Here is a 141,041-nt window from a genome sequence, read left to right on the forward strand (position 1 = left end):
ATACAAATAATCACGAGTCGGGCTACTAAAATGGAAGACAAGACTTGTTCAGCACTTATTAAATGTAGTCAGATTTTGCTGTATTGCTCTTACTTACAATCCAGAGTGTATAAAGTGCAGGATCTGTAGTTGTCATTTAGGGGTTTCTTCAGTCAACTGAGCTCGGGTCAGTCCCAGCAGTGTTTCTTTTTCTCATCAAAACGACTTTAAATTGAAAGAATGCTTTAAAAATAAAAAAATAAAATGTAAATTTGAAATTGGATCTGGTATGAAAAAGATCAGGAGATTTAATTTTTAAGCCACATTGCCCAGCATCCGTTATTGTCCAATACTAATAATAGTTTTCACCATAATTGACTTTTGGAGCAAATAAAACCCAGCATGAAACATAAATAACAATTACAGATCAGCAAAAAAAAAACAAAAAAAAAACAAAAACAAGAGTGTGGAAGTTAGGATTTGATCAGGGAATGTCAGCATCATACAAGGACACAACTGCCTACAAAAACGGCTTATTGCAAGTTTTTTTTTTATTTTATTTTTTTTTTAGTGTAGTTAAAGTACACACGTCTGCAGCCAAACAGGAGAAACAAAAGGTGAAAAATCAAGCAGCAGATCCTTCATGTCAGCATTCATCACAAACTAACCCACACACCCAAACAAAGAGCTACATCATGATAATAAACAAACAAAAGTTTAAATTTATACATATAAAAAGTGCAGTTTGTCTATGATTAGATTTCAGAGATAGAGTCCTACTACCTAATTGCAAAACAAATTTGATTTAAGGGGAGGGGGAAATCCTAGATCTAAATGTTACAAGGTCATGCAAACATCTATAAAATGATCATTTTCTAAGATCTTGCCGAATTATTTCATAGAAGCTTAAAGTCAGGGGCAGTGCATGTTGTTTTTTACCTTGGTGATAATAAACTGAATGGCAGCCCGGTCCTGTTTTCTTTCAGTTTTTTTTCTTCTTTTTTTTTTTTTTAAAGAGAAAAGATAATAAAATTCTTCAATAGTTTCTCTTAAAGGTTTCCTTTTCAAAGAAATAAATAAATTAGTAGACTTTAAATAAATAAGAATCTACAGCCTTCACATAAAAACGCGGTCCTTCTCAGCCAAATGTTTGACGTTTGTGATGTGAAACCGTGTCAGTATTGACCGTCACAATGAAACATCTGACAAAGGGGATTTTGTTTTGTTTATTTAAACAGTGACATGCTTAGAGCAAATATGATTTTTAGGCTGTTATTGTCAGCAAACTTAAAAAAAAAAAAAAAAGCGAAAACGTCATGACTTCATGGTGTCCAATTTATATTAACATCTAAGTCTCAGAAGAGTCAGAAAATAAATAAAATAATTAGAGATAAACAATAAAAGGTACCCTTCCACGTTTGAGGTTCTTTCACATGTACATTGCAATGAAATACATTCAACTGATGTCTCCACGGACTCCGTGGTCTCGGATCGGAAACGCTGTGTTGTAAGACAGACACCATCTCAAGTGCTATCCAGTTTGCCCTTTTAAAATAAAATAAAATAAAATAAAATAAAATAAATAAAATAAAACTGAAGAAACACACTGCTCCTTTCTCAGCAGCAAAACTCCTCTCAGTAGTGCAATTTTGACTGACAGCTTCTCATTCTCTTCCTCAAAACCTCACACCAGCTTGGACTAAGCGTCTCAAATGATTGCTATTTACAAAAACACACAGCTGCATTTTGTTTGTTTTAGCTTAAAGTAAAGGGAATTTTATTGTTGGGCGTCTTGTTAAAAACCTGTAGTGTGATTTTAAAGTTCGTGTTAAGCCGGAAAAAAGCTAGAGATGTGGCATGTGCGTGATTTTTATCAAATAACAGCAATCGGACTAGGTTAGCAAAAGAAGCTGACGGAGATACATCGTGACATGTGTTTCCTGGCATTTAAAATTATATATTAAGAATATATCGCTCAGAAGCAGCCACCGCTAGTAGTACAGACTATATTTGTATAGTTTCTATTGTAGGCAAAGATGTAGGTAAGTAAAAAAGACTAGGTGACCTAGGAATGTGTTATAAACTGTACCGGCAGTCAGGGCCTTGGCAGTGTTGATGATCTGCGTCACTAGATTGTCTCCTTCAGGACTCAGTGGACAGTTTCAGGTGCTGGACGGACGTAGTGCTGCTTGCTTGGGAGTGGGGGACGGCTTTAAAGGACGAGAGCCCTTGAGGTAGAGCCGGACGACGGGTAGGGAGTCAGATACTGTCGAGCCTGTTCTGTCATAATGAGCTGGTCCTCTGTCTTCCCATAAACCACTGCTTCCCAGTCGCTCACCTGCAGGGACGCGGGACCGGAGGTTAGTTTGGCCATCGGCAATCGGTTTCTATGCTCCGCTGATCTGTAACAAACTTACAGAAAACGCACACTATGCAACCTGGAACACTTTTTTTCTCCAGAACCTTCAATGTTTGTCCATTTGCATAAATACTGCGGCAGTCCGATCTGCGTTACATTGAAAAGCCATCACTTATAGTAAGGAAGCTAGAACTGATTTTTCTTGTACAGCGGTTACTTTTTATAATTTTAGTAAAGCGAGAACAACCCTACATCTGTATGCACATGTCTGTTTTTATTGATTGTGGCTATATGGCTTTTAATTCCAAAAATAAATGTAAAACCTGCGGATATTATTGGTTTAAATCCATAAAAATGACTATTATACTGTTTAGACCACAGAGTGCACAGATTACTAAGGTTAGTTGATTTTTATTAATGTGCTTTAATACAAGAAGCGCAATTTACAGCTGAACAGCAAATAAAGAGCCGGAAAGGGAAGATGTCTGCCACAAAATGCAGGAAATATTCAAAAGCAAGCTGCATCGTGCAGGCAGGTTGGTTTCACATACCTGTGCAGGAGATGATTTTGGTTCTTTGTGTGAGGAGAGACCGTTTTTTGCTTCAGGCCTGGAGAAGCAGTGGGTGTGATCACGGACTCCTAACGAGGACTTGTCTTTCTCAGAGGCTGGCTGCCTGCCCTCGTCTTCCTCAGTGACCGGGGTGACCAGCGAAGAGTTTGCCATCAGACTTTCTTCTGAAATCTTAAATATGATGAGAGGTAAATGCTGTTGTTGAAAACAGGGTTTCTCTCAGGGGGTTTTGAAAGAGAACAGTCTCAGCCTTCCTTACAGTCCTCCATACTGCATGTTAGACAAACCAGGCTCAACGTCGAGCCTTGATGAAAGAAGAAGTCAGACTGACTCACCTGTGCATTGTTGAGCTGCTCCTGGAAGACGTCAAGGCTGTCTTCAACCCAGGGGTCTAATACAAGAGACTTGCGCACTTTTCTCGCTGGACCATCCATCTAAATGTACAAGTCAAACATTTATTTGTCACTTTTTCTTTATCGGAGAACATAAAACAGCCATATCAAACATTTTCTATAACAAACAAAGCAGCTAAAGAGGTCAGTGTGGCATACGTTATGAAAGTCTGTTTTGTTGAAGATGTCTCTTCCTGTCTCCTGCTTCAGGACTTCTAGGATGTCCTCTTCTAGGAACGCCAGAGGCTGCGGCTACAAAACGCAGCAAGAAGAAGAATATGAATGACAGCCCTTGCAGAGTAAAAATAACAATCAGCCTCATGATCAGCGCCTCACCTCCATCCTCAATGGGCCGTGCATTTTTTCCTGGGCGGCCAAAGCTTTTTTAAATGGAGTCGGGGTTCTTGGGGTTTGGACTGCAGCATTTTTAACTAATTTAGGGGTCCTGGAACTGAAAAAAAAAAAAAAAAAAAGTGTCACTATATTTTGTCCTGAAATAATGACATTTTGAAATGTATTCGGCACACTTTATTTACCCATCGTTCTCTTTCTGGTGTTTGGGTGTGTTTTCCTTGAGGAGAGGCGTACTGAGGAGGCATCTCTGACCGCACACGGGAGTCGAGGTCAAGGCGGGATCCTCCAGGTTCAGAAGCTCCGTCGCTGATATGTTGCAGAACTGACGCGACAAAACACGACAGTCAAAACAAACGCCTAAAGCAACATCTCTGTATTAACTGTAAGAGGACAAAAAGGCAGCAAGGCAAACATCTTACTGCTGACGTGGCGCATGAGTGCAACTTTGTGGGCGTCTTCTTGGGAGAGTTTGACATGTTTTCCAAGAACGAAGAGCAAGTCCTGTCACACAGAGGCTGTCTTCTGTCTCTCCTTTTCTTCCTCCCGCTGGAATCCTTGCCGGGTTTCAGTGAGTTGATGATGGGCGACTGGGAGGCGATGGCGACCAAGCCAAACGACAGGCCATTGTGGCCTGGCATGGCGGTGTGATTGTTGACGGTGTAGCCCACCGGCTCATAAACTGTCCTCTCCTGCAGCAGATTGGTGAAGTCTGCGTGGCTGTGCCTGGGTGGCGTCGCTGCGTTCGACACGTCAAAACTGGCCACGTTGTTCCAGGTTCCAGGCTCCTGCCAGGAGGAAGAAACATTCTGTAGATAAATCCATTATATCTGATCATAACTATTCCGCTGTTGCTCTTGTAACTCACCGAATCGAGCAGCTCCATGGTTTCTGCGAACTCTGGGATGGTCTGAAGGCTGGAGAGCACAGCGCTAGCCTCTGCGGTCAGGAACTTGCTCGGAGAGACTTGAGGGGGTGGCGCTGGGATGTCCGGCCCTCTCCAGGGCCCCCTCTCCACCTGCTCCTCCAGGCTGCTGCTGGTGGTCATCGAGTCTTCAGACAGACTGTCTGACCAGGCCGGGAACGGCTCGACGCTCTGAGGGTCAGGAAAAAAACGGGAAAGCTATGAAAAAAGATTTCATGTTGCAGAACAAAGGCGCTGGCAAAAGATTTAAATCACAAAAACGTGAATCATTATATGCACATAACGTACTGCAAAAGTATTCATACCACTTGAACTTTTTTTTTCTCCCTTTTTCTTGAAATTTTTCATGTTGTAAAATTACAAACTTAAATCTAAATTAAGATTTTATGTGATGCAACGTGTAATAATAATAATTTTTTAAAAATCACTTACAGTTGTTTTAAATTGTTTATACACAAAAATCTGAAAAGTGTGGCATGTATTTGTATTCAGGCTGCCGGTGTCAATACCGTTCAGAACCACATTCTGCTGTATTGCAAGTTTTTTTTTTTTTGAAACGTTTCTTCCAATTCTGTTGAAAGAGAAATCTGACCCAAGATTTGTTTTCTTTTAGATCTTTTAGGAATTTGACAGGGTCAATTTTAATACCTAGTGGTTGCTGGAGTTGTCCAGCTGGAAGGTGGAAGTCCGGACCAGTCTCAAACATTTCCAGCAGGATTGTCCTGCATTTAGCTCCACCCAATAATCCTCCGGTAAACTCCAACTGCATCCCCATGGCATGATGCTGCCTCCACCATGCTTCCACGAGGATGATATGTTCAGGGTTAGTCTTACATTTCTGAAAGCAATATTTCCTCTTGGATTGCATGTAGAGGAATCATATACATGACACACTTTTACGATTGTTTTGTGTAAAGAAATATTAATTCCACTTCACAAATCTATGCTACTTTTGTGTTGGGCTATCACATAAAATCCCTTTTTAGTCAGGGGGTTTGAATACTTTTGTGCACATAAATGCTATAAATAGACGCGGAGGTTCAGTTTTGACAGTAGAGACTAAAGGGGCGTTAAAAACAAGTGCTTGACAGATGAGGGGTGGATGGAGCAGCTTCAAGGGTGCAACTGTAGTGAGGCGACTACCAAGCGCAGCTTCAGCCTAATCCAGAGGAAAATATGAGATGGAATATGTTTTAATACAGCAGGACTACAGGCACGCATAAATGTGCTCAAATCTTGTGCTATACACAGAAATAAAAGCTCATTCAGAAATGTCAAACCACTAGACGTGATTTATCAGACAATATAAAAATGATCAAGTTTTATATTTCATTGTTCATTCAATTTTGAACTATTGTTTTAAAATGAGCTTTTCTTCAGCGTATGACAGCTGCAAAAACCCACACAGGATGCTAGCTAAGTCTGCTAAAACACACACACACGGAGTGTGTTCTTACACGTGAACCTCTGCACTGCACGTGTCGCTGGACTTCGCTCTCTGCTGACATAAGCAGCAGCTCAAGCTCCTTAATTCTCTGTTCTCTGTCAGGATCATCCAGGCAGGATGGCTGCAGTGTACGAACATGAGGGAGGAGAGTTCGACAAGAAGAGAGGAAGGGGAAAGAGTTATAAGAGTTAAGATAATCAAAGAGAGGGGACAAAACATAACAAATTCACAAACATTGATTATTCAGGGTTAGATGAGGAAAAAAAACAAAAACAAAAAACGGGACAGTCAAGTGTTTGATTGGCTTGATTTGTCCAAAGTTAGCAAACAACAAGCAAGTGTAACAATCAAGGTAAGAAAATAAAGAGAAATGTTAAATTTTTTATGTGCATTAACTTAAACAAAGACTCACTGATACAAAGCTGGAGTTTTCAGGAAGGCCGTCGATAATGTGTCCGCTGGCAGGATCGTAGGAAAAACTCCCCACCTGCAACACACAGCACCAAGCTGAAAGGAGCTCAAGTGAAAGACTTTAGATGAATTGCGACGCGGAGGCTGAAATGAACCTGGCTGGAAGCCGTCACAGGCAGAGGACTGAGACCACAGCGCTGGGGGTCGGTCGGAGTCAGAGGACAGGATCTGCTGTTCCGTCTTTTCCCGTTTCCGGAGGAGGTGAAAGACTTGCCGCCATCCTGCAGGTAGCCCTCGTGCTCCACTTTCCTCCTCATGGTGGAATTCCAGTGGTTCTTGATGGAGTTGTCTGTGCTGTGAGGGAAATGACTGACGGCATTAAACATCTGGACGCCGGCTAGAAGAAGGAACACGTATTTGAGGCAACGTTACCGGCCAGGAAGCAGCTTTGAAATCTCCGCCCAGCGGTTGCCGAGCCGCTTGTGGGCTTCATAGATGATCCGATCCTCCTCCTGCGTCCACGACGACTTCTTCACCTCCGGGTTCAGGTGGTTGTGCCAACGCTCGCGGCACTGTTTTCCAATCCTCCCTTGCAGGTGCTTTGCGATCACTGACCAGCGCTTTGGGCCGTACTTGTGGACCAGGTCGATCACCTGCACAAACACCCCAAAACAGGAAACATGGAGACATTTTATAGAAAAATACAGAAAATGCAAAGAGACTATGCATTGCTAAACAGCAGAATCCTCATGCGGCTGTTCTGGCAGAACTAAGCAATGCTGTGATGTCACAGCTGGCAGGTCAAGTTTAAGCAACAGCTCTGATTAGATGTAGCTGGTTTGTAATGTTTGGATTCAGTCAGGCGTGATTCATGGTTATTTTTAGCAACAATGATTTGCAAAGTGATACAAGAAGGTGATAAAGCAAGAAAGCACCGGACGACACAAGTACTGATTTCAAAGGGGCTTTATGTGATTGACCTGCATTAATGTTTGGTTCTAAGACTGTTGGAAAAAGTAATTAATCAATTGATCACATGATCAATTAAAATGAGCTCGATAATTTCCATTCTGACGATGATTAATGTTTATTTAAGGGCAATTTTGTTTCATTTACATAATCAATTTTACGTATGGTTTAGATTGTGTGCCGTTCTTATTTCCTTTATATTTATTGTTTTTGGTTGCTGTGCTTTATTTTGGACACTTAAAACGTCTTCCAGTTCCACTAAGTTTATTCGTCTTTGAGAGGGTGTACTTAAGTTATTATGCCTTTAAGATGATATTACTTGAAAATAGACTCAACACAATTATATTATTGTTTGTTGCAATAATTTCTGGGAACTGTTTAATGTGTGCAGAGCGTAATTAGCCTGAAGGTAAATAACAGTTTGCACATGGTGGTATTTGTGTTTGTGCCGTGTTCTTTCACACCCTTCCTATTTCTCCCATATAATCTTCAGCAACTCCCAGCTCTACTTACCTTTTGATCCTCTTCTTTTGTCCAGGGTCCTTTTACCAGCGCTGGGTTGAGGACCTTCTGCCAGCGGTGCTGACACTGACCATCTGTCCTCCCCTGTGGCAGCAGACACAGAAAGTTCAAAACCTGAACCAGCTGCTAAACTGTGGCCCTGAAAACTGCAACTCACTGGGACTTCCCAGCCACACGAGTGTCCTAATGCAATTGGTAAACAACTTTGGCAGGCAAAGAGTGAATAAAATGTTGTTTTGTGATAACACTTACTGGAAAGAAGGTAGCTATCGATTTCCAGGATTCGGTTCCATGCTGCTCCACAAGTTTTTTAAGTTTTTCATCCTTAAAAAAATTAGAAGAAAGAAAAAAAAAATTAAATACTCAATATGTTTTTGCCTCTCTTAGTTTTCTTTTGACTTTTTTCCCTCTTTCACTTCAATGTTTTAGATTCTTAAAAAAAAAAAGAAGTTAATATTAGACAGAGCATGTATTCAGACCTGCCACTTTTTGTCCGCTTTAAAAGAACCAGAGTTTATTTTCCCATTGGTCCAGACCTTTTGTTCAGGTGCGAATACAATATAGTACAAGTTTAGCATGTTTGTTTTCTGTCTGGGTTTGTGCTCTGCCACATGCCACCAATAGAAGCAAAGATCGTTACCCGCTTGGTTTTACTTAAAAATCATTGTCCGCTTGCAAAAAAGCTCAATATGAAATCAAACGACCCAAATAAAAAAAGAATAAAGTCCTCTTTAGGTCTGGACCAAACAAACTTTAATAGTGTGAATACACCCTGAGATAATTTCATTAAATAAAAACAAAAAAATGGCAATTGATTTTGTTCATTTAGGGAACAAAAAGCTATTCAAACCAATCTGCCTGTTCCCACGTGAAAAAGCAATTGCTAAACAAAACTCTTAGAACACTGTAGGGATTTGATCCCATGTTTCTTTGCAGAACTGTTTTATTTCAATGATGGCGAATGGTTTTTAGTGTTGAATGGTTGGTCCAAGGTTACATCACAGCATCTGGATGCCATTTTTGCCCATTTTATCTCTTTCTTATAGCTGAATAACATACATTGACCATAACTGTAGCAAGTGAGATCTGCGGAGCTTTATATGTTGTTCTGGATTATTTTACGACATCCTGGATGAGCCACTCCTGGAAAGGTTCAGTGCTGTTCCAATATTTGCGCATCTGTGGAAAACGTCTCTCTGTGGTTTGCTGGAGACTCAGACCTATATAGAGATTACTTTGGTACCCTGATAGATGCCAAAGACTTTGTCTCTCATCTGTTCTTAAGCCTTTAGCTGGAGCTTTTTACAATCTTATATATTACTTCATGTGGCCAGAGAGGCCATATATCTTGATCAGATGGGTCAGGCAGTAACTGGGCCTGAAATCAGCAAATTTGTTTACTAACAGTTCATTAATTATTTAACAAAAGGGTAATTACTTTTTCCACACAGTCAGGTTGGTTTTGATTTCAAAACTCCATATGATATCTACTCTTATTATTTTTGCCCATATTTAAAATCTGTTAGATGACCAGAAACATGCAAAAATCAGCAGACAAACACCAACTCCACTTTTTAAGCATGCTACAATTTGCAACAGGTCACTATGCAAACATTAAGAAGTCAGTTTCAGTCTCTTCTCAGGCCACACCCTACATGCTAACGACCATCACGCTCTTACCTCATCTCGGGACCATTTCACTTTACACAGCAGCTTCTTGTCTTTGCTCTTCTCTTTACTCTCTGGGTCTGTGGAGTGGAGCTCTTCATCCTCATCAAGGCTAGAAATACTGCAATAATAAAAACAGGAAGATTGTAATACAAAGACCCCAGAAATGAAAATGACATAAAAATCCCATATAATCCCATATAACCTCTCCTGATTAGTACCACTTTTTGCTTTTCTTGTTGGCTCCCAAGTTCTAAATCCAAAACAGATGGAATATTTTTATTTATCTAGTTTATGTTTTGGCTTTAACTATATTGAATATTTGAATTTACAAACAAATCCAGTTGTTACTTTCAACATGCCTTCATTTATTGTTGAAATAACCACAGATGTTGTGTACAAGTAAATACAAGTCTAGTTTGACCTTTCTCATAACTTTTTTTTTCTCCAAGTGACAAACTGTTACGATTAATATTAGCATGTTAGCTGGAATGACAGCAGGCCAAATGCTAGAGAGCTTATATTGGCAGTGAGTTTTCAAATTGCTAAATTTTCAGAGTCTCTAATAGGGAGATTTCATTATTAGTCAAATTTTAGAATAGATTATTCCTTTTGTTTTGAGTTTAAAAATACTTTTAATTTGATTATGCATTTATTCATTTTAACATAACTCGCAGGAATTTTAGCATTTTAGCCATTTTTCGGCCTGTACTGCTTTGCACTCTTGTTTGACTATCTTATTCATTTATGTGGAATTATTCACTATATATTTATTTTTTCTATCAGCATTAATTGCAGGTTAATAACTTGTATTTTTATTTTTAATGTATCGTATAAAAGGTTCTACAGAAATACAGTATGAATTCATGGCATTATTCAGAAGGTTCGTGTCTTCAACACAACACAAGGTTAAAGATTTTCTGAGTTGGTAGAAAACCTTATTGTGTGCTTAAGGGCTGGACTGACTTTTGACTAATTACAACATCATACAACATATGGCAAATGGTAAGCATTTATAAATTACTATAAAAAGTGTACTTAAAATATGCCTTTGCGACAAATAGGTTATTACACAACTATTACTAGTGCTCTTTAACAATAGCCATTTTATGACGCTAGGCCAAAAGAAGGTCCTTCCTTACAGGTGTATTTATATAATTATGGGGGGGGGGTCTGCAATTATGTAATGCTTATTTTCTTTGGGGCGGCTATTTTATCTACATTCAACCAGAATATAAGATTTGTATCTATTTCTGCTTGTAAATGTATGTTTTCTATAACTTACGTATTTATTGCAAAGTATAGCTAGTGATGTTTACTACCTATTTATTGCACCCTAGACCTTCTATGTGCAGGTGCACCATAATAAGTTGAAGCCCTCTCTTACAGGACAATGACACAAAACCTATCTACGGCAGATGGCAGGCGAACCAAACAGTGACATGACTCTACTATGGAGACTGATGGCACCTACCTGCGTGTTTTCGCGTTGTCCATGACAGCGGGTGGGACGGTTGAACCTCTTCAAAGACAAACCTGTGTTTGGCAACGCTCTCAAACCCCGCAGTAATAACTGTCTATCCATAGAAACCACTTTCAGTCATCAGCGAGAGGTTGTTGCATTCAGTTGGTAGAGTATGGCTAGCCAGCGAGCTAACTGGAGGCAATGTTACATCAAATTTGCAGGGTAGCAAAAAGCGCTGTTCACCTTCGATAACATCGTTGCTATGAAAAATGCGTCACTCTATTTTCTTCTGGTTCTTGTCGCTTATAATGCGACGTCGCAACGTAAAGAGCTAGTCTGCAGACGGAGGACCTAACAGGGCTTTCCTCGCTCTCACTCAGAGATGTTTCTAGCAGAGTCTCTCCTCCGTCTGTACCTCTGTGTAGCGCTATAATTTTTGTCCATCCCGCCGATTCTCGCGCCCAGCCCTCTGTGCAGGCGGCCTCACCGCTGATTGGACAAAGTGGCCGAGCGCTGTAAACTAACAGGTCACCGTTGTGGAAGTGCTCATCGCTCATTGGCTGGATCCTCCACAGGCTTTTCTTTCATTGGTTGAGGATTTGAAGAGGCGGGTATTCAATTAGACCACTGTACTGTCAACTTCTACAGCAGAATGGACCTTTTCATTAAGAGTGTGGGGGCTCAAAGTGGGGTGGGCAGGGGCCCTTTTCAGGGAAGAGGATGTTTGTCAGGGCAAGGGTTTCTAGCAGCAAGTTTTTACTACGGTTGATCCATTTCTGTAAATTATAATATCATTGAAAAGACCATTTACTTCAGCAACTGATCTCTAAAAGGGAAACTTTTGAATTGATTCCTTATACTGATTCACCAATAAAAAAAAAACCCACATATTTAAAAATACAATTAACCCTAAATTCTAAACAAAATATGCGATGCATTGATCATGCATACTTTAGGTAAAGATCTACGCTAGTCTGACTAAAATTCTGAGTTAATAAAAAAAATTTACTTCTGGAATTCAGGGATCAATTTTCTAATGCTTAAAAGCTAATGTATTCATTTTGTGTAAAACAGTGCAAAATGTCAGTGTTTTGCTATGGTTGCTATTAAAGCATTTGTTAGCAAGGCAGCCATGTTGGATTTTCATGTCAGGGGTGTGAGAAATATCAGTCTTTTCAACTCACAATTACAGTGTCCAGAAACCTAAGTTAATTTTTCCGAATTTGAACTTGGTAATTTCAGCTTCTGAGTAAAAAGGAACGCATAATTCCAACTGATCCTTCAAACAAGATGCAATTACTTACTAATGTCTGTCAGTTGGGTGGTGCTTGGAAACGTGGTATTTACTGAGGTGGTACATGTTAGAAAAAAGTTTGAGAACCATTAGTCCCTCAATGAATGTTCTGCGGTGTCAGTCTTGCAACTTGTGTTTTGCTGCCATCGTGTGGACACATGCTTAGAGTTTGGATATTCTGGATGTTTGTTTCCTGACGACAATTTTCTCTTTAAAACACTTTTGCTGTTGTTGTTTTTATTTTGTTCACAGTTTTATAAACAGCATAAATAATTTTAAAAATAGATAACGTATTAAATAAGTAGTTAACAATTTAACAACAAAAAGTCAGCTGAACAATTGATTTTGTGTTGCAGTGAGCCTAAAGATTATAATGTTGTAAGCGATGTTCGAATGAAATTAACTCTTCTATATAAATATATCATATATTGCATAATTATTTTTAGTTCATAGTCCATTAATTAATCTTACTCATCGTTTTTGTTTAAATAAATTGTTAGACATTAAAATCTGTACGTTTATTATTATTATTATTATTATTATACATTTTATTTATTTATTTATTTATTAGTTTACTTATTCTATTTTTAAAAAATTATAGCATGTCATGCCACCTTTCTGCCTGTAGGTGACACTATTCGTTCCTGCAAAACTTCTGCCAATGTTGCGCTTCTTAGAAGTGGAGAGCGGAAATTAACTAACATGGGAGCCGAAAATAAAACTTTAAGTTATTTCCGTCCACTGAAAATGTACTAAAGTAAGAAACGGGAAGAAGCAAATCGATGTGCAAAAGTTATTTGTCATTGAAATCTTACTTAAAATAATATATGAGACTCGGTCTCATACATATATAGGATACATACACTTCTTTCAAAGACGGTACACGAATGATTCGAGGTTCCCGAAACAGAAAGCTGAATGGGTGCTAAAACACTTTGCACCAATCTGATGATTACCTAAATAACAGATTAAAAACAATAAATATCGTTGCTGTTTAGCTCATTTATCCAATAATTCAGCACCAAAAGAAGTTTTATTAAAAATTGGAAATTTAGCTTATTTTGTCGATATTTAGTTTTTGGTTAAAATGCAATTAAGTGCGATTAATAATACAGACAGTTAACTCGATTTAAATTTTTAATCAGATCCCACTTCTAGTTTTTAATAGTTATACCTGTCTAAGTTTGTTAGTAAATTTCTTGAAGCAGGAATACATTTGAACGTAGATATTTAAATATGGAGAAGGCACAAAAGTAACTCGAGAAAGAATTCCTGATTTTATTTTGAAAAACCTCACCGGATGTCCAGTCGCTGCCTGTTTGTAGTAGAGGCTGTCGTTGCGCGCTCCCGTGACTAATTTCATTGGAACTTTCTGCTGCAGGAAAAGCCCGATGTTTCCTGCTTCTCTCATTTGTGAGGCGTTCATGGACAACCACCAAAACACACCTTTGGTTTAAGAGTCCTTCGAGGAGCTTTAGCCTCTTGTCTCACGGACAAATGTCACCTGTTCGGACATTTTAAAGGCTTCAGTTCTAAACATCACCATTGACAAAAAAAAAGGAGAAACGGACGCAGCATCAAAATACTGTAAGGTACGTGATGTTCACGTTCAACAGTTACCTTGCTCTAGTTTTCAGAGCTTAGTTTCGGCTAACTCTTGTGAGGTAACAGTGTTTACTGCTACTTTATGTAATCGTACAGCTTCGAAATATTACATTACATGACAAAACTGAGTATTTTAACGGACTCAAACAATGGAAAAGCGGCCGAATTAGCTGCTTTTTTTGTCTAGCTTTGACAGCCCTCCGTGGATCATGAGATTTTTTCTGAATGGGTTGTTATACACACGAAATCTTACTGCAGCCTGTTGAATCTCTCATCTACTGCATGTCTTCGTTTTCTCTGTCCGTCTTTCTGTGTGTGGTCAGCTCCTCCCTTCGCTGGCTCATTTTCCCTCCCCTGATTTCTGCTGGAGAGACTTTTTCCTCTAATACACGTGATGTGTGTTTAGATTTAAAATTAAGCACTAGGAACAAGTGAAAGATACTACGGCCCTGCCAAACAAGTCTCTTACAATAAAGCTGGAGTAGCTGATTGCTTTAGAAATGTGCCACATCCTCTGACTGTGCAGATTGTGTTTTAGATGTATAAACCAGCAACATGGCTCCCTGCTAAGAATGTTGATGCAGCTGTGTCAGCCTTGTAAAACTATTCACAGCTCTTTTGTTTACCTTTATAACCACAAACCAGAATACTCTAGATTGGGAAATTACCTACACAAAGGTCCGTTCAAGCACAGGTGGATGGATGACTCCTGCAAACATCCATAATTTGCCTGTATTTAGTTGATCAATTTTTCCCTCCAGGTAATGACGTGCCCATCATCACATTATCTATGCAGAAGGTGTGTGCAGGAGGGTATGCAGTGCTGTTTTAGTGAAAGCTCAGTATTTGTGTATTCAGACCACAGCACCTCCCCTTTAAATACTTACACGTCAGGTGAAAATACTCTTCCTCTGATTATCTGTCCCTTTACACCTGCAATTTCTCTGTCGTTTCATTTTCGTTTACTTGTTATTAGAAATCTGCCCTCTTTGTTTTTCAAGTTTTTATGGATCCTCACTCCTTATTCCTTGATTTTAACAGATGGTTGCAAAACAGGAAGAGTTGCCACAATTTCAATTAATCCAAGTTGAGGTCTGATTAGAAGAAAGAAAAAAAAAAGTGACCCAATTCTATCAGTAAATAAAATCAATAAACCACTGTGATTTGCTCTGAGAAAAGTGGATGTGGTTATTGATCCATCTCAGAAGTATAAATCAATATTTGAATGAACTCAATTCAATATTTCAACCCAATGTTCAGATGTAAAATATATATATAAAAAAAACAAAAATCAATTTTGATAAAGGTTTTTTTTAATCAGTATTTGTGAATCTAAGCTATATTTTAATTAAATGAAAAAACAAAAATCGACACGTGATGTAGTTCCAGACGCCCATTAACAGATACATTTGTACATCTACAACTATTTACTGTTTTCTATCTTTTATTTAAGTGCATCAGAATAAAGGGGGCTGAATACTAATATACCATGCTCTGCCATATTTTTTCTGTTAATTTTGATTTGTCAAATTATTCAAATTCCAGTAGAAAACACAGTAGTTTGTGGTTGAAACCTCACAAATGGGGTGAAAAGTTCGAGGCATATGAATAATTTTGCACACCGTTAAATAATTACAAACTAGCTGCGCTGAGGAGAAGTTAAATTATCTCCCTGGAACCTGATTTCTGTTTCGGATCTTTGATTGCCGGCGCACAAAGCGAGCCGTCATCACCTGGCGCAGCCTGTTGGTATTTACCGAGGCGTAGCTTCAGGTTCAGGATCGACGTTAATGGAGAGGATGGCTGCTTGCATCACGGTTGACCGAGTTCATGCCAGGCAAGCCGCCCAGCTGCACTTCCTCTAACAGAGATCTGTCTCTGCTGCATTTTAATTAGATTCTAACACGAGAACGTAGTAATAATTGTCATCCCTTAAACACGAAGGCTTTTTAACCCAGCCAGTCGGCTTTGGGTTCTTGTCAATGACGGTTTGAAAAATAAAAAAACGTTAAGTGGTAATCCTTTGTTTATTTTCTGAAACAGGTTTTCATCCTGAACATGCAACAGGTTCCTCCCTCAATTCTGCTCAGCTTGCTCGCTCGCTGCTTTGTTTATCCGAAGCCACATGCCTCGCCGAGCATTCATGTCAGGCCTCCAACCCTACTGTCTCCTCGGCTTCGGTTTTGTGGCTCAAATTCCTCGACATGTGCGATACAGAAAATACCTTTAACGTCTCCGCGGGGTATTCACTGGTGCTATTTCTGATTCTCTGTTGTAGCCTGTTGAGCCTGTCACCACAACTTAACTCATGGAGAGCTTGAAGAAATGTGGTTCGAACAACCTGATCCGTTTCCTTGTTTGCCGTCATTTACCCTCTGAGAATTTGTTTTCAGTAGTTTGGGAGTGTTTGTGCCGATGGATCAAATTTATATAAGTTACACAGGGCACAATCTCAGGTTATCTGAGACGGTAGGATTTCTGGAATGTTAAAAAGCGGGTCCTACCCATGTGTTCAGAGCCATTTCACCATGAAAACGGGAGCAGATGTGAACCAGTCCAGTGAAGTGCCAACCTTTTTATGTTTTTTTTTTTTGCGTTACCAGCCTCTGTTGCATAAACTTAAAGGGTTTCATAACACAAAACAGCGTCGGCTTGCCCGCTTCAGCTGAATCTCTGTCCTGTGTAGAAGCTCAGCGTTCAAGGGAAAGATACTTAAAATATCACACATCTGTTTTGTGTACACAAACGTGAGTCAAAGTGAAACTAAAAGCCAGGGTTTAGCAGTTCTGGATGGAGAGGCAGTGGACTGGGACCGTTTAAAGACATTTACCTTCAGGATGTGTTCAGGAACGTTCTGAGAGAGGGAGAGAACGTAAACACAAAGACTTTCCGTGTGTTCTGGGCAATCAGCAGGGAGGTTTTTTTTTTTCCTTGGACAAAAACTACTAAACAAACTGGGGCTGACCTCACTGACATCAAACAATGGACAAGTCAGAGCTGTTGACAAAAGGCTTTGTTGCGGCGTAGACGTTATATAACTCGGAGGATGTTCTTCTTTGGTTAGATTGCACAGTGCTAGGAGTCTACAGTACGGCCAAAATCTAATTAGACATGTCCTGTCATTATGCAGAGCTGCTTTTCCTCCTGTGTGTTTTTTTTTCTTTTTCTTTTTTTTCTGGAGACTAATTATTCACACCACTCTGGAGTTAGGCTAGTTAGACGTAATATCAATGTTTTGCATCGGCTCATCCGTTGTTTTGGCATTTTTAGAAAGATGCCCATCTCATTGAAACAAACTTCTTGGTATGAATAACGTTGGGAGGCCTAACTGTAACAATTCAGGACTCAAAAGTTTATTACACATCCACAATGAGCTTTATAGTGCTTGGCAAATGTATTCATACATTTCACATTTTATGTCAGGAACACACCCAAACGTATTTAAGTTAGATTTTACGTGCTAACTGCTGAGCCGTGTTGAAACTAGGTATAAATGTGGAGTAGAAATAACTGACAAACTATTCCTGTTCATCTCCACAGCATGATCCTGCCATTAACATGCTTAACAGTGGTCAGGTCTTCAGAGATCCGTGCGTTTTTGACTGCAGTCTCTGTTTAACAAATAGATGGCCGCTAATCTCAGTGAGATTTGATTTTACTGGAATCGCATTGAAAGGGGTTGTAGCGAGAAACGGTGCGAAAAAGTTCAAGGGTTCAAAGGGTTTAACGAGGCATTGTATTTAACAGATGAGTGTATCAGAGGCCACATGTGTGAGAGGCGTGTGGGCGACAGCGTGGGATGAGTGAGTGACAGTGGAGGGAGGTTTTCAGAAATGGACTCTGACCTCTCTGCCATATGCAAAGAGGACAACAAAATAAACTACAATTATACATTAGCTGTGAAAACGTGGAGGGAACTATAGGCTTTAGCTGAGGAAGGAGTGGGTTAAACATTCGTCTGCCATAACGAGCTCAGCGACTCATTTGTTGCCACCAGTGTGGGGCTCATGTTGTTCTTCCTCAAGAAACTGAAAGGACCGCTGGCCCAGGCTGTTTCTAATACGGGCTAAACGTTAAGCAAGCAGTAGATAAATTGCATTTTTAACAGCTGAAAAACTGAAAATGCTCACAATCTGACCTTAAAATATCTCAAACTTATCTCTACCATAATTTCTAAAGTATTTCACTGTACGTAGTGGCGCTTTAGTTGTGGTAAATTCAATTCAATTGCACGTACACTCCAATTGATCCAAGTCATCAAATAGTACAAGCAGCTCATTTATTATTATTATTATTATTATTATTATTATTGGCTCAAAGAGTGTCTGTGTAAAGAAGGCCAGCAGATTACTTTGAGTCTTTGACTTATGAGCAGGCAAAAACTCAGAGCGCCTATTTGACTAACAGGAAAAGAAATGCATAAATGAGATGGTCATCTAAAAAAGGATTGCTGAGATGACCTGAAGATTAGTAAAAAATGCAATATTAAAAATTAAATAGGACTTTTATTGTGATTATCTTTAAAAAAATCCCTCAAGCATAAGCAGTATACCAAAACCGTAAAAAAAACAAAACATTATTTTTATTGGGATTTTTATGTGGCTCACACATTACAAAGTAGAGCATAACTGTAAAGTGAAGAGAGCTGCAATGAAATATCCGTCTATTTGAACGGCCTAGTTAAAGTCCAGACCTAAATCCAACTCAGAGTCAGTGGCAAGACTAGGAAACTGCTGTTTACAAATGTTCACAATTTTGAATGGAAAAACCTCAGTTTCTTCAATGAAAGATGCCGACGTTTGTCATTTTAAAAGTACAAAATGTTGAATGTTTTTTTTTCCTTTAATTTTGTACATAAGGGATCTTTTGCTGTTTAAAACAAAATCTAAAATCTAACAGGGCAAGCATGCACATGCACAGGAGACATACCTAACAACAGCAGCAGCAAGATGATGACTGAATGAAAAATCAAACTGATTTCAGTTTCCAAAGCCTTCTTTCGACCAACTGGGACTCAGCAGACGCAACATGCTGACATGTTTAGAGATCAGATGAACACAGGTTTCACTTCCTGAATTTCAGAGTGGTCTATTCTCTTTTCTTCTATGCAGCAAAGTCTCAGCATGAGGGTTGGCCACTTGCACACTTGAAGTCTTACCCAGGAGAGCTCATTACTTTACGACTCGGTGCCTCTGAATGCTGACAGACCCCAAGATGGAGGAGCAGCCCAATTTCCCCAATGTCAGCATTCCCTGCCACAATGAGCAGAGGGACAAGAAGAAGCGCTACACAGTGCGTTGTTTCCATGTTTCCATTCACACACACACACACACACACACACACACACACACACACACACACACATATATATATATATATATATATATATATATATATATATATATATATAGTTTTTAATTGGAAATGTCAAAGTGGATCTTTGTGGTTTAGGGTCTGCCATTTGTTCATCTGAAAATCTTTTCCGTTTTTTTTTTTTTTTCAGGTTTACAAAGTGATGGTGTCTGTTGGAAGACATGAGTGGTTTGTCTTCAGGCGATACGCAGAGTTTGATAAACTATATAACACAGTGAGTCTAATTTTCTCCAAAAATAAATGTGATACTCCGTAAATTGGAGTCTTTGATTGAATTGTTTGCATTTTGTGACGATAGCAGCGATGCTAACTGTAGACTGTTTATGTTTTTCTTTCCAACTCAGTTAAGAAAACAGTTTCCATCTATGAACCTGAAAATACCAGCAAAAAGGATATTTGGGGACAATTTTGACCCAGGTGAGTGAGTGCTAATAAATGAAATCTCTAATAATAATCAGATTGATGCATTTTGTGTGTATTTTGCTGTTTCTGTTCAAACATGCATCCTTACTTACAGAATTCATCAAGCAAAGAAGAGCGGGGCTGCATGAGTTCATCAAGCGGATTGTCACAAATCCTCAGCTTTCCAGCCAGTAAGTGCTGCAAATATATTGGAGAAAATAATAATTTGATGACAACATTTTTTAAATGGTGGATATATTGTGATGTGGAGAGATGGAGTACCAGGCAAAACTCCAGATCAAACCTAAAATTGAGTTTTACAATTACAGATTCTCCTGACCTTTAATTCATGTAAAGCACAAATAAGTTTCTTTCATTCCATCTTCTCCTCCAACTTGGACAAGACTAAACACTTGTCAAACAGTAGCTACTCCTGTGGATGGAAATGCTCAATCTTTTTCATTGGAGTCAGGTTGATCATTAGAAAGGAAGTGGATCAACTCAGCTGAGCTGAAGCTCCTTCTTCCTGTCTGTTTTACTTTACAGATAATTAAATTTTTACTTTTGAAGGCGTTTTCTTTTTGTGGTTCATATTTTCTATTGACATTTGTTGAAATGTTTTTTTTTTCTTTATGAAAACGAAAACAACAATGTTTGCAATCGTTTTGACCAATTAGGAGACATCTTACTGGTTTCCCGATATTTTACGTAAATATGTATTGCACTAAATGATGTGCAAATTATTTTCTAACACTGGATTGGATTTTTGCTTGATATGATCGCTGCTCATTTAAAATGAATCTACAGTCTATTCAAATTAAATATTTATTTTCTCCTGTGTACACTGCTAACATTTATATATATATATATATATATATATATATATATATTTTTTTTTTAACTCTGATATAAAATTTATTGAACCAACATTTAGTATTACAGTTTTATTATTCAGTTCTGCTTTGTCTAGAGATTCTTACTGATGTTTTATTAATTTCTTTGTTCCAAACTAAACACGACAGTCCAGATGTAAGGAGCTTTCTTCTAATGGACAGGAAGCACCACCTTTCAGATGCCTCCGAGGACGAGGATGATAAAGTAAGCGAAGACTCCTGTGAACAGATGTATGAAATGTTTGCTTCTAAAACATCCTGGTTTAGCCTGATTGAATCTCAACATGTTTGTTAAAAGTGTGTGGGTTCTGTTGCAGCTCTCCTCCTTGGTTAGTTATGTCCTGGTAGTTAATGTAGATAATGTTTGTCTGGTGTTTAACAGAACAGCTCTACCTCCAGAAATATTAACCTGGGACCCTCTGGAAATCCACAGTGAGTGTCCTTCTTTGGCTGATTTTTGTGTGAAACATTTGTTCCCTTTGGTCCTCCATGCAGTAGTGACAAACATTAATGTTGTATCTTTGTCTTCCAGGGCAAAGCCTACAGACTTCGACTTTTTAAAAGTTATAGGAAAGGGGAGTTTTGGAAAGGTAGGAGAACCCTGCGATATTGGGACATATGCAATCCTTTCAAAAGTGTTCGTACACTTTTAACTTTTTTACATTTTGTCACGTGAAACCAAAATCTTCAGCGAAACGTATCCTACTATTATGTATTGACTCCCCTTTAAAATCTAGGAATGTGTATTGCCTGAAAAGTTACCTAATTAGTAAATGTTAAATTGTGTGTGTGGCATCTTTTAGTCTGATACCACCAAGTATAATCCAGTGCTAGAAATGCCTCTCATTGTTCAGAGTTAGTGAACAGAAGGACCTCTGAAGGCGATGGGTTGAACTGGAGTTTATTTAGAGGTATCAGAGTCAAGGGGGCTGAATGCAAAGCATGCCACAATTTTTAGATTTATGTTTTATAAGAATATGTCAAAAACAGTTTTCTTTCACTTCACTACTTAGACAGTGCTTTGCTTTGGACTACTTTATGATCCCAATAAAATACCCTGAAATGTTAGACTACATGTTGAGTGACACGTTTTGTTTTTTTTAGTACTATTTTGAGGCACCTATGTGTTAAAGTTTATTTAAATGAAAATTGTTTCAGTTTTGTGCTGAGGAACAACTAAGTTTTAGTTCTGCATCTGTTGGCCTTTCCATTCAGGAAGTGAGAATCAGTTCGGGAATTACTATGGTTACCTCTGAGTGCAACATCTAACTTGCTTTGTTTCCTTGCGACACAGGTTTTCCTTGCGAAACGGAGACATGATGGAAAATATTATGCAGTCAAAGTTTTACAAAAAAAGGTCATTCTCAATAGGAAAGAGGTAACGTTTCAAATCGCCGACGATCTCATGAGCGCGTTGGTGGTGTCGTGTTGTAACCCTCCCTCTGAATTATCCTTCCAATCAGCAAAAACACATCATGGCAGAGCGCAACGTCCTGCTGAAGAATGTGAAACACCCCTTTCTGGTCGGGCTTCACTATTCCTTTCAGACCACAGACAAGTTGTACTTCGTCTTGGATTTCGTCAATGGAGGAGAAGTGAGTTGTTTCAGTTTAGGAGGGAATGAGGCACGCGCACAAGACTGACTCTCATGATTCAGCCGTGGAATGAAGTAATACAGGATAGAACCACTGAGCAGCTTTGATTGGAATAACCTTGGAGCGGTTATTTTCTGGCTCAAACATCTGCATGTTTGAAATTCTTCTCAGAAATTACGGCATTACTCAAAAAAATGACTTTTTGACTTTTTGAGTGTGACGTCCTCCGGAGATAGATGTCAAGTGTGATTCGCAGTCTTTTTTTTTTAAGTTGCGATTTGTGACTGTGAGAATGACTAACGGCAGCCTGCATCTCTGCAGGCACACCATCTTTTCAGATGTTGTGTTAAATCACTGCATTTTCAATCTGAATTTAAATTTAAAACAAAAAAAACACCTGTATGTTGCTGTGTTCCCGGGAACATTCACTGGAACGTTCTCGTTTCAGCTTTTCTTTCATCTTCAAAGAGAACGGACATTTCCAGAGTCCAGAGCGAAGTTCTACATTGCCGAAATGGCAAGTGCGCTCGGATATCTGCATTCTCTCTACATTGTTTACAGGTATGCCGAACCAGGCTTTGTCTAGGGTTAAGGTTTTTGTGACATTTTGTAAATGTACTAAAACAATATTGTCAATTGACTTACTCAGTTGTTTTGTTGCGAGTTTATGTGAAAGACCAACACAAGTTAAGGCATAGCTGAAGAGCAGAAGACATGAAATGGGATTTCCTAATGAAAATATGAAAGGTCTAGCATGCAATGGCATTTAGTCCCTATTACTTATAAGCTTTTAAATAAAATATAGACAACCAGTTGACTGTCAGTGTAAATACAGCTGTTCTGCGACGCTTTAGAGCTTTTTTTAGAGAACAAACAGCATCTTAAAGACCAAGAAGGGCAGCCGACATGTCAAAGATAAAGTCCTGGCTAATCCGAAATGCAAAGATGTTGATAAACCTACCGAGAGCTTGTCGTCGATCTAAACCAGTCAGGCTAGAAAAGGAAAGAAGCAGCCAAGGAGCTCCACTTCTGAAGGAGCTGCAGAGAGCCACTGCTCAGGATGGGTAAATCTGTTTACACCACAATTGGTTGCACATTCTTCAAATCTGGCTTTCATGGAAGAGTAGCAAGAATAACTCACTATCCCCCACCTTAAAGCAAGGTCTTGGAGGCATCATGCTCTGGGGATGCTATTGTTCAGCAGAAACAGGGGAGTTAATCATGTTTAATTGGAAGAAGCATGAAGCTAAAGACGAGGCAGTTCTGGCTGAAGACTGGGACAAACGTTCACTTTTCACCAGGACAACGACCCTAAACATACAGCCAGGATGATTTTATATTAAAATGCATCCATGTTGTTCAGTTTAGACCTAATTTAATTGAGAATCTGCTGCAATGCTTAAATGTTGATGTTTACCAATGCTCTCCATTCACCGTAACAGAACTTGAGCTACTTTGAGAAGAACGATTCAGTTTCAGACAAACTCAGTTGAACTGAATTTAAAATCAAAAGACGACTTTTGTGTTGGTTCATTGTGCAAAATCCCGATAAAATACATTGGAGTTTGTGTTTTTAACATGACAAAATGTGGAATAGGTCAAGAGGTATGAATGCTTTTACTCTAGTTAAGTTATAAACTATTTCTGTTGAGTTAATTGATGTAAAGAGATGATTATTTGAATGAACTAAGTCCACTATCCCAATATGAACAGCTATGTAAACGGTTTTAATGTTGGCAGGTGACACCATTCATCTATTAGCATATTTTGTGCATCGTCATGTTGTATGTGGCACATGAAGTTTATTCTGGTTGGTCTATATCTTCTTATTTCTCTTCTGTTCTCACAACGAAGGCATTTTAATTAAAAAATAACACATGTACTCCCTTTATTATTATCTCAAAAAGATGCAAAATCAGCTCTCAGATGTGTAGATAACAGCCTGACCTGGTGCCCAGACAGAAGACAGCTAGCGCTCAAGTGTTTTTCGAGTCCATATTCCAACTTTAGACCGTGTTTAGCAGACCAAGCTTGATTTAAAAATATTTACATTTCAAGCAGACATTTGATTTCTAATAAGAATTATTTGTTATTATTATTATTATTATTATTTTTCCTCCAGAGACTTAAAGCCAGAAAATATCCTGCTTGACCATGAGGTGAGTGTTTCTGTTTTAACTTTTCATTTATGCCCTGCATGTCGTTCTATTGGACAGGTTTTTTTTGTTGTTTTTTTTTAACATGCTCAGCGTTCGTACTCCAGTTTTCTAGGAATTTGTGCACCCTGTCTTGTAATTTCCAGCTGGAGGTGATGCATGTGATTGGATTAGGTCTTACTGTGTCCTGCGAGGAAACGGTGAATGGGACTGACGGGGTTACTTTACTGGCAGCATTCCTGGCAACAATGGAGACCTCAGTGTCTGGGGATAATGAGGTGCTTGTTTGGCACGTTGTCTAAAAGTGTCCGCGTCTTATCTTTGAAGGGACATATCGTGCTGACTGACTTTGGATTGTGCAAAGAGGGCATTTCCCAGACAGATACCACCTCTACATTTTGTGGAACTCCTGAGGTAGCGTGAATGTTTGCTACATATCCTGCAACCTTGACAGAAGCTTTGGATTGAACACATAAGAATGATTTACTTAAGTTGCTTTTTGACAGGGAAAATGGATAGCATCCGCACAAACATTGTCAACTAAAACAAAATATCAAATTAAATGTCATATTTGTGTTTTTGCTCTTCAGTATTTGGCTCCAGAAGTCCTGAGGAAGCAGCCGTACGACAACACCGTGGACTGGTGGTGTCTGGGATCTGTGCTGTATGAAATGCTCTTTGGTTTAGTGAGTTTCTCCTCTGTTGTTTCGATCATTCACACGGGAAAATTTATATTCACGGTCTTCACAAACTGTTGAATCATCACAATGAGTCAGGCATGCTAACGCTGTTCATTTGTTTTTTGGGGGTTTTTTTATGCTCTAGCCTCCATTTTACAGCAGGGACACACATGAGATGTATGACAACATTCTCCACAAACCGCTAGCAATGCGCCCTGGAGCTTCCAGCACAGCCTGGTCTCTCCTTCAGAGTCTGCTGGAGAAAGATCGCACACAGAGACTGGGCTCCAGAGACGACTTTGTGAGTGTTGATTCACATTTTCTTTTTACCTAAACTTTTTCAGATTTCCATCCTATGACCACAAACGTCAACGTATGATATTGCATTGTGTGCTTTGGTATTTTATGTGAAATACCAACAGAATTGGCGTATAAATATTTTTAAAAGTTTTGTTTTTCACAAATAAAAATCTGAAAAATAGGACGTGCTGTTGGATTCAGCTTCCTTAAATCTGATACCTCTAAATAAAATCCAGGACAACCAATTACCTTCAGAAAATGCCTGTATAGGAACCACCAAGCAGGTCACAGGTCAACTTGTGGAGAAACTAAAGCAGATTTTGTTAAAGATGAGCTATTAGCACAAGTGTGAACCTACCAACACATGATGACCCCTCACCGTAACTGACAGGCCCAATATAAACTCTGAAGTTTGTTGCTGCAATGAGACAAAACCTACAAAGCAATTAAAGGGGTATGAATGATTTTTTTTTAAGCCAGTTTTTTGTTTTAGTTCTTAGCTCCCTCTGCTGGCTGATCTGGGAACAGAGTTTCTGCACATTTTGGAAAAGGATAGAATTTGATTTAAATTATTCCCAGAGAGTTTGGGGGGGGAGTATGGAAATATTTCTATTTCTTTTCCTGTTGTCTAAAAGCTGTCTTTCTATCCATTTTTCAACCATCCATCCAAATGCTTGCCTTCCTTTTTTGTTTCGTTGTTTTCTTTTTTTCAGTCCTCCATTCCTACCTTTGTTCTCATCTTCCTTCTGTCCTTCAGTTCCTTTGTTCCTTCAATCCTTGCATCCTTCCATCCATCGTCCGTCCCTTATAAGCCTTCCTATTTAGACAAGAAAAAGAGGCAGGTCTAAAAATGTGAGTTTGGAAAAGTATGAAATGTCAACCTCACAAATGTGTAGGAACCCTCTGACCAATAGAAAGTCATGATCTGGTTTATGTCTTTTTTTTTCTTTTCAGAATGAGATCAAAACACACGGTTTCTTCTTATCAATAAACTGGAAGGATCTTGAAGAGAAAAAGATCCCACCTCCATTTACACCTAATGTGGTAAATATGTTATTTACATTTGCCTTGACTGTCTTGTCAATTTTATGCAACTTTGGCAATCCCATGTAAGGATTACATTTTTAGAACAATATGTTTTCAGTATAGAAGTAATCAATATCATATGCTTACTTAAAATTAGTTGAGCAAAAAGTTCCTATGCTCAGGCAGAGTTGTGCATTTCATAATGCAATGCATCTTACAGGACACATTTTTCCATCATTGCATTTAAAATGTAACTTAACATTTCTGAGACACTTTTTTCCACTGTCTGTCATTACACCTACTGCATGTATTTTGTTGTTTTGAGCCATGCAATTTTCTGAATGTTTTGACAGAGCTGTTCCAGCGATATCGCAAACTTTGATCCCGAGTTCACGGAGGAGATGGTTCCCAACTCCATCTGCTGGACTAAAGAACACTCCATTGTCAACGCCAGCGTTATGGAGGCTGACGATGCCTTTTTGGGCTTTTCTTACGCCCCGCCTTCTGATGATTCATTCCAGTGAAACGTCCCCAGAGGGGTTCCTCATTTGCCTTAACAATTGTAATTTTTCTTCTTTGTTTTTTGACTAAAGGGAAAAAAGTTAGAACAAAGAGGTTTATTTGTCCTGTGAAGCCAAAGCAACCAACAGAGAATAACCTGCATTTAAAACAGATTTTGATTGGAAGAAAGCCTTTATATTTTACCTGTTTTGTATTTATATGAATATATATAACAGATGCTATATTTTAGAATTCAGCTAATGTCCTCATTTGGTAATGTGATTTCAGGTCTTTTCTAAAAATGAGCCTTAAAATGATCCCTGAAATAAAATCAATAAGCAGGCGTTTGAAAACTTGAACAGTTCACTGTACTTACAAAGAAAGATCCTATCGAGTTTGTCCATATTCTTATATAATAATAAACAAATGCTTGTTGTATGGAGGTTCTACTTGGGGAACAAATGGATTGTAAGCATGTTTGGTTTTTGTCATGCTAGTTCAGTTGCCTAACAGTTTCCTTTTTTTTTCTTTTCTACTGGAATGTTTTTTATTTCCTTCAACACATCTGTTCATATAATTAGAAATTCACAATACTTCAGCTGACCTGTACTTCTGCAGTAATGATTAAAAAAACCAAAGGCAAAAGTTTATATTGTGTGTTGATTAGTATTTTTAGCTGCTGATGTAATATTATTTAGTGTATATGTTCATTTACAAATGTGACTGAAAATAAGACACGGTCGATTAAAAAGGGGATCTTGAAACAAATTTGTGAAAAGGAAACGGAAATATTGATACTGAAACAACTCGCAGATTTTAGAAGTATTTACTGCAGAATTGAGAAAAATCACATTTGGGATTCCTCAGGGTGCCAACCAGGAGTCCCTTCTATTTAATATCTAAGATAAGTAGCTATGCAGGGGACACACAACTCTACATTAGTGCCACCAAGGGACTATCAACCTATTCAAGCAATGAGTTCAGACATGAGCACAAGCATTTCAAACAAGTCAGTTAAAATTGGTACAGACATTAAAATGAACATAACTATCTAGTAGGCCAAAATGTTGGTTTTATTTATTTTCCAATCTTTTTTGTTTCTCTTTTTACAACATCACTAAACTCAATATGCTTTCTCATAATTATTATTGATATTAGGTTAATTTCTGAAGAGGCCTTTATGACCCCAAGCGGGTTCCCGACCCCAACTTTGGACTCAGTGGAAGCCGCGAATCGGAAGCTAACTTCGTCGTCGTGTTGAACAAAAATTTTATCTAGATTTTCTTTCTATTATTTTTATTTGAAACAAATGGCTGACATTTTATCATTGAAAGAATCAGTTCTGGTTTATTTAGACAGAAGTGGTGGTCTTCAGAAACTTGAGGACGACTGCAGACCTCTAAACGGTAATAATTTAGCTGTAGGCTACATAAAGCTATATTTACCGTTGCTAACTAAGTTTTGCTCCCCCTGATCAGACCCCCAGCAGACCGAGGCAGTCTACAGGTTCAGGGTTCTTGTAAATCCTTCAGATTTAATAGAAATGGATCCTAGACTAGGGGACTGTGTCCTGCATGATCCCCTCAGAGCGACCGGTCTGTTTCAGTCAGTAAGTGAAAACTTCAAGATGACCTAGCTAAAGTGAGAGTAAACCCGAGCAAGTAAGGCTAACTTTATGCTTTTATTCCTTCATTCAGGTGTGTTTTTTGGCTATAAAAACACTTTCATTTACTGACAAAATACATTCAGCGAGTCAGGTATGAAGACAATGTTCTTATGTCTCATTGATAACCAAACTGTAATCACCACTACAGCTTACTGGAAATGTATTATTACTATTTTGACTTGTTTACCTTTTGTCTGATTATTACCACAAATCGTATTGGATTTTCTTTTTCTTCGATAGGCCAAATAAGAGCCTATTTTTTATAAATAAAAATCTGAAAATAAGACTGGATATCTAGTCACCCTCAGTACTCTAATGCCGGTAAATAAAATAAAATAATTCAATTAACCTTAGAAGTCACTGTCTGTATCCAGTTAATTTAATCTCAGAGCCTAGATACATTTATTTGAAGGCCTCAGAGTTAGGGTTTGAGAGCGTTTGTGAAGAAACAATATAATGAAGTCCAAGGGATGTTAGTTTATGAAACAATATCCTAAATCAGTGCTTTTCTAAGTGAAAAACACAGATTTTTTTCCCCTGGGGGAACCCAGGCCTCAGAAAGTTGGAGGGAAGACGAGAAAAAAATGCCAAATAAAAAAAAAATGTAATACGTTTTTTTAATAAGTCAAATTTGTATTTTTTTTATACAATGTAATCTGTTTTTCAGTCATTATTATAAAATATAAGTTAAAATAACTTTTTGAAATTTTATTTGGCATGCTTATCTTTCTTATTGGCCTATTGTGAAATTTATCAAGCTGCTTTGAACTTCACTTTGCGAAGTTGACAACTTTCCTTCTAGAAAAAGACAGAAGGAACGATTCAGCATTTAAGCTAAACAATGTAACAATTAATTACACAGAAACTGCAGAATTTAAGGTAACTAAATATGTGAATGTCCAAGGGATATAAATATTTTTAACAAAGTGCTGTGAATAAAGTAAAAGTGCTTTAAGTCAGACTTTATTTTTCTTGTTATTTTCATTCGAGGTGAACGTTTCTCTGAATTTTACACATCTTCCTCCATTCCCCGAGTACACGTTGGACCTCAGCGGTTTTCACCAAGTGTACGGTCCCATGAGGCCCGTCTCCATGGAGGGGGCAGTCATTGCCATAACGAGGGTCACCAAATACACCCAGGGGGCAAGATTCCTCTGTACTGATGATGACTGCCCTGGCTCTACAGGTAACCTTCAGAAAGAAATGATGAACAAATGCTTCTGTGTATCTTTGTCCTAATTAGTACTTTTAAAAGTTTTAGCCCACTCTTCAGTTTTTGCCAGACTTCTTCATCTTTATTTTTATTCAAGTTCCTATCGTGTCATGTTTCCTCTGATGTTTTATGGTTTCTAATGAGCATAAAAAAACGCTAGATGCCAGATCTAAACCTATTCTGTGACACCCAAAGAGCCAGATCAGGAGAAAGTTTTAATCAGTTGTCTTTGGCATCTAATAGAGTTCAGGACGTGTGACAGAAATAATGTGATCGTAGCAACTACCGACTCTCAAGCTTCTCTGAGCTGTACAAACTCACCTTCAATTTGGTGTTTTATGGCACAACTCTCCTCTGACGAGGGGTATCAATACACTTTTAGTTTGTATTCGTTGTCTGTGTTCTTTCTTTCACAGGGTTCCACCACATCCGAGTCCACGCACCTGGAGCCACCGAGTCAGCCACGGTGAGAAATGACTTCAGCTGCATGATCTGCAGCTCCCCGCTGAAGGAGGATGTGAAGTTTAGAGTGTTAGGAGGTGAGGCACTTTCTTACCAGCGTCAGACGATTTATAGAATATGTCGTCGTGTTTAATCTAATCAGTTTTCTGGAAACAGACAAACAGCTGGTGGAGCTGATCCATGTCGAAGCGTTGGATGTCCTGAGAGGCCGACAGCAGAGCTCTTTCAGATACCAATCTGTCACGCTGTTTCTCAGAGGCAAGTCTTTAGCGACCTGGCTGTTTACCGAACGATGCATACGTGTCTTTACAGAAGTATTCACACCGCTAAATCTGTCCACATTTCATAGTGTTGCTGCCACAGGGAATGAAAGCAATCAGCGTTACATCAAGTCAAGCAGATTTTAGTCACTCAAATTATGTTTCTTTGATCGCCTGTCAAAGAGTTTACTGGTTAGCTCAGGTAGCTGTTAAGAGATACAGCTCTGACCCAGACCATTGGACTAGTGACATACTGTATAATCAAGGGTCCATAATTTGAATGCCAAAAAGCTGCTCAGCTCCATCTCCATGTACAAGATATTAGCTAAAAAAAAAACTAGATGAAATCATTCTGCAGCACAACAGTAGAGTGAGTTCATGTAAATAGGTTTTTGTGCCGCTAACCGTCCCACGCTGTGATATTAAGTGTTTCTGCCCCTTCTAATAACATCGTCCTGCCAGAACCCATGAGAGCTCAGCAGATCTCAGCAGCGGGATTAACATATTCTGTCGACCCAGTCATGTGGAGGAACCCAATACAGGCGGTTCCTGTTACTAAACACATATAAGAGCATATAACACTCATTAGCTAGCTGCGCTGGTCGCTCACAGAGAAATCTTTGTCCTGAGCGCCTCGCTTTGATCTCTTGGCGGGGGTTGTTATTAGTGCGCCATGTCTTTTTAATGGAGACCCCGTTGAGGGTTATTGCTTTGTTTTCCCTCTCCTCACGCAGATGAACTGTGCCACTCGATGACAATTGGTCAACTCTACAGGGTGGTAGGCATCCCTGTGCTTGTGCGTCAGTGGCCGAGCATCACCTGGAGCGTGGAGGCAAACAGCGTTCAGCCGTGGGAGCCGCAACGTAAGGCAGAAAGAATCTCAAAAATCAACACCTGAGTTAAAGCTCGGACCCGTAGATAACAGAGACATGATCAGAGGAATCTTCGCACACGTTGAGCAGGATTAGCATAAATCCGTTGAACCTTTTTTTTTTGTCATGATTCAAACAGAGGTGGGCAGCAACTGTGCTTAACATGAGTTTCTTCTGCCTTATTTTGTGCTTTATTCGCATTAGTTCATAGTTTAGTTTTTAAATGTCAGAATTGGAATAATTTTCTTTTATTTTCATTATTTGGATAGCAATTTTTTTTACTTATACTTGTGTAAAACTACAGGTATGCTACTCTGCCCACCTCTGTACAACCCCAACCTTCCACAACATGTTAAGTTCTTCAAGTCGTTCTTTGTTCCTTACTGTTCGTATTTGAGATCACTCGTGGTTTTCTTCCTGCTCCTCTTCCATGAAGGCCTAATTGGTGCAGTTGATGTTTATAGTTATTGACTTAACAGATTATCCAACCTCAGCTGCTGGCAGGACGTTAAAAAGTTCACGGGGTCAGAGTATCGCACCGTTTCTCTATATTTGTCACGTTTCACAGCTCTGCCTCCAGGCTGCCGTAAAGAGTCCCCCAGATTCCTGGAGCTGTCGGAGCGCGTGGCTCCTTCTCCCTGGGGGTTCCCCGCCATCGTCGCTCACTGCTTTGGGCTGGACCTGACTCCTCCCGGCTTGTACAACACACTTAAACTGTGTCTGCTGCTCAGCTTGGTGCAGACCAGAACCGATGCAGACGATCCCGGTTTGGATCTCCTGGTGGTCACGGCTGACACACTCGTGTTAGACAGGTGAAACGATGTCGGTGAGCGACCGTGATGTCATCAAACGTAAGCAAAGCTTGACTCCGATGATCCTCCCCTCCTTTTCGTGCTAGACTAATGGCGTACAGTTTGAGTCTGGCGTGTCGCGGGGTCAGACATCAGGCCTCCGCTGAGATGTTTGCCTCTCTGTCCCGAGACGAACATGGAGCAGGAACCGCCAACATCCACGCTGGCTCTGCACTTCTCGCCTCTGGGGGCATTTGCATGCTGGGAGATCTTGGCTTTTACAGAAAGGACAAGCTGGACCACATACAGTCAGGTTTGCCCCTTCCTCCTCCTGGTTCGGTAAGAGCAGCATTTTTTGTGATGAAGGTTTAGGAGTGCATGTCTTTATTTTGTCAGTTCTGGAGAGCCGCTGTGTGTCTGTGTTCATCCCTGGGAAGAAGTACGGAGAGGAAGCTGACCAGCAGCTTTCCTTTCCAGTCCAGTGCAACTTCTGGGCTCTCACAGACTCCTCTCAGCGCTGTGGGAGGGCGGACTCAGCTGTACTGGGAACTGCAGTGAGTGCTGTCGCAACATAATATCACGCAACAAGATGTCTGGACAACATAATTTCTTTGGAGTTTTACTGAATTCAGAGGTTTTTTTCCATGATGTGATGGCATAAAAGGAAACTTGAGCAGCTTAGTTATCTTAAAAAGTGAAGACTGGAAAAATATGGAAGCCACATTTATCATTTTCTAGGTTTAAGTATGGAGAATATTTTGAGTTTCAAGACTTTTTTTCTTATTCTATTAAATGAAAGGCAAAACTCAATTTCTTAAAAAATCCCTCGATTTTTTCCTACATGTACTTATTTTGCCTTTGATTTTACCACTGTGGTTTAACATTTTATTCATTAGCATTTTGCTGTACACTGAATTACTGGGAACTCATGAATAAAAAGGCCATTTCATATCTAAATAAATATATATTAGAGTTTTAATCCATATCTGTGATTCTTACCTTGGGTTTTGCATAAATCCTCACAAAAGATCTGAAAAAAAGAAATCTTTTTTTTCTTACAAATGGATGAAAAATATTATGATCATCAACGTGCTTTAGATACCGATTAGTCTATTTTAATTAATAAATCTAAGTGATTAAAAATGTAGATTTTTAAATTGAGCTATTCTTATTTGGTACAGACGTACAAAAAGTTATAATATCGCTTTTATTAAACTTATAAATAAGAAGCTGACTTGTTTTATGATTTGTAGAAGATGCAAATAACAGAAAATGACTATTCTAAACTTTTTATTCCAAACTTTAAAACAAATTGAAAAGTTGAGTCAGAGGAAAAGTAATCTTAAAAAGTACGTCTGACAATTAAGATGTGACCAAATAAACAAAATGTGCAAATTTCAGAGATAGCTTTAAGTTTAAGAGATAATTTCTTCGCCTACAGATAAATGGTTAGTGATAATCACGTTTTGACAGCAGCGCCGTTGAGATCTGATTCCGTTTTATTTTTATTGCGAGCAGGAAACGGGTCCTGTGCAAGCCCAGCTAGCGGAAACCTTTGGCCTCGTCATTCAGTGTGGGGATAGGGTGGGAGAGCGGGGCGCGGTCACCCAGGCGCTCCACACCCTCCAGCAAGCTGTGCAGCCTGGAAGTCACCCTCGCCCAGCCTGCTGGGAGTTTTCCACTGAAGACTACCAGGAGGTTTGCAAACAAGTTCTGCCGCAATGCTCTTTTCATTGATTTATTTCATCTTTATTTTCTAAGCGTTTGGTTTTTTTGTTTTTTCAGCTGGTGGCTCGTTCTCGCGGCTTGCAAGTGGAGCTCAGCCCCGAAGCAAAGAAGCTGATCCACGGTTACTACATGGCGAGCCGTCGAGCTCGCACTCGGAGTCAGGGAGTCAAGATTTCTTTGGCCTCCATCAAACTGCTGTAAGCACTCTCCTGCAAAAACACGCATCAAGAGTAAAGCGTTGCTTTACTCTTGATGCCACATTTTCCCCTCCACACCAAGTAACGGTGCTTTCCAGTGTAATTTTGCCATCTTCCACTAGATGGCATCCAAGTTCAAACCTTTGCCCCTCCATTTTTCACTGGATTATGACATCTGTTTACAAATCTCCTCCACTGTGGTGACACTTTTATGTGGAGCTAAAACTTATGAAAACAAATCTGTTTTCAGTAAGTAGAGGGGAGAAGCAAGCCACACTCCTAATCTGAACATATTTGTTGCTCACACCCTCTATCAGCTTTGATTCATTCATTTAAATCCTAAGCTATACACTTTTCATTTCAAAACGTCACCAAGCATAAATGTTGTCATGTAGCAGGTCTCATTCCTCGCTGTTGTTTGGTCACAGGATCTCTTTGGCCGAGGCTCACTGCAAGCTCTGCCTCAGGACTAAAGTGCTGGAGGAAGACGCGGTGATCGCTGTGCTGCTGTGTGAAAACTCAGTCACTCTCAAGCATGGTAGTAGTTTTTTTTATTTGCAGTTTCATATTTACATCATCATGTAGGAGTGAGTTATACCAGCTGATGGATTAGATTCAATGCACACACACTGCATTTGTTTCTGGTAATTGATACGATTGTGGCTTACAGCTAAAAATGAATAAATGATGACAAAAATACTGATAAAAGCATTACATAAACAGATATGTTGGGATGCAGTGCATCATATAGTCGGGGTTGCTTTAATAGCATCCCTCAGATCTTCTACATCTTACTTGCGACTGACAAATTGATTTACTGTCGGGTTTAGTTTGCTGGCCAATCAAGCTCCTTGATATCACTGGTAATTTTTACAATGTCAAAAGCATAACCTGCCTTAAAAATTGCTCGGCTGCTTTGACATTCAACAAAATGTAATAACACTTAAAACTTCTGACTTGATCTTAAGGAAGATTCTGTGCCTCTCCACTGTTCCTCCATAAACTGAAACCTTGATTTTTCCATCTGAAAAAGAAAAAAGGACGTTTAACCACTTAGCTACTCCTGGTTCAGGAGGGGCATAAGGGCCTTAAGTCTTCGGTTTTCCCTGTAGCCTGTGCACCTTTTACCAATAGAGGCACGCGTTTTTGTAAAAGTAGAATATTCCTAACCAATGACAATCTGCCATGTGGAAAAAAATGACTCCTTTGTGTTTCTGAGAGCTGAGTCAGAGGGCACAGAGACAGGAAGAAATGGCAACAGGATGACCTCTGGAACGCTGCACCAATTCCATCATTTCGTTTATTCATTGATATCTTTAATCCTTTAGAAAGACAGGGTTTTTTTTTTTATTACTTAGAATTTGGTTGTGGAATAAAAAAAAGGCAAATTACTGAGCCGAGCCTTGAACACATCCAGAGTCTTCCTGGAGAGACAACCTTGAGGTTTTGTCCAGTAAACGTGCAGAGATTCTCGGTCCAGTGAGCCGAGGACCCGGTCCGATTAACTGAGAGGTGACAGGATGTCTTATCAGGACGTTTTCAGATATCAGAACCCGTTTGGCCTTACTCTGGTGAACTTTTTTTTTCTTAACCATCCTCAAAGCTAGCTCGGGTATTTAGAAATCACCATTATGAACAAAAATCTAATTTACATTTTCAGATACCACTAGGTACCTTTAAATCTTTCATTATCTAAATAAAGCCTGAACCTTTATTCTCTGAATTGCCTTTAAATATCATGTACTGTATGTTTATCTTTGCAGTCGATAACATTTAATTACTAATAGTTTATTCTGACTAGATGCAACTTCACCACTAACACCATTAATATATATCTGTATGTTTAAGACAGACTTCAATCCTTTAAATGTAGGCTCCCTGAAAAATAATCACCCTTCAGATGGACTTTTTTTTTTTTTTTTTGAAGATTTGAGACAAAAATATTTTGAGACTGATGACTTATTGCACCATGATACATTATTATTTTACATTTAGTCTTTCTCCTGTACTGGTGTCTCCTCCAGGGGCCTCTGCCCTCGTTATCCCCCCTGATGCAGTTTTTCCTTGCGACTTGGAAGATGTGGACAGTCTACAAAGGAGAGACGCCGCTCTGGACCAGCTCCACCAGATTATCTTGCGCTTTGTCTATACATTCGCGCCAGGAGCCAATGCGTATATTACAGAGGAGTAACGTCTCTCAAAATGTTCAGTAAGGTAGGAAGGCAACACAATTCACAAGTCACACATTCTGCAGCAATTTAAATTTAGAAAGTGTATTACTTATAACAGAAATGAGTTAAAAGACAAAAAAAAAAGCATTTTAGAAATAGAAATGTACTTTATTGTCCTGCAGCAGCAAAGTGAAAAGCAAATAGAAGCATGCATTTTCACACAAGCTATAAAATAAGAAATAACTTGAGTATCAATTTAACAGCAGCCTTAACTTAAACTTACAGAGTTGTAATACACTATATTGCCAAAACTATTGGCTCACCTGTCTCGACTCACATATGAGTTTAAGTGACATCCCATTCCTAATCCATAGGATTCAATGACTGTCCTCCCATTGCAGCTAAAACAGCTTCACCTCTTTTGGGAGGTGAAGCTCTATGAGTGCGTTTATGGGAATTTTTGACCGTTACTCCAGAAGCACATTTGGACGAGAAGGTCTGGTGCTCGGTCTCTGCTCTAATTCATCCCAAAGGTGTTCTATCGGGTTGAGGTCAGGACTCTGTGCAGGGCAGTCAAGTTCATCCACACCACCCTCTGCCAACCACTGATGGACTGATGAACAGTCATGGTAGAAGAGGAAGGGGCCAGCTCCCAACAAAGTCGGAAGCGTGGAAATGTCCAAAATGTCTTGGTACGCTGAAGCATTCAGAGTTGCCGTCATTCCCAAACGCTTCCATTTTCTTACAACACGGCTGGCAGTTGACTGCGTAATATTTAGGAGCGAGGAAATTTCACGACTGGATTTGTTGCACCGGTGGCATCCTATCACAGTTCCACGCTGGAATTCACCGAGCTCCCGACAGCGACCCATTCTTTCACAAATGTGCACTCGCTCAATCGTTCCAGACACCTGCCAAAAATAATCAGAAAATGAGTTAAAAATGAAAGCAATGGTTTTAAGTAAAAGGTACAGCTCTAGTTCAGTTTGTCACATTTCAGCACTCCGTTTAAGTCTGATGGGTAAACGGCGAAAAGGTGGAACTCATCATTACAACTCGAACTGTAAGCCTGCCGGATAAATACAATATTGACTTACCAGGATTTACAAAAAGCTGCAACCCATCACCTGCAAAAATGTAGAGAATATTGGAAAAAGTAAGCAACACAAATATTTGTCTTTTTCCAAATAAGACACGGAAGGAAGATTACAGGTGAAACCAAGGCTGGAAATTCAGTCGTCACCATCTCACCACTCTGAAGTCTGACGGGTAAACGGCGATAAGGTGAATTCATCACTGTTCCAGTTTAGACTTATACTACTTTTTAAACTTTTCCTACTTTACAAAGCAGACCTCAACATTTCTGACCTCAATATTGTAAGTTAGCCTGGTATATTTAATTAGTACTTGTGTAACTACATAAGATTACTCACCTCAATCTGGAAGCAGATAAATGGTTGCGTCTCTGATCACCAACATGACAAATCTAAATTATTGGGGAAAAATTAAACAGTAATTATCTTTCTTTATAAATAAAAATGCACACTCACCAGAAATGGCTTTTTATTATTCTGGCGTTTCAGTTTGTCACATTATCACCATTTCATTGTCTGATGGGTAAACGGCGAAAAGGTGGAACTCATCATTACAACTTGAAATATAAGCAAGCCGAATAAATACAATGTGGACTTACCAGCATTTAGGGATGTTCTTTAAAAATAAAAAAAAAGCTGCAATCCATCACCTGCAGAATTTAGAGAATATTTGAATAGGAAAAACAAAATTATTTGTCTTTTTCCAAATAAGACACTGAAGAAAGACTGCAGGTGAAACTGAGGCTGGAAATTCAGTCGTCACCATCTCACCACTCTAAAGTCTGATGGGTAAACGGCGAAAAGGTGAATTCATCACTGTTCCAGTTGTGAATTATACTACTTTTTAAACTTTTCCTACTTTGCAAAGCAAACCTCAACATTTCTGACCTCAATATGTTGCTTTGTAAGTTAGCCTGGTATTTTTAATTAATACTTGTGTAATTATCAAAGGAAATTACATAAGATTACTCACCTCAATCTGGAAGCAGATAAATGGTTGCATCTCTGATCATCAACATGACAAATCTGAATTATTGGGGGAAAATTAAACAGTAATTATCTTTCTTTATAAACGAAAATGCACCCTCATCAGAAATGGCTTTTTATTATGCTGGCGTTTCAGTTCGTCACATTATCACCATTTTATTGTCTGATGGGTAAACGGCAAAAGGTGAACTCATCACTACAGCAACAGTAGTCACAACAACAATAGGGAGATGATATAAACTCACCTTATGGCCACATGGTGAAGATTGATGGGATCTGAAATAACACCAGAATGGAGAAGGTTAGTGCACAAAGTTTTCCATTTTGCAAGAGTTATCCTTGTCAGGCGCATCATGTGCTTGGATGAATGAAATCTACTGAATGAGGAGGCACTAGAGTGAGGATGGATGACTGATCACCTGAAGGTCAGAGGGTACAGCCGGCCACAGCTTGGGAGCACAGCTAACATGGCTAATCTGAGGACAGGTTCAACAGCAGGTCATAACCTTTAAAATGACCTTACCTCCTCTGTTATGACTTTCTGACCAGTGGATCTCTGCTCTAATTAAGATATGGACAACAGGGGACATGTTAACTCCTTTCAGGTGTCGAAAAGGATGATTTATTGTTGTCCTTAAGGGAAAGCCCTAGTTCTCTTATCAGGGCGCATGGACACGCTGGGAGGGAGTGGTGGTTCACCCATTACTGCCACAGGCGTAGTTTTCAACAAAAATATTCACACTTGACTTGATTTTAATGTGCAGGATTGTCTGATCCAAAATAGCATTTTTGTTTAAGTCCACATTCACGTCTTACACAAACCACATGGACTTTGCAATCCAGACTTCTTAAAAAAAAGAAAAAAAGGGTAAATCGTACAGGATTGCTGAAATAATCCAAGTTATCACATTTTTGTTTTAGATGGAAACAAGAACATCGATTTTTTTTACGAGTAGATGTCAAAGCAAAGAGGGAAAACGACCCTTTACCACGTGTATGACGTGCTATCTATGCTAACTACACATTCAGGGGCTAACAGCCACATAATAAACGACACCAGTTACTACATTTGAAACAAATAAAGACAGGCACACACATAAACTCACTTCTGCTTACCTAAACGGATCAGTATTAGTACAAATAAACGGCGGTCTGCTGGTAGCAACGCTTCGGTGAACTTCTCGGCGCTGAGTGGGACTTCTTCCGCTCTGTCTGTTCCTTCCTGCGCGTCAGAGCTGCGCACTGCATCCAGACGCGCAGCAGAAGGGACAGCCGCGGACTGTAAACGCTGAACATTTTAAAGCGCTATAATAAATGCATAAAATACAGCCGCAGTTCATATTTGGTACGAATAAATTGTGAAGCAAGTAAACCCAAGTTGTGTATTTAAGCGGTAAAACGTGTTTCTGTCATTTTAGCTTAACGTTATACACATCTGAAAACATCATTGTGCAAAACAATTAAACAATGGTTCATGCATGTTTTTAAAAAAAGACATTGGCATCATCATAGTCGATTCTTGCATCAAAAAGTGCCGTAAGATTAATAATAATAATAATAAAAAAAATAAAATTCAGACATTTGTTGCAATTATCTCCAATATTGTGGTTTTCCAAAGTTTTTAAATTGCGATTTCAGAACAAATATACTAGACAGCTTATTCTGTTTGTTAATGTTTTAAACTCCAGCATAATAATTTATGCTCAATATCAATGGGGTTCTCTTCATACCCTTGGTGTTTAAAGCATTTCAACTGTAGATGTTCGGGATAAAATGGTTTTATTTTACATTTTCCTTTTAATCTATTTCTGCTATTAATTACTGACGCTACTCGAAACATGGTTATACTTACCTAAGCATGGCAGGATATATTTTCTGACATATCACCAAAGCTGTTTTAGACTATTAAATAATATAATTACCTATGCTGTAAAAAGAGCATTTGTAAAAAAAAAAAGAAAAAAAAAGATTAATCGTACAAGTTAACATAAATTATGGATCAAATTAGTCAACTGTGCTTTTCTTAAATTCTTCGACGTCTTTTCTTCTTGCATTCTTTTGTAGTTTATTCACAAAAACACACATTTACAGCCATGCATGTAAAAAGAAGAAACATGAGATAAAGAGCCTCCATTGTCGGCCCTCTGACAGACCACTTCACATGACAGATGCTAAGTTATTCACACATGCATTTAGTGCAAATGTCTCAAGTCAAAGTGCACGCTCCAGCATGACGGGCTCCACGGAATTTCTGCAGAGATCAAGACAGGGGACATGCGTGGAGCTGCATGGTGCACACATAAACTAACAACAAGAAAATACATGCGTATTTTGTTCGACAGTTATATACAGTAAAATTCACGCAATATATTAATTTACATCGTCTTCGAACTGCAGTGAAAGGACAGTTTTTTTTTTTTTTGGAGCTCATGCAAATTTCATGTCGCTTTCATGGCTACAACTCATGTAGGCCTATTGAGAGGAGGAGGACGACGGGCCTTGATTCTCTGAGTCGGAAGGATTGTTCAGGAACTGTCCAGATGCTCCGACGTACAATCTGGATCGCATTGGCCATTTCTGGAAAAGCAATTTTAATCTAATATAAGTTTTAAGTTTTAACAACAAAAAATAGTAATAATAATAATAATAATAGCAACTGATATACTACTGTTCACCAATTTTGACAAAAACATCAGAGTTATGTTCCAGCTTTATGATGATGATTAATAACACTGACCTTTACAGGGTGCAGGTATCCTTCACCTTTCAGCGAGTGTAACGCTTCTGTTTGTTTTGTGCTCTCCCCTTCATCTGCGCCTTCCTCCTGCAGTGTTCGAGTCAAATGGGCAATATAGGTGGTGGCTAGTATCAACACGTCGAGTTTGGACAGCTTGGTATCCGGCGGCACCGACGGTAAAGTCCTCTGGAGCTCCAAGAACGCGGTCCTCAGTGTCTGCACCCGGCTCCTCTCCCGCGCCGCGTTGGCCGCCGCCGGGCGTCCTCTGCCGCCGAGCGCGCCGGTCTGCAGCGCCCTGGGCCGGTGCAGCTCACCGCGACGGCGGCCGTCCGGACTGGGGCTGGAGCTGGGACTGGAAACCGGGCTGTCATCCACATCCACCACCGAGCTGGAGCAATTACCACCGTCCATTTGAAGCGCCTCACTTCCAACCATATGGGTATTACAAATCTGTAGATTGAATAGTAGACAAATAATAGTATTTATTGATGCAATGCACAACTTGGTTTATTTATTCGAACTATTTATTATTTCTCGCGACTGTTAAGGTTGAGATTCTCCAATGAACTAACTTAAAATGGTGTTTACATGTTTCACCGATTTTGTTTGTGCAAATATTAAAGCAAATTAAATGGACAAACCTGACAAATGAAATAGACATTTTTACAGACATCCAAATATTCTCCGATTACTTTTTGATCCCTTTTTGTCAGCATGATTTTTTTTTTGACCTGTATGTCAGTAGGTGGATTTTTACCTCTGGTATTTATCCAAAACGCTGTTTTGATAAACGTCATGAATACAGTCCGAAATTGTCTTCTGATTGCGCAGTCCTTCCTCGAGCTGTATCCTCAAAATGCGCGCATCCAACTCCTCACCTCTGTGCGTAAAAATCTCCGGCGCTCCTAATTTATTGGAAACACGCGGCACAAGTTCTCTCTCCGGCGTAATTAATCACTCTGCCCATAGCCTGTAGCTCCCCCTCACAGCGGAGAAGCCCTGCTCTTCGCCGAACTTTTTTTTTTCTCTGTCTGGGGGTCTTGTTTTCGCCGCCAGAGGCAGGGTTCTCCTTTGCTTTTAACTCGGACAGCCGTAACCCTCTGTAATTGGCTGCGAACTTGACGCTGTGGTTTACTTTCTGCTGGGGGGAGCCTATCAAAAAGTTGCATCGGGAAGAAATTTAGACCGTCATTCCAACGACAAATAAAAAAAAAAAAGAAGAAGAAGAAGAAGCTCCTCTTAGACAGATTTAAATGCAAGTAAATTGCTGTTTGCAACTGTTCAGGAAAACAAACAGACAAGTGTAAGATGATATAAAATAAAGCTGCTTTTTTTTTTTTTTGACGAATTGCCAGGCTGTCTTGAGTTGCAAGCTCATTGGAACGACTAATAAATAAAGTCCGGCGCTGCAATCAACAGGCGGGCCTTTAGGAAATTCTTGCAAGACTCATAAATTAATCACTCGGATTTCCCGGGCTCCAAACGGAGATGTCGGCGAATTAATGAAAGGAATTATTCATATTATGTATATTCTCAGACTGGCCTCAATAAACGTTGTTTTTATAAGGATGGGGTAACAGCGCTGCTCCGGGCCACTAATTATGAGTTGGACTTTTAAAAGGTTAAGTAAGCTTGTTCCCCTAATTACCCCGCATCTTACAGGGGTTACCCGGCCACGTGGCTCCTAAAACGCCGTTCAGATGACAATAAATACATCCTCATTGTTTCAGATCATTCATCAGACTTGTTTGAATAGAAGCATGTGTTGTTAGCTTAGGACTTGTAATAATAGGGCAGGCGGATCATTTAGATTGTGCCACATTTCATCCAATGGCTCACTCATTTAACTAAAAAGCATTTTGAAGAGAGAGAGAGAGCGAGAGAAGAAAAAAAATACACGCAATGCAAGAAACAGCGTGAGTTGCAAATGATTTATTTGTACAGAAACTAAAAATCTAGAAGATAAAACTGCTGTTTTACTCATTACTCTTTCCCAGGTCATTAATTCAGTCAGCTGGTGAAATCAAATCGTTAGAGGATATACCATGAAGTTCATCCACTTCAGCTACAGAATATCTGGCTTAAAGATGAAAGGTGATTAGACAAAACAGGGCCGCGCCGTGTTGGAATCTGAAGATAGCAGGGATTCTCAGGACTTCAGACTGATGACCTCAGAAAATGGACTTATAGGCTGGCTTTCAACCGGCATAAAGGACCGATGAGGCTCCTGTAGCTCCCCGCTGTACATGTCGTCGGGCCGGTGGAACCGAAGAGGATGTGAACTCTGACTTGACTCTGACTCTGCGACCTCAAAGCCGTCTGCAACACAAACAAGCTCACATGCACTGGAGAAATTCTGACGTGTCCGAACACATGCAGGATAAAGAAAGTAAAGATGACTCAGAGGGTCTAATGTGCAACTTTCATTTGGGTTTCTCTGTTTTCTGAATCGTAAAGAACGTGAACAGTGTGGATTAGGGAGATTGCTTTGGATTGGAACCACAAAAGAAAAAAAATTTTTTACATCAAAATCTGACAAAAAATAAAAAAATCAGACTGATTAAACCCCTAACCCCCCAGAAATCCAATACAATAGTAATTGATTCAATAAGATAAGGCGGGACTCACTTGTGGGAGGATGAACATCCACGGCCCAACTCAACATTTTATTCTTTTTTGTTCTCTTTTTGCTTTCTTTTGCTGCTTTCCAGTTAACAAGGAATTGCCTGGTTATATCGTTAATGTCTTTACCATCAAGAGTGCCTGTGCAAACAAACATATAATTGAAAAAGAAAGCATTTACCATTTTTTGTACGTCTGATTTTTTAAAAAATATTAAAACAGCTAGACTAAAGCATTTAAGTGTATTTCTGTTGCTCAAGAGGACAATTAATAACACTTACCGAGTTTTTGGCACGCAACTATAAGGCGATCTCTGTACTTTCGTTGTTTACACACAGGATTTCCACTCAAATCCAATATGAGCAGCTTCGACCAGAGCTCGAACACGTCCTCCAGCTCCTTCAAAGCAGAAAAAATATCAAATTAAGGTGCTTTGTTTTAATCACTCCTGATTCAAATGGGAGTATCGGCGTCTTTACTGTGACGCCTGGAAACTAAAGAGGAAATCGTTTCGACTTTACTTTGAACAAATTAACGCTTTGTCTGCAGCAGGATGGCAAATCAGAGACAAACGCATGATTAAGCGCCAAAGAAGCGGTAAGAGTGAAGGTTAGTGTGAGGTACAAGGGCCAATAGAAAAAGGCATAAACAACACATCAGTCTGTTTTAATAAACAGTGTCGCCGGTGTCATGTAACTCCAAGTTTTCTCCTGGGGGCGATGCAAGGCTGGCTCCTCCAGCGACTTGCCTGCAGTTGTATGTTTATCTAAAGGCACATTAATCCAAGCCTGGAAATATGAATACTCTCTGGACACGCTCTGATTGTTCATTGCCTTCCTGTCTTGGCCAAAGCGCTTCCACTTTTCCAGCCCGTGCTGCAATCAGTTCAGAGGGGACCCCTTGAGCACCGTGCGCTCCCAGGTTTTGATAAATGATCGTGTCAGGGCCGTCACTCAGAAGGTCCTCGCTGAAGAGGAGCCCAGCGCCAAATTGCCCCCCAGCGCGGGGGCGTGTGGAGCAACGCAGGCTGGAGACTCGCTAAGCTTGACGGGCCCAGTTATGAACCCGGCGTTTGACCAGCACTTCGATTCCTCTGTCCTCTCTGCCCCGCGCGCGGCTAACAGCCTCCGAAGAGGCTCCCCATTTGTCACCCCGGCTGACTGGCTGTCATAATCTATTTTTAAAAAATCCATAATGTTTCCTCGGGATTTTCACCAAATGTTGCAGAAAAAGAAATTGATCCTTTAGAGAGCTGTCTTTGCAGGATCAATAGAAGATAGACGGGTTGCATAAATTATAGGAAATATCTGCTGGGAGTGACACGTACACTAGAGTTACCTGCGTCGATGGTCAAAAACAGGAGCTTATTTGCATTAAAGAAGGATAAGTCGGTTATAAAATGCCTGCAAAGTGCTGTCAGAATTGTGGAGTTTTTAAATCGGCCTCTTTGGTTTGCAAATCAATTCTGGGTTTCACCGTATTAGACAAATCTTCATTAAGTGATTCTCTCTGAGTTCAGGATATCAAACACTGGATCCTCGGGGTTGGGAAGAAGAAAATAAAAACCCCAGCCTTTCAAGGAAAGAGAGAAACTTGTGCTTGTTAAAAGCTGTCAGTGAGAAAAGTCTCCGGGGAGCAGCTTGCTGATTTGCTGCATAATTTTGATCCTTTGCGCGTCGAGCAGGCTGGAAACCTCTGGTAGGGTTTTTGCAGGATTTGGTTCCCTACATCCCTGCTCTCCATATCATTTCACACACCGCTGCAGAAAGCTGCCGAGCAATAACAGAGTCAATTTCGTCAGCTAATGAATGTGATTTTAATACACGTCGTCTGCATACTTTCCTATCATGTCATGCAAAGGATTTTACACCCCAACGTGCTACGTGCTATAGATTTTATGTGACAGGCGGTGACGGTTTGCATGAAGGTGGCTCCCTTCCCTCTGATTCCCCTATATAAAATTCAGAGCAAGCACTTGCATTCAAAAGAAGAAAAAAAAAACAGAATCTCCTTGTGATTAAGATAGTATGAATCCAGCTGCTTTGTGAGTACTTGAAGATTTGAAGCCATTTTTGCAAGAAAGTCATAAGTAGCTGTGTTGAAAGTTTGCCAAATGCTATGTAGAGGATATAATCTTAAACACACAATCCCCAGAGTGAATCACGGTGTGGGCAGCATCATGCTATGGGGATGTTTTTCTCTAGAAGGAGCAAGGAATCTGGACAGAGGTTATCTGAAGATGTGAGGAAAAACGAAATGAAGGAGGCAACTTGACCATTTGAATCAGATGTGTTAAAATTAGGATTAGTTTGGGACATTCCCGCGTTATGAGTGGATACAGGATGTCCGCTTGTTGGAATGGCCTAATCAAATCCAATTTCTATTCCGTGAGTCTGTGTTCTCCATTCAGTTTGGTTTACCTGGAGGTTTTTTGTTTTTTTTTTAAAAGAAGATTGAGCAAAAATGTCTCTACGAAGATGTAAAATAAATAAAATTAAATCATGAACTTTTCTTACACTTCACATTCACGCCTCTCTCGGCTTTGGTCTACCAGATAATCTCCCAACAGTTGAGGTGACAGAATGAACAATCGAAGACTTACGTCGATATGAAGCAGCTTGTTCTTAGTGGCGGAAAAATGCTCGAGTTCCTTCAGCACCGACAGGTCTTTGATGTCCTCAATGTTATTGTTATTAATATTCAGCACACAAAGAGATTCCTGCGCAAAGAAATCTTGTCAGTGGGGAGAGAGGAGTTCATATTACTGATGCATTAAAACACGTTCGAAGTTAAATCATCCTGCAGTTATATATAAGTCAGAAAGATTGAAAGTGACATGCAATTAAAGCTTTTCTTAAAAGAAACACATTGGAAGGTTACTGTATGTGTTGGAAAATCACATAGATTCGTGACAATAAGTTTTCTGAAGCATCTAGATTTGTTGCCATTTATATATCAGAACTACTGCTGGTGCTAAATATGTATTAGTATTAGCTTCCAGAGTTTGCAGAGACTCACAGTTATTTATTTAAGATGTCTAAACAACCAGGATTAACAGAAACCTCTTTGGTATCAATGTTAAAAAAAGACACTCATTAAAAAAGGAGCAAACTTTGTGGCTATTTCTGCACCGCGCAATGTGAAATGCAGGTCATACAGCAAGAGCGAGGATACTCATAGGGTCAAAGAGCAACTGGTCCCCTGATTCCAGCTGCTGATTCTCCAAATGAAGCTCTTTGAGTCCGCTGAGCTCCTCCAAACCCTCCACCACTGAGATTCTGTTCCTACTCAGATACCTGGAAAAATAATACGAGCAGGAAAATCCCCTACATTGCCTTCAAGCTCAAACTGAGAACACGACACAGAATGTAAATCCATGTAATAGCGTCTGCGCTCACAGTTTGGAGAGTTTCTTCAGGTTGGAGAGATTATCCATGTGAGTGATGTTGTTGTTCTGCAGGTACAGATGGGTGAGGTTGGAGGCAAAGTCCAGGCTGCAAATCTTTGTTAGGCGATTCTCAAACAGGTAAAGCACGGTGAGGTTCCTGCACATGGACAGATCTCCCTAAAAGAAAATTCAAAAGTAACTTAAAACGAATAGCTGGGGAAACAAACAGAAGCGGAGGATTAGTGATGGCGTCGGCTATACTCACAATCTCCTCAATGTTCCTGTTGGAAAAGTGGAGATGGGTGAGGGTCTTCAGGTAATGCAGAAGAGAGATGCCTCTTCTCTTTTTGAAGTGTTTTCCAGATTTTGCGATGAGATCTACGGTCAGACATGCCATGTTGTCTTGGCTTCAGAAAGGGTCCTTCTTCAGTCAATCGCAGAGCCCACAGCGCTGACCTGAGCTGTTTATAAGAAAAACACAGATTAGCTGAAATAACAAACAAATTCCTCGTAAAAACTGTCTATTAGTTATAAATAGCTTCAGTATTTACATAAAAAAAAAAATCAGATATCTAAATATCTATTTTTGTTGCAAATTTATAATTAAAAGTAACTTGTGAGAAAAAAAAAACACTTCACCATACTCAAAGAGGCAAACGTTTTCTAAGAGGGCAAATGCTTTGGTGACCCCTTAGTTTGTGTTGTAACCATAGTGACCCCCCTCTATGTGCAGTCTGAACTGCTTCCTCTGCTTCCTTGTGTTCGGATCCCAAGGGACTTTTTATGAGCTTGACCTTACACCAAGGTATTAAATTTTGCACTTTGATTTTACATTGCTTGTGGAATAGGTTTTACTATATATCACCTCTCCACCTGCTAAATAAACAGCTGTCAGCATGTGTGGCTACTGACAGATTGCTACACTGGCCTTTAGGCACACGCCCGAGGGCCCAAAAAGTGCAGGGAGGTCCTGGTGATATCAGAGACATATGATATACTAAAAATCTAATAATTGTAAACAAATATAATTTGATTTAAAAAGGGATGTGAAAGAGATTAAATAAATAAAAAAAAATCTTAAGATATAAGGAGAAGTTGCACATAACCCACTTTAAGACAACATACAAATTAACAAATGAAAACAATTGACAATATTAAGAACGTTAACGCAACACAAAATGCATTCTACGGTAACAAATAAGGGACAAAATGAAACCAAATAACATTAAATTCTTGAAAATATCTGAAACACATTTCATCTCAAAAGTCCATGGAATAAATTTTGGAAATATAAATATTTTTCTGTATACCTTCTCTTTCCGTTCTTGTCCAATTCTGGACAAATCCTTAAATCAATCAAATATAACAGCCAACTAGACAAGTTACCGAATCGAAAAAACACAGCGAGAGCTTTTATTTCTCGCCTTTCTCATAAATGACGTGCAAAACTCATAGCTTACCTTTAAATAAGGTAAGGTGAGGTGAAATTTTAATTTAAAGCTGCATTAAAAGCGCACCACGACACGTTTAGTATGAATTGAATTGAATAACAAAAACATTTAAAGCAATGCCTCCTCACAAAAAGGAGTAAAAAACTAACAAATTTCTCCTTCCGGTCGAGGTCAGCAAATACCTTGAGATTTATGGAAATGAAGCAGCTTCGGAGAAGTTAGAAAGTCCGTCGCAAACAAAGTTTGTTTGCTACTAGCACGTGGTTGCTATGGAAACAACGCAACAATAGCAACCGGAATCTACAGAATACGGCGGAAATGGTTGCTTTTTTTTCTTTTTTTTTAATTTTAAGACTTTAATTGGAAATAAGCCCTTAAATACAAAGCTACATCATTTAAACATTTTGTTACGTTAATTTGTATTATTAAGATCAAAAGGCATTTTAGATGAAAAGCTGAAAAAGTTGCGTGCAATTCACTTCCCTGTACTTTGTATAACTTCTTAGCTTCAAGTCTATTAGGCATCATATCCTTATAGACATCTAAACACTTGTTTTTACTCATTCTTCTCTGCAAAAAAAGCTTAGACCGATTGATTGGAGTGTCTGTGAATAGCAACTTCTAAGTTATTGATTTGCCAATAGGATTCAGGTTTGGACTTTACCTGAGCTATTGATTTCAAATTATATCAGTATATCTGGGGTCCTACTGGAAACTCCACTCCAGTCTGAAGCGATCTTTGCGTCCTCTTACAGGTGTTCTTCCAATGAGAGGTCAATACTTATAGCTCCATCTATCTTTCTACCAAATCTGACCAGCTTCCCTGACCCTGCTGTAGAAAAGCCCTCCCACAGCATGACAGCCACACGATGTGGCATATATAATAGAGGCTCAGTTCACCATATTTTGATTTTTGCATTGCATTTTGGCTTTATCTAGTAGTTGTCCTATCAGCAGACTCTCCTACCCGAGCTGTTGATCTCCGGAGTTAATAAGGGCCTCTCAGGTGCCTCACTCCTATTAATGCTCTTTGACCTTTGTATATTGTTTTATGACCTAAAACTGCTTCAATATCTCTATATTATTCTCTTTGACCTGTCTGTTCACCAAGAAACCTTTGAGGCCTTTTCCAGAGCAGCTAGTTTGAAATAGATGAGTTTACACACAAAATACTCCCTCCAAGAACTAATAAATTGATTTCCATAGTATTGATTTTGCTTTTAAAGTTTTATTATTTATGGGTGTTAAGGTAAATTGTTGTTTCACAAAAACAATTAACACTTTTTAGATTGTATTAAAAAGGAATAGTTTAAAACACAATTTTTCTTTTATACTGAATAGTGTGAGGAAAAGCTACAGTGGAACGGACAAAGTGGGATTATTGGTTTGGCAAATGTGAGTTTAGCAACGAATAGTTATATTTTTATAATCTACCAGCATTATACACAGGTGGAGCTACTTAAAACTTTTTATTTTTAAGTAACTGTTTTGCAGTTTACATTTCCCTGTTATTGCTACATTACAGAGATAATATTTCAGTAAAACACACCGAGTCAGGAACCCACCACATGCAGTGACCCCTGCATTGTTAATCTACATCGTGCCTTGACCTGAGCTTCCTGAGGGAGGGACCGCCCTCTACTTATGCAGGAGCACATGGCGGAGAGGAAGTGTTCTGTACCTCCACATTTTTGGGCTGCGTTCTCCATCTTCACACACATCGCTGCCGCTTAATTCGTCACCAGCCCAAACTAAACATCTCAACATCTTACCTGGGACATTTGAACTACAGGACCTTCTTTCGGTGTCCGTAATCGATAGCTGCTAATCTCATTAATCATCTGCACTCATGGCAGTGTCAAACGTTTAATACATTCACCCTTTGAAGGAATAGGGACGTACTGTGGAGTTAAAATACAAAGAAAACAATATATATATATGGCTAATGGATTTTTTTGGCTTTTCCTAATGCAATTTTAGTCATGCATGCAAATGTCCATCTGGAGATAATCATTATGTTTACACACTGAACAAGTTCAGTATGTTTCGATGAATCTAAAATAATGAGGAATGGGGAATAAGGGAAAACAACATTAGCCGTGCATATTTTAAATACTTCATCAGCACTGGGACAGACATCCACACAATTCATTTACATATCTGGCAAAAGCATGAGCTAATCAGTGGGTTTTTTGCAGAAACCTTATTTAACGAGTTTACATTCATAATTAAATTCAATATAGCAGGGTTCAATTTTTCTACCGTGAACCTGAAGATCAACTTAGATAATAGTTCGAGAAAATCATTACAAGCAGTTGTGCCACAGCAAACGCGCATGAGAAACACCAGGCATCTCCTCCGAGGCCCCGCCGGGATTCTCTCCTCTGCAACACACGACGTTACAAACGCACATTAAACCATTACAATACCCGAAAAACAAGACGCGACACGGACGCAAGTCAAAACAGCTGTCAAGTGGGGAAAAAGAGGCAGACTCGGTGGACGTTCGCCTCGATGAAGAGCAGACACGCCGGGGTGAATGGACTCCTGTGTGCGCGGCCCGTGCCTCTGCGCTGCATCACCGCCTCCACCGCAGCCGGCGGCTTCGCCGGCGCGTCTGCCGCCGAGGGCCGAGCGGCGCGGAGCGTGTGAGCCCCCGCAGGGACGTCCCAGGCAGGGCAAGGCGATCCCCGCTGAGCCTGTGCAGGAGCTGGAGTTCGTCATTCGGTTATGTAATGCTGCGACGCGGTGGGAGCCAAATGTGACCACAGAGGGTTATTTAAATGTTTTGCTGGAGAGGGATTTGCCCTAAAACATGTTTCATTTAGAAGCCTAAATACACACCGCGTATTTAGAGTATTTGGACAGTAATGTTTGCCTTAACTACATTATTCAAATGATCCACTTTGCCAGCTGCAACGCAACAGATCACATAAAAATATGTTCACGCAGGATGGTCCCTTCAATATTTTATTTTCTTTTTACTGCAGTTTTGTTCAACAAAAACCCTCTCAAACAAAAACGGTGGTAATCTAAGCAGGAATACAACCAGCCATGCACAAGAAATTATTTCGAGATAAAATTGTGTTTCAGTGTTGATTGCTGGACGTGTTGATTTGATTGAAGAGTTTATCTTTAATGACTTGGGACATCAGGCCGTGAATTGCCTCTATGGTCGTCTTGCAGCTGAAACAAAGCAGAGTGAAAAATGAAGGATAGCAGTCGCAGCGGCAAGGAAAAAAAATTTAAAAAATAGAGGGAGGCATTACAGAGACGTTACATCTGCATGAGAATCGCTCCATAGACTTCCATAAAAAATATATTGTTTAGTTGCAGAACAAATATATAATGTTTATAACTGTTTAAATATTTTAAAAAGCAGATGTATGGAGTTTAAAATTATTCCAGCTTATCAAACAACTTGACTTTAAGTAATAGGCCGTGAAAAAATATAGTCAACGTAAGGAAAAGGATGCATTGTTTTTGACATTTTACATATAAAAATCAGCATAATGAGGAATGCATTTTCTTTTTCAATCCATTACACTGTGTTAGATCCAAATGAACCAGAATGTGCACCCAGTTGCCTGCAGAAGTCACCTACTTACTAAGACAAAATCTAAACTTTTTGAAAACATAAGACTAACATAGGTGGTGGCAACACAGTACTGTGGGGTTGCTTTTTAAAGATTTCCAGTAATGTGAAAACAAAATTTCTACAGAAGTATCAATTGAAATTCTCCAATAACTTCACTATAACTTTCATAATTTTACTTTCAAATAGTTAAGAAACACACCAGAAACCATCTCCATTACTGTACAGCTTATGTTACGAGTTTGACTACATTTGCAAGGTAAAGTAGGCAGTTAAGTCAAACATAAAGTGGTTCAAAGCAAAAGTGCGACGGATTTCTTTTTAAAATAAAAAGATATCCACCTGTCTCGCGTCGCTTTGGCCAGCTTGTCCTCGGACTTCCTGTCATGCGTGTCGAGGCCGAGCATGAAGCTGCCTCTGCCCAGCTGGGCCTCCGACTGCTCCAGCTTCTCCGACAGGTCGAACACCTGGCCCGTGGTGTAGTCCGAGTTCTGAGCGTCCAGCACACAAACATTCACTTACACACAAAGAAACCAACCCATGCACAATTTGCCAAAAAAAAAAAAAAACCCAGACAACATATTTTTCCACATAAAGAACAGGCAACTAATCTGCCCAACAAGCTGCTGAAAACACTTCGCGAGCCGCGGTGAATGACTGAACGTCGGCGAAACGTTTGCTTAAGGTGAGGCCGTGTTTATAGTGGAGAAGGTAATTAAAACACAATGACTCGGGGTGGGGCCCCTGACGAGGGGGACAGTGTAGCAACTGACAAAGCCTGTCCCCCGCGGAGCAGCTTGTTCTTGACATCTAGTCAATTCATCTTCCTCCACAACGTCAAAGAGCTCCCCGCTTGGACAAGCCTGATGTCTGTTGAAGGTATTTAGAGGAGCGCAGGACAGAGTTACAACAGCCATAATGCAAATTGGCATGATGGGTTTTCAATATTCAGACCAAACTGCAGAGGACGGGTGGGGGGATGGGTGGAAAGAATCTCGTCCAACTTTACTTCTAAACTGTGTTAAAAAGTTCACATACAGCTTATTACTAAAGCCAACAAACACGGGGACTTGGCTAATATGCGGCAATAAATCACAACATCACAAGCTGGCGACCACATGTCCAAATGAGTTATAGTCTAATAATTAACCATAAATCAAAATGCCAAACAATTAGAGCGCATTTTGATTCTTGAAGTTGCTTACATACCGTCAGCAGGCTGGAAGAACTTAAGGTATTGACCCAGTATTTGTTCCAGAGGAGTTCCAGGAGCTTTCTATCAAGGGAAGACTTGAAGTAAGTCACCTCCAGGGCGTAATACCTAAATAGGATACGTGTGAGGAAAAAATATGAGCCGCGAGGGGCAGGATCAGAATGCAAGAGCGACATTTTAAACGTAAATGTACTCACTGTTTACAGTGCACACCGAAATCCTCTATCTTGTTCAGAGGGATTGTCTGATATTCTGACGGCCCCTCATCTGGAGGTTTGTAACCCTGAAAATTCAAGGTCGATTATTTACATTTATGAACAATATAAATAATAATAATAATAATAATTAAAAAAATAAACTACTAAAATAAATAAAAATTTAAACAGGAAACGTCTTTGCTTTACCTTTGGGTATGTCCTAAAGGCACCGAGGTTGACCTTCCCTGCAGAAATAGTCCGAGTGGGGTCGATCTACAGTAGAAAGGGGGGGGGAAACAAAGTCAGAGGTCGTGCGATCCTCTTGGGACCGCTCAAATCTGGACCCCAAGAGCCTCCCACTCTGGCTGTCAGTGTGCTGAAAATACACACTTCATTATACGACGCCGCCAGCATTTAAGTGCTGCTGTACCAAATGAGGTGTACAAAGGATATGTTTGCAACAACAACAACAACAAAATGTACAGCGCAACTTACAAAGTTGCACTCAAACATAAATAAATCTCAGTTACTCATGTTGCGTTTTTTTTTTAAATCAGGGATTCTGAATGTTTTAGGGACTTAAAAGTTAATACAAAGATAATTTGAATTTAAGACCTGTATAAGCAACTTAAAATTAAAATCTGCAGCTTATTTAGTCACTTTTTAGTTTATATATGACCCACTCCATTATTTAAGTAAGTAAAATTCACTTTTCTAAATCGGAAATTTGTGTATTTTGGCAATACCAAACAATTAGAATCAATCTTTTATAGTCAAGTCTTTTTGATATAAACTTTCTTCTGAAGAAAGTTTCATAAAGTGGAACGTATGAAAACTTTGACTTTAATTGCTTAAAATACAATAAAACAGACTGAGCTGCAAGAGCGCTTTTGCAGGGAAAGCTGAAAGTCTGATGTGAGAGGGCTTTTTGCCTTCCTGCGTCTTGAGCTGCAAATCATCAAATGTACAAATTTAAGACCGAAGTCAATATATTTCAAGACCTTTTAATGAAATATTTAAGACCTAAATTGTAAAATTAAGATAAATAAATGTACAGCTTTTCAATGACTTTATAAAGACAGTATGTAAATAAAAGTTTTTTGTTTTTTTTATATTTCTGCCTTACCACAACCGCCACAAAAGGTTCCTGAAACTGCTGGTTGAGCATCTGAGTGCTGACGTCTATGCCAGACAGCCAGCATCCGTAGCCTGGGTGACTGTGGTACCAGCCAATAGCATTTTCCAACCGACCGACCTAACACAACAGATTGCATGCATAATGTTGAAAAGTTAAACTTACAGCAATACTGATGGCAAGACAATACTTAAACATGGTCTTTGATTAAAAATGACGTCAGACAAAAAAAAAAAAAAAAAGTCTACCTTGGCATAATCATTGGTAGTTTAGGGGTTTATTTTGGTTTTTCACCATTCAAAAGTTTCAACTTACAGAAATAAATTTGCAAAATCTATGAGAGAGAAATCACTGATTTATTTGGGTGGTGGGGGGATGATTGAAAAATATATTCTTATAATTACCAACATCCTGCTGACTGACTAGAAGTACTGAATATTGACGTTTGAATTGTTCTTAATGTTTTACTTGGGAGAATTTCTTTTACAGCTTTTTCAATAACTCTAAGGTACAAGAACATTTTAAAAACACAAACCTTCTGGGACAGATAAGATAGGAATAATTAGCCTGTTAACTAGAAATGTCACACCTGGGAATAGGATAGAGAACTTTAGAATTAAGTTTATAGTATTAACATATTAACCATTTACAAAGGTTGATAGTGAAAGAGTGGTAACTCCATCATGTTAGCTTTTCTAAAACACAAGTATAAACTGCTGTAAAAAAAAAAAGTCTGTAAGCTGTTGGGTTTATTAAAGGCAAGTTTTACCTTGTAGCGGCTTATTTTATAGTTTGGTTGCTGTTCAAACTAAGACAAAGCGCTCTGATCAAGAAGTGACTTACTAAACTATTCTTGAATCACAATAACAAATTCACAGAAAAATCAGGTAGCAATCCACAGAAAGTTTTACTTTTTCAAACCTGCCAGTTTCTCACCTGTTTGGCATTTTCGATGTAGGCGGCCATGTATTCATAGGCTGCAGCCTGGGCATTGACTCTGGTTTCTGTCCCCTCCACTGGCAGCGCAAAGCTGTCCATAATGATCATGGTTTCTCCGTCCACCTTCCCCAGCATGAGACCCATCACCTCCAGGTTTCCACCGGAGCGGGCGTGCATCACCATCTTCAGCAGGGCCAGAGCTGAGATCTTGCAGTACTTGAAGTAGTGGTGACTGGAGAGACAAATAATCAACCACAAATAAGAACTTTATCTATTTAAACTGTTTTTGCAGTAAATCCGATTTAATGCATCACTTCTCTAAGTCGTACTCTCATTTTATAACCATAATCACATACTTGTGTATAGATTCGCATACACACTTTGGAGATAAATGGCTACAAAAATGCTCGTTCCATGTACAATGTTTTCTGTAAAGTGAGATAAATATGATTATGACTCCAGATCTAGGCGATCTCTTGCCTCAGAATATGTTTACTGAAGCCACAACTCAAATGTAGACCTTTGTAAACAAACAACGAACTGCTGCTACAGTGGACAACCAGCATGTTAGCTTTTAACTAGCTAAGCTTTCTTTTTTTTTTTTTTACCAGAACTAACAGAATAAATACCACACAAAGAAGCCCAAACATCGATTTACACAAATGCTCAGCAAAAACAGACAACACAGTCAAACATACTCCTTCGTCCATGGCTTCGCGGCGAGGATTTCCTGCTGTTGCTTTTTGTCATACTTGTAAATTTCATCGATGCTCTGCACCTCTTGCATTCTGTTGGAGAGCTCCCATGTTTTCTGAGCCGTGCTGCTCCCGGCCATGGTGAAATTTAACGGCCAATCACGACACCTGATGTGTATTTAAAAAAAAACAAAAAAACAAAACACAAATTCCTCCTCAAATAAAAGGCGAAAACTGGTGTTTTTCCAGAGATTGCTGGGGCCTAGCATCCACTCGCTCAGGAAGCCATGACAGTTGGACGAAACCAACATGCCAATACGAAAAAATGTTGACCTTTGGTCTTAGCGCTTCGGCAATCTGCAGTTAATAAATCGGTGATATAATTTTTTATTTAAAAACGTAATATTTAAGATATTTATGTGATTTACTACGAGTTATAATAACTAGTGCATGGATTACTCTTCTTAAATTACAATCATCACCAACAGATGGTATAGTCCATAGAAGACCGCAACCGACTGTTGAGGAGACACTGCCATCTAGCGGCGGTTTCATTCATATCTCGAAAAGTAAAATATTTTCCTCAAATTTGTCAACTATTATCCTTTTAATCCCTTTGACTCTGTCAGCATTACTTTAATAAACAGCTGTGTTTTTATTGTCACTATGTGCATGCGTTAATGGAGAAAATATGGCGAGGGGCGGTTAGCATCTTTACTCCATAAAGTCCACGAGAAAGGTGAAAATGAACAAAACAATTATATAAAAAACACATTTTCTCTGTTTTTCGACAATAATAGCGTATAGTTTTTTTTTAAAATGCCTGGTTACTTTTTGTTTTTATTTTATTTTAGCCTAATTTTTGTTTTGTTTACGGTTTCTTGCTGGTAACTGCACTGAGTCTGTCGGGACATCGTGTCATGGTTGCCTGTAGCAACGCGCAACGCTTCATCCATTGTGCCTCGATAAAGCGGATTTCTCATTTGCGTTTATCAAACGGACTAACGACTTTTTAAAGCTAAGACGCTAGTTTTATCTGACTATTATAAAGAAAGACTGATTTCTTCAGTGTTTATAAACGACAGCGGGACATTTCCCGACTACAATGACGCAGGAACAGACAGACCACCCAGACAAACAAACCGAGGTATGTGCTTCATAACAGCGGCTTTGAAATATACTCAAACAGTGTTGAATACTTAGTTTGTGTTTGTCTTATACAGTCAAAAACTGATGTTGCGCAATAAATAAGTCTCCAGTATGCCTCCATCCGCGTCAACAGCTCAGGAAACAACCCACAATCTTGACACAGGTACTATGCAAGTCTCTGAAAGTGTTCAAGCTGTACTAATTGCAGTATGTTTTTTTTTTTTTTTTTTTACAGTAGCCTAGCATAGAGCTACATAAGATGTATTTTCCAGATTCAGGAATAGCTGCTCTGGGAAGAGATTATGAAAAGAAGAAGCAGAAGCTGCTGCTGGAGCTGCAGCTGGAGTACAAAGATTATGCTGCCAAGGTCTGATCATTTTCTCTGCTTATCAAATAAGCCTTTCAAAAATGCTTACAACTCCTTACCGTTCTTGCTAAGCTCATGTGGATTCAAATGACTGTTTTGTTTGGTTCTGCTTTCTTTAGAAAAAGGATTGTAAAAGTCATGTGCCTGGGGAGCAACAGGGTCTCTCCTTACCTATTGAGGAGAAGGTATCAGTAAGGGTGGGTGATTGTTCTGTACATTTTTCTTGTTTTCACTTGGAAAAAAAAATGTTAAAAGCTTCTTTGTCTTGCCTCTTGATATTTATTTACTACTTTGTTCTGAAATATGACATGTAAGCACATGTCCAGAACACAGCAATACATTTAGTAGTTGTAACAAAACCAAAATGTGAAAAAAAAAACCTCAGTGGTATGAAGACGTTTAAATAAAAGCACTGAGTATGTTTTTCTTTCAATTTGTCATAGGAACGACTGAGAGAAGAGAGACAGAGAGGATACAACCTTTTCCTCCAGGAGCAAGCTCAAAACAGAAGGGCAAAGAAGGGAGCACATCCGGTTACCCCTAAGGTATGAGTAGAGAAATACATCCTTAAGTGCCAACCTTAAGAAATGTGACATCATTTCCACATAATTTATCATTTTCAGCCAGAACATCAATCTGCTGTAAGCATAACTAGTCCCGGCTCTGCTCCGTCCTTCATGAGTTCCCAGACAAGCACTCCGCCCCGTCAGAGGGAGAGTCCAGTATCCATGAAAAATGCTGCCACTCTGACCGAGGCAGGAGACTACAGAAGAAGCCCAGACACCCAGAGTCCCTGCTGGAGGCGAAGGAGATGGGAGGTCCATCAACCGAAGAAGATGTACAGCTCCGAGGAGGAGCTGAACACAGAGGAGGACGAGGAGGAGTGTGACTTCATACGCCGGAGGAGGCGAGGCAGAAGCACGAATGAGCAGGAGTGCAAAGAGGAATGGGGAACCCCTGAGCATAAACAGAGGAGGTGCAGCTTTTTTTTTTTTTCCTTTTTTTTTTATTGTTAAAAATGACTTTGAACTTCAACTGGGTTTCATTGGGGATTGGTTCATAGCATCTTGACTGAATTCACTTTGTTTTGCATGGGCTTATGGCAGAGATATGCGAGGCACAAAGGAAATGGAGGCCCTTGCCATCCGAGACCAAAACAGCAGCGACGGCATCTGGAAGGCGGAGTAAGCAACCTCGACTTCTGTTGACTGCTTGAGGTCCAAAAATGTTTTACTTTCAAGTAAAATCAAAATCAGAATTCCTTTTATTGTCACTGTCCAAGAAATAAAGCACGACAAAATACAAAAAAAAAGCAACTTAAATCATTATAATAATAAGGTAACCACTTCAAGCTGTTGCTGGCTTATTACCTTCTGCTCCTGTGACGCACAGGTTGGTTTTTCCGACATTGTGGCATCAAAAACACACTTCGCAAACCTTCGTAGCCAATAAAACGCCACCTTATAAAAATGGTAAACGCTCATCAGCTTAAGCAAGTCGTAATTTGTACGTCTTTGCTCAGCATTAGTCAAACACCACAGAACCTGAAGACAACAGCAAAATCTACACCCACTGCCAACAAAGATGAGAAAGAGCTCGCAACTGGACTAATGATCGGTAAGGTCCACTGTTACTAGTGCTTCAAGGGACATCCGTTGATGGATGTGTTGCTGATGGATCATCTGTCGTCAATGCAGGGGCAGTCGAGGAATGGAGCGTTGTTCAAATGAAGAAGGAGCAGTACAAGCAGGAACTGCTTAGACAAATGGCAGAGCAGCAGAGAAACAAGAAAAGGTTTTTAACAAGGGAGTTATAATTTAATCCTCTACACCACTCCTAGTAAAAGTGAATTCAATCAAACGCAGGAGATTATCTAAAAAAAAAGAAAAGAAGAAAGAATAAGAAGAATTTATATGCTGCTTGTGTGTCTGGGAGCATTTTAGGGTTAAGTGGATGCATAGTGAACTCAGTATCAACATGTGACGGTTTCTAAATACCTTTTGCTATCAGGGAGAAGCAATCTGTGCTGAAGCTCGGTGCCGCTGAAGCTACAACTCCTGAGAAAGAGGTAGACGGACTGCGTTTGTAGAAAAAGCTAAAACATTCCCTTCAGGTTGACTAATTATTCAGTCACCATGTATTATTTCTCAAACAGCAGATTGGCGCTGCGTCTCATCAGCACCGGAGCTTGGAACGGGACGTTTCTGATTCCCCGGGGTTTGATCCTAAATATGACAGCCTCTTTGAAAGCTCACGACCCAGAACTCTTGGACAGAATCCCCTGACGAACTTTGGCCCAAACTTCAACCAGCTGCCAGGGAACACACTGCCTCCGTGTGGGATGGGAGTGGTGCAAGCGGTCCCGCCGTTTAATTATTACAACACCTTCCCTGGCATGCAAGGGCAGGTGGCCATCCCATGGTAGCTAGCAGTTGCTTTATTTCATTATATACGAGTAAAATGAATACCAAAGTGAACACATTTTGTGTGTGTGTGTGTGTGTGTTTTTGCAGGGTTCCTGTTGTTCCTCCTGGATCTCATGTAGTTTCCAATGGTGACGCAAGCTGGTATGAAGGACCCAGAAAGCAGGATCCTTATTCTAACCAATACCTGAGTAAAGTATCACAGTCACATCATTCAGTCATGCATGTGATGTCGTGTCGGTGTGATGATTGGTGTGTTTGTCACGGTGTCTTAAAGTCAGTTTTTTACAGTATTCGATACTCTAATGGATTGTCACAGCGCACAGCCCTCAGTTTTCCTGTTTTAATTACAATAACCTGCAAAACTATGCATCAATCTTGATTTTTTTTTCCACATTTTGTCACCTTACAACGTATTTTGTTGAGATTTTATGAGTGTGACCAACACAATAATGGGTTGTGAAGTTGAACAAAAATTATTGATGCATTTCTTTTTGTTCTGTTGCAAGGAGACTTGGAGGCTCAAGTCTTTTACGTGCTCTAACAAGTTTTCATCAAATATTGCCCTCTATTCATTTCCCCCATCCCTGCTGAGGAACCTCCCCAACACAGCAACATGCTGCCACCACCATGTTTCACCATGGGGATGGTCTGTTCAAAAACAACAGATCACTTTGAGGAAAAGGAAAAAATTGTACAAATAAGGCAAGCAGGTACAACACTTACCGCGTTTACGTTTGGAGCAGTGATGATTATGAACCCTAACACAGCAGCTGCTGTAAGGAAGGATCTGTGCTAACGCATTTTTGTCCACCTGGGATGCCACAGAAGGAGCTCTCCAGTTCAGCAACAGCTTCCAAAAACAGGAGACTTTATTCTGAGATTAAATTACGTACAGTCAAACTATTTAATGACCTTGAAGGTAGGAGTTGCTTAGCTTTATTAGAGGTATCAGGTATCAGAGAAATGCACACCGTACTTTTCAGATTTATTTTTTTTATTGTCGATTTTTTTATTGTAAAGAACATTGGAAAACTATACGTCCTTTTCTTTCTGCTTTATTGTCATGCACTAGTTTGTGTTGATCTGCCACCAAAATCCTAATAAAATACATTTAAGTTATTATTTGTAGCATGAAAGCATGAAAAAAAAATCAAGGAGTATAGATAGTTTTGCATGATGCAGGAAGTAATGTTTAAAAAGGTCATTTGTCTACTGTTATTGACATAAAACCAGACTGTTCTCTATTTATAAAGCAGGTTGTGTTTAGAAATACTTAACACTTTTTCACTTTTTTCACTTTATATTAAAACAAACCTTGATATTAGAGTAATATTACCAGCAATAACTTAGTAACAACTCGCAAAATTGTTACGCTACTTTAGTTAGTCGTATCTTATCTTGAATCATCTTCACAGATGGAGGAGCTCAGCAGAAGGAGACATGTGAGATTTCCCAACGGAGCGAGAGCACCGAGAGCTACAGAGAGGCACCGAGACAGCAGGTCAATAATTACTGTATCTCAAAGAAGAAACAAAACAAAACAAAACGTGCGTTTATTACATAGCACAGCACCGGTGACTGGGACAGAACATCCGGGCGTTCTCTGTTCAGGTTACAGAAAAAGAAGGCTGCACAAAAAGAGAGAAAGAGAAGAAGAGGAGAGAGGCTGCTCTGCAGGAGGGTGAGCCGGTGGTGTACGACCCCTGGGGAAAAGGCGGAGGAGGAGCTCCGATTAGAGACAAACACGGAAACCTTGTCAGTAAGTCGACTGCAACTTGAAGCTTCTTCTTTCTACAAGTTTTGCTTTACACATTAGTAAGTCAGAATTTAGTGTACCTGCTGATCCTTAATTTTAATCTAATTAAAATTAGATCTGAGTTGAGTTCTTTTTCTTCTTTGCTTGTCTTGCAACGTAAACCTTAGCTGAACATTTCGGTGTGGAACTCTTCATTTGTTCATTTTCCGTCTCCGTTTCCAGGTGACCTGTATCAAATGCGCAGCTTTAATAATAAGAGGATGACCTCTCTGGGAGCAGAGCTAGAGTCTCCAATTTCTCTGCAAGGTCTCTGCTTAATCACCTCTGTCAGGTTTTGGCTGTTTCTCCATTTTTTTTCAACGTTCTCATGTCTTGCCTAATGTTGTAGAGTCGAGTTATCCGTCGCCTCTGCAGCAGGACAGGTACACAGAGGAACTGAGACAACAGGTAGGTTAGAGAGGATTACAGGGACTTAATGCATGCATTAAGCCCAGCGGAGCAAGCTTTCCCTTTGGAAAACTTTTAATTATGAAAGTGACTGCGTCGGTTTTATTTCACCAGCCTGTCAATTCATTCAAACAGATCGAGGAGAGGAAGAGAAAAAAGGCAGAGGAGCAAGAGCGTGTTCGGATTGCCGAGGAGGACGAGGAGAAGAAGCTGGCGATGGAGAGGGTCCGCATACAACAGCAGTACGAGGAGGAGAAGAGGCGAGAAAATGAGATGAGGGTGAGGGGGGCGGGGGGCCTCACACGGTGTCACACCGGCTTCATTCTCACTCCGCATTCGTTAGAGAGACACCTGTTTTTCTCTCCCCAGAGCAAAGGCAAACAGAGCAACAAAGCTGAAACTCATGACATCGAGAAGGTTCTCGGCCAAGAGCAGAAACATCACAATGCACATCAGAGTGTCCGTCAAAATGAGGTACCAGATGTTTATGGGAAAAAGGAAATCTGTTGATAGATTTGGCACAGATCATCAAAGATTGACTGTTTTGTTTTTGTTTTTTTACAGAGACGGGAATCTCAGTCCTTCCCAACGTGGCACAGGAAGCGTACAAATGCTGTGACAGCAAGTCCCTCATCTGCTTTGGGACCGCTTACTCCAGGGACTGTAAGTTAGCAACCGGGAAAGTGTAGTAATCATAAATAATATATATATACATATTTAAATATATATATAAAAGACGTGAGACTGGGGTGAAGGTTTGATCCTCAGGCAGAAACGACACTAAACGTGTACATTTTGGGTTTTATTAAACAAATCGTCAAAGATGGACTGTGTGTTTTCAGTTGTTTTTGCAGAGGGAGCCTTCTCCTCCTGTCCCAACTTTGCAGAGGAAGCAAACGAGTCTCTCACCAAGTCCGTCATCTGACATGAGCTCACCTACTTCAAGAATTGTAAGTCAGTTAGCATTGCACACCAATATTTTCAAAGTCATCAATTTATTGTACTGAACTTACAAATAATTTTTTTTTTGCCAGGAGCGTATTGTATTAGCGCCAAGCAGCCAATCTGTTCCTGAGAGGAAGCCTTCGACACCTGGTGAGTCTGATATGAACACCTGGATACAAATATTCAAACCCGTAGGAAATTGGTTTCACATTTTGTCAGATATTAATGGATCTTTTGAGGATGTGGCAACAGTTTAAGGGTGTACAACTTTTTAAGTCGCACTAGAATTGCACATCATCCCTCATGTTTTTAATCCTGAGTTACTGTGTCCTCCAGCAGGTCAACAGGAAGTGATCCGAGAGCTGTCGACCCTCCGCAAGTTTCTGAGGAGAGAACAGAGACAGCTGGAGCTTCAGCTGAAGGAGGAGGCTCACAACCCTCACCTGCACAAGCATTGAAGTACGATCAGATAGCCGATACTAGATATTCAAACCTGCCTCTGTCTCATTAAAATACAGTAATGCTTTTGTTCTCTGAATGGATTAAAGAACTTGACCCAGGCATTGACAAGTTGTAATTTCTAATTTCTTTTGCAACTTTCCTAAAACCATGCATACTAAGTTTTTTTTTCCTCAAAATTTATCAAATCTATTTCACTCACATATAGAAGACGATCCAGAGCCGAGGCTTTCGAATCTGCAAGCGTCAAATCTGCTGAAGTATTAACTATGGGTCCTTCCCTTGGTCCTGGATTTCCTGAAAAGAAAAACTCATGGGACTTCAACTTCCTTAGAGGTACTTGTATTTGCAGTATCGATGCCTAAATTGACTTCTTATAGAATTAAGGGCAGCAAACCTGAACCTTGATTTCCTCACTACCCACTTTCCAGAGGCTTTTCAGTTCGATACGTCCCTTTAGCCGAACACTTGCTTCTCATTTCTACGAGATCCAACAGTTTTAACTCTGCAAACTGAGAATAAAATACTACTTATGACTGCATGCTATGAAATGAAGCTGTTAAAGATGCCATTCATTGGTGTAATCCAGAAAGTCAAGTTCGCTCGCAAGAATGAAGCATCCATTCTCCCAGAAGGCAGAGTTACTGTCTCGCTAGAGGAAAGAAAGACAAGTCTTTGACCCGTTTCATCAGAAAATCCGTTCAGATATGTTTATTTTCCAAGACACTGGTAGCAGTTTTCCAACCAGATAGGGGGGGGGGATAAAGGAAGAGCTGCTTCCTGCACCCTCCAGTGTTCTCCTCCAGCAGTCGAAGGGTCAGCTTAGCACTTTGTGTCTTTGCCAGAGAAACGGCAGCCAACAGCAGCTCATGGCTCCACTCAGCAGCTGGTGGTGATACAGGGAGTCTGCTGGTCTCATCAGCTGCAGGGTGGAGATAGCAACCAGGCCAGGCAGTAAAAATCTGTTTCTCGTTCTTTAAAAGTTTTCCTAAACAGATGAATATATATTTATTTTTCTTTTAATCTGCACATTCAACTTTTCTTTTACTGTGCAGCCCCACAAAACGTGAGCCGGACAAGCGCATGAGCTGCAGCGACGACATGGAGGATCCGTCTCCGAGGACAGAAACCTGGCTGAAGCCCGGCTCAGATCCAACAGAATAAACAAAAACAAAACAAATTAGAAACTCGGGATGCAGGCTGGATGCTTCGCCCTGGCAGAAACGCCACATCATCCAGTTCCCCATGAGTTGGACTCCACAGGGTGTTTCCATTTACTGTCACTTACAATCTTAATGTTTCCATAGCTGCAGATAAGGAAACTCATGGGGACATAAAAAAAAATAATTAAAACTGCAACCAAAGTCTAACTACATAGTAAATGCAAGATAATCGTAAAACGTCTGTATATTCTTATAGCATTTTTTTTAAATTCATGCATTAAAATGCACTTTTAAACTAAACCTGAACCGCGACTGATTATTGGCAAAGTTAAAACTCACCGATTCTTCATTCAAATCAACCAAGTTCAAAAACTTTATTGACCTAGAACCTGATTAGAATGCCAGATGATGTATTGTACAGAAAGTTGTACATAATCTTTTGCGACATAGAAAACTTTACATTGCTGTATCATATACATTTAGTTTTCTACATCCATGAGCAGGAATGCATCCAATTTACACTTAAAGCACAGCTAACATTTGTAATTTTCTCTATACATATATCCTTTCCCAAACCAAAAAAAAACAAAAACAAAAAAAAACAAATATATTATCAAGTTTTCTGATTTTTGTACAGTAGAGCGATAACTAAACTCACATGAAAACAGAAATTAGAATAGAGACTTCATAGAGCAGCTAGCATCAGTTTGCTTCCTTGTCTTCCGGCTCCAGAAGCCCAGTTATCGTCTCGTCTTTTGTTAAAAACTTAAGAACATATAAAAATGGAAATAATTTAACCCTTCACTTTCCACAGTCTTGTTTAATTACAAATCATACCGTGTTGGACAATCAGGAAGAGGAGGTGGTGCAGTCAAATAAATTATCGCAAAAGTAAAATCTCCAGTGCATTCGAAAAAAACACAACAGAACAAAAACAAGATCAAGTGCAAAAAAAAAAAATCCAGGAAAAAAACAAAATCTAGTGTTATTATTATAATAATAAGATTATTTTACACAGAGGCAGATCTGTACAACTAGTTTCATCCGAGAGACTAACCAACGCCAACGTTAGCCGTCCGCAGTGCAGAGATCGTCAGCCATGTGTGAGAGATAAATTTCAGAGTTGCTGAGTATTTTGCATGTAGCTGAAATCATTCATTCTTCATTTTTAATTTTATTTTTTTTAAACATACAGTAAGAAGCACACGTGTTGAGATGTAGATCAGAGATATGGGTACATGTCAGTTGCTGATCAGTAGTTTTATCCAGTGGAGGCGTCGCTACACCCGGTGCAAGACATTATTGTTTTTTAACGATGAAGCGGACGACTCCGTCTGTGAGGGTCAAGAGTGTTGGGGCGGGGTTTTCACCCTCCAACCAATCAGGTTAAAGTGTTTGTCGTACAACAGGAGGAAGAGAGGGAGAGAGGGTGAGGCGGGGGGGGGAGCCCTGAGGAGGCGCAGCACAACCGCACATTTCTGCGGTGGGTTGGTTTGTGTAGTAGGCAGAGGGGTGGAGGAGGGCGCAGCATCACTGGGCCTCCTCCCCGGCTTCCTCCCCCACCTCCATGTCCGTTTCTGGCTCCGCACGCCTCGGCTCGGGGTCCGGCTCGGGCTCGGGCAGCTGTGCAATGTTAAAGACGAGGCCGATGCGCAGGTAGAACTTCCTGAGAACGGCCCGCAGTTCAGGGATCAGATCAAACTGCATGATCTCACACAGGAGGGGGTAGTATCTGGATGCATGAGCCTTGAACTGAAAGACACAGAGGTCAGAGGTAATCCAACAGTATCAATGCCTCTTAAAGTTTCTCGTATTTTGCTACAAATCTTAAACAGAAAGAAGGAACACTGGTGTGCAGGTTGGATGTCGATGTTCTTCTAGGCTACTTGGCTCAAAATATTCTAACATTGAACGGATCCACGCATGCAGGGGGTTTCTTTTGTGTTGATGTTTTACAATACAATCGAGTTTCGGGGCTGACGAAATGTAAAAGAAAAGTTGAACTTTTTTTTTAACTTTATGAATGCGTTTGTTGATCTTGTTAATGCAACGTTCATATTTGGTTTCCTACCCTTTCGTCGCTGATCTTCAGCACCTTGGTGAGGAAGAGCAGCAGCAGGTTGGTCCAGGCCTCTCTGTGGCTTTCTGAGGTCAGAGCCAGGAAGTACGCCACTGCCTCGCTGCAAACGCTGAGCGAAACAGAAACATTTCATAGACATCAACACAACAGGGAACTAGTAGAATGATGATGATAATAAAGGCTCTTCATTGAAGCTGCTCACTGAGTCGTCTATTAAACCTTTAGGAGAACCTGAACCTTCTCCTGCTCCAGTTTCCATCAGGTGACTGAATCTCCACATCCTCCTCCAGCTCTGCACCCCGAACTGATCCAACTCACATACTCAGCCACCATTTACGCTAATCCCCTACCTGGTATCATCTCTCAAAGTTAATCAGTGAAGCAGGAGAGATAAGCCAGTGTTCTGCTTTGGATCAGTATCGGCATCAAAACAGGAGGATGAGTCAGAACGGAAAGACAAACAGGATGAGGGCTCTGAGTGGCGCTGATGCAATCACAGAAGTGCTGATCACAAGCAGCATTCTGGTTCCTCTGGATCTATAAAGCTTTTCTTTATGGGAACAGTGAAGCAGAGCTCCTGCTGGTTCTTTTTTTCTTTTCTTTTTTTACACTTTTCTACCTAATCTGGAGTAGCAGGCAACATCAAACACACATTTTAACCAGCAGGACAGATTTCACCTCACACAGCAGAGCAGAAAAACACCAGGGATTGAAATAACAACCTCAGATTTTACAACATTGCGACTAAAATGTGACTTAAAAACACTGGAGCTGGAACTTATTTTACAAAAGTGACGAACCAACTAGAAAAAAATTCAGAAACTTTTTTTTTAAGAGGAGCTAAAACACAAGTAAATAAAATTATAATTTTTCATCTAATGGAGAAGAAACCTTTTGGTGTCCTCAAATGATTATTATTGATTATTTAGAAAATGTCTCATTCTGCATCTTTACCATTTAACCACTTATTTTATATAATATTAGAAACACACTTGCTCATTTGTGCAAAGGATGCAGGAAAATACTTTGAGATTTATAATGTGTAAAGCTCAAGCCTTTCTGATCAACATCATAACATTATGAATAGCTGATTGGCTACTAATTAAATAGTTAAAGGTGTGTAATAGAAGCTTTTTTTTTTAAACAAGGGGAAGCTAAAGCAATGTTACTAGATGAGTTGTGTGGAACGTATTTACAGACAAAGAAGGTTTGGTTATTTTAAATGCAAAATGTATATTTTTTTGTACAGTTCTGGCTCAGTTGTCGCATGTTGCTCTTACAACAAATGGCCTTTTTTTGAGTCCAAGCTATAGTAAACGATGAATCAATTTCTAAACTAGTTGATGATTATTGTCGTCAATAGTCAATGCTAAACCGAATGTGGCAAATGTTCAGCAGATGAAGGCGTCCCTCACTTGAGCAGCCGCCTCTGGACCTCCTCCCAGGCGTCCTGTCGGCTCTCGTCCGTGTACATGCGGAACAGGATGCGCAGCCCACACGCCAGGCTGCTGGTCTCCTGCTTCAACAGGTTGGGCTTCGACTTGCCTTTGAAACCTCCAAAACGCACATAGGAAAAACCCGTTAATAGATCCGCAGCGCCGGACCTCGAGTCCCCCGATGCGGCCTCCGTTCTCCTACCTGCTTTCCACAGCAGCGTTCTCTGCTCGTTGTTGGAGTTGAAAGCCTTGGCGAAGCGATGCGACTCCAGCAGGCAGTCCAGGAGCTTGAAGAGCTGCTCCGAGGTCAGATAGCGGAACATCCCCTGGTCCTGCGTCTCCACTTGGACGTCCGCAGCACACCCGGCGTCCCGCTTCAAATTAAATAAAGGTTTATAAAGCTACTCGCTAACATTTCCACCATGGCTGTAGCTTGTCGCCGTGTGGGTCACTAAAACTTTATACCTGAGCAGCAGCAAAGTTTTCGGCGTCCTCCTTCTTACTGGTGGCGGGGAAAAACACGATGTTATCGATGGTCTGGATCAGCTCCAGCTGAACGACGCACTTTATGAGCAGGGCGGAGAACAAGCGCTGCTCCTGGATCTCTGCAGGACGCAACAGGAAACGTACGTCAGGAAACAAATAGATGGGAAAGGAAACGCAGAGAGAAGGGTTAGTATTTGTGGAAAATGGCCGACTCACTCGTTGAGGTCCTGCTTCTCGAGCCGTCCTCGAAGACGCCCGACGCCGAGCTGTGCTGACTCTGCCGGCGGCTCTCCATGGTGGTGGCCCTTTCGCCGCTGCTGATAGAGTGCTGGTCGTCAGAGCGGGACTGAATGTCCACAGACTTCTGAGATATGGAGTCCTGAAATCGAAGCAGATTTTAGCTACCCGTTATCCTACAAACATAAATAAGCTTAAAATAGGAGGAGGATCAGAAAAGAACGACATCTGCATGTCCTCGATAAACCGTTTGAAAGATTTCCTCACCAGCTGTTTGTCAGTCAGGCTGTGTGTTGCGAAGTGCTCTCCTTCTGCTCCTGCTGGTCGCCACGTCAACAACCTTGAAACCAGAGAAAATTGATAGAACAAATTACATAAGTTTTTTGGTGAAAATGTCAAAACTGTACATCAGAATAGCCAATTTCTTCTAAGGTAGCAGTTCTCAACGTGGGCGGTACCGCCCCCCCGGGGGGCGTTCAGAGGACGGCAGGGAGCGCTGGCAGACATTTTTACAAAAGGGGGGCGCTGGGATGCCTTTGGGGGGCGTTTGGTCGAAGGTAAAGTTTGCACCTTAAATGCACAACAGTACCAGTTTAGACTTTGAGCTACTTGCTAAAACTGTATTTTGTAACATTAAATCATGCCTGGCTGCAACTGTATCGATGGCAGCTCTTCTTCTATTTAGTTTGTAGCTTCTTGGCTCAGCTTCGCTCCTGCTAGTAGCTTCTCCTCTATGTCCAGGAGAAGCAGGACATAAAACGGAGCGACAAACTAGATGTGAATTATGGCATAAAAACAGAGAATCTGGCGCTGAACAGTGAAAAATCAATAAACATGGCACAATAAATGCCAGGTGGGTGAAAATGGATAATACTCTGATGTCCCATTCTCCTGAAGGCAGCACAGAGCCGCACCACCAGAAACCGACAGAAACACTGAAGAGAAGAAGAGCTTTGATTAATGTAGTTACAGTTCTATCCATGTTTTAATGTTGCAGAGCTCAGTCGTTTTGCAAATAGTTCAAAGTTTAAACTGGCATGTTGAACATCTTTTATATGGTCATTTTGTGGAATATTTACAACTAGAAAATGGCACAGAACAAGAATAATTTTTTCCACTCTGATTGGCTGCTGTTAGGCCTACTGATTTTAACTTGAATGTTCATTGCATTTTTCATAGACACCTGTGAAAATAATTTCTATTCCCATGCCTTTTTTGTTCTCCGGGAAATTATTTTTGATGATAAATACAGAAACAAGCATAAAAATCAAAACATCTACAATAGTGATAGTAATATTAACAATAAAATAATAGTCAGTGCAAAGAAGCCTACAAATTCTTTGGTGGGGGGCGGTGAGGGACCTGAATAAGGGCTAGGGGGGCGCTGGGCCAAAAAAGGTTGAGAAACAATGTTCTAAGGTGATTTAAAAAAAAGAAAGTAAAAACAACAGAAAGAAAAAACAAACAAAAAAAGAAACAAAGAGAAAACCAAACAAATACAGAGAACAAAAAAAAAAAAAATCAAAAGGAAACAAAGAAATTTAGATACTACATTTTCTTTTTCCGTACTTATCCAGAACTGGGAAATCATATATTTGAGATTTTATTTAAAAACTCTGTACAGAAGCAACAGGCGTTGCCTGAGCTGTAGCAAGCCTCTGGACAGGCAAAACTAACTGTGAATCACAGATTATTTCCCCCCTTTGCAGACATGCAGACACAAAGCTGCACCAGTGCTGCCAGCCAGGGATGTATGGAGCACCAATGATGCTGAAATTTGTGGCCACTGTTTTGTTCCCCCTTATATTGTTCCCCCTTATATCATTCCTCCTTCCAAAACACTAAAACTTTTCTACTACCCCCACCTCTCTTTGGTCTGTGAAAAAGTGAGCTTGCTGCATAAACGTCCTTCAATGTCACTATTTATCGCTTCACTACATGAAAAAGTTATTCTATTACACTAAACACCACTAGATTTTAGCACTGAGCTTGATTTGATTCTACAAACTAATTTTCAAGCATCAAACTGCCCGTTTGAGCAGCTTCAGTTCAAATCCGGGTCCCACAGTGTTTTCCTGCTGAGGAGGAAACGCCTCGACGGCGCGTCGGCTTACGCATGGGGGATGGTGGTCTTGAAGATGTCCAGCATGCAGTTGCACGTCTTGTCCCAGGTCTCGGCGGAGAACTTCTCCCCGTTGAGGATGACCACGTTCTCTAGGCAGTTGGTGCCCGAACGGGCCAGCTGCTCGTTGTCTGCAGGCGAAGAGGCAGAGAGACAGGAAGTGGATTTTATTATTGTTTAGTTTATGATAAACACGATGTGGTCTAATTTTGTTTGGAGTACAGGTTCATAAAATAAACATTTCCATAAAAATCCTCTTTTTTTTTTTTTTTTTTTGAAAACGTGAACGCAGCCTGCTCACCTTGCTGCACACACCAGTAGAGCTGAGCCAGGATGTCATCCAACAGGAGTCCGTTGAGGGACTCAAAGTATTGGGTGAAAACGTCACAGATGGCATAAAGTGCATGGTTGCATGTAGTGGTCATCCACTCTGCTTTCTGAAGGTTTGCACAACAAAAGCCTCGTCAGTGAGCGTGCTTCACATACACACACGCACACACGAGAACTAAAACAAAGAAGCTGCAGGAAGAAAAGGCTCGTCCGTTACCTCGGTCTGCTGCTCCGGTAGCTTCATGTTGTCGAAGATCCTGAAGACGATTCTGAACAGGTCCTGCCACCAGTGTTTCTCAAAGGTATGCCCATAGGTCTTCATCACTTCGAACATCACCGTGAGGCCCCTGCAAGAAGCAACGCAAACGCACTCATTAAACAACACAGGTCTAAAAACACATATGCAAGTTACAAACAGTATTGCATTTAAAATCCCAGCAGCTTTGTGGCTGTAATGTGACAAAATGTGGAAAAGCGACGAGGCCTGCGAACGGAGGGTTAATGCCGCCTACCTGGTCCTGACATCCAGTTTGCACCTGTTGATGATGCAGGAGAGCTCAAACAGGATGGGGAACCAGCCTCGCACCCACACCCGGTCCTCGGGGGCTACATTCATGTCGTCACTGGTGTAGTCTTTGAAGGCCTGCCGGGGGGATGAGGAAACGACGAGTTCAAAATGAATCCTCTTATTTTTTTATTTATTTTTTTTTACAGGTAGAATTCAGACTTCATCCGGCCGACGTTGACCTGCGGTCTCTCTGAGACGTATTTGGCGCAGTGGCGGATGAGGCGGATTGCTTCCATGCTGGTGTCTGGGAACGAGGCGTTGCAGGCGAACTCCGAGAGACACTTGACGGCGTCCTGGAAGGAGTCGATGGTGGCTGCAAAGTGCTTCTCGAATACATTCGCTGAGGGAGGCGTACACAGCGAGCACACAAGCAGAGGAGAAGAGAAGTTAATAAAAACAGACTTTGATTTCATGTTCAATCAGATCTTCTGACCAACTGGAAGATTTGTTCGTAAGGTACTAAAGGCTCGTCTCTGACGATGTGATTACGTATAAACTGAACTCTTTTATACATAATTTATTTTATGCAAATACTACAAACGCGCATAAAGGATTTTTTATTGTTATTTTTCATTAAATCTAACAGGAAATGTTTTTATTTCGGGTGTCTGTAGACAAAGCCTCTTTCATTGAGGGATTGAATATTCATAAAATTAACACGTTTAAAAAATATATATGCAATTATTTAAATATCTGATTAAAATCATATTTATTCATATATAAAAAAAACACTAGCGTGTTTTGTCATAAAGCTCGAGTTGCCATTTCTGCCGCATGATTGAAGGGACGACATGAAACGAGTTTGGACACAGGAATGTTGGACTCACTGACGATGTGGCCGGTGGTCTGGAAGGCCAGTTCCACGATGCTCTCGTCCTGGTCGGACGCCGCCAGGTGGAACACCGAGAAGATGTTCTTCCAGCCTGACCGGATGTTGGCAGCCTGGGAGTTCACCATCTGAGCTATGCAGCGCACCACCATGTCTCTGATGGTGGGAGACCTGCAAGATCAGATAGAGAAGGGGAAAAAAAAAATGGGATGTGAATGTGTCAAATCAACTGAAATGAGGATAATTTGTCTGTTTAATGATGCAGATTAGCTGGAAAAGCACTTGATAAAATCCCCAGGCTCATTTTATGGTAAAGTGGTTATTATAGCTAGAGCTCAACTGGTTTGTTGCAGCAACTGTTGCCATAGTGACAAGCAATTGTAGCTGCTCAGAGAGCATGAATGGGAGGAAATCTCTGCCTCTTCTAACCATCTCTCTCTCTTCCACACACGCACACACACACACACGCGACTCTAATGGACTCCACGCTCTGCCCGGTTTACATGGCCGCCAGCCGTCTCCTCCCCGCTGCCGTCTGTGAGCGAATTCTTGTTTAAACTCCTGGTTCTTGTCAGAAATGTGTTGCAGTGAAACAGGCTTTAGCTTTTCACATGCTGCATGCACGCTGTTGCAAAATCACCAGCTAAATAAATCTGTCTGGTTTGTACTTAAAACCATCTCAAACCAAACAGACGGGGGGGAAAAAAAAGAGCCTTTTATGTGAATTCAGTGGAGAAGTAATGCAAGAAGACTGAAATGGGTCAGCTGAAATGTTGGCAGGAGTCAGAGCGAAAAAAAAAAAAATCCACTCATAGCTTCAGGGAGGAAAAGACAGGAAAAGTGACGTGGCAGAGGCTCTGCGCCGGTGGCTCTGGGTTCGTACCTGTTCTTCTTCATGATGTGCTCGAACGGCCTCAGAAAGTCCTTCTGGAAGCGGAAGTTAGCCAGCTCCCCTTTCTCCAGGAACTTCATGGACAGCTGCCTAAGAGAATCGACGGCAAAAATCGCTACATCTTCGTTGGGATTGCAGCCAACCTGCAGCAGAGAAAAACAACATTTCTGGTATTTAGTATTCAGCATTTTCTGTTCGACAAATCATCAGAGCAAACTGGGGGGAAAAAGAGAAGCTGTTCAACATGTGGGATATAGCAAATATTTAGAACAGAAGATGATCATTTAAAAAAAAAGAGCAACTGAATCATTACCCACAAAAAAAAAGCAAAGCGTCTAATTTGGGTGTGCAGATAAAATAAAATGTTTATCGCCATTTCAAGAGGAAAAAAATTGATTTATGTTCTTTAATCTTAAATCAAACAATCAAAGCAGGTATATATATTTTTTACCTTTCAAATCTACACTTTATGTTTTAGAAAATAATACATTTAAAAAATTGAAAATGATTGTTTACTGCTGACAAAATAGATTAAAAAACAAAAATTGTGATGTTTATTTTTCTATAGAAGCGCTTTACTGCCAGAGCTTGGCAATAAATTCAGGAGCAGTATCTTGTTTAAACAACAACAAAAAAAACCTTTCCTTTTAGTAATATTTATCTCTCATTAAAAACAAAAACACCTCTTGGAAAAGCAACACAAGAACAAAAGGAAGGAAACGAGGAGAGATGGAGGAATAGAAAGAGAACCTGAGGGGGTCGCTCCGTTTCGCACACCCACCTTATTGAAGTGGTCTCCTATCACCTCCCAGATCCTGGACCACTGCAGCCTGATGCGGCCCATGTTGTAGTAGGAGATCTCTACGATCTTTTGCAGGCTAAACATGCGTGGATGTGTGGGCGAGGCCAGCTCATCCATGGACACAGCACACAGCCAGCGCACGAAATCCACTGAGACACAAATCACCACAGTGAGGGGGGATGGGGGTGGGGTCAAAAAAAAAAAAAAAAAAAAAAAGAAGTGATTTGAACAGGAAGATGAGTCGCAACGACACAGGAAATGCGGCAGTCCTTGAAGCACAGAGGAGAACGTCTCGACTCACCTATTGCGTTACCGTCCAGTCTGGTGGAGCCTGTGAAGATCCTGAAAACATTGGAGAATAAGATGTGAAGCGGTGTGTCTACATAAGTGCACAGGAGGAGACCTGGAGGTAAATGAGTGGAGAAATGACAGATCCACACCTGTCCACAGCCACCACCACGCTCTGGGAGCTCGTCTCTCCAATGGACTCCTGAATGCTGGCGATCTGCTTACGGTCCACTGTTCCCCCGACTACAGAGAGAACCACATGGGAGTAGCTCTGCTGTCAGATCTTTAGTAGTAGTAGTAGTAGTAATAGTCTGTTTGCGACGGACTGAAACGTTTCTACTGACCTAGACCCAGGTACTCGTCGTTGTTCTGCTCCTTGGTGCTGGTGATGAAGCCCTCTTTCCCCCGCACCGTCCCTGAGATGTAGCGCGCCTTCACCCCCGTACCAATCAGCTGAGCCAGCTCCAGCTGACTGATGCACTTCATGATCTGAGAAGGAGGGAAAAAAAAATGGTCATGAAAAGCCTAAAGAAGGAAAAAACCAAATACTGCGCACTGCTAGACCAATCACACCTCTTACAGACACAAACTCCAATGTATTTTATTAGATAGAACAACACAAAGTACTGGATAATTGCAAAGTGGCTTTAACTGTATTAAAGGTTCAGAATGGTCACCTTCGCTACACGTTCTCCCTTCTCTCTCTTTACTCATTTCCTGTCTAAATACAGCAAATAAATGCCACTAGTGCCAAAAAATAATCATAAAAAACACACTATGATGCTAATTTTTGCAATTATGACTCATGTTATGTTTGATGACTGATCAATAAAGAACATATATGAATAGACGATGCTGGAATGTAGCCAGCTGTATGGTTCTGAAAGCTCTCACCTCATGCCAGGAGTTGCCCAGGTAGTTGCCGTCCGTGTGTGCCACAGTGATCAGGGTCTTGATGGTGTCGATGTTCTTCTGCTTCATTTCTGCGATGCCAGAGCTGGCCGTCAGCAGGGTGAACCTGGCCAGAGCCTGAACGTAAGCATCCCTCTCCAGCTGTTCAGAAACAAAACCAACGTTTTGATGGCAATTTTTGTATGTTTTGGTCGTTTAGGTACAAAACATTTACCTAAAATTCCAGAGAGCCATCAAACTAAACAAGATCTTTAATATTTTATATAGAACACATTTAATACTGAGACCAATTATTTCGATGATAATAGCTAGCAACTAATGAACAACCAAAATCCAGTTTTTCAGGAATTAACACATTACATAACACCAATGAAAATAATATAGAAATGTTTTGCAGATAATCACTGACACAGAAGGTCATTGCTAAATAAGAAAGCTGTTCAGAGTGTTGGCAGAAAATTGAGCGAAAAGAAAAAATCCAAGGCAAAGAGCAAAAAAGTTACAATTACAAGTTTTATTCTGGATACTAAAAACATAAATATAAATATAAATAAGAATTGAAATATATATTAGTGTTATAAACTGATGTATGACTGTTTTGGATTTGAATTTCTGAAATAAATACAAACTTTTTGTAACGATTCATTATGATGAATCTTAATTCTAGATTAAGTAGAGCTTTGATGCAATTATAAGATGTGAAATTATTCTGCTTAAATTTGTTTGTGTTTTCAACATTGAGGCTAAATAAATAAATACATTTGACAAAAACCTTAAAAATTGCTATCTAGCAAATGGAAGATGAAGGTTTTAATATAATGCAACTCAAAATATAAAAAAAAGGTAACTTTTATTAAAAACAAAAATGTTAGAAACTCAAAGATGTTTCCAAACTCAATTTATGCAGACTTGAAATGTGATCAAATCCAGTTCTATAAATATTCTGCGTAAGAAGCCTGTGTTGCAGTGAACCAGGGTGCCGTACCTGTATGGAAAAGATGCACGCTATCCTGATGGCGCAGCGAATTCCTTCGAGACACAGCGAAGCCACTTCAGTATCGTCACAGTCCTGCAGACCGACGCTGAAGGCAGCCAGGAAGGGCGTCCACGCCAGCTGAGAAGCGTCACACACAGATGAGGCTTTAGCCGTGTGTTCCCCCCGCGGGGTGCGTGGAATCTCAGGTGAAATACCTTGAACATGGGCCTGACGTGCTCCAGATGCGTGGCGCTGGTGAACGGGGCCTGGACGTGGCTGACGGCCTCCATCAGGGCTTTGGCCGTCTTGGCCATCTGCTCCATTTCCACGTTGTAGAGCAGACGCCTCTGCTTCTCGCTGGCCACGCCTGTATGCGGGTCAATTCAGATTCAGACATCAATTCAACCCAGATCAGCGGGGACAACATGTGGTTCGTCGTTGATATGATTGGCAGACTCACTTTGCTTGTTGGACTTCATGGTGAGCTCTTTCGTTTCCTTCATGGCGATCTTCTTCCCTGCGATCTCATCGTATATGGCTGAGAGATACTCCTCAGGCAGGTCCTTGCTGTCATTGATGCCGCGGTTCATCTTGATGTACTGCTCTTTTGTCATTTTATTCTTCACCTTTGCAGATTACAGCAATAAAATAAAGTCAAGACTGGCTTTTGCTCGGCACGCTTCACTGATATTTAAAGGGACATTTCCTGTCTAAACACCAAAACCCTGAAGCTTCCTTGAGGTGGACGTCTCACCTGCGGGCTGTGGAGGTCTGTTGTCAACATGATGATCGAGTAGGCGAGAACATATGCCGTGTCTGCACTGGCAAAGAGAGTTTGTCTGGAGCAACAAAAACAAAACGAGAACAACGGGTGAGCAGAATAAACGAACTGCAAAAACAAACCACATCCTTGATCTTCTCTGGTTTCCTTTCTGTTTTGTAAAATAAAAATTTAAAAAAGCAAATTAAACTCACCCCTGATTGCATTCCAAGTATCTTGCTGCAAATTTCTCCATGAGCCGGTCGATCTTCTGGGCCTCGCCGGGGAGCCGGAAGCCCTCCAGAAACATCCTTAGAGCGGAAACAAAGTCTTTGCCCTGGAAGTCCATTTGATCCACGTAGGCGTACATGACCTCTTTATTGAAACGGTCGTTATCGCCGAGGAATTCACCCACCTGAGTCTGAACAGAGCAACGACACAGAGGTCAGGCTGCACTTCGCATTACTGATCTATACGCCTGCACGTTTACACTCAGTGCTCAGGTCTGTGACCCTGCAGAGTGAAACACATGCTGTCTTAATGATTAGCAAAGAGTAGCAAATCAGGGCAGATTGTTTTTATCTGACGCTGTAATTAATGCAGTTATTAATGCTGCACTAATTTGCTCATCATGGTGCCAAACAATAAAAAATGAGTTCAATTACAGTCATTATATTAAATTACTTTTAATTCTGATTTACATGTATACAGTCACAATTTAATTACATCTATTTTAATCAAAGTTTATACATTAATAATTTTTTCTAGGCTTTTTTTACCTACTGCAGGCAGCATTTGATGTGAGCTTAATTGTGTTTTGTCTAGAATCAAGACAAAGGTAACTGGAAGACTCGCAACATATTTTTATGTAATTTTAGGCAGAAATGAACAATATTCACCTAAAATGGCAATAAAGCATTTATTATCGTTACATCTTTCATTATTTATATAACTGCTGTTGAAATCTGCAGAGTACAAATTTAACTCAACATAAAATTATTATTTTATTCATGTATTAATATATACATTCATGTTTTTTTATTTGACTAACTTGTAAGTTTTAACTGCACAAAAAAATGGTCCCTGCATTGTTATGATCATTACAGATTATAATATAGCATAATCAGAAAAAAATAGATTGCTGGTCTATGTCTCAGCGGTGATGGAATTTTGAGAATCGGCCTGTTAATAAACTATTTCTGCAACAAATGTGATTATTTTGAAAGTATTCTAGTGTCTACCTTTCTTTACTTTCTACTTTTTCCTAAAGCGAATTGACTTGTTTTTTGTTTTTTTACCGAGTCAAGCCTCTCCTCCTGGTGCAAGAACTGTGCAAGGTCCTCTGGGGTTGTACCCAGCATGCCTTGCTCTTGAAGGTACTGGATTCCTCTCTTTGGTTTCTTGTTGAACCTGAGGAAAACACAAACGCGAAAAGCCAAACTTAGCTACGGCTAACTCGCTCCACGTTCATGAGGATATAGAGCTGTAAATTCACCGGACTCACAGGTCAATCCCCTGTTCGATTATCTCCTTCTGCTGCTTGAGAACCTCAAACTGCTCGGGGTTGTCGGTGCCGGACATCTGTGTGCTGTAGCTACCGATGCCAGACGAGGCCGTGGAGTCCAGGGAGTTGATGCTGCCATAGCGGTTTATGCTCTCTGTGGCCTTGGTGTCTGAGCTGTCCTGCTCTGAAGGTTTCTCCTGGCCTGAAGAGCAAAAATAAAAGGAAATAAAGCCAATGATTTAGAAAACAAAATTATTGTTTTGGGTAACACTTTATTTGAAGGGGTGTGCATAAGACTGACATGACACCGTCATAAACATGACATAACATCTGTCATAAACATAAAGAAGTCTTTATGAATGTTTACAACAGTTGTCATTAAGTGTCATTCGGTAAATAATGACACTTTTAATGCAAAGTTGCTCTAAAAGTTGCATTAAAAGTCAATTAAAAGTGTCACCTTTGCATGATTTTGTAAATTATGATAATTTAATGCAGCATTTTGGGCTCTGGATGTTCTCTAAAACACTGCAGGCTGTGAATAGGGGGAAGAAATGTGAGCTGAAGGTCAAGAGAGTTGGTTTATTAATCCATGAGAGAGGAGCTCTAGGATACACCGCCGCTGCTGCTGGAACAAGTTCACCCTGTAACCCAGGCTGGGCCCAACTGAGGCGTCCGATTACCCAACGGAAACTCTTTAAAACATTCAGGACGGCCTCGCAGACGAGTCGGCACGTCTCGATGTTTGCCACTCTTAAAAACACGGACAACACAGCAAAAGAAAAAGAGCATCGGGACGCCAGACGTCTGTAGCAACTAGATGTGTTTTCTGTTACATATCTGAATCCATTTAGAGCGTAAAACCATGGTTTTAAAAACAATCTGGTTTGGATGTTTCTTCAGGTCTCGACAGGTTAAGTCAGACCAAACGTGGTTCTGGTTACTGCGTAACCTACACCACTCAAGTTATGCAACAGAACCAGACGTAGGCTTATTTCTGGTTTCAGAGTTTACCGTGGTTTTAAAGAAATTCTCGGTTTCAAACGATTATTATTTCTTATCCACAGACTGTTCTGTTCTCATTTTCTACTAGAGGAAAACTCTCACAAATCTCTGTAACATACTAAAATAATCAAAAGGCCGCATAGGAGCCCTGTGTTTGGGTCTGTGTTGTGATGTTTGATAGCCGAGTGTATCCCATTATAGACACACTCTGAGTTATTCTGGAGTGAGGCCTGCTGAATGTCGTATTAAAAGCTGCTGACAGACTTTCATACCGAGACAATGGAAAACTACCTAAAACACAATCACAAAGGGTTTAAATTGGAGCTATTTTTACACACATTCCACTAAAACAATCACTACTGTTCCAGTTTTTACCTGCTCTTGCTTCGAAGTTATTCAGAAAGATGAGAGTAAAGACAAGAAAGCGTTACAAGCGAGGACCTGGCATGCTGCTATAACAGGATTCAGTCTAAAATGTAAAACTTTCTAACCTCCACCAACACTGCCAGCCGGGCAAATTCAGCATGCAGGATTTTAACGTGAGCTGCTGTTTGTATACTAATGAGCTGTCGTGGGTTTTTTGGCAGAGTAATATCCCTGACAGTCAACAAAGCTGCCTCTGCTGCTTGGCTTTGACAGCTTAGCCCCAGGCTGGCCTGTGGATACTTCCAGAGGCTTAAGGGATATCTTTTCAGTCCTTTCTCAGAGTTTCAGCTTCGTCTTAGTTCGGGTTCCTCCTTCAGCTAACGACAAATCCGTCCTCTGTGCGCAAGACCCAGCGGCCCGACTCGCAGAGAGGATATGCTCCACGTGTCACAGATTGGTGCTTCATTGCAGCTTGGTGAAAGGTATTGCTCTTTTTCAGGGTCTGAACCTCCTGGATTAGCCTCTATGTGCCGAAGCATTATCTCACTGCCTGCTGTGGCTGGAACTGAGCCGACGAGAGCTTGCTTTTCCTCTTCTTCCCTTCCTTCCAGTGGTCAATCCTACAGCTGACTGCGGCCATGCTGAAGGGTACAAGCCTTATCTCAAACTCCTGTTAAGACTCTGAGGGGAACTGAGACCGATCCACATAGATTACGGCCAAAATCTGCTTTTAACCTTCCCCGTTTTTCACAGTCTACTGCAGGAAAGGAAGCAATCTGGAGAGCTCTGCTCAGTGTGAGCCAGCTAAAACATTACAGTGAGAATTGTTTAAGCTTTTATTAAGGTTATAAACAATCAAACTGCGTCCGATTCAGAACCGTATTACGTACCAACTGCATATTGCACAGTTACAAGTATCAGCTTATTTTCCTTCCCACTGTAGCCAAACCTTTAAATCCTCAGGAATTAATAGATTTGCACATCCTTCCATGCATGTATACTGCCACAAAAATACTTAATCCCTTTCACTGTGCCGATAGCTGCAGGCGCAGCACAAACACACGCATCAAGCTTCAGTCACTACAGCAGCTTCTCCTCACCTGGAGGGGTTTTGGTTCCAGCGTCTGCTAAAACTAATGAGAGCTGAAATGCTATTAGTACTTTGGAGCTATTGTTGAAGCAAAGTGATTGTACACGCAGCTCAGTTTGGAACACATTTGCAACAAATTGTGCGCAGTTTTCTACAGCAAACTCAGTGTGTCTTATTTGAAAGACCGTAGATCTTTAACATAGATCACACTCCCATGTCTAGCCTGTCTAGCCTGTTAGAAACAGGATTTCTGACATCATTGCATCTGTAAGCTGATAATTAAAATGATCAATCTAAACAAAAAAAAGTCACAACATTTCCTTGTGCTTTGGGTTTCACTGCAGCTAGCATCTCATAAATGACTCACCCAGGCTGGTCTGGGAATTGGGGTTGACGTACTGGTCTTTGCTCCATTCCACCATACATTTTAGGATGGACACAAGACATTCAAGGCCTTTCTTTCTCAGAGTCAGCTCCTGGACAAGAATATAAAACACATCAAATAATCAGTAAAACTTTTCGAGCTGTCTTAGTGGGACGTTTTGGGAATAAATTATGGTTCTGCTAAAAGGTTGGAAATGGTTAATATCTTTCCTTGATGTAACCAACTCTGTTTTGTCGCTTCATTTAGTGCACATTACGATTAGTTGGTTCTGGAGGTTGAAGCCGAATGGCTAGTCTGAGAACGGCTACAACCTGAAAAACCTCAGTGGGTTTTTGCATCACAGGTGACGTTTCATGTACTAAGAATCAAACATTTAACTCTTTCCAGTTACTAAATACCAGACAGAAAAAGTAGACAGCGTAAGAAAAAAAAAATCAGTAACACTGTTTACATGAGCAGTTGTGACATTTTTGATTTCTACACGGTAGTTTAAACTTGGCTGCTCTGAGTTTAAACTGTTTACAAGTTCAGTTTTCGGTCTGTGTTTCACAGGGAAGTCTAAGGGTGGGGCAATGCCTCTGACCTACATTTAACGTCTAAATAATTGTCAACTTCTGTGTAAATAACTTCCAAATTACATCCAAATTACAGACGTGATGAAGTTTTATAGGTTCAAATAAACCATTGTGGCATTTTTGAGATTTATAGATGTCAATTTTGGTCTTGGTCCCTTCTCTAACTCGTCAGCTTCCCTCTGCAGCATCAGCTAAACTGGGATTACGATAAACGACGAGTGTTGTGAGTTGAAGGTATGATATTAACTGTTTATAACCTTTTAACAGCACCTTACTTTATAAATCCTGAACTATCCCCGTAAAGCAGGCACAGAATAGATGAAGAACGTGAGGAAAACAAAAATTCACCTGTTGGGGTGTTGTGCCGAGCTCGTGGCCTCCACGGCCCTGGGCTATTTTTGAGAGGTCGTTGACCAAGCGCTCAAATATATTAGCAGCATTCAAGTCACAGTCGTAGTTCACATAGATGTCCACCACACTTTGGGCATCTAAAGGAGACAGAAGGGACACATTTTTTTCCCTCCACAAAGCCTTAGGAAATCATAGAAACGACTTATAAAGTTATAGGCTCAAAGAATTGCTTTTGAAAGCACAAAAAATTATGATTAAAGTAGAAAGGAGAAATTATAATATTTCTCCTACTAGTGTCTTTCAAAAATACTTCATTTTGAAAAGTTAATTCAATTACATATGAGGTCAATATTAGTGCAGAAACAAAACAAGAATAGAAAAAAGCAGAGCAAACCTGCACATATTCTGGTGAGTGTTTGGATGACCATCCACTTGTGGTCATAAGAGCTTGTGGACGTCTCAAGTATGTACAGGAAAATCTCTTTGAAGAACACCTGCAAAAGAGAGAGTTTATTGCATTTCCAGTCAGAACCAGGCAAAAGGAGCAACTCGCAACACAAAACAAGAGCAGCCAACAGGATCAGGGATCCTGGAAGGAGGAAGGCGAGTTAATTTGGCCGAGACGAAAGAAGAACAGGTAGAACTGCTCACTTCATGTCCTAAATAAATTTAATGCTAATTTTGGTTGAGTTTTTTTATTTTTATTCATCTTATTAAGTACTCATTTTTTAAGTTTTCCAACAAGGCAGCTGAAGAACTGCTTTTCCCCTTTGGGAGACAGGGATTTGGGGTTTTCATGAGCTGTATGCCAAAATCATCAGTATTAAAACAATAAAAGACCTGAAATATTTCAGTTGGTGTGCAATGAATCTAAAATATATGACAGTTTAATTTTTATCATTACATTATGGAAAATAATGAGCTTTCTCACAATATGCTAATTTTTTGAGAAGGACCTGTATATACTCATGCATCACCCATTTGTAAGGGAGTTGGGGAAAAAACAAAGCCTTATAATATTTAATAATTCATATTTTGGCCATATGACTTGATTTTTCTTTTTAGGTCTTTAGTTAATGCTCCTTTTGTCCAGAGAGGGTTAGGTATTTTATATTCCATGTGAAAATTTGCACATAGAACATCATTCAACTGACTAATCTACAACTTTGTCTTTCAAATACTATTGAGTTTGTTTGGAACTTGGCCTCAAGTTTACCATAAATTTGAGCTTTGGTTTAGGGAATCTCAACCGTCTCCTGCCAAAGAAGGTGTTTGTTTCTTTCTCTGGCAACTCAATTAACAGAGGATAGTGGAATTTAACTATATGCTTTGTTTTTTTGGCACTAGTTGCCTTTATTGATAATTACCAGACAGAAAAGAGGCAGAGAGAGAAAGTGGGGAATACATGCAGCAAATGTCTCAAGAGCAAGAAACCGATCTTTTGGCTGAATTTAAATTTACTCAGTGTACTTATCTTGCAAGATCGTTTTATTTTATTTTACACAAGACAATACGCTTGCTATTTAAGCTGTCGGTAGAGCTTGCAATAAAAAGAAAACTTCACTAAATAGACGCATGCAAACGTTTTACCTCGATTTGCATCTTGAGGTGGGTCTTAAAGTGGGAGAGCAGGGTAAGGAAGATGGAGAGCGAGAGCTCAAAGACTTCAGGCACAGAGGAGACGCCGTTCTTCGACAGCGCTACGCACAAATACTGCTTGATGGCGTTTATGAACATCTCGTTGGTCTTGAAGATGGGCCCGGCATTCTGCAGGATGGACAGCAGCAGCTGCAGAGACAACACCTTCGATCGCAGCTCGTGGGACCTGCGGCAGTCACACAAAGGAAATTTGTTAGTCTTCATATTCGTTTGAATGATTCTGAAAATGGTTAGCAGAATAAAAATTTACATTCAGAAGGTTATACAACTGCTTAGTTTGTAGTAATCTGAGTCAGTTTAACATGTAGGTCAGATGATTCAGCAGCGCTCCGTGAGATGTTGCTTCGGAAGATGTTTTATAACCTAAACCTGCTTTAAGATTCTCCGCAGTTTCATCCCCGATGCTTCTGCTGCGTTCTTTGGTCTTTGTAACAGAAAACAATGCCCTTGAAAGGAATTTACAACCAATTACATGGAGAGAACTCATGAGGATGTGCGTCTGCAGCAGAGAGTTAAAAATCGTCAGCAGGATTAAAAGAAAATGCTCTGGGGGTCACGGTCACAGATCGCCTGCATGCACAACCTCCATCTGTCTGCAAAGCTCTACTGTAGCAAAAGGCTCTGGGGAAAGAAATAACCGAATTTCAACAAATAACAGATTCAGCTTATTTATATGCCGACTTTAAATGCTCCTTTGCAATGCTTTACTTTCTTTATCTGCTTTCCATTTCTGTAAAGCAGTAAGAAAGGGAGGATCTAAGTGCCAAAACAATAACATCCTTTTACTTTTTAAGCAATTTCTTAGATGAGATCCAACTTCGGTTTTATGATAGCATGGAATTTTATTGCCAAGAAATGCTTTCTATAAATCTTATAAGAGAGGCTTTTTAACAGCATTTATGTTGGTACATAGTAATGGAAAGCATCTGTAGTGTTAAAAAAAAAACAGACGCAAGGTGGGGTATGGCAGCATTTAGAGGAGAGGACAGAAGATCAGATGGGTCGACGGTGATCGCAGACGCGGATCCAAAGTCATTTGCTTTAGTTAAGCTGTAGACACTTCACATGTTCAGTGTGTATCAAGTTGTTCAGGTGTGACGGAGTGAAATATCTGACGAATAAACCTTTTTAGGAGAGCAAAGATTTCAGTCTGATCCAGACAGAGCATGTCAGCCTTCGCGAAGCACGTCATTATACCAGAACTATATCCGAAGCCATTTGAAAAGCAGCTTGGATAGCTTGGATTTCTTTGACACAGATTTGTTGAAATTAAGAATAAATTGGTTGGGAAACAGTAAAGAAACAAGAGAGAGTCAGAATGCAGTTTTAGGTAGAAGCCTGAGGCAGAAGATCCCGAATCCAGAGAAGGTGCAGCTATCGGTATAATCACATTTCCTCTGACTGAAGCGTGGTCAGGGGAAATATTAAATTGGAGTAAAAAATAAAAAAAATTTAAAAAATAATTTATTTTGCATTTGTGGTGCTTTGAAAAAGTAAAGAGGAAGGATGAAAAGGGCTCCAGTGTTTCATGATACAAGGAAGTGATTCAGAAAATTCTGATTGATGTCTCATTGCCTCCATAACCAAAGGAAACCAATGAAAAGACACCACAGTCGGAGCGATCCTCATTTTAAACCATGATTCATGATGTCTGTAGTCAGACCTGCAGCTTAGAGGAAGGATAAAAAAAAAATCCCAGAGGCATTAAAAGGCCTTTCCATGAAGCCTCCACTAGGAATAAAAATCACAGAATGTCCAACTCTCAGGTTTTAAGCAACTTAGAATAAAACTTGGCAATTAGAAGTAAAATCCAACAGCTAAATGAACTGGGAGTCTCCATTAGATGCTGATTAATTAATTAGTTACACAAATCGAGGAAGTAAAAGCACATCTAACAAAGCAAACTCTTCTAAGCTGTAGAAAATCCTCAATTACGCAAAAAAAAAAAAAACCAACAAAGTCTTACTTTGGATCAGGCGGTCCGTCTGATAGTGGTTTCATCGACAGTTTGCAGAGAGAGCGAAAGACCAGAAAAGCGTCCTTTTGGAGGATGTGGGAGAACTTGGCACCTGGCGGCTGGCCAGCTGCTGCTCCCGATTCCTAAAGGAGCAGAAAAACAAGCAACGTTTGGTTTTACAGCTTTTATCTTCCAGATTATTTAACATCAACAGCGTGTTAATGTTAAAGCCTTACAGAACAATAAGATTGTTTGAAGATTTACACCTCAGAGTAATTACACTGACCTGCAGAGGTCATTCAGAGCTGGATGACACACCAAAGACAAGCTACCTTGCAAATCTTTACATTTGTTCGCAACAGCAGTTCTCTTTTTGCAACTTTTCAAGAAATGCCGAATTTTAGGTGGATTTATAGTAGGATTAAATTACAAACAAGTTTCCTTTATTAATTAGGCAACCTCTGCTGGCAATTGGCTTCACCAAATTACATTTAGGGGCACCAGAGTTCTGGGAGCTAAATAGAAATGCAAGTCACACTTTTGTAATGATTCTGTAGTTGCTAAAGACTGATATAAACTAAGTTTTCCTGGATTTAACCCTTATAACGTCTTAATTTCAAAATGTATTATGACCTTCTACAGGACATAATAAGAAAACCTCAGTGCATTTTAGAAAAAAAAAAAATCAGGTCGTAAAAGTTCAGATGCAGTGATAAGATTATTTTTAAGGATTTTTTGAGGAGCAGCTTTTATTCCTTAGTATGTGAACAGAAAGTCTCTGCTTCCGACCCGCCTGCTCACATTTTTACTCTATTTTCTTTCATTCATTCAGTAAGCAGGGAGCAGGACGATTATTTATTCATTAAGCAAACGTATCAGATTCCTCTCATCAGCTGCAGAAGAAATTACGCACACACCTATTTGCCAATGTGAAAAAAAAGTCCAGAGTCCAGCTGTGTCAAACTTGACCTTTGGCTTCACAACAACTTGAGGAGAAGCTCCAGATGAGATTCAGATGTTGCCAGACTGAGGGACAGGGTTTCAGGAAGTGAAATTTACACCTGCCATAGTGTAAATTTAACACCAGTGTGAATTGCACAAGGAACTTCAGGTTAACCTAATAACTTACTTCTTTGGTTGATCATCACCCATTTATTATCTAAAGCAGGTAGAGTTTATTTTAAGCCATTTCAGTTTGTGTTTTCCAGCTCTTGCGTGTCACTGCGGTGTTTTCGCAGGTATAGATTACACGGCACACAGTGAGCTCCATTACGACCCGTTTCAAACTACTGACAATCCCTGTTCTCAAGGCAGATCTTGTGAAGTTTACATTTTTATGACAACAAACATCATAATGGATAACTAACAAGTTTATTTCTAAAAAGACAATGACTCGGGTTTTGTCTGGCTGGCTGAACATCCAGATATATTTCTTCTGACAGAACGTTCTGGTAGCGAGGGCCAAAGATGACTCAATTCAAGAAATAATTAAAAAGATAAACAAATAATTTGAAATAATTTCAAATGCTTCAGGACAATTTAGTACCATGGATTTTGCAGTTTTTGCCAAAAGGGTCAGTGGCGAAGCAAAGAATGAACAAGTGTACAACTTAAAGAAATTTTAACACCTAGCTCAGTTTATAAGGTCCAACACTCAGAACGTCTTCACTTCCTCACCTGAGTGTCGGTGGAGGAGACGGATAATCTGTCGTCAGGCAACGAGGGCGTAAAGCTAGCAGAAATAGGCGTGCCGGGAATGCCGTTTGCATGGACGTGCTCGCTGTCGCTCCCCACTGTCCCCTCGTCCTCCATCGAGCTCTGGGTGCCTTCAGTTGCTGTCTCGGCCGGCGGGGACTCCTCTGGCTCGCCGGCTGACTCCTTGGTGTCGGAGCAGAGGTTAGCCGGGTCCAAGCAGTGGCCTGCAGACACTACAAGCAGAGGAGGAAATGGATTGATAATCTAGTCTTTAAAACATGCTTCAGGAGAAATAGCTGGGCCAGATTGATAATTTCACTTAATACTTGAGCCACGTCGCTTGAAATTATGAATAAAGCACGTCTCACCTCCAGCCACAGTGTTGACCACTTCCTGCAGAATACTCTGGACAATTTCCTGGGCTTTCTCCTCATAGTTAGGCGCTTCCTCGTCCTCTTCTTCACCTGCTCCTTCATGTTGTTTAGATGCTGCATCTGCAGGACACAATAAACGCAGTTAGGATCGGATTTATTTTACAAAAATAAATAAATGCATATAAGTGAAAACGAAGATGAATTCGATCGTTATATTTAACATGGGTACTTCCAGTGAGGAAGCCGAATGTAGGTTCATTCTGCTCATTTTCATAAACATAGTAAATCTCTAAACAAAAGCAAATCATGTTTGAGTTCCAGAGAAACTAATTTGATATTAATATTGAAAAAAAATCTATATCAATTGAAGTTGTCTTGTTTGACCAAGCGTGAGAAGCTGGTGTATTTAAGTGTCCTGCACTGGTGCAAAGTTATTAAATAAACATAAATATCTGGTGTTAAAAACAGGAACTTTTTATGTCAGTTCAGCGTCGGAAAGGTTTCAGGTGATACTAAACCTGAGATATGGCATCGATAAATCTCTAGTTTAATTGTACATTTTAAATAACAGGTCGAATGATTTTGTTGTAAACTGTAAGAAGAGTCTACTTAATCCAAAAGTCTGATTCATTTGTGCATTTTTTTCCAATCTACAGTAAAATTCGGAGTATAATTAAGCGGTGGTGGAGGGACTCCATGGGCGGTAGCTCACTTTGTACTGCTGCGGTGGCTTGGTCTGCCTCAGTCTGCTCGTTCTCAGCCACGCAAAACTCGGAACCGTTCTCAGGATCCGGGTTCTCGTTGGGTTCAGGCCGCTCCCCCTGCTCCTCCCGCTCCTCCCGCTCCCCGGACGCAGACCTGCTGCTGCTGGACTCCGGGGCCGGCGTGGAAGGGGTGGACGGTGTGGAGGGCGTGGCGATGCTGGGGGTCGCGGGGCTGACGGGGCCGTTGGCCTCCTGGGTGGGGGCCTTTCCGGGTGGGTGAACTTGAGTCTGGAGCTGCGGGGATTCTGGCTCGGTGTGCTGGGCTACAGGGGATTGCTGTCGGTGCCGCTCTCTCTCCAGCTGTTTGGCTTCCTGCAGCTGACAGAGGGATGGGAGACAGACGCAGGCCGAAAAAACAAAACAAAAACAAAAAACAAACACAGACGGAGAAGAGAAATGGTTATTAGAAAGCAGCATGGACTAGAAACACAAGTAGGAAAACACTGGTTAATATCAACCCGACTGCCTTTCCTGTGAGGAAACTGAGCTCACAGCTCGGCTATAAGACAATTTGTTCCCTCCCCCAACATATACTTAGTGCGTCGGCATACATCTGCTGCGTGTCCAGTGAGAATGCACATAAATATGCTGAGAGAAAAACGGCATGCTACTCAAACAGCAATGAGACAAACATTGTGAATCACTTCATGCTGGCCGGTGTGTGTCGAGTCCATTTAAGTTTGCTGCTGGCAGAAAGCATTTCTAATGGAAAAGGACTAAAATATACGGCCGTGTCACGCCTGCTTCTTTCAGAGCAGACCGCCTGCTGGACACTGTAACATTTGGCTTTTTGGACAATTTGTTTTAAACTGGAATCCAAAAAAAAGCCTTCTTAGATTTAAGCTTAAAGTAATCTTTTACATTTACTAAATTGTTTCTTCTGGTTGGAAGTGGGATCAACATTTACTAGCGGTACTTTTGGGATAATGATATAATAAAAGTATTTCAAATAATGAGGGTTTAGGCTATACTGCGTTATTTCTAAAGCCTGAAGATGACAAATTCTGCTCAATAAATAAAATGTACACATCAAACAGCTTTCTTCCATAGACTGGTTACATTAAGTAGTTCAACGGTATCTTTAAAAAGAATGTAGTGACGACATTATAATATTTAGTGAAGCTCTTAATAAACCAAGACCAGAATTAGCTTTTGTTTCTTCTAATTTCAGCTTCACAGTCTGTTTTCTTGATTATAATAAATGATATCATGCTTCTCCATCCCTGTTACAGACTTAAACTGACAAAAAAAAATCTATGGAGGTTACCTACAGATTAGGGTGATGGCAAGGAGGCCTTCCAAACTCATAAACTCAGATCTCATCACCAACGATAAATTGGCTGAAAACAAATGTTTCAATTGAGCTATGCAATTTAAAACCATTTTTTTTTCTGATATGATGAAAATTTGAACATTTTACAGTGCTTTATCATATTTTGAGAGATGCCCGTCTCATCACCCATCAGAAACTAACTTCCTTTTTGAATGGCAATAATACTAACACTAAACCTGCTGGGGGTCTGAATAATTTTAGGTTTGACTGTATTTGTGCTGTTCGACATAACACCACATTAGCATAAAAAACAACTTTCATTATAGAGAAATACGACACTAACAAACAGCGCAGGTTTCCTCAGCCAACCTAAAATACTAGCATTGCAATCCAAGAGTGTTTGTAGATTTCCAGAAATAAGAAGGTTGAGAAGAAAATCACACATGTAGAGTTGACAGAGTCTGGGGGGAAAAAAGTGACACTTTCACAAAATCAAAGTAAAACGGCATGACTTAAGGCTCCGGTGGGACATTTACATACACTGACCATGGGTATGCCAGGCTTAAGCTGTGCAATTATTTTGGGCTTTGGATAAAATCTTAACTTTCAAAGAATTGATGGAAAGACCAAACGGTGATCCCAAGCAACGTCAGAAATGTGTTGGGATAATAATGCCGAGTGACTGCTGCTGTGACAGACGTCTGATCATATTTCTCTCCTACCGAGCCATGAGCACTTCCACAGTGTTTGCTTTTCTCTCTCTTCTTCGCCAATAACGAGGCGGTAACATTAACCTGATGTCCACTCATTGATCCGATGACGTTGCCATCAGATCTTTCCAACATAACTCCGCTGTGGGAACACTTCCACCGCTCAGTGACGGCGGTCGCTATTGACATTTTCATGTCGAGCTCGCACAGCGTGACATGCTCAGATATTTGACGCCGTGTGCCGCATCTCATCTTCATTTTCAGCCCTGAAGGATGTATTCGATCTGTTCTTTTTAGGATGGGATGAGATAATAAAGCTTTAGAGTATTAATTGCTCTTACATTATAAGGCAGCAAAGCATTAGGAAAACCTGAACTGTTGCAGCTGAACGTTGCCATTGGTAATCAAGACATTTCCCACAGCTTCCCTTAGTTTTATTTGCCTTTGTCACTAAGATCTAGATCTGATGTTGACTAAGACCAATCCATCCAAGTGGCCAAATATGATAGCAAAAAGCAGACTTTGAATGCATGAATGCATGCAGTCAAATGCTCTACCAAATATTTCCATTAAATTATTTTGCAATATGCAATATAAATAAAATAAAACTGCAAATGCAATCACTTTTAAAGTTTCAATGATCTATACATTTCTGTTCTTTGGAAACCAATTATTAAGTCAATATTTGTCCAATCGAAATTTAAATGCCTAAGTCATTCATGCCCATTATGAGTGTATGCAGACATCTGACCAGAACGTTACCTCATGAAAAATGGAAAATAAGAGGAAATATCTGGTGGGAACACAGAGACTGGGGATTTTCCATTTACCGATTTACAACAAAAATCTCATAAAAGCTCCTCAAACAATCTAATTTTAATTGGGCTACTGCTTTTTAAGTTTGAACACCACACCTCTATTAGAAGCTGCTCCATCCTAATTAAACAGAACTGTCGCTATTGTCACATCAAAACCTCAGTAAATTAATTCAACGACGCAGCCTTTCTAAATAAGCGATTAGCATCGAACGGGAGCAGACAAACGTACCGCAGGGGACAGACGAGGCAGCGCAAACAAACTAAGCTCATTATTTAAATGCCACCTCAGTCGGATAGTGAAGGCTGCACGAGACCAATGCTGTGTGTGTGTGTGTGTGTGTGTGTGTGTGTGTGTGTGTGTGTGTGTGTGAACACACCATGCTGAGCTGCAGCCAGTGGGATGCATCTACACACAAATACAGAAAGTTGATCTCCTGTGCTGCACTACAGGGGCAGAGACAATACTTAAAGTCTGCCTCGTCTCTCCATCGCTGCTTTTACTACTCCGTCTGACTCATTACCAGTCACATATGCTACACATAAAAAAAATTAATTCACCACTTCCTGGTGCAATTAAAAACGAGTATGTCGTGGAGAAAGCAAGATGAGCGAGAGAGGCCACAGCAAGCATTAATGTGGAAAGAGTGTGCAGCATTCGTGTGCAGAGTTGGAGCAAAGGAAGAGAACGAATGAGTGCACGGATGGATAAGGGAAGAGGGGGGGGAAAAAGGAAGCTGAATGCGCAAACACAGATGCACAGGAAAGAGTTGAAAGAGTTCTGATCAGGCAATGTCACGGGCAGTCCTGCACGCTTTTACCTGGCGGTCACGCTTTCTGGAGGCCAGAGACCAAGATAGCTTGTGATTTGTAAGCTATGTGTCCAAAAAGGGGGGAGGGAGGCAGGTGAGGAGGGGAGAAGTGTCATTCAAAAAGAAAAAGATGAGATTAGAGTAAGCTTTTTTTTTTTTTTTTTTTGCTGATATGATAATACAGGTGCATCTCAAAAAATCTGAATATGATTGAAAAGTGAATTCATTTCAATAATTAAAAAGGAGCCTAAAATATTATATAGCTGCAAATGAATAGCATGTATTTATGTTAATGCTGATGATTACGGTTTAAATCCATTGAAACTCAAAATTCAGACCATTAAAAATATTTCTAAAAAACCCCCCAAAAAACATGTATTTTACAGTATATGCACCCAATACCTGGTTGGGGCTGTTTATGCACAAATTACTGCATCAACACGGCGCAGCATGGATGTGTTTAGCCTGTGGTTCCCTGAGCAACATTTCCATCCTCCGCCCAGTAAAGACACTTCTAACTTTGTGTCAGGAGTGGCCTAACACAATGAGTGTGACGGCTGTAGTCCATGTTCTGCATGAGTGTGTGCAAAGCTCTGACTCCCACCTCAGACCACGACATGAGAATTTCCCCTAAATTCTTCAAAATTCTTGCATGACTGCAGTTTTTTTTGTTGCTAGTGCAACTTTTTCTGCCACACTTTTTCCTTCCACTCAACTTTCCATCAATATTCTTCCATACAGCACTCTGAGCAGCCAACTTCTTAAATAAAAAAAATAAATAAGACATTTTGTGGCACATCTTCAATGTGGAAGACACAAATAAATGTCAACAAGACAAATATTAAGTCAGCAGTCTCCAACACTTAATTATGTGTATTGAATCTATGAGGTTTACTACTTTAACTGAATTAACTGAGATAAATTTGCTTTGCAATGATACTCTAATTTACAGAGATGCACCTGCATTACAATCCAAACTTATTTAAATCCTTACACAGCATGGCGTCTACCTACGAATAAACGTCTTTAGCTCATTTCGACTTAAAACTAGCTTCCACTAGAGCAATTTTCAGAGACTGTGATTCAAGAGAGATGCTGCGTGTTTATGTAAACAACAATCAGGCGACTTTGTGTTCCTAGAGCATTTGAACGTACTGCTTGGTTCTCCATGCGTGCGAAGATGACGTTGAGCATCTGCGTGAGCGTGGCCTTCGCCGTGGTCTGGTTGATGAGGTTCTTGCTCGCCAGGTAGATGTTGTAACAGGTGCGGACGGCTTGCAGCACGGTGCCTTCGTGGATTTCTATGTGCTGGGAGGTGACTGCTGTCAGGAGAGCCTACGGTGGAGAAGGAAAGACGGGAAGTGTGAGCTGAACTGAAATCTTTGATAGTCTGAAACATTTCCTTATGGTTGTGTTTTCAGTATTTTGCAGTGCGTAAAGCAACATGAAGAGTGGCATAGTGGAAACATCAAACTGCAGATGTAACACATACAGTTTCAAAAGTTAGATGATAAAAAAAAAGAAAAACTTGAAACATTCAGATCTGTTCTGTTTGCTTAGCCACACCGACCTAGAACCACATATCTGCATATAAGCAAATCTGAGACTTTCAAAATTTGCTCAAAGTTAAAATCAAACCGGTTCTAAAACGGGTTCTGGAACAGTGCAGCGACATTAACGATAGTCATTTCATGTTCCTAATTTCAGAAAATCTGGTGGCATTTGGTTTTTAAGAACTGATAATTGCTGGTTTGTTTTCCACAAGTAGACAGTCTCCTGTCCAATTTAGTCATTAAGCACATTTTAAACACCAAGTTCGTAAAAAGTTCTGCACAGAGAAATAAAAATAAAAGGAATAACACCAAAAATTTAAAAATAAAAGGCGTATAACCAAACCAGATACAAAATTCTCATTAAATACAGACATTAAATTGAGAATGTCAACTCACACTGGGCGAACGGCGATCAGGAAAAAACACGTTTTTAAAAGAGAAGCTTCCTCTCTAATATTTAAAGCAAATATGACAGATTAAATATATTTGATATCCAAAGAAACAGTGAGATGTGCCGAGTCACCCAAACATAAATCTTAACTGCAATAGTCAAGGTACTTTGCGATGAAAGCGTGCATCATTTCCTCCAGGTCGTGCATCGACAAAACTAGTTTAAGTTTTGCTGTTTACTTTCAGTGGAAGAAACTCAGTTTGCACAATCTGATTAGCTCAAAATGAGTCTGAGTATCTGCGTATGAACGATGGAGAGTAAAATGATGGGACCTTAATGATCTGTAGCTGCACGCCCTCATCAGTCTGCGGTCCCTGAAAACACGCGCAGATGGTCTCGATGATCCTGTCGATGAGCTTCTTTCCTGGTGCTGTGCTGTCCGGAGCGCTGCCCGTCAGGTGGCCGTACGCTATCAGCTTCTGCAAGTCACACAAACATGCCGATATGTAAAAACCTTAGCAGCACAGATTGATAAACCCCTGATGACCTTCATTGTTTTGACATCTACTGCAAGGAATAAAAAAATAATGAACACCTGACTCTACTTGTCTTGTTTTTCATTTCCCTCTCAGTAGGAGCTTCCAGATGTGCACTGCTGGCCAGAAGTTTGCATACTCTCATCATTAATTTGGGGCTTTTAACGAGGAATTTGAACCATTCTTTGCTTCACCGTAAAGTGATAAGCGAGAAAACAAGAATTCAGTGCACAAGATTGATTTTATTGTGGTTTTTCTATATAAAATATGTCAAATATATCATAGGAGATTTGACTGTAATATTCAGTCAAATCTCCTCAGGGATTATATGTTGTCATTTATTACAATATGGGATTACATTTATTCTTTTATTATGATATGTTAGTAAGCAGGTATTGAAGCTTGTATTGATTAACAGAGTATGATCTGCTGTAATATTATCATGCCACGACTCTGCATCCTCTTAAATATTACATGTGCACATTCCTGTGCTGGTTAGGTCGACTGAACCAGAGATAACAATAACAACCTCTTATTAGGAAGTGTGACTCATAAAACCAAAACTGTTAAAAGCAACCCAAAACATTAGTTATGCGAGCGGGAGCAGTTTGTTATTCAGCTTAAGGTTTGGCTTAAGTTGATAAAACTGCTGGTAATCAGAATGTTTACCAGATCTGACTGAATCTTGGCATGCATTTTGTTTTTCTGTCTGATCTCCGAAAGATACCTTTTGCATTTTATTAAAGTTTGGTTGATTTTAACTGCTGATCTGTCACATCACAAGCCTGGGGGAAGACGTGTGTTAGACTTTAACAGAGGTCGCAGCCATATCACACAACTTTTTGATAGCAACAAGTTTCTGGCATCACAATCAACGTCATTTCCATTCAGGTTGATGTCAAGACCAGTTCTGATGAGTATTTGGGATTATTGTCCAGATAGAACTCAGTGTGTCCACGTTTCAACCATCTTGCTGTTGATTTGTGCAGTTAATAAAGTACCCCTCGATTATTGCATCCACTTTATGCATAGCACCGGTGGCAGCCAGGCAGACCTCAGCATAACGCCACTGACGGTTCATAGTGTATCCTTGGCTGTGGCATTTCTTAGTGGTACCTTAGTTATTCTTTAACATTCTACTGCAATTATTTTAATCGACAAAATTGGGTGTCTTACTCAGAAAATGACCAGAAAGCACATTAAAACTGGTTTTGGCAGCTTTGAAACAGGCTAATAAGAAGCCTCTGGATGGGGCCAGCCATCAATCCTGTTGAAAATGTATGGATGGTCCTGAAAAGTAGAGATATTTAGGCCTCAGCACTTCCTCCATATCTTTCTGCACAGTGTGCCAAAAATGGTTAATTGAAGGCCGAGCCTCATAAATATGACAGTGATCAGCGTTACTCACATGAACATTTTACATTTAGCATCCCGGTAAATTAATTGGACAAATTTTCTTCAGAAGTAATTATCTTTTTCTTTTTCTTACATTACTCCCCCCCCCCCCAATCTTTAGATAATTTCACTGTTTATCCCACATGGCTTTAATATATATAATTTTATTATCTTTAAAACTTTCTTTTTCCCCCACATACTTCTTTGAGATCAGCTTCTAACTGAAGTTTGTTTTGTATTCAGGCCTGGGAAACCCCTCTGTTTCCCCATTTTGCAATTTGCTCCATTATGGCCTCATCCAAAGGTAACTATTAAAATCCTAGTTTAGCAAACCTTATTGGTCCTTCAGCTGTTTCTCACTCTTTATTTCTTTCCAATTCTGCAACTCCAATGGTATGCTTGAGTCCGTTCCAAGACATAAACCTTCTGTCTGTTTTGCTTGTCAGAAAGATTAATCCTACGCTATCCATCGCAAGACTCTGCGTGAAACATCAAGGTTTTATTTTGCAACTAATTCAAGCAAACACTAAAGACACTCTTTCACTCTTTTTCCCGAGTGAAATCCTAGATAACCACGACGGTTTAGAGGACCTCCTAGCACTGACCTGTAAACAGTCGAGTGAGGTGATGACGATGCGGGGACATTTGGATTGACATGCTAGCTCGAACGGCAAGAAGTACTTGTCAGCCTCGATAAAGTTCGTCTTGGATTTGATGGGCGGTAGCGTGCCGGAGCCAGATTTGCCGTCTCCACTTGGTGGACTAGGAGAGGAAAGAAAAGAGTAAATACAAGAGGGGGAAAAAAAAACACAGATCACACAGTTCAATCTGTCAACTTGAGACAAGAAGAAGGGTTCAAAATCAGTCTGACACACTCGCACTTCTCTTGACATCCACGCATGACTAACAGAGCATGAAAAATTAAGTGCCAGGGATGTTATGTTTCACCATACAGAAAAACTGCTTCCCCTTTCAAAGCAGGAGCAGGATGTTAAAGCATGGCCTTTTGGTAATTCGGATTTAGATTGACACCATGTGTTTATGATGCCAAATATTTTGCTTCTGAAATTTCAAAGAGCAGCAACACAGAGATAAAGACGATGACTGCTGGTTTCCCAGACACTGCTGCCACACCCACTGCACAAGCTGGAGTAAGAGGAAAAACAGACGACGGGCGAGCGCTACAGAGGGAGGCTGGGATGGAGGCAGACTGATCAAAAAAAAAAAAAAGGGAGGAGGTCGCATTGTTTATGTCTTGGCAATGAAAAGAGGTGATTTCAGCCTGATTCTGAGGGATGACCACACCGAGTGCAGCAGGGCACAATCATGGGTGGGGGCAGGAAAATAAGAGGGGATAGAAGGAATCGAGCATGAGAGCAGGATGAAACTACAATAGAAAAGATTCAGAGTGGAGAATGAATTAGAAAGCTGTGGAGAGAGGAGAAGCTGCACACCAACAGCTGAGGAGGCGGCGGATACACGCTTTCTTTCTTTCATTTTAAAAGTACCAACACATATTGTCGGTTTTAATAGTTAGTTTTAATAGAGTGAATAGTACAACAATCAATGCATCTGATGTTTTTCAATCATTCCCCTTAGACTTCAGGGTGTTTCTGCACCCGTTATGTGTGTTAGCAGCACATGGCTGCCAACACCACAGCTAGTTCACAGTCCGCATCAATGACACGTCCTGTTGATTAATACTTTTCCTCACTGTGGCTTGGTGAATATTGTGCCATCTTTAGATAAAGCTGATGTTCAAGTTTCAATTCTTTGTGCCAGCCTAAGATGTCTGGCTGCTGACTGTGCATTTTCCTTTGCTTACCCAGCTTGTTTTAAGTGAATAAATGCAAGAAATCCTTCCAGTTTGGGACTTTTAGAGTCACAAGAGAAAAAGTGTAAAATAAACTTCAATTATGACTCTAGTGATGTGAGAGGAAATCTCCTTGCTGGCCAATTTTCACATTTCAGAACATACATCATCTGACAGGAGACAAAGATTATTTAGCATATTGTGAGGTGCAACAACAGGTAATAAAAAGGCATCTAGAAGCTAAGTAAGCTGTTTAAGCAAGAGAAGAAATACAAGTCAATTTTAGCTAATTGGTTATCCTGTGATACCAAAGCAACTTCATTGGAAATTAAGTTGCATTTGCTTTGTGAATACATGTTTTTAGATTTTTCAGTGAAATTACTGTGTAGATCGTGTAACAGTTGTTCCTTAAATTCAACAATGATGGGATTGCATATATTTTTTGCAACTGAATTTGTTTTTTGGGGGTCTGGATGTACAAAGTTACAGACTAATTGCCAACATAACTCATGGTTGTTTAAATCCAACATAATTGTGATAACATTTTCAGTCTGTTTCACCTCCCCCTAGTATTAGTATGCAGTATTAGTATGCATCATCTCCAATTTTCCTGGAAGAAAGAGATGTAGCAGAACAGCTATTTCTATAATGTGAAGCAGCTGTTTGACATTAAAACAGCTGCTTCTTTCCCCACAGAATAATTTCCTTAATTCTAATATTATTTGCATTTTAGTTTATTCGATGTGTTTTTATAGAACTATTTTAAGTAAATGCATTCATTACTATATTTGAAATATTTTTGCAGCTTGTCATTTTAGTCCGTCTTACTTTGTTGCGGTTTCTGATGGTTCGTTTCATTTTTCTTAATATTCTTTGAGAAAAGTGCTGTATAAACCTTATTAATACCCCTACAATGCAAGGAGTAGCAAATTTTAAACTTCTGTATATCAGTAAACAGCAAACTGCTTTATAAACATACAGTGAGTAATTTCATCCCCCATCGAAGAACAAAGTCAGGTGAGTTAATTCAAGCAGCTGTGATCAGTGGTCTGGCTCCTGCAGGCCAGAGCAGCTGTATGGTGAGGATATTTAAACGTTGAGAAGCTTTCTATAACGAGAGCAGTAAGACCAGACCAACCTTACTCTGGCTTTCCAGTAACAGCGATCTATAATCCCATTTAAGAGCACCAAGATTGGAAGTGTTTACTTTTTGGACTGAAAACCATCTGCTCTGTTGCATCATCTGGTTTCACTATAGACGGGCAAAGAAAACTCAAGGGTGGGCTTCAGTGCTTTCTTATTGACAAAATATTATTTCTTGAAACCAGGCGAGTTATTTTTATTTTTTTTGTCAAAAACAAGAACAGTCATGCATGCAATTAGCAAAAAGGGCCATGCTGTGAAACCGGTGGACTGCAGGATGGTGAGACGAGCAGACAGACCGACAAATTAACCAGCTAATATGAGCTTGTTGCATTTGTACTTGAGCAGAATGTAAATAATATTCTACACTAAGCACTTGAAAAATGTCATAAAATTCAGTATCTGCTTATTCAATATTTTGTCCTAAACTATACGTAAAAGTTATTGTTACATTATTAACTATAATATTTTTGCAGGTTTGGGTACAATTATTGCTTTTGCTTTTTAAAGCAGTTTAGTTTTAAATTTTTGTGTAAAGACAGTGATACTATAAAAAACATGTTTTTTTTATTTTTATTTGCAACCAATAACTTGTATCAATTGATACTTCTTTATTCAACTGAAATGGGAAGATTGAGGATATTAAGCAAATGAAATTTAATTCTGTACCCAACACTTCCTTATTGAAGGTCTGAGTAATGACAGTGGTGTTTTGAACCATATTAGTGAAAAATTCAGTGAAAGGAAAAAGTGTGGCAAAAACAGAGCACAAGCAAAAGCAATAACAGAAACTTTATTTTGATTTTTAGCCCAAATAATCAATTCATAGAAATATACATGTAATTTATCATCCTGTGTGTAGTGAAACTACATACCAGAGTTTTCCTTTTTAAATTGAATTGCTTTGATATTCTAATTTATTTAGATCCAATTCTATGCGTCAAAAAAAAAATACACTTGAACCAGCTGGACTGACGCCAAAAGCAGCAGCTTTTCTGCAAACGGGGCGAGGCCCTACACATGTTTACTCCATCAGACTTTAACTGTGAAAATTTTGTGAAACCTGGAGGATTAGTGAATGACACGAAGCGTGCTGGGGACAAAATCAAGGGAGAGATAGTGTGTCAGAACGGGGAAAAAAAATTAAAGTTGGAAAAAAAGGAAAAGACTTGGCAGGGAGAGCAGAAGATGTGGGGGCTGCATTACATTCCAGAGTCGATGTTACTTAGCAATTCCTTTCAGGAGCAAAGCACAAATAAGTACAGGCCAAAAAAACCATCAGCAATAGGCGGGGGTTCATAAAGGAAACTAATAATGACCAAACAAAGGGGTTATTGGGGAAAAAACCCCAGAGAAGAGAACCAAATCAGTGGGGGCAGAGCAACAAATGCCTGGTCACACACACAGAGCATTATGATCCCCTTTATAAGCCTGAACAATGAAGAACAGCAACAGAGAGACCTGCAAATGAGCCATGAATGCAGCACCTAATCAAGCACAAATAAACAGAAAATCCATCAAATGACCAATGGCTTACCTTAATTTTTCTGATTCCGCCTTAATTTCCTCTGAAAGAGAAGAAAAGAAAAAGTAGAACTTAATCATTTTTGCAATAAAAGGTAGCTTTTTTGTAAAACAATCTTTCTCTGAGGTAAAAACGATAGAAAAACCACATTGTGATGCAGACATTAAAGTTAGCAAACAACATTTAGCTGTCAAAACGTCTCATTTACAACACGACAGGCAGAACCCGTTCTCCCCCCCAGAACCTTGATAATATATCGCCTCAGTAGCTGCACAGTGCCAAAAATACAATCATTATTCACTCTGCATCATGTCTGAGAGATGGGCCAACATTGTGTTTATTTCACAGATCTTCAGGCAGCAAAGCAATTGAATGAAGTCACCGAAAACTGTGAAAACGGATATAGAAGAGCAGAAAGCCACGCAAGGGGAAGGATGAGAGAGAGGGAAAGAGACAAAAATAGAAAGCTGATTGGTACTAGACATTAAAGGGGCCTTCAGCGATGGAGTGTTTAAAAGCACAGATACAATTGGCAGCATTCTCACAGAATTGCACCTGCCTGCGGTTGCCGGGAAAACCTCAGTCACAATTATTTCACCGCTGCAAGGCTAAGAGTCTTCTCAGAGGACTCCATTTAGAGACAATATTTTAGCTTTTAACATCCTGTGGAAATAAATTAAAGCCGGTTTCAAAATGTATTTATTTTTTATAATTAACTTTGTGTTTGTGGGTCAGCCACAAATAGAAGAGGTTGGGATCTGGAGCCGTGCCAAATTCATTACATGCAGTCATAACGTAGACCAAGACATGGACTGAATCAAACTAAGACTCTTGAGTCTGATTTCTCCATTCTTTTTTGTTTTGCATTGTTATGCATGTTCTTTACAATATCCAAAATAATATAAATTAAGTCAATGACTAAATAATCTATCTGAATGTGAGGTCGTGATCTCGGGATGAAATTTCATAAGAAATGTGTTCATATTCTCATATTCATAAGTAAGCAGTGACTCAAAAAGTCAGGATGTTTGTGCTTATAAAGTTCTTAAAGGAGGCCTTCACCTTTAAGAAAATCTGTCCAAATCTTTTTATACAAGTCATTCTCTTATGGAGGCAATAAATAATGAAACAGATTAATGTAAATTTATGGGATTTAAAACATTTGACTGATCAATCAGAATATTCTTACCCTGAACATTTACTGCTCCTGAAGTAAAAGGAAGCTTTGGAACCAAAACGATTGACTTCCTCTACAGCTGACAGACTAATCGAGTCAGTGTTTACGAGGCTTAATGGAGACAAACAAGAACAGTAAGATGAGAGATACAAAATGTGTAGATGAAGAGATTTAGAAGCGGATGTGCTAAATCCCAACAAGAAGAAAAACAACCGTTTTTTGGACTTCATAATGTTGTTTCCTGTTGAACACTTGCTCGGGTTAAATATACAGATGAAGCCAGAAGTGTCAGGTAAAAGGCTCAAGCATTTGATTGTCCAGTGGTCTAAAAAAGGTGATGAAGCATGGAGTGAAACTAAAATACATGCCAAGTTACAATTATGAGTCAAAAAACCCAAAGAACAAAAAAAGATTATAGCCGTTTTTTTTTTTGCCCTTAAAAGTTGTTTATTTTAAGCAAACAACTTTTAATTTGATCACTTCAGTGTTTCAACTACTGCATGCAACATTGATTTTAGATGGACTTTTGCATATGCGTCTTCTAAAATAAACATATTTCCATCACGTCTTATTACTGTTGATGCGAGGAGTGGCAATATAGAAATGCGAAGTTCATCCTACAAGTCAAAAGGTAGATGGAGTTGCTCCCAGTGGAAAATAAGAAATCTGGCACAATTTCTGCTCATTTTTTCGAGTGGGAAGTTGGAATTTCTCAGTTTCTAACACGGCATTTGAAGGAAACCACATTCCCAAAAGTACACACACTGTATCCGACATATACCTGATGCCTTATGCCATCTTTCTTACTTTAGCTCGAGTACCACTTCAACAGGAAACCTTTTAGAGCTCCATGATGAACGAATGAAGCCATTAAACCTTGAATCTTCTCATTAGTGTGTAGCTTTCCCATTTCACCCCGACTTTGACCCAGATTCCAACATTAGATGATGGTGATGCATTAAATGAGTGCAAACGTCAGCAGGGCAAACGCCCTTTTATTAGGGAGTAATTTTAGGCTTTCCCTCGATCACCGGGGGGCGACTACATGTGGAGAGCTCCCTTTCCCAAGCTGCACCGCAACTTCGAAAGACGGGGCTTGTATTAAGCAGCAGTGTCCACGCAGTCCTCACTGGCCACAGTTAATCCGGACAATTCAGCGTGAGCCCATATGCCTTTAGGTTGTCATCTAAATGCAGCACTAAAGCTGCCTCATGCCGTCTCTGCTCTGTTGTTCAGTGAATGCAATTTCCAGGCGAGGGAAGGGTAGTGAAGGGGGAGAAAAGAAAAGATGGTAATTGCTGAGAAAACTAGAAAATGATCACATATTTCAGTCCAGCGTAGAGTATTAACAGTCCGCCGATGGGGATAGAAAACGATTCCTGAATTTCAGAAATGAGTCATCTCAATCAGCAAGATTGGCATGGAAACATTTCCCACTTCTAGCCACATATATAACTAAATCAGTTTATGAATCAGTTTATTATATCATAACCTCAGTGGCAGATAGATGTATTAAAGCCAACAAGTCAGCAAGCTTCCCTCAGAAACTAAACAAAGTCTGATGATATACGAGCCTGAGACTTCAGGAGGGCCGGTGAAAAATACATGAGATGATCTGAACCTCAGCCTGGAGTCGGCTTGGACAAAATATCCAATTGCCGAGATTACAGAGGACAGCTGTAATATAGCGTTTAACTGGGGAAAAAAGGAATGAAAAACGCAAGATAAGAAGATTATCAGTTGCATGCCTTTGTTAAGATGAGTGAAACCCTATTAGACGGCTAACAATACCGAGTAATAAAAGCACGACAACCTCCAAGATTAAACAGACGACTGGGAGGCGAGTATAACGCCTAGACATCTCATACAAAGAGGGGGGAAAAATAACACCAACATCACACTCTTCCTCTCAATCTGATGGGTTTCTACCCTGCCCTGTCTGATATGCGTTTCAATAGGGACTTATGAATGACCAAGCTTAACCAAGCTTACTGTGAGCTACAAACAAAAGCTGATCAGGGTCTTAGATATCAGCAGCACAAACACACAGTCAGCGTCTTGGCATGCAAATACACACCTGTAAAAGATAAATGTGATGAATTAGTAGGAATATTGCGCCAGAGGTTAGAAGCTGGATTGAAGGAGAATCAGTGGTTGAACTCTAAAGGCAAACATTGGTTAAGACTAGTAAATGAACTTCTGCTCCTGGATTCACATTTCAAACCGTTCATACTTGGTTGGTGGTGCCAGTGAGTGTATGCAAACAAGATTTTGAAGAAATGGTGGGCATTAATATTCATGGAGTCTTCCTCAAACAAGTCAACACACTTCTAAAACACACAGCGCCTGGCAAGTGTTTTGTTACATTACAACCATAAATTTCCATTCATTTAACATTTTTTGAAGAAAGGACAAAACAATGTTACGTTTAAAAGAAACCGTCGGCCTGTCTGTCTCAAGCTAAAGGCTAATGCAGACTGCTGGGCTTTTGTGTTTTATTGGTGAGCAACAGATAAGGGCTGAACGACTTCAGAAAATATGCAACTATTGTAGTACCATTGTTGAAAATTGTCCTGTCGATTCTGATCAGTTTACATTTTTCAGACTCTTTATTCACCATCAGACAGTGGTAAAGAAAAACCCTCGTTGTTAGCATCTCAGTCACTAGAGATCTACATCAGGTATGGGCAAATATGGCACTGATATGCAGAGCAAGAATGCATGAAACTTGGAATATTGTAAACATCCAAATATTGCAGCCTAATATTTCTTTGCGTGCATTGATATTACAGCAGAAATTATGATTTATAATATTGTGTGGTTCTAGAATAGCCCAAAACTGAAGTTTTAAATTGTGGATTGGAAGCTAGATAATATATTCTTCTAAAAGCCAGATAGGTGTGGCATGCATTTATATTCAACCACGTTACCCCTAAATAAAATCCAGTGCAACTATATAAAGATTATGCTTTTGTATAAGAAGGCATCATCTTCTTGTATAAAGACGATGATGTCCTGATGAGATGAGACTCAAATTGAACTTTTGGGAAGATGTGCAAAACATTGTGTGCTCAATAAAATGACAACAACAACAGCTTCAACCTGGCAAACTGGTAAGATTTAACGGGAGCCGATGCTGGAAGAAAATGTAACAGTGGCTGGAGAACTTGAGACTCGGGTGGAGTATTCATGTTTGATGAGACAAGACGTTAAATACACAGCCAGAGCTGTAAAATTTAAAATCTCAATAAAACTGAAGTTGCAGAAGTTTCTAGTTGCAAATATATGACAATGTGTAAAGGTTCCTGAAGAATTGTAAGAGTACATCATTTGCACAAATGGTTTTCGTTACACCTTTTGTTAAGCAACACCACTTCCAATACAAGAAGAAAGGCAGACAGCTTTTGTCATGTATCACATAAAAGTGCTCAGAGTGTCCCGCTGCAGCCAAGAGCAGTTTAAAGACTTACTCTGGTCTCCCGTCTCCTAAGCCCCACCCAGCCGGAGCGCTGTGACAAAGCATTCTTCAGCCCTCAGCAGCAGCAGCAGCAAAGAAACCTGCAGGGAGTGTCTGTCATGGCTACAACTCCACACAACCACTGACGCTTGATTTACTGGTCCTACACACTCCTCGGGCGTGCTTGGGTTCACGAAATGTGTTGTGTAACATCAGATTATTCAAATGTAATCCCAGCTGTCATTTCAGATGACTGCATGCAGCATCCAGGTTCCGTTTGTATAAAACAGATGGAGATGGAAGTTTAAACTTAAATTGGTTTGTGAAGTTTGGAGCCAAGACGTGAGGTTTTAAAAACTGTTCCAAGACTAAAAGTAATCAATTGCTGGTGAAAGGAAGTTTCAGCAGGTGGTGCGAAATGAAAAAAGTGAAGAAACACAAAGTTATAAAAACATATATATCCTGTTTGAAATAAAGAACTGAACCAGGAGCTGGCTCAGCTTGATGTCATGCAAATTTAAAGTTCGCCATCTTTTCTCCTGTAAGCAAATCTATAGCTATGACCCTAATCTACTGTTTAAAAAGTCTTAGACGTTCTTGCTGGTTTAATAGCTATAAAAACACATTTGAAGATGCTACTATTTATATTTTAGAGCTACACGTTTTACTGTGTATTTCAGCCAACAAACAGCACCACACCTTAGATGTGCCTGTACTAAGACTTTACAACTACGCAGCAAAGAATTTTCAAAGAGGTTTTACTTTACTTTAACAACAAGAAAGGCTCTCTCTGGCTAACAGAGTAAGTTAATGTTTAACTGGACATTTGGGCTTCTCGGACTGGTCTGGTTTGTCTTTACTTGTTACCGTCTTATCAGATATTTTGGTCAATGGGCGTTGTAGCTTAGGGTCAGCCAGAATAACAATACAAGCAGCTGAACTGAGAAAAACAAAATCTCAGTCTTAAAAATAAAAGTCTTAAAGAAAACATGATATGCTTTGAATTTCCTCCCTATGGCCCTAAAAGCAAAGCAGTTTAAATGCGGGGTGCACTGTGTGTTCAGGCTGCGGGAAATTTGAAGAGGACATTTGTCAAAACACAGAAGCTGTGTGTCCATTTGCTTCTGCGTCATAATACTACAAAAATGAAATATGCATGGGGTGATTTGAGGTTCTGAAGCATGGGCTCCGTTGCTCACCCTTTATCTGGTTGTGCAGAACACACTCAGTCCCACAACAGACAAACAATGGCTTTCTGTGGATAACCCGAAGCCATTTACTTAATGAGCTTTAATGTTCTTTGTGTGTGGTTTGGAAGAGGAAGCTGCAGAAACATGAAAGTATTGGATACAAATTAGAGACTCGCCGATCACAGATTTTGTAAAGCTCCACTTGTCTGCACCAATTATAGAGATTATTCTAAAATGTTAGAACACATTTTAAGGCACACTTTAAAAAAAACAAAAAAACAACAACTTTGTTTTCTTTAATTGATAACAGGTTTATTGAATATATATATATATATATTCATGAAAACCACCATTTCAAAATTTTCTTTGCCTGAAAACTTCTAGATGTTTCAGACAATAAATAATATTTATTTATAAATATTTATAATATCAAAAGTAAATTGTGATTGATTATCAAAATAATAATTCTGGAGCAGCTTTTCTGTCATGACTATAATTATTTAGATTAGAAGAGGAGGTGGGATTTGATCACCAACTAAGCAGGTGGCTACAGATTTTTTGGGGTTTGTTGAAAAAATAATGTTTGAGCGCCACTGCTCTCACATACCTTGCATACCACACTCACACACTGCTGCTACTGCAATGAAGAAACTTGACTAAGATATTGCAGTAATTACTAGCATATAATCTCACAGCACACAATGAATTTGCTTCACTCACCACAAGATGCTGGATGCTTGAAACTGAGCAACTGCATCAAATATAACCAGATTATTAGTTATCTGACCAGTTGGGGTATCCTGACATAGAGCATTAAAACATATTTCCCAGATGGTCAGTTGATATTTTTGTGTAAAAAAACAAAACAAGACTGTGACATCATGGATCGAGCTATAAGCAAAAAACTGAATTGCATGACAATGACTTCAGCATAACCTTCAGAGGAAAAGCATGTTAAAAGCGATGTGTACTTTAAAGACAAAATCTAATTTCTTTCGGCATATTTTAGACCCATGTAAAATATTTTTTTAATACAGCAGCATACATGGCGAAATAGGAGACAGTGTGACAGCAGCTTTACAATTACAACAAGAAGCAGTTGCTAAAAACCAGAGTAGAGCTAAATAAATGTTTCTCAAAGGAGTCGTTAGTGGCTCTGAGCATCTACTTGCACCGATTTTCAACATTTCAAACAGGAAATTAAGTCCTTCTTAATGTTGACACCTTCCTATAAAGCAATGATGAGTTGACAAATTTCTGCATTTTCATCCTGGAACAAATGTCAAAAGCTCTTCTGCCCGTCAGTAATTCATATATATATATATATAAAAGAACACAGGCAAGTTTTGTATCAACAATGGGCATTCAGGTCATAGTTCAAGGCTATCCTCCTTTCACAAAACAGCTGTAAACTCAAGACGAATCAGATTTTTTTTTTTTTATTCTTGAATATGATTTTTGATCCACAATTTATAAAACTGACCAAAGATTGTTAGCCGAGATTACGAGACATTCATTACAAGGACTCAAGAAAACAAGGTGAGGTACACCTGGTGTAGCTCACCTATTCCTATTAGTTGTTTACTGGAGAGACTTTAGAATAAATAAGCTTGACTACTAAAACATTAAATTCCAAAAGTCCCAGATTAGACATCGAGAATGTAAGTGAAATGCTTTTATTCTGCTTTATAGTCAGAAAACTAAGACATTAAGAGAGCTTGATGATTTGGTAAGAACCATAACTGTGTGTGCAGCATGCACAGCCATGCAATGACAAGCCACACTCACCAGGACACAGAGTCTTGCTGCCTTTAGCTGTTGGATGAACACCAACTCAATAACCAGATGTTGTGCCAACAACATATCCATCACACTGCATCGCTGCCACGACGCACATACTGCAAGAGCACAAATACAAGAAGCACTCCTGAGAGCTTTACCATTTCATCACTTACGATACAACTGAGGATGCATGGGGACGTTTAGCTGGCAGGAGGCAGTCAGATAAACAGACTCCTCCCTGGAGATGCTCCTCAACACATAACGGCTCGCAGAGAGAGGACGACGAGTTCAGACAGTGAGGACGGTAAAAGAGAGATGGAGACAAGCCGCAGGCTGCCCTCCAGAAAAGAAAAAAAAACTGGTTATGGACCTGTTCTATTACTCTGATCTTTGTTCATGAGAAAAACAAAACAAGCCTGTCTTCCCATATTTCAAAACATGCAGCTGAATGTCTCGCTTGGTCAAAGAATAGTGATTCATGTTCAGTTTTTCTAACCCTGGGAAGTCAGTTTAGCATACAATACTGTTTACTGATTCAAACAGAAATGCTACAAACGGAAAAAAAAGTGCATTTCCATCCATGGCACATAATGTGGTCAATACTTTGTTAAGGCTACTTCTTGCATGAAGTAATGCATCAATGCAGCATGGTATGGAAGCGGCCTGTGACTCTGCTGAGGTTCTGAGGAACAATTTGCAAATTTAAATTTAATATCCAAGGTGTCTATATAGCCTTTCAATGAGGCTTTGGTAAGTGGAGCTTCCTGGCTAATGAAGTACACTGATACCAGAGTCAAAGTAGGTACTGGTCTCTTAGCAGTGCAGGAAGGTGCCAAAGTCCTGCTGGAACATGAATTTAACATCTCCATTAAGCTTGTCAGTAGATGGTGGATGGTTGTGCCAACTCTGGACTTAATAAAACTCAAACTTCACACTGGACCTCAAGAAGAAACTTGGATTTACAATCCTCTCAAAGCTGCAGCCATCCCTGTTGTTTGTGCATCTTCCTTACATAGGAAATATAGTCAAGCAAAAGACAACAATTGCAAAGGGGCAAAATATGTAAGTAATAAGGACCAAGTTTTTTCTCAATTATATTTCGAATATAAAATTTCTACTAGATACCAGCATAACCAAAGTAATTCACAAATAGGGAGAAATCAAATTAATTATTTAAGAAATCAAGACATAGACATAAAAAAAAAAAAAAATCAAATGTTACTACTGAACATTTGAAGACATGGATGTAAAAAAGTTGTAGAAAGTCAAGAAACAAGCTGAAATCTGTCAGTGTTAAGAAAGCTTCCCTGCTGCTGTGTGCAAATTAGGTTTATAGCATATAAGAAGCTTTACTGCAGAAAACATACCAACAGTAGCGGTTAAAGCTAACAATGCAAAATACATCGCCATTGGTCGATATTAATCGTTTTTTGACATATCGGTGTCAATTCAAAAAATAAACCTGGGCTGATGTAAAACGATATTCATTTTCATCTCGTTACTCGTTACATGTTAAATGTTCAGTACTTATTTTACAAGCTGTCGATGTGACATGAATAACTAACAAAATTGTCGTGTGTCCCTGCTATATTTCGTTTGCATAAACTGTAAAAATGTTTTCATCAGCCAAGAGCTTTTGAAAACATTTAACCACGATGTACACAGATACTCTAATAAAGGCCACACCGAGCCTCTTCATTTAGCTTTTCTGAAGAAGCGCTCCAGTGTGTACCCACCTCCACTCTAACACATAAATATACAGTAGCTGCAATTACAGAGAGCTTGATTAAAATCCGACCCGAGACTTTTCCATTGTCCGGGATGAAAGGAAAGGTTGCACAACTCTAATTAAATTTGGTGTGGAAGAAGGAAGTGGTGTCAAAAGGTTGTCCGGGCTGACTAATCGCTTGTGCACTAGTGTATGTGTGTGTGTATCTGAATCTGTGTGTGTGTGTGTCCCACCAATCCACCACCCTCACTCACGCTTGTATAAGCCTCCGTCTAATCACTAGTCTCACTCCTGTGGCTGTATCAAGGCTTTCATTTTGAAGCCAAAAAGTCCCCAAAGCACTTCGCCTCCACATGGCCTTGATTACTCAGCTGTTGGTTTTGTTACTGAAATCAATTCAGTTTAATGATTTCATTCTGGTCAAATAATTTAGCACTTTCTGCTCAAATGTTACGACCTACCCTTTCAGCCCTGTGAAAGGGAGTCATTACACTCGCTGTACCAGCTGGAGACAAATAGCCAATGAAAGGGAAATAAAAACAGTGTTTGTTGTTAAAAATGCCCTCCTCAACTTCAGCCAAAATAACCTTGTTTAATCCAAAACATCTCCCAAACTCCCATCATTTGGATCATCTCTGGTAAGACAAATATTTAGACACACAAAATTTACGTAGACTGTATAGAAAGACGCAAATCTATTTTCTCTTGTCCAACAATAAATCAGGTTAACTTTTTTTTTTTTTTAATATCTCAATTAGGATTCAAATATTTTCTATCTGATAAATGGCAGCGTAAAATTCCGGCCCATTCCTACTGACAGAACTGGTGTAACTGGGACAGGTCTGATTTCTTGCAGACTTTTTCAGCTCTGCCCACAAAGTTTCTGTCAGAATGAGATCAGAGCTTTGTGTTGGCCACTCAAGAGGCGCTGACTTTATTGTCTTTAAGCCACTTTGTAACCAATTAGGCGGTATCCTTGGGCTCACTGTCTGCTTGGAAGAACCATTTGTTACCAAGCTTTAACTTCCTGGCTGATGTATTTTTTTCTTCAATAATTAAGCTTTGTGTTTTCACAAGTAGACTAAAAGTTTTGCATATCAAACACCATGTTATACAGGACGTGTAATCAGTGCTGAATATTTTGATTCAAGTTGCCTAGTCTACATTTTACGGTTTTCATGCCTGACCAGTTCAATAATGCTGCAAATCAGGAGTTGAAATAAGCACCCACCACTGGCCAAAACACCTCAATCTACAATTTTAGTTCAATTTTAAAACGCCTAAGTTCCACTGTCTGCTTTCTAATGGGCCTTCCTTTCACATCTCAATGCGGCATTGCAAGTTTGTTTCAAAACAAATATGCTGAGAGGAGTACAAGTTAGGAATACAAATATTTTTTTTTATCTAAATAACAATTAGATAATGTACAAAACACCAAACTGGCACAGAAAGGTAAAACAAGCCAGAAAAGGGGATTTCTCTTCATCGGATGTGCTGAACCCACAGATCACACTTTATAAAGATCCAGTGAAAACTACTGCAGAAGCCAAACTCTGCAGTCTTCCTTATTTCCTTTATTCGGTGTACAGCCAATCAGAGGCAAGAAAAACGAATGGTGCTGCTAGATTTGTTGCTTTGCAAAAATGTCAGCTGATAGCAGATCAAATAACTCTGCACCTTTTTATTTCAGCATTTTCTTTAAAATATTATGCAAGACATGCTCCACAAAAAAATAAATCTGTGCATAGGTGGGATTCACCAGAATAATTTGGGGTCAAGCACCACAGAAAAATCTGTTAAAGGAGTAAATCAGCAGCAAATACTCAACTGTGAATAGGTGGGGTCCACTGCATTCATATCACAAAGAAAAATGCTCAGAATGCAATAACTGTTTCCAAGTGTTTATCTAAAATGATATTGTAATTGTAATCTCTATCAGTATTATCACTACTGTGTGAATCTACTGGGAAGAGGTTGGAATGTGCAAATTTCCCACTGACCTGCTCAGACTTGTACTGAAATGTGCAAAAAAAAATTTAATGTTCTCACTTTTATTAAATACATCAAAAAGGTATTCCAACTATTCCAACTAAAAAAAAATCCATATAAAACAGTGTCATTAGGGAAAAAACAACAACAAAAACTTAATCGCAGTAACCAGCATGTCAGGCTTCTAAGGAAACCACAAATCAATATAGACCAGGAAAAGTTTAATCAGTACATCTCTAATAAACAAAAAAGACATTTGTTTATTTCTTGTGTTCATTAAGTGGCATGAACTGCACACAGCTTACTTAAGCTATGAAACGGCCCCTGGAAAACTCCTGTACTGGTTGAATCTCACAGCACTCAAGCAATATAAAAGAACATAAAAATGTCACTAAAGATGACATTTTTCTCCTTTTAACAATCCCTACCAGCTTCTTGCAAACCTCCCTTCCCTTCGGGAATAAGATGCACGTTTAAGTGAGGCTGTTTTTTTCTGTTTGTTCCCTAACGTCCAAGGTTTGTTCCAGACAGCAGCCTTTAATTCCTGCGTTTCCCCTTTTAGAAAGGTTGTGTTTGGTCTTTGGAAAGTCATGGTCAAAAGCTCAATTAACGACGGGATCATTTATTACCCGGTGCTTATCGTGGCTGAACAGACGCCGGCCATAGGGAGGCGAGGAGCTTGCTATCACCATTCTTAACGATCAGAGGTGCATTTGTTGTACTGGCCTCCCTGCCAACTACAAGGATGAGGGTGCAGACAGTGGCCTTGTGTTTAGTGCAAAACCACAGCTTGCAAGCTCTTGCTGACTTTGTGTTTGTTTACAGCTCTGATTCAAGGTTCTTTTGACCGTGGATGGGGAAATATTTCCCAACAGAACAGAAATACAGTAGTGCAAGGAAAGCCTTAGCAGAAATGTGAAGTGGGGCTTATTTTTTCCCCAACAGAGATCTTACAGCGTATAATTTACAAAAGAAGCAGCTTATTGTTCATCAGAAATGTGTAAAGAATTATGCTTTATTTAGAATTTTGTACAAAATGATACAGATGAGTGAGAAATGTACCAAATAAAAAGGAAATGGCTTTACCATTTTCAGGTAGCTCACCTTTATTTTCTGTCAGTGAATGCATCATAGCGAAGACTGTTTAAGTTATTTATTCACTACACTATAAATCACACTTTTTGCCATTATTTTTTGTCTTTTTCTAAAGTTCTGCCTTGCAACTTCTGATGTTTGGTTTTGCAAATCTTTGACACCTATATTAGATCCTATATTAGATGTGGTCTTTTTTTTTTTTTATCCTATCAGCAGGTTTTTCAAGCATATTAAAAATGTTTTGGCTTCCCACTGCTTATCTGAGATATTTAAGACAAGAGGGATCTTGCAGAAGATAGTGAGAGAATCTGAGGTAATTGGTGAAACGTTCCAACTCCCAGAAAAGTAAGTGGTGAGGTCTTGAGAAAAATGACTGTTTATAAAAACAAAATGTTTTACCAAGTCATTTAACTAATCTAAAAAAAAGTAAAACAAAATGTGACTTATTATATAAAACAGAAAATCAAAACTGGCCAAAAATACATAATCAAAGAGTTACAAACTCAAAATTGACCAACAAAAACAGCATCGGTGTATGTAAGAAGCAATACCACAAACAGCGATGTGCCCTTTTCTGCTCCGCCTAGATATAATACTGTACACGAGAAGTGACTTCTGTGTTTAAATTTCATGATCGATCATTACTTTTACAATTAATGTTCAACAAAAAATTACGACTACATGGTAAATAGTCAACTTCTCCACAACTACACCAGATATTTGATTATTAGTATGTCAAAAACACTGAACAGTTACTAAACACAAAATAAAAAAAATGCATTATGATCTATTGGATAAAATAAAAAAGTAAAACAAAGAAGTTAGGTTAAACAGAAACTAACAGGGAAAGTTGTTTCTATGTTAAAAGGCTAGCAGTAACACAATCCTCGTCTCCACTACTTTATTTGATGCCTTAGAAACGGTGTGCCAATCTTGGTCCTCAAGTCTCACTGCTCTGTATTATTTTTGATGTCTTCCTGCTCCAACACATCAGTGTTAATTACCCGCTAAGCAGGCCATCAAGTCCACCAGACACCTGGTAATGACCCTTCAGTTTAAATCAGGTTTGTTGAAGCAGGTAAGCATTTTAAAGTAGAGCACTGGAACTCCAGAATAGAAGCAGAAATAAGAAACGCTGTTTTGGAGTAGTTCTCCTGACCTCTCCCAAAAAAACTCCTTATTGGCTTTGCAAATAAAAGAGAAAACTTACTGGAGGAAATAGGCCAGGAAGGAAATGTACACAAGATAAAAGGGATTACCAAGATAGCATGAAAATGTTACTGAGCAGCCATTAGTCAGGGAACGCTTGTATGATATTCCAGTTTAATAAGTCTGATGGTAAGAGCTTCAATCTAACGCTTTGACTTAACCTTAGGAATTGCAAAATATGTATGGTAATTTATTTAAATATTTAGTTCCCTCCAAATTATTAGCACTCTTGTGAAAAATGCATTCAAATAAGAGAAACGAGTGCCTCCCTTTTGTCATGTTTATACACAATTTATAGTAAAACAGAAACTAATACATTTCTAATTGAAAGTTCCCAGACACTCTGATCAGCTTTGAAAGTAAATTAGGACAGTCTGGTGTGTCATAGGGTGGTGTAGACAAGTGATGTGATTTGGCTCCATATCCCAGTTTAAATTAAAGCTTATAGGATTGCACCTATATTCAATTTTCAATTTTGATTTCAATTAGAAAAATACTTGATCCCGTTGGACACCACAGCAACATTTTTGCAAGAGCGTTCTTTCTAGTAAAGAACAAAAAATATGATTAATAATATCACAATTTTTTTCTCTCCTTTGGCAAGGGCAAAAGTTATAAGTAGAAAATTCAGTCCTTTATCAAAATGTATAATTTCACATATCAAATTGGGCATTTTACATCACTGAGTGGTGGTCAATTTTTAGGGTGTTTTCACTCTTGATAGTCCAGTAGACTCAACTGAAATCCAAAACTGCAACATTTGTTACAATTCCAGCTGGTGCAGTTCCTGTTCACACTTCAGCATGTCAAACAAACTAAACCCTTATAAAAACCTTTTTACCCCATCACCTGTGGTGGCGCTGCACCAAGAACCGCTGGCACCATGCCACCATTTTACTCATTTTATCATCCCATCTCAGCCCACGGCATAACCTGGAAGGAAGTACTCTACCTTTTTATTGCATATTTAGCAAATCTGATTTATAAATCCAAACCATCCTCTAAAGTTTGAGTTTATAAACAGCGGAATCATCCACATCCGTAAACATGTGAGAACATAATTGTGAAATGACAATGGAGCAAAGCCTGAATCCGCTTTAAAAAAAGAAAAAAAAAGTAGCGATGAACAAATACAGCCACGGGGGCCTTTAATATTTTGAGTTAACTGTCAGTCTTACTTCATTTCTGTTCTCTCCTATCAGACTGTTCCTCCGGAGATCCGGAGATAAAAGGACCTCCTGTTACTCCTGCAGCTCGGAGAGAGTGTGAGAAACAAAGATAATATACTCCTTGCGAAACGGCGGAGTGACATTTTGATAATCAAGGAGAAAGGTCAGTCTGGGTGCCTGACTGTCTAGCAATGGTAAAACTTCTCAGATCAATACGCTAGTTTTGGGAGTAAGAACTAGCACGCAAAACTCAGTTTTTGCACTGAGGCAGTCTCCCAACTGGAAGACTTTTAGACAGCAGAGATGAGACTGACAAAGACACTCTCTTTGAAATGTCTCAGGGAACAGGAGTGGATTATGTAAGTCACTCAGTATACTGGGTCACCCAGTTGTTTTTGATGTGCACCATTACTATGCCGCTGCTACACTCGGTGCAGAGCTTCTCGTTTTGCACAATCTGAGTGCCTCTAACATGTTTTTTCCTACTTCCGATTGTTGGATATGCTTTTAATAGAAGTTTGCTGCAATAAATGTGCAGATCTTAAGAAAAATAGAGGCAATAAATGCCTTTTTCAAGCAGCGTGCAAAGAAAAACTGCACAGTGATGTCAACTGTGATCTTTATTCTCAGAAAAGGACTGGCAGGTCACAAATCAGACGAGCAGCACAATGCAAATCCTGCACTTCAAGCACAAGTTTAACGCAAACAACTCTCGTGGACTCGGCCTTTCTTTCTGTAGCTGCATGGACAGTGAGGAGTTGTGATGAATGTATGTCTGTGTGGGTGGGCCGGTGCAGCAAAACAGAGCAAGTCTTAGCTAACATAAATGGAGCATTTAACCTTCCAGGCCATTACAAATCTTTGAGCCGCTGAGCATGAGAATAATGGCAGCACTGTCAGGACAGGTAGGATGTTTGGTTGCTCCATGACATGGGCGCTTTGTTTCTCTGACAGTGTCATGTTACTAGCGAGGCTGAAACCTAGAAAAACAAAAAGGGAAGCACAGGCTGCTTCTGCACAGCAGAGCAGATACAACGACTGAGATTTAGGTGTTGGGCAAACTCTGGAATGCATGTTATTCCACCTAAAGTGAAAAGGGAAGTTCAGTATGATATTGAAGTATCTTTCACAGTACTTGCAGATTTTTCTCAAAGGTCGTTAAAGAATGAGGCAAAAGGAAGTGTCTGGTTTACAATGTTTACTTAATTTGCAGCTTCCCCCTTTAAAATGTGAACAGAGATGTTAAAACATGCACTTTGTGTTAGGTAAACTCCAAATGTAGAAACAATCAGCTTGAAATACTAGTCACACAGCTTGAAACCTTTCTACATTTTGCCATGCAGAAAGGCATTTTAAAGAAGTTGATAACTATTAAGCGGAAGAAAAACAAAGAGCAAAGAGAGTGGCTGATTTTGTATTTCACCTGTATGATAACGTAAGATAATGGTTATAGTTTGATGTAATGAATTTCATTGTTGAACTGGCTGTTTCGCTTATAGATATCTTGCTAGAAAAACAACCTTCATTCAAACACATTTTCTTCTGATTTTTACCCCGCATTTAGTACCTTCCAGTTTCCTGTTAAATGTTCCTGTATATTTCCCTATCCCTGATGAGAAAAGCACAACACATAGCATTATTCTGGTTATTCTTATTTCTGGATTTTGAAAACTAATCATTATTTCCCCTCTGTTTTGATCTATCACGTAACATTCCAATCAAATACAAGTTTGTTTTTGCTAGACACTGTACACTGTACACTAGTTATGAGCCGTATTGCTAGGACTGGTCTTAAATAGGTATTTGGATTTTGCTCTTTTTTTTTAAACAAGTGTATTGATTGCACAAAAACCGTCTTTGATACTCTGCAAATCTGTTTAATACTCAAGCTAACAAATGAAGCTAGCAAATGTAGTTATCAAAACGGGGAAGTACAAGGAAATCACTTCAAAATAAAAGCGGGACTTACGAATAAACATATCATTTTTGGCATTTTCAAAAAATACATACATTATATATACTTTACCCATTTATCTCCTGTGTGTCAAACATTGTACACACAACGAGCTAGTTTGTCCTACCTCTTGCTTTTAATTTAATTTGTTATTGTTGATAACACCGGAAATTCAACTATGATTTCACAGACTCGACAGGGTACCGACATAAAAATGGTGCTGCTGTCAACTGAATATTCCTTCACGCTTCTAGCTAATTACACATCACGTAGCAACACAGAGACTGGGGAGAGCCCTGGGTAATCAGTGATTAAACTGGTAAATGAATAATAGGTGTAGCGAAGGACAAAGACACCTGCTCACTGTGTTCCAGGAAGAGATGGGGATATCTCACCTTTAGGGACCTAAATACAATTCATTTGTGTTGTTTTAATAGCACATTTGTCTGCGTAAATTAAGTCAGTGTTTAGAGAGGGCTACAGTTTGTATCAACTTTGTTTCAAAACGATGTTTGGCCCGTTCTCCCCTCGCAAGCATCGGCTCGGCCAGTGTTGCAAACACCCACCCGTCCTGCTGCAGCATTTCCGTGTTTGGTACGGAATCATTTTCACGGAGTCCACGCCACGTCAGAAAATAACGCTTATTTTCTCCCCCCTCCCCAAATGATTCCACATCATAACACCTCTCTGGGAGCAGCGGGCTATTAACGTGGAGAAAAACACGCCGCTCCTGAGGGGAACACTGCGACATTGTTCCAGGATAAATAATAAGTGAAAGGCTGCATGACGTGTCTAAATCAATGGGGTCCAAGTCGGGATCATAGAGATGCTAAAGCAGCAGAACTTACCCAGTGCCACCTCGCAGGCTTTGCGCAGCTGTGAGTGATGAGCCTTCTTCACCTCCTTGTCCGCCAGGATCTTTTCCAAAGCTCGTGTGAGGAACATGTTTTTCGTCTTTTTGCCCTCATACATGTCGCACCGGAATCTGGAGCGAGGTGTGCCTGGTCCCAAGGAGACGGGGAGGGAGAGACGGTGAAGGTGGAGGCCTGCAGCCGCCTCGAGGGGAGATGTATTCCGTCGCAAATGTCAGCCACGGGAGCCCCTTAACAGACACACATGAATAAATACAGAAGGTTGGGGTAAATCCCTCGGATTGCCGTTAACGACCTGCCTCCTGCGCCATGTTGGAGAGAGGAAACGACGTCACGTAACGTCCGAGAGCGGCCGCGGTGAGGCAGCACGGAGCGATTTACGGTTTAGGGACCTGATAAAGAAAGTTTGGCCTTATGTTCACCTGAAATACAAACAGCAAACTTCTAAATACTAAGTTCTCCATTTTTATTTTGATGTGAGTTGAATTAATTTTCTCATTAGAAACAATTAATGAAAAACAACGGCTATTAGACTTAGTGTTAAATGCAACATACTGTATTCTAAAACATGAGAAACGATTGAGGTCAAAAGCCTGTTATATATATATATATATATATATATATATATATATATAAAAACATTAATTGGTAAAGAGAACAAAAATGTGACTACTTTCTAATATGTTGACTCCCCTGGAAACAACAGTTTATTTCTTAATTTAATTAGTTATTGTGTTGAGAGATTTCTGGTGGGTCTCTGCAGTTCCACCAGAGTTACAGCGTTATTACTTGAGGCTCCTGAGAAGAGCACATCTTCTGATCGTGCTCTCCTTGCTTGCATCACATCTTTGGTCTATTAATAGCATATTTTGGGGAATAAATGTAAAGTAGGCTCACCCATTGCCATTCCAAATATAGTAGAACTTAATTTCATGTTATTTTAGGCCACTGCAAAATCACAGTTTGCAGAGTTCTAGTTCAACAAATGTTCAACAAATGTTATAAATATTATTGTTATAAGAAAGACTTCAGAATGACTTACAAAGCATCTTTAATTTGATTAAATTAATTTGTGGTTGTTTAAAGCAATATCCAAGGCCTTCCTTGCACAACTCCCACCGCCCCAGTCACCCCATTAGACCTGTACAGAATAAGCAAGTACCATTTAAGTTATTAAATCACATTACTTACTTTGCATGCCGTGGATATGTTTAACAGTAAATCCTTCTTGCAGCCTCCTGTAACATTTATCAGAGTCCAACAGCAGATACATGTGGAAAATCTGGAAGTTTGACAACACAGATTTGGTCATTGTAGGCGGCATATAGTTTGCTTACACTTAGGACTGTCTTATGAGTCAGCTCCATTTTTTTTCTGTAGCTATAAATAAGAGATGAGCTGAAGAAGCTTTAGTCCCGATAGAAGTTTTCGTTCGAGGGTTCAGTCATGTAAAAAACTTCGGACACCCTACTCAGTATTGAGTTCTTTATTAATAAACAGGAACATATTGATGTGTACACAATTTATTTATTTCTGCACACGATATTGATGTAGTTGCAGGTTAAACAGAAAAATAAACGTTGTATTACCCATTGAATATATAAATAAATATGCATATTGTGAGGAAAACGTTTGGCTGAAATCTGCAGCTAGCTGCTTTATATGCTTTATCTAGTCTCTTTTATGGGGAGAGTTTTTCCAAGTCTTCACTGCTGACTTCTCTTTATGTTTTCTTTTTTTTTGTTTCACATGGAACTTGTTTAAAGTCAACCTATGGCAATTAATTGATGGTTTCCATGGCCAGCTATATCTTAGCTTTGAGCCAGTTCGTTGGTTGATTTACTAGTATGTTTACTAGCAATGCAAAACATTACCTTGCAATGTTTCACTGTTGAGTGTCACTTTTTCTTCAAGGTCTCTCTTATACTCTCAAATTCTTCTGAGGCCTCCTTAATTCCCTTACAAAACTCAAAACCTTGTTTCTTCAGATGTCTGCCGAGTAATCTACTCTTATCTGTAACCCCTGTGTGTAATTTTAGTTTTTGCAACTGGAAACAAATGTGGAGATGAAATACATTCCTCACTACAAATAGCTTTTTAAAATTAGATTGCACATAATGTGTTAAAATGTATTTTCTTCTGCTTTCATACTTTTGCTAAATTCTTATATTTTGATATACTGTCGAATTTAATGTTAAATATGTTCAAATGTTTGCTTTTATAGTTTTTGTAATTGTTTTTAAAATACGGTAAAAGTAAAATTAGAAAGATTTGGTGCATGTGATGCTTATTACAAATGTGACTCGCCTCCGGTAATGTTTACTATCAAAACACAACTTTGTGTTCAAAACATTAATGACACACAAATATGGGCCCCTACTCCAAAAAAAAACAAATTTTTTTTTTTTTTACTTTTTCATTTAAATTTTGACAATTTTAGCAAGAAAACTGTTGAAACACACAATTTGGTATTATAATAAGTTTCATAGTTAAAATATATATTTAAATAACCAGCCAAAAAAGATGACTTGTACTTGTATAAAACTGTTAAACTTCACTATTACACATTTATTAAAATGTCATGTGAAGCTCACATAAAAAATCCTGGCAATGTTGATGAAAGTTATACTGGGCAAAATGTATGTTTTCCTATAAAATATGTATATTTTTAAAATTATTTTTAATAGGTTATGCAATATTATGTGCAACAATATTTAATATTTTGAAAGACATAAACACTTTGCTTTACTTATTAAAAAAGTGTTGATGTACGGAATCAAGTGCTAGCATCACAAAAACATTTGTTGTAAGCACTCTGAACTCTCCGCAGTCATTTCTTATCAGAAATGAGAAATAACAAAAGCAAACCTTGTGAAAATAATGCATTTCATTTCTCCTGATAGCATCTAAAAGAAATATTAAATTTAACAACCGTAAGAGGCTGCTCATATATATGGAAATCTTTTCCTGTTCATGTTGCACTTCTGCAGACCCAACGAGATGGTTATCACTGCTCTCATGGTCCCAGAGCAGTTGAGTAAGATTAGTAGTTCAAGCAGGAGGAAACCAAAGATCTGTGAACCTAAACTCAAATTCAACATTCCTGTAAGACCAGCCAACAGAGCTGCCAGAAATTACAACCTAAAATGAGCTTTAAAGATCAACAAGTTATCATATTTTATGAAATACAAATGAAAACCAATACAGGCCGCATTTACTGGGAGTGTGAACAGCCCCGGAAAAAAAAATCGGAATTGTAAAAAATTCAGAATTGGGTCACTTCAGGCTGCAGTGTAAACACACCCAAAGTAACCCAAGCTGGTCTGAACTGGAGCAGAGTAGACATTTTCCAGACAGCTGTCAGAATTTTAAGTTTTGAATTACAAAGTTTGCCACCTGTTGTTGCTACCGAGGCCATTTAAATTTCTGGACAGTGTGCCGTCCTGTGAGGTCTCCAGGTTGCTGCTTTCAGATAACATTTTTTCCAACTTGCACCTTCTCACTTGGCAAATCAACGTAGAAATGTTTACCTTATCATTTTTTCTATCACAATTTTTTCACCAAGTTTTTAGCAACTCCATATTTGCAAGTGACTCCAGCAAACGTTCAGGATGTGAAAATAAGTCATGGTCTATAAATAGGTTTCCGTTTAAAGTTATAAGATGGTGCTAAAGTTAAAATATCTCAGTGCACAGGTGCAGGAGTTTTTGCACATAGACATGGTTAGAAATAGACACTTTTGTGCTTGCGCATGAACTTGGCGATGAATTTGACATCTGGAAGGGTTATGGTAGAGGTCGCAAAATGTGTCAGAGTAGCTCAGGAAAAATTGAAAAATTCATAGATATTCCATGTATCCTAAAACCATTTCATCCACATCAGCCGAAAAAGTGCAGCTTTACAATTACAGAGAAAAATTTGACAGAAACAAAAGTCAACAGTGACATTACATAGATTAATTTCCACAATGTTCCATGAGGTTCTGCCTTTTAACTGACTTCACACAGAAGAAATTTTAATTCATAATTGAATATTTTCAGCGACTGCTTGGTTGTTAGAAGAAATGCGGCGTAACAACCATCCTGTGATTTTCATGTTGAATTTCTTCCAAGTCTCCCCCTCAAATTTATACATTTAAACATTTCAAGGCGTATACATTGTTCTGATGCAATACAAAATGGATATCATTAATCCAAAATAATTTCAGACAAGTCATATCAAGGTTTTTTTTTGGCTTTGCAGAGTGCTAGTCCATCACTGGTAAGCAGAACTAACCAAGTTGCCAAACAGGAACAGAAGTAAAAAGTGCCCGTTATTGTCTTCTGTAAAACCTGAACAGTGAAGTTCTGGATCTCAATAAGTGAGTAACAAAAACACACCTGTCTTTTTGTCTTTTAAAATGTTTTCATTATTAACCAGAGAAAGATTTGTCTGCGTTCTTCACCAGTCAAAGCTTTATGACAATGAGAGACCCACTCATAATAAAATTCAGCTTGAGGGAGTGAATACTTTTACTTGTCACTGTATATTCAGCTCCCATTTATACTTTGTTTATTTCAGATTCTAGAGTGCTACATCTAACAAGTCATGACACCTGAATGGCAGGATTGGAGAACTTGCCAGCAAGCCAAAGGATTGGGAAAATTCTTATCTTTTAACCAAACCCTCCTGAAAAAACACAGGGTGACCATGAAGAGAAACATCCAGCAGAAGCAGGGTTAGGGTGGATAGCCTTCTGCCTCAATCAGCCAAGAGATGAGAGGATGAGTCTACTTTCACACCCACTTATAAAAAGTAATAAATAATCACGTTACAGCTGAAGAAATAGCCACTAAACGATATAACAGAACATGATGGAGAAGTCAAGCTGGTTGAGTTGTCATTTTAACTTGATGTAATACTTGAATTAGCTGGAATTATCCATCAGAATAATTATGAGTCAATACTAAATATGTGTTGTATTATAAATGTAAACCTGAAGACATGTACAGCTCATTTATAAACAGCCTACTAATGAGGATTGGAATTAGGTGATTAGGAAGCTAATACTCGTTACACTTCCATCCATCCATTTTCTTTAGACCCTTGTCCACTTGGTGGGGTGAGGGGGGTTGCCAGTGCCTATCTCCAGCTAACGTTCCTGGCGAGAGGCGGGGTACACTCTGGACAGGTCGCCAGTCTGTCGCAGGGCAACACAGAGACACACAGGACAAACAACCATGCACACACACACTCACACCTAGGGACAATTAACCTGACAGTCAAGTTTTTGGACTGTGGGAGGAAACCGGAGTACCTGGAGAAAACCCACGCATGCACAGGGAGAACATGCAAACTCCATGCAGAAAGACCAGGGGCAGGAATCGAACACAGAACCTTCTTGCTGCAAGGCAACAGCTCTACCAACTGCACCACTGTGCAGCCTCGTTACACTTCCTTGTTAGTCAAACACAAGTCAAGGTTAATAAGTTTCAACAAAGGGCACACTGACCTCTAGTGGTCTCACCTTCTTACTACATCACTATCTACTGTTATTCCAGGTCACGTTTTCTTTAACTTTATTCAGTTTTGACAAAGCAGTAAAAATAAAGCAGTTGAAACCAGAAGTTTATATACACTAAATAAAAAAAAAATAATAAAAAAACATTTTCTTCTCACTGTTTGAAGGTAAATCAGACCAAACTTCTCTTATTTTATGTCAATTAAAATTATAAAAATTATTTATATTTACTAAATGCCACAGTAATATATTTCTAAAGAGTATTATTACAATGTGTTCTGAAGAACAGCACCATTCTATCCACTTCTACATGAAAATGTCTAAAAAATGTTATCTTTAATCTCCCATACTTGTCTGGCTATTTTGTTTTTGAAAATCAAAACTCCTAGGCATAAACTCAAACTCTCTTTCATACATATACCTTTACCCTAATTGGTTCTAAATAATAATAATAATAATAATAATATAAAAAACAAAATCAGAGTTGTATTCACTTTCACTTGGTATGTGGCAGAACCTGAAATCTTGAGTTCCCTGTAGACAAACGCTTTAAATTCTTTCAAATTCCAGCCCGTCATGTCCTGTCCTGTCCTTTTGTCTTCACCTGTGTAAAACTGAAACAAGTTAGACTAAAACTAAGAACAGAAATGTCAAAATGTGTCCATGAAAAAAAGGGAAGTCATCTGCTGTCAGCCTGAACTGCTCAACATTTGTTGAGTTGGGAAATATGATGAAGACTGGTAACATGGTCCATTTCGGAACAGGAAGACAGCCTGCATTTTATTTTGGTTGAAGTTCACTCTTCAACATTTCTTTCTTGGGTGGATCACCTTTCAGACGACCTTATCATGTCAGATGTTTGATAATAAGACTGAACCTTTAAGCATCAGCATACTGCAAATGACTGAACTGCAGATTGGAAAAGATTTTTAGGAAAAGAATATGCATTGAAGGAATAAATATGACTGAGTGTAAAGAAATGAAATGAATTTCACTAAAAATATAATTGCTTTATTTTCTTTTATTGCAAAAATGCTTTTCTCCACAAATGACTCATGTATATTCTATAAATTTCAGCTTTAAATAATACAAGTTCTGCCACATAAAAATACAGCTAAAACATTTGAGTTATGTCTTCAAAACCAGTAAGTAAATCCTTATAAAGACAAAATAAACTATGTACGTTATGCAAAACGTGGGCTCAAGAGAGACTCCCCCAGTTGGCCTCTAGGGGGCATTGTAACAGCACGAAACGCTTAATTCATAACCAGTGAATCTGGACTACATGAAAAATTAAATTATTATCATTTATTCCATCTTCAGAATAAACGAATGAGCCTTAGAACTATTTACATTTTGTCACAAAAGCATTTGCTTTTCAGTTTTGTAGTAAATTTTGTGGAGCATTGTTTCACCTACAGGGCTGCACAGTGGCGCAGTTGGTAGAGCTGTTGCCTTGCAGCAAGAAGGTTCTGGGTTCGATTCCCGGCCTGGGGTCTTTCTGCATGGAGTTTGCATGTTCTCCCTGTGCATGCGTGGGTTTTCTCCGGGTACTCCGGTTTCCTCCCACAGTCCAAAAACATGACTGTCAGGTTAATTGGCCTCTCCAAATTGCCCCTAGGTGTGAGAGTGTGTGTGCATGGTTGTGTGTCCTGTGTGTCTCTGTGTTGCCCTGCGACAGACTGGCGACCTGTCCAGGGTGTACCCTGCCTCTCGCCCGGAACGTTAGCTGGAGATGGGCACCAGCAACCCTCCCGACCCCACTGAGGGACAAGGGTGAAAGAAAATGGATGGATGGATGTTTCACCTACACTGTAAAAAAACAGGGGCCATTACATTGCAGTGTAGAACACCCATGGCAGTATGAGACTTTAAAAACATAACGATGATGAAACATTGTTAGAAATGTTGTTATTTATCTAGTTTGTTGTAGAAATAGGTGGAGATCTGTTTTCCCAGATCATTTCAGTGCTTGTGCCGGAGGAGTTACATTCACATTGATTTAATCTTTAGGACTTGATATGTTGATGCTGATCCTGAGCTCTGTGTTTTATCACACGGAAATTTAAAAACTGCAACGGAAAACAGCCACTAGGCAATGGCAGTTCAAAAGATTATTCTTTTGCGAAAAAAATGTAAAAAATGAGAGAAGCGAGCATATTTCAAAGCATGCTTGTAATTGAGGTATTTCCCCACACCCCAAAATTTTGATTTTTATATTAAAATTGGAAACTCGAGAAGTAAACTGTATAGTATACATCATAGTATATTTCAATCATTCCGTTCATACAGTTTAGGCTCCCTGAAAAGACGACCTTACCTATTAGAGAAAATATAAATATTTTTGATTGCTTTGAGTTTAATGATATTTTACTTAATCTGAATATATGATCTTTTTTAAAGCATGCGGAAGATTCACATTGATCATTTATAAGCTTTAGTAAAGGAGCACTTATCAGCACGCAAACAATGTATTGTTTTTGTTTGTGAACATTAGTGAACATTAGTGTTTGTGAACATTAGTGAACTCCTAATTAGGATCAAGGAGCAGAAGCTGCAGGTAATTTTAAAGGTAACAAAACAATTCACTATGTTGTGAGCAACTCTTGGAGTGTGGTTGTGTAATGAGTATGTTCTATTTTTTTTTCCTTAGGTAAAGTGTACCAATAGCAAACTTAGTCAGTGTTATTATAATTTGGGCTTGTTGCCAGAAGATGTAAGTAAGTCTCCATCTGTGTTTTAGAAGAAGAAAAAAAAAAACCAGATTCACGAATTCTTGACTTGGTATGTAGTGGAAACTGAAATCTTGAGGTCTGCGTAGACAAATGCTTTAAATTCTTCCAAATTCCTGCCAGTCATTTCCTCCACTTTTGTCTTTACCTGTGTAGAAATGAATCAGGTAAGAGCAGAAAAGTCAAAATTTGTCTATGAACAAAGTAAAGCTTGTAGCTTGCTTGATCACAGATCTCCTGAATCTCCTTCGTGGCGTAGTGTTCACCTGCTGGAAGACCCATCCTGATGATATCTGATGCTCTGAACAGGAAAGTAAAGCATCTGATGTCAGTCCGAACTGCTCAACATCTATTCAGCTGCAAATTATTTACACAGAAGGTTCTCTGGATAAAGACTGGGAGGAGCGTCCATTTAAGAACAGGAAGACAACCCACATTTTATTTTGGTTATAACTCACTCTACAGTTCACTCTGTGGCTCACCCTTCAAAAGACATTATTACGTAGTCAAATGTTTGAACTTTTAAACATCAGCATACCACAAAGTGAAGCCTAAAAGTATTTCTATGCTAAGAATATGCATTTAATGAATAGATAATATACTGAATCTGTGTAAAGAAATGCATTGGATTTTACTAAAAATAGAATATAATTGCTTTAGCTTATTTTTCTGTCGGAAAGCTTTTCTCCACTAATAACTCATGCCCATTCTATAAATTTCAGCTTTCAATAATAAAAGTTTTGCGATATAAAAATCCTGTTAAAAACTTGTGTGTTGTCTTCAGTACCAGTAAGTACATCTGTATAAATGTTAAAACACTTTTTCAATAAGAAAGGTCTGTAGTCTTGCTCATCTCTCCAGTCTTTCACAACAAACTTATTGACCTTTGGTCTATCTAAAGTCCCGTCTTACAACTAATTTCCTATGAAAGGAACGACTAAGCTTAAAGTTATTCAGTTGTAGAGCTTGGATTGATTCCAGATTCATGTCCTTTCATCTGAATAGAGTTCTTTTTCTTCACAAGTCAAAAAAGTGCCACTAGAGCAGAAGTAAAACCTTTTAGCAAATCAATTTAAGCTACCATCTATCGTAGCTGACAAATTCTAAGCAATACTAATTTAATCTGAAGTAATGGGAGGTTTTTCTGACTTTTGCTGCATGGGCAACATGTCATAAGATGTTTTTCAGAGTCGCGTTTGAACACAAAGGCGCTGGTTTTATACCTGGAGACCTGCTGCTGTGCAGAGCTGCGCACTTGTGTGTGTAAGAATTATGGCACCTGGCGACAAAAATTTTGCACAGATTTTTGCAAACAAGCCAAGTAAGTTGAGTAATGCTGTCGTTGGGTGCAGATAATAAGCTATTTGAGTTTTTAAAAAATGTACATTGTATCTGATTTATGGGATTTTTTTTACAATCTGATAAACTGTACTGCTGTTGAGTTTTTTATGGATTATGGAAAACTTTATTACTAATTATTTTTATCTGTGTATAAATGTTTAGTTTCAGGGGCATAGCAAGAAACATAACTTTAATTACTTGTATGTCTACTACATATGACGAACTGATAATAAAGTATACTTTACTGTATACCTCATGTCAGCTAAACGATGACTAGTGAGTACGCCTATACATCAGGCTAAGCTTGTTAACAAGAACAAGCTTATACATTTCTTATGTATAATCAAAGATGGGAACATCTGGTTACATTTACTTTGAAACAACAAAAGGAACAACAACAAAACTTATAAGAGTAGTTTTAATACACTTTTACACTCTACTATATTTTGGACTATTGCTACTCTTCCTTGAGTAGACAGTTTTTGCATTCAAAGAAATAGACTTTTATTTCATTTCTACTGTGTTTTCAGTGATATATAAATATTTTGGACATTAAAAAATCAACCAATCAATCAATCAAATTTTATTTGTATAGCACATTTCAGCAGCAAGGCATTTCAAAATGCTTTACAAAACAGAGCAAGAGAGCAAAACTTTCACATCCAAAGTTGATTTATTGGTAGTATATAATTTTTTATATTTGCAACACAACTTATGTCTAATACTTGAGAAACCCACAGATAACAATACTGTACTGAACAATTTTGCAGTTTACTGGAGGAAGACAAAGATGACATTAGTTGTTTTCATCAAAAGGTTTGAGAGGATCGTCCCATTTGTGGTGCTGTTGTACTCCCATCAGTTGCTCACCAGTCGAAGCGCATTGGATGACCCACAGATGGAGGTACTCACCTCCTACATAAACCTGCAGGAAAAACCTTGAAGAGTTTTCCTTTTTTAGGATCATAGGAAATATTATGAAATAACTGATTCTTACCTTGATGACATAGTGTAGCACTAGAATATCCAATACCCTGTAAAAGACTGCTTTGTACTCCTTGAATTCCTTCTGTGTCTGTTCCTCCACTTTGCGTTTCACCTGATAATTGAAAAACACAAACCTTGAACACAGTCATTTAGGTATTTCATTCTAAAGTTTTAAAGAATTAATACAATTATTAATCTCACCTTATCACAAAGCTCCTGAATGTTGTCAGTGACAAATTTTACATCTGACCATTTTTTCTCAGGGACATCCATTCTGATGATGTCTTGTGTTTTTAACAAAGAAACAAAAGTTAGTCTGAAATGCTCAAAAGAATCTGGATATTGGTTGAAATTCGAACATATTTATACTGTAGGGACACTGAGCATAACCGGTGGTTCTATTTTGAAATGGGAGGAGCTCCATGTGAAAAGCTTCAATTGATTCCAGGTAATTTGATTGATACCTGGGAAATTTGATTGTGGGCTGAAACTGTTTCACTGAACAACAGAATATAAAAAGGTGAAAAGACATTTAAAGGCTACAATTAAGTCATTTTTCTTATGAAACAAGGAAAGAGCGATACAAAATGGTGATACAGATTAAACTGAATTGTAAAGTTTCAGTGAAGTTCTTTTTGACCAAATCTAAAAAAAGAGCATTAACAATAATAATAATTAAAACATGTACTACTGATGTACTTTTTGGGGTAAAAGATAAAGAAACACATTCTGACTAGCAGCCGGTTCAGCCTGGAACTGACAGAGCTTTTGGGAAACCTCCAGAACCTCTTCATCGCCAATCCATCCCTGGCGCTGCATGACTGGGATGGGCTGGACAGTTTCTCCAGCAGCTACCAGCCCACAAAACCTTCAGCCCACCTGGGAAATCCCTGGCAGCCCCATGACAGTCCACCCTGCATCACAGAGGATCATTTATTTCACTCACAATTAAACAAGATTTCATGGATGCATGTAAGAATTAAATCTGCCAATATTTATAGCTAATGTAAGCAAAGTGAATCCAAGGTAAAACACAACAAATTCTTAATAACTCAATTAAAGCTGTTGAAACCTGGAGCTTTGCAAACTACAGTAAATAATGTCTCTTGGACAGTTTAGATCAAAGACCCATTGACCCAATGTCTGCTGGAGACACACAGCTGCCCATACACAGATAACTGGGTATTGACAATAACTGGATGGGAGAATAAAATGAACTTGCGTGAGCTGAGACTACATGCATTTCTCATGAATATTATCTGTTCCTCAGAAAGATCAGATGTTGAACCTCCAGCTTGTCTGGAACTGCACATTTTATGAGGTACTAATTTAAGGACATACTACCTTACTGACTTCAGAAGTGGAACATTTATATTTAGTTGTGCAGCAATAAAGCAATAAAACAGATTTTTTTAATTCAACTTCTTTTGGTGTTAGTTTTAAATAATGTTCCATGTCAGTTTTCAACATGTCAGTATTTCTCATTTTCAAAGGATAAATTGGAAGTCGTCATAAACAAACATTATCAAGTTGCTGATTTTATTTTTTGCAAATTAATTATTCTAAGCATTAATGATCCACAATATCATTGCTGGCAGGAACATTGATTTCCGTTGCAAATGTCTTTACTCAGTCAAGTCGCTCCTCTGGGCTCAGTGCCGTTTGTTTGTTTTGGAGTGTAACTTTTGTAAGATAAACATTACAATGGTAATGGTCATTTCAAAACTCATCTGACTGGATGCAAGTCCTTGAAAGTGCATTTTATTAAAGCTGACTAACAGATGGTAGAGGGACAGCATTTTTCTCTCAGGAAGAATCTCTAACGTACAATCTCCTTCACAATAACCAAGTTTGACCTCATGAAATCCAATAGAACAATAGAGACACTTGGAAAAATTAAATAGTCTGAACTGGTTGATATGACTGTGAAATCTCTCAAGTCTATGTTCTTCAGTAAAAGAAAAGTTTTTTTCTTTTATTCTTAGGGACAATGTTGACTGTTGTATGGATGAAGCTCTCTGTTCAGGTTTTCTGGTTCTAGTGTACTCTGTATTCCCGGAATCAGAACCAATGATGGAGAAGCAGCATTCAGTTTTACGCTTTACTAATCTGGACCAAACTTCAAGAAAATCACAAATGTTTGAAACACAGCATTCCTTTAAATCAAGCCTAAAAACCTGTTTGAGTCGAGTTACTTTCAATTAATATTAACAAGAATAATCAATATTTATTTTCTATCTTCTAATGTTTAACTTTTTTTTTAAGGAGATGCAAATATGCGTTTTCATCATGTAAGGCTCTTTGAATTGTCTTGTTGCTGAAATGTGCTATACAACTAAACTTGCCTTGTCTTTACTTGTTATCAAGCACCTTTCCTGCTTCCTTGGTGCTACCTGGACATACATTTTATCTGAAATGGTACCATTTCAGATAAAATGGCACCATTTTATCATCTATTTTCTATTAAAGTTTTCTTCAAATTACTCAGAACTAAATGCAGCCCATTTTGTAGGTTTATGTTCTCATGCTCTAAAGTTAAACCATGTCAGCATTTGACAGTTTTACAGAAGAAGCCAGGAGAAATTCTCTCTCATAAGGTAACTGTCAATATTTTTCTTCAATCTAATATTTATGACAGAAAAACTGTCACACCTTACTTTTCTTTGGAAATATTTCCTGTGGGTGTATTTCAGTGGTAAACAACATAACAGACTTCTGTTACCAAAGAATGTGTTGGGCAACCATAACACCTTCTTGTGTTTCCACACATAAAGTAGCTACAAATTTTCCCATAGTTTGGAATGACATTTTATTACTTTGAAGCAATTACTGGAATCAATTACTACCCTTAATTTTGCTTTGAGCTTTAATATTCACTGGCTTATATAGAAGATGCAACGATGCAAAGAGGAGACAGGTCTAGCTGCAAAAGAAAAACAATAATGGGCCTGATTTGGTGTATATATTAATATTTAGGGGCTTTTTGAAATCAAGTATTGATCTATTTCCCCATGGAAGATAGAGGTTCGACAAACCAAATAAACTTTAAACACCATTCATCAGGTAAACTCCTGCAAGCTTTTCTTAAATGAAGTCACAATTCAAAAAGCATCAACCTGAGGTCTTCATTATGTTAACATCCTAGGACAGAGAAGAACCCAGGCCTGCTGCTGGTGGTGGTCAGGAAATCCACCACCACTTGTCTGTTGGTGACTGACCCACTGATACATCAAGAGATTGAAATCTTTGTTCTTTGTGAATCAGCTAAAGATCAATCAGCAGTGGGAGTTGTTGATATGGCCATGTGGGAAGTTGTCTGTAGGGCAGCATCATAAAAGTGGTGTTGATAGAGGAGTGGTGAACTTGTTCTCCTGTCTGGTCACAATGTTTTAAAACTCAGTTCTGGTGAAACAGTTTAAATTTCTCACTGAAAGCTGCTACAGTTCCAGAGAAATGGTCGGTTTAGCATTAAGTTATTCAGAACGTTGAGATCCTCTGCATGTGTTGGCAGGTCACCTGTCAGTCAGAGTGATTTTTTTTGTCACAACCAACAAAAGGTTCAACAGCTGCTGGTAGCTTGAAAAGTCATGTTGTTTTTCTGCCACTTGGAAAACAGTTCCTAACCAAATCTTAGCTTAACATGACACAAACATTTTTAACCCTAGCCGAAAAAGGCCTTCACTAATCTTAGCTAACCTAAAAACAAAACAGATGATGCTATTCTTTGTTCATTCATAGTAGTTTTTAAAATGACAAGGTGACTAAGTAGTTTTGTCTGCAACTTTCTTTTACTAAAACCATCATGACTCTAAATAAAGCTAAAAGGCAAGACTTGATGTCTACCTGTAGCTCAGGTCAAAGTTGACCTTTGACCTTAGCGCAGTGCAAGAACCAGTGAGCCTATCACGACTCCCTGATGAGATCAGAGCTTAGCCCTTCTTGGGCGTTACTCAGTGCAGCAAAGAAGATTCCTGTGAATTTTGTTGGGATGCATCTTTAGTGAAGCTCTTTAGAACATCAGTCTTTGAGAATGTGTTTTATGAATACAATTTTACCTAATTACCTAATCTAAACTGTAATAGTGCAGAGTAGTACAAATTATGCTCTAAACTAGGGCTGTATAAAAAAATCGATTCGGCGATATATATCGATATTTTCTGCCCTAGGAAGGTATCGATTTTTCATCCGCGAGTATCGATCCGTTAAACCATAGGGGTCCATAGCCTTATAGCTCTTTTTTACGTTTAGTTTGTTACGGCGTAGCAGCAAGACTCCGCCTCCCTCAGTCTCACTTTCAACTTGAGCTTAAAGTGCACATTATAAACTACACACCAGTTTTCAAATTGTGTTAATAGGCCAAGTATAACCAGTTATGCTAAAATTAGTAAACCATATTTTTCGGAATGTCAGAGAAATGTCAAAAGCGCCACCATTCCCCGGCTTTTCCGGTTATGTGAGAGGGAATGAGCTTCCAAACGTACAAAACGAAACGAAACATTAGATTCCTGTGTTTTTGGAAATGTAAAATCTTCAATAAATAACGATGGGCTGTATTACCTAATCTAAACTGTAATAGTGCAGAGTGAGTAGTACAAATTGATGGATTTTGATGAGGGAATAACATTATAACATGATGACAGTTACAAAATAAAAATCTTTGGTAAAAAGAAATGTTTCTAAACCTCTGGAATGTAGCGTCACAAATCAGCAGGCAGTCACTTTTTCAAGCTAGCAGCACTAAGGATGCCCAGTCCGTTGCCTAGCAACCTCAGCTAATCCCAGCCTGAAGAGAAGGGTCTCCACAGCACAATCCAGAGGGTGAAAGGTGAATCTCACAACTCATTCTCACATTGTGTCGTTGTCTACAGAAAACATTTGCTGTTTTAGTGTAAATGAACAGTACAAATGCAGCCAAACTCTTCAATTTTCACCAGAAGACATTGTCATGTAAGCAGAGCCTCAGAATGGAGAGGATGATCACTGACAGAAAGGAATTAGCTTCTTTTAAAGTTGTACAGGCTATTCAGGCTCCTTTGCTGATCATCAACAATTTTACTGCTGACATTCATAATTTTTGATACAGTTTTAACTCTTACACCAAGATTTCTGTGCCGACAAGTGGTGTGGTATGTATATTTGTAAAATATACACATTGTATAATGGTAAATCAAAGATTTTCTTTCCAAAATAATAACATAAAGTTCTTGATATTTGATTTTTACACCCTCTTTGCACTTAGCAAACTGAAAAAAAACAACAACAAAAGTTTGGAATTTTTCATTTAAAAGTATTTGTATTTTTCAACACTTTCTTCATCTGTCAAATCCGCTCATTCAGAGTTGCAGTTGTAAATTCAAATATGTATCACTGGTCTAATCTAGTGCTGGCAACCATTACAGATCGAGAAGCCTAATGATAGTTTAAAATGTTTACATTACACAATAAATTAGAAAATACTTCCTCCCCTCCATTTTCGGAGGGCAAATCTAGGATGTCACTCAGGACAACAGTGGAGTCATTATTGAAATAAGTGTAATGGATGATGATGATTATTTAATTTTTTCTGTTAGATGAGTTGGTGGAGTTTCCATGGAGGTGAGTATTTCCACAGAGGCTGAAGTCGGCAGATGGTGAGGTTAGTTTTGGCTTTTTTCTAAATAGGTTACTTTTGGCATAACTAATAGATTACATGTCTTGGATAATGAAAGCAACATAACAGCAGGAGATGAAGGGTTTGTGTCAGAGGTGGTGAATGAGGACCAATGGTACAAGTAAGAGACAAAGACCAAAATGAAACAGCATGGGAGTTTAACCTTGCTAGCAAGTGTCCCTTTTTGATCTGATTGCATCTCTGGTATCATTCCTAGGTTCAAGTATTTCAGACCTAAAGATTGAATGATGACTGGTGTTTGTTTCAACGATTGAGTTTCTGCTGGCTAAGGATATACAGTACAGCAGTACAGTTTTATACTCATCACTGATGGCACCTGGAAGAGATTTAGGTATTTATTTGATACATAAAGAGAAACTGACAACTTTCTTTTAATGAAACTTTGTCCTGAGAATTGCAACAAACCCAACCATGTTGTTTTGTACTAACAGTGCTATCTTTTATTTATCTTACTTGGGAGGGCTGATTAGAGCACATTTTAGTTTTAAGTTTGAAAAACTTTGCCATTGTGTTTTAAATGTTTAAGTGCTTAGAAATAACTTATACTTTCAGTTACTCTTTACATTTGAGGTAGCATTAGAAACTTCCCAGTCTGAATTCCCACTTCAAGCAGATTTTTGCTGCAATTCTAACTGGGAGCTCAGAAAATCAAAACTCAGAATGTGAAACTAGAGTTTAATTTAACAATTCAATAAGTGACATTGTCTTTGTACTACAAATTATTTATGAACTGTAGTTGGCAGCTTAACAAGCCTTTGTGCTAATGCTTAGTAAAATTTTAACTGGAAATAGGAAAACTGTGAAGAAATGTTACAAAACTCACAGAGCTCCACCCATGATGCTCAGGAACTACCTTCTAGTCTGTTTGCACAACACCTACAGTATAAATAAGCTTGGAAACTAACTGATGTTCAGCTTTTGAGCCTGATAGCAGCAGATACTTTTCTTCTCTATTAAAAGCAGTAATGAGTGAAGGAAATATGCCTGGAGGATGGTCAGAGACCAAGCCCACTCATGGGGATTTTACTATGCTTACTAGTTGGGTGAGTTTCTCCATTGTTTAAAATGTTTCCCTGTAAGAATTCTGTTCTAACATTTCTTTTATGGGATTTTCCCACAGCTGTGGAAGATTTCAGAGGACACAACCAAGAGAAAGTTTAATGAATTCAAACCAATTGAATACCGGGAACAACTTGTGAACGGTAAAAACTATGTCATCAAGGTAATAAGCAAGGATTTCTATTATACTATACTACTCAAAAAAATAAAGGGAACACTTAAGTGTTCCCTTTATTTTTTTAGCAGTGTATATTATTTAAGACCATGCAGTGTGAACAATATATAGCTGCCATTTAATGATAGTGCAAAACATGTTTATCTGTTCTTTCTTTTGTTTTTGTTGGTTATTTGTTTACACAGCAACTTTACTGTATTCAGAAAACTCAATGTATTAAAGGAGGAAACTTTCTCCAAGATGTTTAATGATAATCAAATGCCTTTACTGTACCTTCAGTAGACTGCAATATAGTAGTAAGATATATTTGATTAAAACTAACATGAGATCAAAATATGTGCATCAAAAAACAGAAAGAAGGAAACTGTTAAGATCCTTTTTATTGTAAGAAACAGACTGAAAGCTTTATTGTAAGATATTTAAAAAAAATAATGAGTCTAAAACACTAAACATGATTCAAATAAATTTTGGCTGGAAATGTGCAACAATACATTCCCAATCCTGTTAAGAAAATGATTTCCTCTCTCTTCTCTCTGTAGGTTCAGGTGGGAGAAAACGATTACGTCCACCTGCAGGTCTTCCAAAGCTTTCCGCTGGGGAACACAATTGAAACTAAATTTGAGGGAGTGCAGGATGGCCACCACCGAGATGATCCCCTCAAACCGTTCAAGCCCTTCAAAAGTGAAAATACTACCTGATCCAGCTTCCTCCAGACAGCTGCTTCAAAGAAAACTGTCTTTGTATTGTTATGAGAAAGATTACTGCAACAATACTCGGTTATAATACAGGTTGAGTCAAAACTCTGTATCACTCGAGGATGTCAAATGTCATAAAATGGCTCAATAAACAAAATTTATGCAGGATATTTGTCTCAGGTGTTTGAATTCAAATTCAATTCAAATTCAAAAATACTTTAGGAATCTGAAAGAGAAATTAAATGTTGTAAATCTTATTAAGTCAGGTTGTTCAAAGAGTAGTCTACAATAAATCTTGTTAAACACAATTCCCAAGAAAAAATCTACAATACAGTTAATTTATAACAATTAAGAAATGAAACAGTGAAGAAGATATTAAATAAAGTTGAGAACCATTGTATCACATGTATCACCAGACATTGTATGTATCCATCAACCATCCAATTCAGATATTTCCCTTCATTTTGTTGATTCACTATGACTGTAGTTAGTAACTTTCTAGGTAAATAGTCTAAATCTTGAGGCCTTGAATTTTGTCTTCATATGTTTAATCTTCAGAGCTTCTTGTGAAGCAGCACAGTTTAGTTATTTCATCTTTTCTAAGTTCTGCTCAGTTCGAACGTTGGTGGAAGACAGGATCTATAAGTGCTGCGAAATCAGAAAAACTGTAAATCTTACTGTTTTCTGTCTTCCTAATCATATTAAAATAATTCATGAGATGAAGTTTCTACTTACAATAACGGTTTGACCATGCTGCACAGCAAATTTGAAAGTGCAGATTTAACACTATCAGAGTTAAAATAAACACTCATGCAGAGTTTATATTGTAACCACTGCTGCAGTGTTAAATTAACACTTTTGAAAGAGTCAAAATTCTTACTCCATTTGTGTTAAAAACTATTTTTCTGTGGTGTATAATATTAACACCAGAAGAGTTATAGAAGTACCCTAATTAGTGTTAAAATCACAGATTGGACACGGTGATAGAATAAAATGTCAACACTGAGATTGTTCATTTTTTACTTTCCCATAGTGTTAAACTTAGAAAATTGACCGCTACTAAATGTAAATATAAATGTTCAACATATCCTAAAATTGCCACTTCTGGTCGCAATCTACATCCATCAGTGCAACCTAGAGGAAAGATAACACAGAACTCCCATTTTACATTTTTGATATAATGTCCCTCACATAAACTTATCCAGAAAAACACAGGCACCAGGCACAACACAGATGAGTGAATCTGTACCATAATAAATCTCAAAATCAAAGGGCTCAAAATATTTTAAGTCTTACGGTCTAACAACTTAAAACATGTGCATTTGATTAACATTCGAATCCTGAAGGTGAACCTCAAATGTTGTCTCAACATCTGATACAAGAAAATAAATACCGTCTCTCAAATAGACAAACAAAAAATAATAGAAAACAGGGAGCTCATTGACAAATATGAAAATATGTTTTATGTGCCTGAGTGTAAAATGAAAAAAAAATTAAGATGCTGGAATATTGCGTTTGGGGCATTGCGTAAAAATCTACAAATATATAATGTAATAAATGTATAAATATATAAAGAGTAAGAAAATGGTGGTCAGATTCTTCCAGAAGCAAAATTGGTCTACTAACCAGATGTTCAATATTACTATTGGTGTTAAAAGCAAAGAAACTCTTTTAAGTGTGATGAAAATTAAATATGTTTTATGCTCTAATGCAGCTGCCATTTAGTGATCACAGGGAACAAAACAGAATTAAACGGTCATAAACATTTCAGATGATACATTAATTACAGACACAGTGGTGGTGGTGTGAGGGGAGTGGTCTTCCTTCTGGACCTATTACTATGTTTTGGATAAGCAGAGTATACGTGAATTGATGGATGGTTCTTTCTAGAATTTCCCAAAGTTACACTTTGGCCTATTGCTGGATCTGTAAAAACAGACTTAGTTTAATCAATGTTTATCCGCTAGATGGGCGATAAAGAACAACTGAAATAATTTCCTCTGTGGTGTCTCAAGTTAACCAGTGTAGCAGCATCATTTATTTCACTCACAATTAAACAAGATTTCATGGAAGCATGTAAGAATTAAATCTGCCAATATTTATAGCTAATGTAAGCAAAGTGAATCCAAGGTAAAACACAACAAATTCTTAATAACTCAATTAAATATGTTGAAACCTGGAGCTTTTCAAACTACAGTAAATAATGTCTCTTGGACAGTTTAGATCAAAGACCCATTGACCCAATGTCTGCTGGAGACACACAGCTGCCCATACACAGATAACTGGGCATTGACAATAACTGGATGGGAGAATAAAATGAACTTGCGTGAGTTAGTTGTACAAAAACAGATTTTTTTAATTCAACTTCTTTTGGTGTTAGTTTTAAATAATGTTCCATGTCAGTTTTCAACATGTCAATATTTCTCATTTTCAAAGGATAAATTGGAAGTCGTCATAAACAAACATTATCAAGTTGCTGATTTTATTTTTTGCAAATTAATTATTCTAAGCATTAATGATCCACAGTATCATTGCTGGCAGGAACATTGATTTCCGTTGCAAATGTCTTTACTCAGTCAAGTCGCTCCTCTGGGCTCAGTGCCGTTTGTTTGTTTTGGAGTGTAACTTTTGTAAGATAAACATTACAATGGTAATGGTCATTTCAAAACTCATCTGACTGGATGCAAGTCCTTGAAAGTGCATTTTATTAAAGCTGACTAACAGATGGTAGAGGGACAGCATTTTTCTCTCAGGAAGAATCTCTAACGTACAATCTCCTTCACAATAACCAAGTTTGACCTCATGAAATCCAATAGAACAATAGAGACACTTGGAAAAATTAAATAGTCTGAACTGGTTGATATGACTGTGAAATCTCTCAAGTCTATGTTCTTCAGTAAAAGAAAAGTCTTTTTCTTTATTCTTAGGGACAATGTTGACTGTTGAGTGGATGAAGCTCTCTGTTCAGGTTTTCTGGTTCTAGTGTACTCTGTATTCCCGGAATCAGAACCAATGATGGAGAAGCAGCATTCAGTTTTACGCTTTACTAATCTGGACCAAACTTCAAGAAAATCACAAATGTTTGAAACACAGCATTCCTTTAAATCAAGCCTAAAAACCTGTTTGAGTCGAGTTACTTTCAATTAATATTAACAAGAATAATCAATATTTATTTTCTATCTTCTAATGTTTAACTTTTTTTTTTAAGGGGATGCAAATATGCGTTTTCATCATGTAAGGCTCTTTGAATTGTCTTGTTGCTGAAATGTGCTATACAACTAAACTTGCCTTGTCTTTACTTGTTATCAAGCACCTTTCCTGCTTCCTTGGTGCTACCTGGACATACATTTTATCTGAAATGGTACCAACCATCCTAAAGTGGCTCATCTATTTTCTATTAAAGTTTTCTTCAGATTACTCAGAACTAAATGCAGCCCATTTTGTAGGTTTATGTTCTCATGCTCTAAAGTTAAACCATGTCAGCATTTGACAGTTTTACAGAAGAAGCCAGGAGAAATTCTCTCTCATAAGGTAACCGTCAATATTTTTCTTCAATCTAATATTTATGACAGAAAAACTGTCACACCTTACTTTTCTTTGGAAATATTTCCTGTGGGTGTATTTCAGTGGTAAACAACATAACAGACTTCTGTTACCAAAGAATGTGTTGGGCAACCATAACAGCTTCTTGTGTTTCCACACATAAAGTAGCTACAAATTTTCCCATAGTTTGGAATGACATTTTATTACTTTGAAGCAATTACTGGAATCAATTACTACCCTTAATTTTGCTTTGAGCTTTAATATTCACTGGCTTATATAGAAGATGCAACAATACA

The 141,041-nt window shown here is 39.2% G+C and overlaps 9 protein-coding genes across 24 annotated transcripts; 4 read left to right on the plus strand and 5 right to left on the minus strand.

Moving 5' to 3' along the window:
• Positions 1–1,189: 1,189 nt before the first annotated feature.
• On the minus strand, positions 1,190–11,567 carry mybl1 (MYB proto-oncogene like 1). Of its 2 annotated transcripts, XM_008396248.3 has the most exons (16): positions 11,070–11,567; positions 9,608–9,716; positions 8,180–8,251; positions 7,919–8,011; positions 6,869–7,089; positions 6,592–6,790; positions 6,438–6,512; positions 6,036–6,146; positions 4,522–4,749; positions 4,076–4,441; positions 3,839–3,978; positions 3,639–3,753; positions 3,462–3,554; positions 3,246–3,344; positions 2,890–3,081; positions 1,190–2,317 (listed from the first exon to the last, which is right to left on the minus strand). In XM_008396248.3, the coding sequence occupies exons 1-16, from the start codon at positions 11,090–11,092 to the stop codon at positions 2,192–2,194; spliced, it is 2,262 nt and encodes a 753-aa protein (XP_008394470.1). In that variant the 5' UTR covers positions 11,093–11,567; the 3' UTR covers positions 1,190–2,191. The 2 variants fall into 2 exon arrangements, with proteins under 2 accessions (XP_008394470.1, XP_081457707.1); XM_081601581.1 differs by lacking the exon at positions 6,036–6,146.
• Positions 11,568–13,690: 2,123 nt separating this feature from the next.
• On the plus strand, positions 13,691–27,535 carry sgk3 (serum/glucocorticoid regulated kinase family member 3). Its single transcript, XM_008396247.2, has 17 exons — positions 13,691–13,946; positions 19,071–19,251; positions 19,463–19,546; positions 19,677–19,749; positions 19,850–19,925; positions 20,757–20,832; positions 21,010–21,059; positions 21,160–21,217; positions 21,922–22,005; positions 22,091–22,222; positions 22,671–22,783; positions 24,345–24,381; positions 24,706–24,792; positions 24,969–25,064; positions 25,204–25,359; positions 26,313–26,402; positions 26,738–27,535. Exons 2-17 carry the CDS (start codon positions 19,156–19,158, stop codon positions 26,906–26,908), a joined length of 1,479 nt encoding a protein of 492 aa, XP_008394469.1. The 5' UTR covers positions 13,691–13,946; positions 19,071–19,155; the 3' UTR covers positions 26,909–27,535.
• A 118-nt stretch (positions 27,536–27,653) lies between these two features.
• mcmdc2 (minichromosome maintenance domain containing 2) lies at positions 27,654–41,646 on the plus strand. The gene is made up of 15 exons (XM_008396241.3): positions 27,654–28,291; positions 28,364–28,494; positions 28,583–28,642; positions 29,542–29,737; positions 30,181–30,303; positions 30,383–30,484; positions 31,221–31,349; positions 31,927–32,170; positions 32,257–32,462; positions 32,546–32,703; positions 33,668–33,847; positions 33,935–34,074; positions 34,503–34,612; positions 36,099–36,288; positions 41,157–41,646. The coding sequence occupies exons 1-14, from the start codon at positions 28,195–28,197 to the stop codon at positions 36,263–36,265; spliced, it is 2,043 nt and encodes a 680-aa protein (XP_008394463.1). The 5' UTR covers positions 27,654–28,194; the 3' UTR covers positions 36,266–36,288; positions 41,157–41,646.
• On the minus strand, positions 36,393–41,498 carry LOC103456595 (transcription factor 24). 6 transcript variants are annotated; one of them, XM_081601973.1, is made up of 9 exons: positions 41,064–41,498; positions 39,443–40,903; positions 38,746–38,802; positions 38,572–38,602; positions 38,313–38,365; positions 37,939–37,989; positions 37,679–37,731; positions 37,343–37,372; positions 36,393–37,156 (listed from the first exon to the last, which is right to left on the minus strand). In XM_081601973.1, the coding sequence occupies exons 1-2, from the start codon at positions 41,496–41,498 to the stop codon at positions 40,799–40,801; spliced, it is 540 nt and encodes a 179-aa protein (XP_081458099.1). In that variant the 3' UTR covers positions 36,393–37,156; positions 37,343–37,372; positions 37,679–37,731; positions 37,939–37,989; positions 38,313–38,365; positions 38,572–38,602; positions 38,746–38,802; positions 39,443–40,798. The 6 variants fall into 6 exon arrangements, with proteins under 6 accessions (XP_081458099.1, XP_081458097.1, XP_081458098.1 ...); XM_081601971.1 differs by lacking the exon at positions 38,746–38,802; XM_081601972.1 differs by lacking the exon at positions 38,746–38,802 and having other exon boundaries at positions 39,433–40,903.
• Positions 41,647–42,980: 1,334 nt separating the features above from the next.
• Positions 42,981–48,845, minus strand: ppp1r42 (protein phosphatase 1, regulatory subunit 42). 2 transcript variants are annotated; one of them, XM_008396239.3, is made up of 8 exons: positions 48,707–48,845; positions 47,339–47,534; positions 47,084–47,250; positions 46,843–46,981; positions 46,288–46,404; positions 43,967–44,084; positions 43,692–43,826; positions 42,981–43,382 (listed from the first exon to the last, which is right to left on the minus strand). In XM_008396239.3, the coding sequence occupies exons 2-8, from the start codon at positions 47,468–47,470 to the stop codon at positions 43,213–43,215; spliced, it is 978 nt and encodes a 325-aa protein (XP_008394461.1). In that variant the 5' UTR covers positions 47,471–47,534; positions 48,707–48,845; the 3' UTR covers positions 42,981–43,212. The 2 variants fall into 2 exon arrangements, with proteins under 2 accessions (XP_008394461.1, XP_008394462.1); XM_008396240.3 differs by lacking the exon at positions 48,707–48,845 and adding an exon at positions 48,534–48,685.
• A 2,638-nt stretch (positions 48,846–51,483) lies between these two features.
• On the minus strand, positions 51,484–56,580 carry cops5 (COP9 signalosome subunit 5). Its single transcript, XM_008396237.3, has 8 exons — positions 56,302–56,580; positions 55,601–55,835; positions 54,656–54,784; positions 53,737–53,802; positions 53,530–53,615; positions 53,329–53,440; positions 52,462–52,610; positions 51,484–51,710 (listed from the first exon to the last, which is right to left on the minus strand). The coding sequence occupies exons 1-8, from the start codon at positions 56,436–56,438 to the stop codon at positions 51,614–51,616; spliced, it is 1,011 nt and encodes a 336-aa protein (XP_008394459.1). The 5' UTR covers positions 56,439–56,580; the 3' UTR covers positions 51,484–51,613.
• A 181-nt stretch (positions 56,581–56,761) lies between these two features.
• On the plus strand, positions 56,762–65,310 carry LOC103456592 (centrosome and spindle pole-associated protein 1). 8 transcript variants are annotated; one of them, XM_081601965.1, is made up of 24 exons: positions 56,762–57,445; positions 57,522–57,610; positions 57,720–57,814; positions 57,934–58,011; positions 58,258–58,359; positions 58,438–58,790; positions 58,921–58,998; positions 59,337–59,431; positions 59,512–59,618; positions 59,823–59,882; positions 59,970–60,235; positions 60,328–60,428; positions 61,656–61,741; positions 61,852–61,999; positions 62,219–62,302; positions 62,385–62,443; positions 62,579–62,722; positions 62,813–62,917; positions 63,008–63,106; positions 63,286–63,393; positions 63,478–63,538; positions 63,725–63,847; positions 64,056–64,183; positions 64,903–65,310. In XM_081601965.1, the coding sequence occupies exons 2-22, from the start codon at positions 57,559–57,561 to the stop codon at positions 63,844–63,846; spliced, it is 2,403 nt and encodes an 800-aa protein (XP_081458091.1). In that variant the 5' UTR covers positions 56,762–57,445; positions 57,522–57,558; the 3' UTR covers position 63,847; positions 64,056–64,183; positions 64,903–65,310. The 8 variants fall into 8 exon arrangements, with proteins under 8 accessions (XP_081458091.1, XP_081458093.1, XP_081458092.1 ...); XM_081601967.1 differs by having other exon boundaries at positions 63,728–63,847; XM_081601966.1 differs by having other exon boundaries at positions 59,973–60,235.
• Positions 65,311–65,359: 49 nt separating this feature from the next.
• On the minus strand, positions 65,360–119,371 carry arfgef1 (ADP-ribosylation factor guanine nucleotide-exchange factor 1 (brefeldin A-inhibited)). 2 transcript variants are annotated; one of them, XM_008396235.3, is made up of 40 exons: positions 119,019–119,371; positions 101,432–101,462; positions 97,544–97,700; positions 95,340–95,486; positions 94,219–94,398; positions 93,073–93,126; positions 89,402–89,771; positions 88,684–88,809; positions 88,298–88,548; positions 86,630–86,763; positions 84,595–84,829; positions 83,399–83,498; positions 83,002–83,141; positions 82,061–82,169; positions 79,233–79,434; positions 79,027–79,138; positions 77,944–78,149; positions 77,723–77,807; positions 77,429–77,594; positions 77,184–77,335; positions 76,978–77,106; positions 75,975–76,133; positions 75,425–75,569; positions 75,233–75,323; positions 75,094–75,134; positions 74,772–74,941; positions 73,982–74,133; positions 73,097–73,269; positions 72,449–72,609; positions 72,214–72,344; positions 71,919–72,048; positions 71,673–71,808; positions 71,364–71,502; positions 69,517–69,589; positions 69,229–69,391; positions 68,992–69,131; positions 68,729–68,900; positions 68,506–68,644; positions 67,082–67,199; positions 65,360–66,762 (listed from the first exon to the last, which is right to left on the minus strand). In XM_008396235.3, exons 1-40 carry the CDS (start codon positions 119,140–119,142, stop codon positions 66,541–66,543), a joined length of 5,865 nt encoding a protein of 1,954 aa, XP_008394457.1. In that variant the 5' UTR covers positions 119,143–119,371; the 3' UTR covers positions 65,360–66,540. The 2 variants fall into 2 exon arrangements, with proteins under 2 accessions (XP_008394457.1, XP_008394458.1); XM_008396236.3 differs by lacking the exon at positions 93,073–93,126.
• Positions 119,372–135,972: 16,601 nt separating this feature from the next.
• On the plus strand, positions 135,973–137,328 carry LOC145549374 (cystatin-A-like). Its single transcript, XM_081601594.1, has 3 exons — positions 135,973–136,316; positions 136,394–136,495; positions 137,047–137,328. Exons 1-3 carry the CDS (start codon positions 136,239–136,241, stop codon positions 137,203–137,205), a joined length of 339 nt encoding a protein of 112 aa, XP_081457720.1. The 5' UTR covers positions 135,973–136,238; the 3' UTR covers positions 137,206–137,328.
• Positions 137,329–141,041: the final 3,713 nt, after the last annotated feature.

The sequence above is a fragment of the Poecilia reticulata genome, chromosome 20 (genome assembly GCF_904066995.2).
Source record: "Poecilia reticulata chromosome 20, P_reticulata-male-v2, whole genome shotgun sequence".
NCBI classification, from domain to species: Eukaryota; Metazoa; Chordata; class Actinopteri; order Cyprinodontiformes; family Poeciliidae; genus Poecilia; species Poecilia reticulata.

Excerpts from the sequence above, each read along its gene's own strand:
- LOC145549374 (XM_081601594.1), top strand. The coding sequence starts at position 136,239 with ATGAGTGAAGGAAATATGCCTGGAGGATGGTCAGAGACCAAGCCCACT. Across the intron at positions 136,317-136,393 it reads TTACTATGCTTACTAGTTGG|CTGTGGAAGATTTCAGAGGA; the intron begins GTGAGTTTCTCC and ends ATTTTCCCACAG. Across the intron at positions 136,496-137,046 it reads GTAAAAACTATGTCATCAAG|GTTCAGGTGGGAGAAAACGA; the intron begins GTAATAAGCAAG and ends TTCTCTCTGTAG.
- LOC103456592 (XM_081601965.1), top strand. The coding sequence starts at position 57,559 with ATGCCTCCATCCGCGTCAACAGCTCAGGAAACAACCCACAATCTTGAC. Across the intron at positions 58,791-58,920 it reads CCTGAGCATAAACAGAGGAG|AGATATGCGAGGCACAAAGG; the intron begins GTGCAGCTTTTT and ends GGCTTATGGCAG. Across the intron at positions 61,742-61,851 it reads GAGAGGCACCGAGACAGCAG|GTTACAGAAAAAGAAGGCTG; the intron begins GTCAATAATTAC and ends TTCTCTGTTCAG.
- arfgef1 (XM_008396235.3), bottom strand. The coding sequence starts at position 119,142 with ATGTATGAGGGCAAAAAGACGAAAAACATGTTCCTCACACGAGCTTTG. Across the intron at positions 89,772-93,072 it reads CCAGAAAGCGTGACCGCCAG|CTGCAGGAAGCCAAACAGCT; the intron begins GTAAAAGCGTGC and ends TCCCTCTGTCAG. Across the intron at positions 79,139-79,232 it reads ATCGAACAGGGGATTGACCT|GTTCAACAAGAAACCAAAGA; the intron begins GTGAGTCCGGTG and ends TGTTTTCCTCAG.
- mcmdc2 (XM_008396241.3), top strand. The coding sequence starts at position 28,195 with ATGGCTGACATTTTATCATTGAAAGAATCAGTTCTGGTTTATTTAGAC. Across the intron at positions 28,495-28,582 it reads CGACCGGTCTGTTTCAGTCA|GTGTGTTTTTTGGCTATAAA; the intron begins GTAAGTGAAAAC and ends TCCTTCATTCAG. Across the intron at positions 31,350-31,926 it reads TCAGCCGTGGGAGCCGCAAC|CTCTGCCTCCAGGCTGCCGT; the intron begins GTAAGGCAGAAA and ends CACGTTTCACAG.
- LOC103456595 (XM_081601974.1), bottom strand. The coding sequence starts at position 41,498 with ATGGTTGGAAGTGAGGCGCTTCAAATGGACGGTGGTAATTGCTCCAGC. Across the intron at positions 40,904-41,063 it reads GATACCTGCACCCTGTAAAG|AAATGGCCAATGCGATCCAG; the intron begins GTCAGTGTTATT and ends TTGCTTTTCCAG.
- ppp1r42 (XM_008396239.3), bottom strand. The coding sequence starts at position 47,470 with ATGGCATGTCTGACCGTAGATCTCATCGCAAAATCTGGAAAACACTTC. Across the intron at positions 46,982-47,083 it reads CTGAAGAAACTCTCCAAACT|GTATCTGAGTAGGAACAGAA; the intron begins GTGAGCGCAGAC and ends TTATTTTTCCAG. Across the intron at positions 44,085-46,287 it reads ACAAGCTGCTTCATATCGAC|GAGCTGGAGGACGTGTTCGA; the intron begins GTAAGTCTTCGA and ends TCTGCTTTGAAG.
- sgk3 (XM_008396247.2), top strand. The coding sequence starts at position 19,156 with ATGCTGACAGACCCCAAGATGGAGGAGCAGCCCAATTTCCCCAATGTC. Across the intron at positions 19,750-19,849 it reads TGGGGACAATTTTGACCCAG|AATTCATCAAGCAAAGAAGA; the intron begins GTGAGTGAGTGC and ends CCTTACTTACAG. Across the intron at positions 25,360-26,312 it reads TGGGCTCCAGAGACGACTTT|AATGAGATCAAAACACACGG; the intron begins GTGAGTGTTGAT and ends TTTTCTTTTCAG.
- cops5 (XM_008396237.3), bottom strand. The coding sequence starts at position 56,438 with ATGGCCGGGAGCAGCACGGCTCAGAAAACATGGGAGCTCTCCAACAGA. Across the intron at positions 54,785-55,600 it reads ACATCGAAAATGCCAAACAG|GTCGGTCGGTTGGAAAATGC; the intron begins GTGAGAAACTGG and ends CTGTTGTGTTAG. Across the intron at positions 53,803-54,655 it reads AACCTTTTGTGGCGGTTGTG|ATCGACCCCACTCGGACTAT; the intron begins GTAAGGCAGAAA and ends TTTCTACTGTAG.
- mybl1 (XM_008396248.3), bottom strand. The coding sequence starts at position 11,092 with ATGGACAACGCGAAAACACGCAG. Across the intron at positions 6,791-6,868 it reads TCAAAGCTGCTTCCTGGCCG|CACAGACAACTCCATCAAGA; the intron begins GTAACGTTGCCT and ends TTTCCCTCACAG. Across the intron at positions 4,442-4,521 it reads CCATGGAGCTGCTCGATTCG|GAGCCTGGAACCTGGAACAA; the intron begins GTGAGTTACAAG and ends TCCTCCTGGCAG.